This window comes from Simochromis diagramma, unplaced genomic scaffold (assembly GCF_900408965.1).
Source record: "Simochromis diagramma unplaced genomic scaffold, fSimDia1.1 OVJJ01000603.1, whole genome shotgun sequence".
NCBI classification, from domain to species: Eukaryota; Metazoa; Chordata; class Actinopteri; order Cichliformes; family Cichlidae; genus Simochromis; species Simochromis diagramma.
In genome coordinates this window covers 4,166,866-4,288,761 of record NW_024387414.1, presented here as the reverse complement: position 1 = coordinate 4,288,761, position 121,896 = coordinate 4,166,866, and the positions used below count along the sequence as shown (strand labels likewise).

The 121,896-nt window shown below is 38.7% G+C and overlaps 7 protein-coding genes across 8 annotated transcripts in view; all 7 read right to left on the bottom strand.

Moving 5' to 3' along the window:
• Positions 1–604: 604 nt before the first annotated feature.
• On the bottom strand, positions 605–11,990 carry LOC120721482 (adhesion G protein-coupled receptor G3-like). Its single transcript, XM_040011854.1, has 14 exons — positions 11,715–11,990; positions 10,941–11,000; positions 9,050–9,268; positions 8,773–8,932; positions 8,293–8,443; positions 7,988–8,110; positions 7,693–7,818; positions 7,228–7,276; positions 5,788–5,894; positions 5,463–5,578; positions 5,105–5,373; positions 2,314–2,419; positions 907–1,235; positions 605–818 (listed from the first exon to the last, which is right to left on the bottom strand). Exons 2-14 carry the CDS (start codon positions 10,990–10,992, stop codon positions 706–708), a joined length of 1,920 nt encoding a protein of 639 aa, XP_039867788.1. The 5' UTR covers positions 10,993–11,000; positions 11,715–11,990; the 3' UTR covers positions 605–705.
• Positions 11,991–12,103: 113 nt separating this feature from the next.
• On the bottom strand, positions 12,104–24,317 carry LOC120721484 (adhesion G-protein coupled receptor G2-like). Its single transcript, XM_040011855.1, has 14 exons — positions 24,097–24,317; positions 23,876–23,997; positions 19,800–19,863; positions 19,412–19,553; positions 18,898–19,011; positions 17,196–17,321; positions 16,396–16,441; positions 16,145–16,239; positions 15,931–16,046; positions 15,362–15,630; positions 15,197–15,281; positions 14,844–14,973; positions 13,566–13,722; positions 12,104–12,774 (listed from the first exon to the last, which is right to left on the bottom strand). The coding sequence occupies exons 1-14, from the start codon at positions 24,249–24,251 to the stop codon at positions 12,680–12,682; spliced, it is 1,716 nt and encodes a 571-aa protein (XP_039867789.1). The 5' UTR covers positions 24,252–24,317; the 3' UTR covers positions 12,104–12,679.
• A 7,482-nt stretch (positions 24,318–31,799) lies between these two features.
• LOC120721485 (adhesion G-protein coupled receptor G1-like) lies at positions 31,800–45,755 on the bottom strand. The gene is made up of 14 exons (XM_040011856.1): positions 45,674–45,755; positions 45,397–45,482; positions 43,343–43,418; positions 43,010–43,151; positions 42,633–42,749; positions 39,549–39,674; positions 39,206–39,251; positions 38,996–39,090; positions 35,989–36,122; positions 35,401–35,669; positions 33,566–33,662; positions 33,133–33,262; positions 32,809–32,965; positions 31,800–32,335 (listed from the first exon to the last, which is right to left on the bottom strand). The coding sequence occupies exons 2-14, from the start codon at positions 45,479–45,481 to the stop codon at positions 32,226–32,228; spliced, it is 1,584 nt and encodes a 527-aa protein (XP_039867790.1). The 5' UTR covers position 45,482; positions 45,674–45,755; the 3' UTR covers positions 31,800–32,225.
• Positions 45,756–53,289: 7,534 nt separating this feature from the next.
• LOC120721653 (adhesion G-protein coupled receptor G1-like) lies at positions 53,290–66,672 on the bottom strand. Its single transcript, XM_040012148.1, has 15 exons — positions 66,369–66,672; positions 64,647–64,686; positions 63,465–63,586; positions 60,187–60,250; positions 59,831–59,972; positions 59,318–59,434; positions 58,409–58,531; positions 58,182–58,227; positions 57,906–58,000; positions 56,743–56,864; positions 56,364–56,632; positions 56,197–56,293; positions 55,902–56,031; positions 55,358–55,505; positions 53,290–54,281 (listed from the first exon to the last, which is right to left on the bottom strand). The coding sequence occupies exons 2-15, from the start codon at positions 64,679–64,681 to the stop codon at positions 54,187–54,189; spliced, it is 1,605 nt and encodes a 534-aa protein (XP_039868082.1). The 5' UTR covers positions 64,682–64,686; positions 66,369–66,672; the 3' UTR covers positions 53,290–54,186.
• A 7,487-nt stretch (positions 66,673–74,159) lies between these two features.
• Positions 74,160–86,175, bottom strand: LOC120721654 (adhesion G-protein coupled receptor G5-like). The gene is made up of 14 exons (XM_040012149.1): positions 85,870–86,175; positions 85,166–85,299; positions 81,779–81,836; positions 81,409–81,553; positions 81,111–81,227; positions 78,946–79,071; positions 78,750–78,795; positions 78,486–78,580; positions 77,509–77,624; positions 76,933–77,201; positions 76,756–76,852; positions 76,370–76,499; positions 75,019–75,175; positions 74,160–74,894 (listed from the first exon to the last, which is right to left on the bottom strand). Exons 1-14 carry the CDS (start codon positions 85,875–85,877, stop codon positions 74,800–74,802), a joined length of 1,593 nt encoding a protein of 530 aa, XP_039868083.1. The 5' UTR covers positions 85,878–86,175; the 3' UTR covers positions 74,160–74,799.
• A 14,909-nt stretch (positions 86,176–101,084) lies between these two features.
• Positions 101,085–112,901, bottom strand: LOC120721652 (adhesion G-protein coupled receptor G2-like). 2 transcript variants are annotated; one of them, XM_040012147.1, is made up of 14 exons: positions 112,494–112,901; positions 111,947–112,065; positions 108,646–108,721; positions 108,348–108,489; positions 107,960–108,079; positions 107,122–107,247; positions 106,955–107,000; positions 106,528–106,622; positions 104,175–104,293; positions 103,564–103,832; positions 103,391–103,487; positions 102,987–103,113; positions 102,659–102,815; positions 101,085–101,780 (listed from the first exon to the last, which is right to left on the bottom strand). In XM_040012147.1, the coding sequence occupies exons 1-14, from the start codon at positions 112,499–112,501 to the stop codon at positions 101,686–101,688; spliced, it is 1,596 nt and encodes a 531-aa protein (XP_039868081.1). In that variant the 5' UTR covers positions 112,502–112,901; the 3' UTR covers positions 101,085–101,685. The 2 variants fall into 2 exon arrangements, with proteins under 2 accessions (XP_039868081.1, XP_039868080.1); XM_040012146.1 differs by lacking the exon at positions 112,494–112,901 and having other exon boundaries at positions 111,947–112,468.
• A 3,350-nt stretch (positions 112,902–116,251) lies between these two features.
• Positions 116,252–121,896, bottom strand: part of LOC120721655 (adhesion G-protein coupled receptor G1-like) — a 15,826-nt gene continuing 10,181 nt past the window's right edge. The window contains exons 9-14 of the mRNA XM_040012150.1: positions 119,723–119,841; positions 119,218–119,486; positions 119,042–119,129; positions 118,629–118,758; positions 118,313–118,469; positions 116,252–116,877 (exon numbers count right to left, since the gene is read on the bottom strand). Coding sequence (XP_039868084.1) covers positions 116,783–116,877; positions 118,313–118,469; positions 118,629–118,758; positions 119,042–119,129; positions 119,218–119,486; positions 119,723–119,841 — 858 coding nt within the window. The 3' untranslated portion in view covers positions 116,252–116,782. The remainder of the gene's footprint in view (positions 116,878–118,312; positions 118,470–118,628; positions 118,759–119,041; positions 119,130–119,217; positions 119,487–119,722; positions 119,842–121,896) is intronic.

The following is a 121,896-nucleotide window of genomic DNA, read 5'->3' as shown; positions in this document are numbered from 1 at the left end:
ATGTGTTCAGCCCCATAGAAACTTAATAACACTTCAGTGGGGTGTCTGTTGTTCATGTGGTAGAGCAGATCAGCTACTGATTGGAAGGATGGCGGTTCGATCCTTGGCTTCCCCAGTCTGCATGTCAAATATCCTTGGGCAAGATACTGACCCCAAGTTGCCCTCTGATATGTTAATTGGAGTGTGAATGTAGATTAGTTTGCACTTGAGTTTAGAAGTGCTTGGGTAAATGAGGCATGTTGTATAGAGTGCTTTATGTACTCCGGGAGAGTAGAAAAGCGCTATATAAGAATCAGTCCATTACCAGTCTACCATATATCATGTACAACTTTATTCAGAAGCATACATCAGAATACTTTAATCTCTAAGGAAATTATGTGGGTTATAGTTGCTCCGAGACACTAACAGTAACAGACTAAAGTAATTAAATATGTTACAGAGTTTTGTTTTTTTTAAAAAAAAATTAAGAAATAGCTCTAATATATACAAATTGCTCAATTATACATATCAAGAATATTACAGAGGTAAAATATATATGATTGACTAAACAGAAAAAATAAATAAACAGAATATAAACAGAAAAAATATTAAATCATATAGACAATACAGACATACTATAAAGCAATAGTATTTAAAGTTTCAGTGTGTTTTTAAATCTAAAATAACAGAAGATTACATGTAGAGCAGAAATGGTAGAGAGTAACTCTAATCAGATTTGATTTCTGTAGTTCTCGCAGGAGCTGAAGATGTTCGGTCCTCCTTAGCCCTCTTTCTCTGCTTCCTTGCTGACAGACAAATCCACAGGAAGATAAAGAAACCTTATCAAGAAAACCAGAGAAACAAATGAACAGATCAGACACAAAATGCCCAAATCACTTGCACACAAACACAAACCACTAAACTGACCTTGTGTGGAGTTGAGGATACAGAAAAGGTAGAGAATGGGGTAGTTGATATATCCAGAACCCAGGAAGGCCAGGCCCCAGGTGGTACCCATCAGGCAGGTAAGACCAAACAATGTTAGGCCACTCTTACAGGATGCGTTAAGCCTCTCTCGGTCTCCCCACAATTTCCCCTTAGCTGTGGCTCCTGACTTTAAGGTAGTCTGTAACACTTGTTTCATCTTACATATGCTAGAAGCCACTGCCATGAGAATGCCAGTGTTAAAGATAAAAACAAGGGTGAAATATACCAGGTTCAAGGAGTAGAAGAAGGTGTCGTCAGTGATCCAGCAGCTGTAAAACAGGCAGAGCTGTCAAAGTACAGTTTCAAAATCTGTGGCTGCATAGTCTGCCTACAGTCCAGCATACAAAGAACAGAAACAGTATAATTTCATAATGATATGAAACTTGGTTGTTGGTACTTTATGGTTTCAGCAGTACGCACTTCTTTGTAAGACAGATCTTACTTTAATAGGCAGGAACATCCTGTAAAGAACATTTTTTCCAGTGCGTTATTTAATTTATTTGCTATCCTGATTACAAACTACATAATGTTCAGCAGGTTTTTAAATATGTCTGTGTGGCATGAAAATTCTCACCGTGGCTACGTCCACACTAGCCTGGATAAATTTGAAAACGGGGTATACGTCTGTAAACGCTCCGCATCCACACTATCGCTTTCAGTCATTTTCACAGAGTTGTTCGTCCACATTGAAACGGCCAAAAACGCTTACGTTCCAGTCCTGCGCTTGCATGAAACGCAAGACAATTTGCCCTGCCTCATTTCTGTCTGCCATTTATTTACTTTACGGCTCTTTAAAACGTCACAGCAAAATATTTAGGAAAAGCACAGAGTTTTTTAAATGGACTAACAATGAGGTGGAGTTGTTGGTGCGAGTAACATAAAAGTACAAAGTTGCAAAAGCGAGTGAGAATTAAATAATTTGAAGAAAAGCTCTCTGGAGCTTGTACAAACTGATATTAATCTTTAATAGGGCTGTCAAAATCGAGAGCAAACAAAACAACTGCTGTATAATGCCCTCCGCTATCTTAGTTTAATCAGTCACATGACTGTATCACATGACTAAAATGTGTCATCGTTTTCGAAAAGGCTCCGGGTTCGCTGTCTACACTGCGACGTGAAAACTGCATTTTCAAATGTATCTGCTTTGGAGAGTGTTTTCAAAACGCTCCATTTGCCAGTGTGGATGGAAGGCCAAAACGTTTTCAAATAAAAACGTATTCATGTGGACATGGCCTGTGTCATGTGTAGCGGACAGGTTGCCCTGCAAACTCAGTCATGGTTTTGGATTCCTATTGCTAAAGGCGCATAGTGCTAGTTTATAGTCTTGCCAAAAGCAGGTTTACTTACATCGAACTAGTTTGGTTGGTGTCAGCCATGGTCATCTGTTTAACTCCATAAAACTGTTTGCAATCCATCACTCCTACAGAGACCGCCACAATTACAGCAGGAATACCTAAGAAGCACACAATAAGACACAGACACAGTTTAACACCAAGTTATTTACTATCCAAGAGGCACCCAGCATATGAAAGACTTCATTCATAAGTTTAGGGAAATCTGGCAGTCAAGTGAGTCTGAAGAAGTCAGACATATTTCTAAGAGATGTTGTTCAATTTTAACAGTGTTCATTAATCATACAGTGAATGTAAAGGGAAATCTCAAAAGGGGTGGCTACTAGGGCTGGGCGATATGGCCCAAAATTCATATCTTGATATTCTTTAAGCTGGCATACACTGTGCGATTTTTTTCAGTCGCGTTATTCAGCTTCTGCTCAAACTTCACAATTGACTCGGAGGTGTTACATCCCCCAGGAGGATGTCTCTTCTCCCTACTAACTCTTTGTTTCGTCTAGGCTCCACCTCCTCTGTCCTGATTGGATGCTGCTCAGAGTCCGGCTAATTGGTAATCAGCAGAGCACTACTTAAGGCCTGTGGAGCTGTGCTTCTGTGCCCTCTGGCCATTTTGGTTGCCATACCGGTACAGGCTTGCGCGCCTTTGTGATTTGTATGTGCATTGTTGTTTTTCATGTTCAGACTGCTTGTAGGGGAGAGCTGCCTTTTGTTTTGACATCCCGTTTTCTCCTGTTTATGTGTTGTTAGGTAGGTTATGGTTATAGGTTGTATATTTTGTTTTCTTTGGAGTTAGGTAAGTTTCTTTTATTTTTACATCAGGGATGTTTTGTTTGTTATGTTGGCCATGGCTCTCCCTGAAGTTATACCTCAGTCTGAACCCAAATCTCATCACCAGCATTAAATAAACCTTTTAAAGTTACCATCTTGGCTCCTCCTTCACTATCCACCTTTATGTTCGTCCCTTCAACCCCCTAGACTAGCCAGGGGACGTAACACAGGGGTTAATCGTTCGTAGTTCACGATGCAGGTTCAGACAGATTTCGCAGCTGCTCTGTTCCCAAGTTCTACTGCGTGACTGACAGCCTTGAGTTTGAAATCCGCTTCATAATCATGTCTCTTAACAGGTGCCATTTGTGGTCCTTATACACACACAATACGGCAATATTACGTTGAAGCACAGTACGTATCACTCTGCGAGGCTCCTGACTACCGTAGCCGCAATGCTCCGACAATTCCAGCAAGTGGTGCAGCAATGTAGCTTAACAAAGTCGTACTAAAACATTTTTGACAGATTTCTGAGTGCCGTGCACCACATAAAATCGGTCCGTGGTCAGTAAGCACAACCAGAATTCATAAATAAGGCACACTGTCGATTTTTGAGAAAATGAAAGGATTTTAGTGTAAGCTTATAGTCCGAAAAATACGGTATACGAGTTTTGTAAGGTGGTTTGTTTCAGAGCAGGAGGCTGGGAGACTTTGCGGTCTACAGCACGCAGTTTCACACAGTCTTCATTTTGCACTTTATGGCGCTGTTGTAAATGGTGAAAATACTATTAGCCCTCCAGCCTTTAGTCGGGATTAGGAGTGGGTTTTGATTATCGATTTATTGATTAAAATCGATTCTAGCTTGGATAGCGTGATATCGATTCATTAAAATGCTGAATCGAATTTTAAATATACATTTATTTTGCTCGAAACGCCTGAATCTCAGGTTAAACATCAAAAAATTTCAACAACCACCAAACAGCTAAAACAGTAAACGACAGCAGGTACAGGGATTCTGCACAAAGATGTAAACACAAAACGCGGACCCACCGACTGATCAGAATCAGTGAGATGTCGCCTTTCTCACCTGACAGCACGGACATGGACACGCCGAAAGCTTTGTGTTTACGTCCTTTTTGCGCTCGATTCTGATGCTGCAGGTTTTTATCTCTCTCCAAACAATATTGACTGAACCAGCAGCAAAAGAAGATCGCTTCACATTTCGCTTCACATAAACATCGTCATGAATTCCCTCTGACTTTTGCTGTTTTGCTTCCACCATGATAAAATCATGCTTAGTGCAGAGCTCTCTCTCTCTCTCAGGAATTGTTTCCCGTCTAAAACGCTCTGTTTTCTGCATTATTCGCTTGCTTCGCTCTCTAATAAAACCTCTGTAACTTTGCTCTGCTTCACTTCAGTAGAATCAGTTAATGTTCATATGCTGATTAATGGTTTTCTTGCAAGCAGTTGATCCTTGTTTACGTGCCTCACCCTCCCTCCCTCCTTGTTCTCAATTCTTTAACTTCCTCATTTATTATTTAGTGCATGGGGATCGGCCAGGCCTGGGAGCCATCGCCAGTCCCCTTCGAGGCCTTCCCCAAACCGCAGCTCAATTCGTGTCAAAGCATTCACTTTTACCTACCAGTACTTTGTCAAACCTAATATGAGGACGTGGGCCCAGCTAGTGAATTCAGTGAAGTAGAGAGGGGAGTCAGAGTAACATAGCGTAGGCAAAAGTGGGAGAAAGAGAGGTAAACTTGCAGCTCCACAAGTATAATTATAACATAGCATAGACTATATCGATATAAACAATATTGTCACATCTCATATCTCTTATAAAAATATATCGATATATTTAAAAACTTGATATATCACCCAGCTCTAGTAGCTACCCATACTTTCACATTCAGTAGTGATTGCAGCCATTGTCTACATGACTTCTGGTTCAGTGCAAGTTTCCTCATAAACCCTTTCCTCTTTTCTCATGTAGTAAATACCGTTGAAAATTTTGCAATACTCACCCCAACCCGCAAGTGAAAGTTTCAGTAGGTAGTGTTTGTAGTAGGTGTTAAACACCTTGATCAGCATTAGATAGAGGTGAAGTCCCTCTATGGCCATCCAGGTGAAACTGCAGAGCAAGGAGTAATGCATGAATGCTGCAACAAACACACACACGCCCTCTAGGTCCAGTGTAGCTCCCCACTCAGTCAGCAGGAAGGATGAATTGAGCAGAAACAAGGCCCCACTCAGGGATACGTGAATAGATAGTGAGTAGTCCAGTTTGTGGTTACTGAAGAGGAGACAAATAAAAAAAACAATCAGATATGTGAAGTCCACAGACAAGCACATTATTATGCATGCTAATTTTATGATACATACCGACTGAAAGCATACATCAAAAGAGACAAAGCAGTAAAGAAAGCTGACAGACCGCAGCCTATGTAACTGATGTATGACAATATTTTCCAGTGGACTGCTGCAATTTGACCTCTTATCTGCAAAAGTGATGAAAATTGTCTGTAGTTTACATATTTACTTTTACCAATATCTAAAAACAAGTGAGAAAATTAAGAAATAGGGGATTTTCAGTCGCACCTAACCTCTGGAACCCATATTGAAATAAGATCTCTATAATTAGATTTATTTTCTTATATCTTAAAACTGAAAGCGGCTAAAAACAAGAAGTTCATCAGGAACAACTTACCAGAAGAACAGCAAACGGTGTAGTATGGTCACAATAGCACGCAATGTCCTGTTCATCTGATTGGTTGAAGCTTTGAGTCTCACATCCATCAGTTTTCCAGGGTGAGCCTAAAAAAATAAGTAAAACTTCGTTCTTTGTACATGAACAGTTTCCTATTTTAAGTGCAGTAATCTATACATCTGTGCCTTTTCATTACTGCTTTCTTAACGTCACTTAAGCATATGCAAAATTTTTAAAAGGCAAGAGATAGAATGTGGGGCAGGCCGCCAGTCCATCACAGGCCTAACTGAGGATGCACATCCACAGATGTGGATCCACACATCCACATCTAGAGACGAAATACAATACAATACAACTTTTGTATAGTACATTTAAAACCAGAGATACACCAAAGTGCTTCACAAAATCCAATAAAACAGTAGCAAAATACAAATGCAGATAAGCTAGCAGGTGGGAGGCATTGATTAACCAAGCATACAAGTACGCAGATAAGCAATTAGACTTAAAGATAAAATCGATAAAACAATATAAGCAAAAGAGGAAAAGGGGAGGGCAAGAAAGTACACTTAAAAGGCATGCTCTAGGAAGCCGGGAAGGCTAAACTAAAAAGGTGGGTTTTCAATCTAGACTTGAGGGTCTGGCTTTAGTCAGACGAGCGAATAGCATGAGGGAGGTTGTTCCAGAGGTTAGGTGCGACTGAAGCGAAGGCACGGTCACCTCTGGTTTTCAGCTGTGACCTAGGATGCACCAAGAGAAATTGGTCAGATGATCTCAGTGTTCTACTGGGAATATACACACTGAGGAGATCAATAAAGTAGCTAGGTGCGATGTCATTTACGGCTTTAGAGGTGAGCAGTAGGATTTTGAAATCAATGCGGTATTTAATTGGAAGCCAGTGGAAGCCAGAGAGAATTGGGGTGATAAACTCAAGCCTACCAGTACCAGTTAGAAGGCGAGCCGCGGCATTTTGGGCGAGTTTCAATCTATGAAGCAGGGCAGAACGGTGTGTTTGTAGTAGAAATGAGTGTAGTAGAAATGAGTGTACAAAGAGGCTAGAATCTAGAATACTGAATAGAACCCCCCCCCCCCAGGAAGAACATGCAGAAATAAAACAGGAAGCTCTCAACAAAAGATTAGATTAGAGGTTACAACGACTGCATCAAAATACAGTTATGGTTGTCTCTGCAGCAATGTTGCACTGTGTCTATTACACTACATGTCCTAATTCACACACAAAGATCCATTTACTTACACCAAACTACAGGAGTTTTAAAACACCATGTTTATAAAGCCAATATAGCGTAAATAAATCAAGCCAGTAGTTAAAGATTCCCCAAATTGTCAGTTAACAAATAATTAGGTAAAAAAAATATTAATGTGTCCAATCTCATTACTTTGGTGTTCATCTTGAAGTAACCAATAAAACTGATATATACTTACCATTTTCATCAAATTCATCAAAATAGTGACAGACTAACTGTGAGTCATTCTGTAAAATTACAAAAATGTTAATAATGCAAAGTCAATTAAGCTTCTTAAACAGAATAAAACTAGTAAAAGAAAAGTTCTATAAAACTTATGATGATGATGAAATCAAGTCACATCTTTTTTCCCCTTTTTATGAGCCAGAACATTTAGTGTTGCACAATTTAGTGGTTCAGTGTATGATTAGGCAACAGACACCGAGATTATCAGACACAGTGATCTCAGTTGCTCCCTTAATCACAAGGAGGAACTGCATGTTTGATCTGACAGACTGTTATGCTAGATGCCTTTACTGCCACAGCATCAAAGGGACTTTTGACATGTTGGACAAATATGTAAACCATTACACCATGGAACCATAATCCGATTACAAATTTTCAATAACTACAAGAATAAACATTTCTGTAAAAACAGACTTACATCCAGTTGACCTTTGTCTGTTTTAACTCTAAAGGTCATCTTGATTGGAGAAGCCAGATTTCTGAGGCGCTCTTCCCCCAGCACCTCTATCCTGAGAACCACTGATAAAATCTTTTCCTGATCAAACTAACAAAGGAATGTACAGTAAGAGAGGAAATAAAGACCATTATTATATGGTATAAATACAAATGTTTTATGTACATAATTTGTTTTAAATGGTGATAATGCTCATGACTGAGAATATAAAAAAGTTCATCAAAACATATTGAAATAGTATAAAAGATTTAGGATATACTTGGAAATGGTCGTGATACGTGAAGCTGACCAAGCCAATAATCCTCTTCTCCTCTGGGATGGTCTTTAGAGCATCGACAGGCAGCCAAATCTTAGGGATGAATGAATGGTTCTGAGGGTGCAGCTAACAGTGGATGGGGAAAAAAAGTCCATTTATATCCTTCTGCAGAACAATTTAAGGGTAGTTTTAATCACGCATACAGTATAAGTAACTAGATCAAAGACAATACTTTTAAACAACCACTGTCATGCTATCTGAGTCCATATTATTCCCTTGTGTTTTTCATCAACATCTGGCTTGTGTACCTGGGGAGCTTCTATTTCCACTATGGAATTCACTGGGGCCTTGCTGATGTTGATCACATTCAGAGACAAGTACTGCTGGTTGTAGGTACTGGACAATGCAGCCTCAGTCTGGGTGTTATTTATGAGGGTATGGATGGCCTTTCTTTCTTCACTGCAGAAATAAAATCCACATGGTTGCAAATGAAAGAACATCTTCTGCAATCAGATTTATACATTTGCATTAAATGAACTAGCATTTGGCAACCACAAATGCTAGTGTGACGTGAAGGCACGAAAATTTGTGCCAAGGTGACCCGACTGTCATTAAGATGTCTCAGTCTGACCCAAATTGATGGATCAACCATCCTGTGAGCAATTTTGGTCACAGGGCTAAAGATTAACAGTACTAAAGGGAAAAAATAGAACAAAGGAAAAAAAGACAAATACATGTGCCTACTCAACAGCATGTGCAGGAGTGCCTGCTGCAGGACTCCTACTTACTTTATAAAGGTCCACTTGAGTTTTTGATTATTATTGAAGAGGTCCAAACACGAGTTTCTTATGTTGAAGAGTGTTATCAAGTTTTTCTGTTTATAATCCAGTGAATCAATCAGTCGCAAGATGGAACTGTTCAGGCATGGGTACAGGTAGCAAGTGTGATCTGGAAAAGAGACACGAAAGAGATTAAGAAAAAGAGAGGACAAGTGGGAATGGCTGTGAATCAGCAGTTCGGCAGAACAATTTCTATCCTAATCAGACTAGATTTCAGCACACTTACATTTTCCCAGTTGATAAATTGTTCCATTTTCAGGTGTTGTTTCAGGCTTAACATCCAAGCAGTAAGATGTACCATTGAACCATGGCTTTTCTCCAGGGATGCATAGAAAGACGCAGGAAGTCTGACAGTGCATCTGACAGTCCACCGTACTTTGATGTTCAGTGATGTTTGCATTAGTTCCATTCATTTCAGTGGTGTAAGTAGAAATGGTGAGGCACACTGTGCACAGACACAGAAGACAAAAAAAAGATGTAACTCACATAAACTTACACATATTCAGTCAGGGTTAAGTTAAGAGCAACTATTCCAGAGAGACCAAGTAGTACACATATAGTGCTGTGAAAAAGTTTAAGCCCCCTCCCTGATTTCACAGTTTTTTTCATTTTTCAAGATTCAAAGTGTTTATTGTCACGTGTCCAAAGGGGGAAAAAAGGCATTTCTCTGTGCAATGAATTTTTTTCTTTGCTGTCCACCCTCAGATGCCGGTTAATATAGACAACAGAAATAGAACAGATAAAATACAAATAGTACAAAAGTACAGAAAAGGAGACAAAATATTGAAGTGTGAAACAGAGATGTGTGCAAAAGAGCTATAGCTTAATATGTTGGCTTAATATGCAGCCTGATGTGCAAAAAATTATTATTACTGGTCAAAAATAGGTCAGCTGTTCAAGAGTCTGATGGCAATGGGGAAGAAAGAGTTGTTGAGTATAGATGTTCTGGATATCACACTTCTGAACCTCCATCCCAATGGCAGAAGTGTGAACAGCCCGTGTTGGGGGTGTGGGGGGTCTTTGGGGATGGAGGCAGCTCTCCTCTGGGCTCTGCGATGGTAAGTGCTCTGCAGTGACAGCAGTGATCTTCCAAGCAGTTGTTATCACTCTCTGCAGGTGTTTGCGGTCCATGGCAGTAGTGCTGCTGTACCATGCAGTGATGCAGCTTGTCAGTGTGCTCTCCACAATGCAGCTGCAGAACCTGCTGAGGATCTTGGCCGACATACCAAATTTTCTCAGCCTCCTCAGGAAATACAGCCACTGCTGAGCCTTCTTGACCAGCTGTGTGGTGTTCAGTGTCCAGGTGAGGTCCTCAAAGATGTAGACGCTCAGGTACCTAAAGCTGCTCACCCTCTCCACTTCAAGGCCCCGGATAAACAACAGCTGGTGAGGCCAACAGAGGCTGGTGAGCGGCTGGTCACACCTAATGTGACCATATGTGAGAGGAGGCACATAGATTGATTGGTAAATAAGAGTATCGCTTTTATGCTCAGTTCTCCTTTTACCACAACAGATTGATACAGCATCCACATCATTGCAGCTGCAGCCCCAATCTGTCTCTCAATCTCCCGCTCCAATTTACTCATCAGTTCTGCAAAGAAAAAGGGCCAAAATTCCTCCACAGAGATGTGAAAAAACTGTTGCCAGTTAGAACAAATTTCCAGGCAAGTTATAGCAAAAGCTGTAAATAGAGCTTGATTGCAGTTCTTGCTCCCTCTAAATCTCCTAGAACTTTAATGTTTTACATAGGGACAAGTAGTACCACATCGCAGCAACAGTCGCCACAAGGTGCTATATATTGTAAGATTATAAAATAATAGAATTTTTCTGAATCATGTGTTACAAGTTATCTTTGTGGTTGGTATAACGACTTCATGTACACTGGAGGTCTTATACACGACAAGGCAGAAAAAATGGAAGAAAATATAAAATATGAGGTAAATTAAAAAAAATATTCCACAGAAATAAGTGGTGAGAACCAGAATTTTAAATCCAATTTGTATTTGTGTTATTTTTTGAAGACTGCACAAAAATGTTAGATAAATAAATAGATACATAAATAAATAATAAATAAATATAAATTCCTATGAGTGAGCAAACAAAACAGACATTCATACCTTGGTCAGCCAGTGATTCGTGCAGCAGTAGCAAAAGAAGTACGGTCAACATTATTTATCCTGTGAATATGTGGAATAAATTTAAAACAAAATATAAAACAAAATGAATGTGTTTCAGAGAGTTTCAATCAGCTTTATTTAAAATCCATGTCAATAAACATTCATATATGAGGAAGGTAGTAGGAAGTAAGCTCGAATATGCATATTGGAAAGCATGTACTGATAACAATAATGCACTTTTCTGACTGTTTTCAAGTCCTTTAAAAAACATACAAATGTTTACCTACCCTCAAGTTCTCTCTCATTTTAAGTATCCATTGACCATTTTGAGCATTTTTTGACCCTTTGCAAGTAATTTCTGAAGGTTGATGCCAATCACTGGGGAAATAATTGCTAAAGCCTCAGTCATACAGGTGTAGCCAAATGTCAATGATCTAGTTTTCCCCTCAAGACCAGCTATAGTGATGCTGTGAAAAGTGCAACACAAACTAGAAATTGGGACCATTTGCCTTCATAGTAAAAGTTGCAGCTTTTGAAAGATTTTAGCTACTGTCCAAGGGTCAGTCTTCTCCATTCCTGGTTTGCATTGCAGTCTTTCAAGATTTAGTAATGCTTGACTAGTAGTTAGCAAGTGTTTGCCGAAATACATTACAAAACTAATAAAGATGTTAAGCATTTTTTCTAGCTAAAATTCACTTTTGAATGTATGTCTTTTTTGCATTTGATACAAAGCACACAAAGAAATAAATAATGAGAAAATAAAGAAAGACTTACCTTAACATTCAGTCCAGTCAACATCTCTGAGGTGAGCACGATGGACCAGACAGTCACCAGTAATCTCCCTGAGTGACTATGTGTTTAATGTTTAAGAGGCGCTTCTGTGTGGTCTGTGGGAGATATTTATTTTAGACAAATGTTCTTTATGGGGGCAATAATATGACTGCAGTTCTAAAAACTATTTTCAGTGGAGTTTGGACTCTGACATCAGTCTGTTCTAAACTAGGTCTGTTAATAGGAATATTATGAAATATAACAAACAAGCAAAGCAAAAAAAAAAATCATTTTTTTATTATTCACACTGACACTGTAGCTTTTATGAGTTAGCAATGCATTGAGCATGTTCAGATGTACAAACTGGCACAGAAAAGTTCAAAACATAAAATAACTAACACAATTTATAATAATCTCAAAGCTGGATTATAAGGAAACATGCCGTGAATTCACAATGGTGTAATCAACATAACTATATCAAAATGTCTCAAAGCACTAAACCAGTGGAGGGTGAACTGCATTTAAAACAAGATCAGCTCTGTGTGCAATCGGAAAAAAAAGAGGACAGGTGACTTCAAGGGAAAAATATCAATAATCGATGATTGTCCTCTTGACAATCCAGTCGGACCTGGAATCTAGTCATTCTAGATTCTCTTCAGTATGGCAACTTTTACTCTCAAAAGTTTAAATAGGATGTTGTCATCCTATTTAAGCTTTATTTTGGAATGATAACCCCTTTACCACAAAGATTTATATAAACAAGAAAATTTCAAATAAAGCAGCAGAACTGTCAAAATCTTCATACTATTACATTTATTTTCATCATTTAGAATCAGATCCTGCCAGTTATGGTAAATTGCCGTGCATATAAAATCCAGAAGTAAAACAAAATCGTTACTGTCAGATTTCAGCATTATGTTGCACATTTCACCAGCACACCTTTTGGTATTTTTCCAGTTGTGTTTAATCTAGTTGCTTTTACTACGTGTTTCAATGCTCGTCTGTTTAGCAGAGTTTTGGGACTTTCTCACTGACATCACAAACCACAGGAAGATGAAGAAACCTGTGTGGCACAAAGAAGAGTGTGTTAGGCCAAGGATCAGAGTGAGTCCAGGAAGTGTGAGGAGTGTGCAATTAATTCAAATAAACTGATAAGTCAACTGTGTTAGGTTACTGTTCATTTATACACACGAAAAGTCAAAATCTACTGAATACAATAATGTATTTCGAAGTAATGTCTATGAAATGGATAGCATGTGCACTTTAACAAGTGGCCTTGTTGGAAAATTTTGTTCAGTTTCAAACAAACAAGCTTTATTCATCACATACACAATCATACACAGAACAACATGCAATAATAACACTGATAATACTACTACTACTAATAATACATTTTATTTGGAAGCGCCTTTCAAGACACCCAAGGACACTTTACAATAAAATAGAACACATAATAGAACAATGACAAAATGAAGAACAATAAAAACAAAAGCACAAGATAGAATAAACAAGCAATAGATTCACAGTGAATATGCAGATTTGAATATAGGAGTTTTAGTAGGGATTTCAACTGGGGGAGAGAATCAGTGTTTTTTATATCTGGGGGTAGAGAGTTCCACAGCCTGGGAGCATAGCAGCTAAAAGCTCTGCTTCCCATGGTGGTGAGACGGGAAGAATTAAATGTTTTGTGTCCGAGTTGCAGACAGGCTGCAGATGTAGCTGCGCCATTCCAGGGCTTGGTTTTCAATATGGGTGGTCTAGCCAGGACCCTTACTGGATACTGGGTGGGAATCGATAAGCTAATCCTCATTATTCCCTTTGACAGAAACACACATAGCAGTAGACTGTACAGACCTTGCAATGAGTTCAGGATGCAGGAGAGGTAGAGGCTAGGAGTGGTCAGCTCTCCAAATGAGAAGAAAGCCAGGCCCCAGGTAAGGCCAAGCAGTGCGCAGACTCCCAACAGGCGACAAATACTTTTGATGACTTTGGTATGGATAATCTGCCCAAGCTGATTTACCAGAATGAAACATGACACAGCAGGTTAAAAAAAACACAGATGACCACAAAATGTTTTCAAAATTGCTTAAAATTGTGTTCTCCAGATGCACTTGTTCATTTATAGAGTCTGATTTTAATAGAAATGTTTTAAGCTTTAAAAACATATTTTAAAATATTACCAGTAAATAACTTTCTTCAGAATATCTAAAATTAGACAACCATTCCAATAACTTGGTTCACAATGGCAGGAATAGGTCAGACTTGTTCCCGGTCCGTGTTGGACCCAGGGCTGTCATTTTAGCACCAATTTTGTTCATAATTTCTATGGACAGGCATAGCCAAGTGCTGGAAGGCTTTCACATGGGTGATCTCAGAATTTCATCTCTGCTTTTCACAGATAATATGGTTCTGTTGGCTTTATCGGGTGGTGGCCTGTAGCTTGGACTGGAGTGGTTCATAACCAAGTGTGAAGCAGTAGGAATGAGAATCAGTAGCTCCAAGTCTGAGGCCATGTCCCTCAACCTGGAGTGCCCACCCTGGGTTACAGATGAGATAATTAGTGAAGTAAAGAAGTTATATTATATTTTGAGTTCTTGTTTTCAATTGAGAATTGTGGGACAGTCGACAGATGGATTAGTGCTGCAGCAGTAGTGATGCGGACGCTGTACCGGCCCGTCATTGTAAAAAGAGAGCTGAGCGTAAAAGCAAAGCACTCAGTTTACTGGTCGAACTACATCCTTTCCCTCACCCACGGTCATGAGCTCTGGGTAGTGACTGAAAGAGATCACAGATTCAAATGGCAGAAATGAGCTTTCTAAGTTTTTTCTCAGGGTGGCTGGTCTCTCCCTTAGACATAGGGTGAGGAGCTTAGCCATTTGGGAGGGGCTCAGCGTAAAGCTGCTACTCCTCCACATGGAAAGGAGCCAGTTAAGGTGATAGGGGAATCTGACAGGATGCCTTCTGGATGTTCCAGGCATGTCCCACCTGGAGGAGGTCCCGGGGCAGATCCATTTTAAATTGAAAAATGAGGAATAATGTTGGCAAGACCAGTTGGTCTGGGGTTTCCAAGGGACAGGCTGACATGGAGGATTTAGAAATGAAGTAATTTAAAGATTTTTTTGACAAATTTACCTTTTTTTTTTGTCCAACAGAGAAAACACGTTTGACTGTCACTGCAAACATTAACATGTTAAAGAGAAACACAGAGGGGAACAGTCCCGTTGTAGTCACCATTTTCACCATTTGATTGGTTATAAAGCATCTAAAGAGAATGAACAGAAACAGATGATGATTTAATGTCTCACACTGAAAAGCCAGAAAAGCATTCTGTAACAGAAATGTAGGACATGCAGTGTATTTTAAACAAATTAGACACATTTTCCTCCCTGACATGCAAATACATAGAAAATTTTGATGCACATGCAAATCACCTAATAAATGTGAAGTAAGGTTAGATTTTACATGCATGCAAATTTGTTTCTTACACTGCAGTTTCAGGGGAGATAGAGATGCAGCCATAAAACTCTCTGTCTATGATCACCACCAATGACACAATGACTGCAGGAACACCTGAAACACACAAACTGATCAGTCAGACAAAGGTTTGCAAACTGGTGAAGACAACTTCCTGTTTAAAGTGCTCCACTTACCCCATCCCACCACACAGACTTTGAGCAGGTATCTGCTGACATGGGTGTCAAAAACTTTTACAAAGAGAAGGTAGAGGTGGAATCCCTCCAAGGCCATCCAGCTGAAAGCAGCCAGCAGGGAGTAGTGAAGGGCAAGAGCCATGTAAAAACAAAGCCATGTGGTGGACTTTGCTGCCACTATGTGACTGGGCAGGAAGTGCAGATTGAGGAGAATCAGAGCAATTACAAGGTTAATGTGGACCTTCATAGAGATATCTTCTCTGAGTTTTCTGTCAGAGAGGGGAGAAGGTATCTGTGGTAAGCGATAACTTTTGTGTGAAGTTAATGGTCATATCATGTTTGTAGGGAAATTAAGTGGAAGAATAAAGAATTACTTGATGAGAGAAATGAAATAAAAAAAGAAAAGAGAAGGAATGTAAGAGAGGATGACTGCATTCCCTTTTAAATTAATGAAAAGAAGAAGACCAGCAAAAAGGTAAAAGGAAAAGGGAGGAGAAACTAAAGATACTGATACTGATTCCACATATTGAAGATGTGAAAGGGGGGAATGATGAAGGTGGGAATAATACCTATTTGTGATGAAGAGCAATACAGCAATGACCAGGGCACAAAGTGAAAGACTACAGCCAGTTATAGTAATGTATGATAAAATCTTCTGGTCTTTAAGTGAAATGGAAGTATATACCTGAGGAGAATACATACACATTGTTACAGTTAGTGATGCAGCATGGATAAATGGCTGTAAAGCCCCTTTTTTTTTATCATGAAACAGGTAAATCCTACCATGATCACAGCAAAGTATGTGAAGTGGTCACAGGAACAGGTAACATTACCCTGACCACGTGTCCACAGGGTAAGGCAGCCCTCCTTACTGAAATCTGGTAAGTCAAACAAACAGGACCATTATGCATGAGTTGCTGTGATAGCTGAATGACATCACAAATTCCTGATGCTGAGTGAAACCACAACTGAGAAATACAAACACAAACAATGTGTTATAGATTACTATTGAATAGTGATGCTTGGTTACTTACTCTTTGCTGTGAAATTTAAAAACTGGCAGGATGGCTCTTGGGTTTCCTATGACACAAAAAATATTGTGTGTTTATATATGCGTGTCTGTTCATGCGTGCATTTAGGCATGGTCAAGAAAAGTACTTAAAGTAAGAAAGTGAACAGTAGCTCTTTGGAGAATATGTTTCTACCACCTGTGTTTATGGAAACCCAACTGAACCTTGCGCTATGATAATGTAATAATAAAATAATATTAGTAGATGGGAATAAAAACTTCATTCAGTCTCTATTTAATGCAGTTCTAATGAAAAACCAGGGTCCACTTGTAAGGTGTCCTTACTGAAGTTGCTGGTGAGTGCATATCTTTTTTCTAACATTTATATCCCCCCAAAAATTGCTTCTGTTCATCTGAATGTAACATTTTCAGTGGTACAAACGTTTCATCATTCATCAAAGTGACTTTTTCAGCCCAGATTGAAGAAGGTTTCCTGAACGTTATGAAGAGAACATTCTCATAAGGAAAAAACCAGCACCACTGACCAAAAACGGGCTGTGAGGTTTGTTTCTTGATCACTAATATGCAAATTGCGATGACCATTGATCAGTATCCACTGATCAGTGGCCATGAGCACCATTCATACAGATTTGGGGAATAGCTGCAATCACAGCATTGTGAGATGGCGATCATTTTACATCTTATGCAATACAGCATACATACATGTGTTTTAACAACTAATAAACCTGATATGTTGTTTTAACAATGATATAAAGGTATAGAAAGTAAGACTGGAGTAAAATATTGAATTAAATCAGGAGTTACATTTATTGTTGTGGTGAAATTCATGGTGATGTTGAAGCGCTCTTGTAGTCCTGATATTTTCTTGCCCTGCACACTTAGGCCAACCAGTGGTTGATCATAAACTTCATGGAAGGTTCCAACCATGCTCTGCAATACAACACAAGTTCATCAAGTTGGCTTGTAGAAAGTTTTTCTTTACTTGCTTTGCTGTCTACCATTTCTCCCCTCTTTTCTCTATCAGTCTGTCTGTGTTTGTGGACATATTCTGTTTTTTGTGCAACATTAATTGTAAATAAACTCATTGTAGTAAACCTGCAAGTCGTGTCTATGTAGTTTGATAAGTTGTCTTTTAGTAGATTTATTAGCTTGCTAAAGTTAAATACAAAAATTGCAACAAAAGTGCTGATCCAATATTCAGCATTTTTTAATAAATTGACTTTTATTCATTCAATTTGATGTGGTTTGTTCTCATGTGGTTAAAAGAAAGTAAAGGTGCTATATGGTGGAGTTTTTTCCCCCCTAATCAGTGTATTTGGATGTATAGGAGAACTGCAAACATGAGCTATAAACTAAACCACATTAAAAGATAATTCCAGTTTTAACCCTTTAGAGCCGATCGGAGCGGGCACGCTCTGTTTTGCGTAACTATTTTTAAATCCCAGTAGCACTGCAACCACGTAAGCTAGCGCAAAATTTTTTTTTGCATATGAAACCGGAGGAGTTGTACTTACATCTTATGCCATCAGCTTGTCCTAGGTCACGGTTTCCTTCCACATAAAGCTTTGCAAAAACTGCATAAAAAGCGCTTGCAGGAACAAAAACATAATATTCCAGAAACACGCTTTACCGATCCGATCAGCTGTTTGTAACACTTCCTACGTTGGAATAGACGTCAGCGCGAACTTTTGCATTTCCGCCATTACCTGCCCGAAACCGGAAGTGACGTCATTTTCGCAGAAATGTAGTCTTTTTTGCCATCAGGGCCTCAGGGCCTATACTGCTCTTTTTAAAAGTTATCTTTGACTTTATGACTTTCTGTGTCGTTTCTGGGATGCTTAGGACTCATATTGCACTGCTGGAAATAGTTTATTTTGATGCATATGCTGCTTTTTTGCAAATTTGCAGTATAATATTTATTTTCGTTTTTCCTGCAGTGTATAAAAATTGGTGTATTTCAAAAATAAAACTATGAAGACACTCAAAATAAATTTCCTGTGGTGGGAAACTATCTTGTGCAACTTTTTTGTATTTACAGTTTTGAGGGATAAGCCTCTTAAATTTCTCTAACTACAAATATATGTTAAAAAATCAAAACCGATTTTCAATTTTTTTGTAGTTTATTGCACTTTTTTGCAATTTATGTAATTACTATGCACTTAATGAATACATATTATTAAAATCTGGGCTATAATGGTTGTATTGATGTATAGCAACTTGAAATGCTCCCAAAAATGGCTCCACAGCATGTAAAAATATAATATAAGCTCTGGCGGACTTGGTTCTATGGTAGGTCTTAAAGGGTTAAAACTGATCATGTTCAAAAACCAAGTAAGGCAATACCAAAAACGCTAATGTAAGTTAATATTAACATTATATTTTTGCTAAAAAATCTTACTGGCCAAACCAAAGTAAGTGGGAGTTTAAATTTACATAGTAAGTATACATGGGTAGGACTATTTGCTCATGTCTTTTTTATAATACATAACAAAGTATAGTCTCTCACGCTGGCTGTTTCAGCAAACTTAAGCATGGAAAAGATAATCTTGTTCCCCCCTCCTCCAACTTCTCTTGGTAGTCGAACGTGTACTCTCCTGTTGGCGACTGGCGTCAATCCTGCCTATATTATTGAAAGATAGAGAAGCATTGCATGTGAATACTTCAGCTGAGCGTGATGAGATTGATTTTTTTAGGTTGTGTTTGCATGACAAACAGTGACCTGACAGTCATGCTAGAGGAAAAGGTGGATTATCCGAACATTTATTAAATTATTATTATTTTATAATTATTATTTATTAAAAATTATTAAATTCATTCTAACAAAATTTCATGGCAATGTATCTGTGATAAGATGATGTGAAGATTTTTGCTAAAAATTATTCTGCACAACAAAGGCATTAGAGCTGCACAAGAACAATGTTAATTGGGCTTAATACAAAATCATGGATCAACATATTATGTATTATGTCAAAATCATTATATTTTATTATGTGTATTATGTATTATTTTTTCTTTCATACCTCACTGTCACTGGCGAAAATTTCAAGGTCGTCAGAGGTACGATTGGGTTTGAACAGGAAAACAACTAAATCAGGGAAATGCATTGATATGGCCCTTTCCACTTTTGTTTGCTCAAGAATATTTTCTAGGATTTCCAATGTTCTTGTAGGGAGAGGGGGAGATAAAGAAGAAAATATTAACATGAATCCTTTGTATTTGCATCTTTTGAGTATTTACGCATCACAGAATACGTATCTTGAACGTGATTTTAATCTTAATTCTCAGCAAATTCTTTACGTTTGGCTCTGATATACATGCTTGATCAAAGACTAAGAAATCAGTCATAAATAAACAAAAACAGAAATATTCAGACAAGCATAAATATGACCAAAAAATGTAAACATTTACTTAATGGGGTCTTCTTTGGTGCCATTTTGCACAGGGTTCCACACATTCTGAAAACAGCAGCTAGCTGTTAAAGGAATAAAGAAAACACATCATACTAAGCTTAAAAGGTCAATTAAAGGTACCACATATTCAATGGTATTAAAGATTCAGTTCACAAAAAAATTGTTTATTCTGCCATCATTTTATGCCACAGATTATATAAAAAAGTGATTTGCAAAAAATATCAGAGAGAAGATATTGAAAGCTTTTAATTTACGGAAACAATTTAGGATCATACACAATTTTCTACATGTGTCATCGCTACATGTTCTAGATTTTCAAAAGGTTCAAATCACCACTTAGTGAACAATCAGTTCTTCAGAAAAATGACATCATGATTCTATGATTCCCACGATCCCTTGGGCCTCTGTATGAGTTTAGTAGTAGGCTCTAACGTTTTTTGTCTTTGGATTTCTCTGATCAATTAAACATTTAAAATTATAATATGTAACTTTATTACTTTATTTTCTTACCCATTAATACCTGTCACGGCCAGGGGGATCAGCGTCCAGCTGATCAGAGGTTTTTTCTATCTTTCTTTCCAAACGTCCACTCTCTCTCTCTCACCTCTTCTGTATCGCCGGGGCGGAACTCTTTGTAGGTTCACGCCCTCGGCCCACGCTCTCGGTGAGAGGAAACACCTGAGCCTAATCAGGGTGGCATGCATTTAAGCCAGGAGGTGACTGCTGTTCTTCGCTGGATTGTTGTCTGCCACGCGTTAATGAAAGTGAAGTCTACAGCTAAGCTAAGTCAAGTGTTTGAAAGTGAACTGTGTAACTCAGGGGTCCCCAATCCCAGTCCACGAGGGCCGGTGTCCCTGCAGGTTTTAGATGAGTCCTTGATCCATCACAGCTGATTTAAATGGATAAATTACCTTCTCAACATGTCTTGAAGTTCTCCAGAGGCCTGGTAATGAACTAATCATGTGATTCAGGTGTGCCTACTCAGGGTGAGATCTAAAACCTGGACCCCTGGACACCACGTGACTAACCCCTTGGATTTCCCTTGAGCCCCGTCCCTGACTTAATTGTATATAGCACTGCCTTGCGCTGCCTGTAAAGACACAAGGTGGATTCTGTAAATAAATTATTCTGTACAGCTGATTTTGGAGTCCCGCGCTTGAGTCCTCCCTGTTGAACAATAACACAATAACGATCCAGCCAGCACGGACTCAGCGGACTCAACACCCCCCGCAGCCCGTCCTCACCCCGGAAGCAATCTTGGAACGCCACGAACAAATGCTGCAGCACATTAACGAGCAATGGCCGCGCTCACCCAAGCCCTCGCTCAACGAATACCTTTGGTAAGCCCATCCACTCCTCCTCTGTCTGCTTCTCCACAGTTACTGAATCGTCTCTTTGTAAAAGGGGAGAGTTCCATGTCTCTACAGTTTCTTTCCTGGGTTACGTCATCGAACAACGTAATCTCGGAGGTGACCCTGCTAAAGTTCAAGCTGTTGTTAACTGGCCGACACCATCTAACCACAAGCAACTCCAAAGTTTTCTGGGATTTGCAAACTTCTACCGCCGGTTCATCCATGACTATTGTAAACTTGCCTTGCCTCTAACTCATCTCACTTCACCCAAGGTCCCTTTCTGCTGGGATTAACCAGCTCGATCTACTGGCCATCAAGTTGGCCCTGGAAGAGTGGCATCACTGGCTGGAGGGCGCTGCCCGGCCTTTTGTGGTGTGGGCTGACCACAAGAACTTGGAATACATTCGATCGGCTAAACGACTTAACGCCAGGCAAGCCAGGTGGGCCCTCTTCTTTACCAGATTCCAATTCACTATCACCTACAGACCCGGTTCCCGTAATGAGGATGCAGCTCAGCACTCTCCCATTCTTCCTTCCATGTGCGTAATTGGGGCCCTAATCTGGGAGATCGAGTCGGCAATTAGGGAGGCTCAACGGACTGAACCAGTCCCCGGAACGGGTCCTCCGGGTTTGCTCTTTGTTCCTTCCTCTGTCAGGTCACGAGTGCTACATTGGGCACATACTGCCAAGTTCACCTCTCATCCTGGGGTCCAACGCACAGTCACCTTTCTTCAACAGTTCGCTTAGTGGCCTTCTCTCGCTATGGATGTCCACGAATACATTGCCGCTTGCCCGACCTGCGCCCAAAACAAAAACGTCCATCAACCGGCTTCCGGCCTCCTCCAGCCTCTACTGACTCTAAGCCGTCCCTGGTCACACATCGCTATTGATTTCATCACTGGTCTGCGCGCCTCGTCAGGTAACTCAGTCATTCTCACTATTATCGATCGCTTCTCTAAAGCTGCTCATTTTGTCGCCCTCCCTAAGCTCCCTACTGCTCTGGAGACCACCCGGCTCCTGACTAACCACAGTTTTTGCTTCTGTGGAATAGCTGAGGACATCGTTTCTGACCGGGGGCCGCAGTTCACGTCACATGTTTGGGAGGAATTCTGCCACGCCCTCGAAGCTCAGGTCAGCCTCTCCTCTGGTTTCTACCTACAGACAAACGGCCAAACAGAGCGGGCCAATCAGGAGCTCGAGGCGATGCTTCAGTGCTTGGTCAATTAGTTAAACTCCAGCAATGTCTTTAACAATAAAGGCTTGAATGATCTCCAATTTCCTTCTTTTAAATTCAGATAAACCTGTTTATCTGTTTGGCCCTAAAAATCTTAGAAACAAAGTGCCAGAGCAGTTACTTACTCTAAAAGTTATTACCTTGGCTTCCAGTAACACTGGGAGAAATCTCTGAGTTATTTTGATAAGGATATCCTTCGATGTGCATTTTAAACAAATCTCTAGGGCTGCTGAATATTGTAATTCATTAATATTAAAATCTCCCCGAACCTTCCTGAAATACCTTTGTGGCAGCCTGAGTATTTGAAACGTTAAAAACGGTTTTCAGAATTATTGGTGAAGCTGTTTTAATGTGGTTGTGCCCCCACACATCACCTTGCTTTTGTTGTTGTGACAATAATTTGACATCATAGTGCAGCACTAAGGTTGATACTTCTTTAAACTAACATGTGTGGAGTGTAATTGCTGTTTATAAGGTATAAATGTGACCAAATAAGAAAGATAATGCACATTAGTTGTGATGAGTAACGTGGGTGTGCTAACTAAATGACGTTATTCCTACGTTTGACTTTTTAACCGTGTTGTTCCATATGAAATATATTCACAGAAATTCACTGGATTCAGTAAATGTTATTATAAATGTTTTGGTAGAGACCAGGCTACATATCTTATGTTATGAACTTTTTATTTTATTGTCTATTAGTTATCCTGCTTACCAAAAACTGATTACCAAAGGTTCATTACAAGTAATGCCTTACAAAAGTAATGCAGGCCAGTAATAGAAGCCGGCAGTAACACAGAACTGCTATGTTTTAGAGTGATACACCCCAATGTGCACCTGGACGAACATCGCCTTCCATCAGTATGTAACACCTTCAGTTGAGCCATAGGGCTGTGGTGAGAGTACTGACAGGGACTAGAAAGAAAGACCATATTTCTCCCATATATCCTTCTGTTTATTGGCTCCTTGTTTAATCTACAATCCCTCTCCTCACATACAAGGAATAACTAAGCAACACATTAAGTTAAAGATCTCACTTTACTCTTAAACAGTTTGGTTACCTCTGCTTTCTAAAGTTTATTAGATTAAAGACAGAAAAACACATCAAATCCCCAAACTACTGAATAACAACTTGAAGAACCCAAAAAAAGACCTCAAAATGTTGATCTGAAACCAAAATCCTAAGACCTCGATCTGATTGAGAATCCACATACACTGGAGCAAGAACTATCAACAGCTGCACCGCAGATGCCTCTACTACATCCCAGTATCATACACCACAGAACACCCACAGGAATATTGTCATTGTCAAACTGTGGCAATACAGCTTTATGGAAATCCTGATGGTGTGTCTCTATTTGCCATACACCGTTACTGGATTCAAGGTATTTATAGCAACCTGTATTATGATAAAAAGGTATGGCAATTTTTATAACTTCTTAATATAACTGTCAAGAAAATGTTAAAGAAAAACATGTACGCACTTACTCATGTTTTCACCACACTTTTTAGCACAGGCTGCACAGGTGCCAATTTCTGAAACACAATTCTGAGAGAGCATGTCCAGAGAAACAAAAAGCACCAACCACCAGACTGCTGACCACTTCATCCTGTGAAGTTTAGAACAAAAACCAGCACTATTATTTCTCATCTTTAACAAAAAAAAAAGAACTAGCTACATAATAAAATGATTAAGATCACAATCCTACCTCTGCATGTTGCTGAGAAAGAAAACAATCTGAAAAGAGATGAGTTGATGTAACTGCAGGAAAAAAGCAAATAAATATTCTTCCTGGCTTGGAATAGGATCATGGAATGAGAAAACCGCATGTAAATAACATTCTGACACAGAACGAGGAAGCATAACCTGATAGAAAGCTAAATGTACTCCCACTCCTCTTTTACCACTAAGTCCGTATCACATACAGACTAATATGATTAAAATATTAAATGAAATTTGATATTCGATATGGCAGCCTCGCTTCTGTCAGTCTGCCCCAGGGCAGGTGTGACTACAACTGTAGCTTGCCTCCACCAGTGTGTGAATGTGAGAGTGAATGAATAGTGGTATTGTAAAGCACTTTGGGTGCCTTGAAAAGCGCTATATCAATCCAATCCATTATTATTATTATTATTACATGTTTCAGCAACTTGTCCTTACAGGTATACCGAATGTAAGGAGTTTATTCTCCATGCAGTTTACCATACCAGTACGCTACTACATTTGTGTGAATGTGTGTGTGAATGGGTGGATGACTGGATGTGTAAAGCGCTTTGGGGTCCTTAGGGACTAGTAAAGCGCTATACGTTGTAACACCCATTATTTCTGAGTGTGATTTCAGGTTTTGTTAAGATACAATAAATGCCATTGAGTCAAAGCATATTGGCAAGACAAAAAGATGAAACAAAAAATAGTGAAGAGGAACTTACAAATCTTGGATCCAAGTCTGTAGCCTGTGTAGTTGCAGTATTTGTTAAGGAGGCCATAGCAATGGGACTTCAGCGGTGGTAAACAATTTACTTGATTTTATGAAATGCCATCGAAAAAATTATATCAACTATTGTTGAGAATTTTGTGAGAGGGTCAAGAATATATTACATATAGTGAATAACTGCATTTCTGCTGTTACCATTTGCTTTGAATCTACATTGAATAAAGTAGATTATGTGTAAACCTTCCCTTTCAGCATTTAGCCACAAATGGTATAAAAATACGGATAGAATGTGAGTCGTGTCCATTGCATAAAGGCCTTGTCTGAACTGACACACTTTTAGCAGTGAAAGTATATTCACAAGTTAAAAAGTGTGAAGCAATTAGGACCTTTTACAACAGAGGAGGAAGCTACAGTTAACTACCCTTCAATGAGGAGAAATTATTTGAAAGAACTTGAATTACTGAGATACAGGGTTTGATTAATAGATTTTATGGTGTACAGACTCTCAACCATCATGGCAGAATAGGAAAGGAATAAAATAATACAGAGTAAATAAAATATATTTATTTATTAACATTGCAGTGGTTTGGGCATATGATTAGGATGCCTCCTGGACACCTCTTAGCCAAGTGTTTTGGGCATGTCCTTCGGGGACAGATCCAGGACTCACTGGAAAGATTATATCTCTTGGCTGGTTTGAGAATGACTCAGCAGCAGAAAATGGTAAATGGCCTGTATTTCTATAGCGCTTTTCTATTCCCTAAGGACCACAAAGCGCTTTACACAGCCTGTCATCCACCCATTCACACACTGGTGATTGCAAGCTACATTGTAGCCACAGCCACCCTGGGGCGCACTGACAGAGGCAAGGCTGCTGGACACTGGCGCCACCGGGCCCTCTGACCACCACCAGTAGGCAACTTGTCTTGCCCAAGGACACAACGACCGAGACTGTCCAAGCCGGGGCTCGAACCGGCAACCTTCCAATTACAAGGCGAACTCCCAACTCTTGAGCCATGATCACCCCAAAAAATGCGTGGTTGGATTACAATACTTTTATTGTGTTTAAAGGAAATAAGAACACTCACTGTTTTTAGTTACACTGCATTTTATCAACATTAAAATCATGTTAATTTTGTGGTTATGCCTTCCAGGTGTACCTATCTTCCTTCTAGTACTAATCCCTACATTTGGTAAATTTACATATTTTTTCCACTGGAAAGAAGGAAATGCCACCCACCCCTGCACCATCTGTTTATGGAAACCTGTTCTTGTTCTGTTTTTGGAAACCTGTTCTTGTCTTGTTTTATTTGCATGAAAGTGATGCAGCAGCATAAGAACTTGCTATCTTGCTTTAACCCTTCTTCCTTGCAATGTTGCAGTGGTGGCAAAGGTACAGAAATTCTGTACTTAAGTGCAAGTAAAGATACTAGTGTTAAAAAATACTCTAGTAAAAGTTGAAGTACTGATTTAACTTCTTTACTCAGGAAAAGGTAAAAATGTACAGGCTCTGAAATGTACTCAAGGTAAGAAAGTAAAAAGTACCTCCTTGGAGGACATTTCTACCAGCTAAAATGATAAAATAAAGTTGTTTTGATGATTTTTTATATACAAATTGCAAATTATGTGCTCAATAAAAGCTGACACTCCACACTCTAAAAAGTAATTCAGAGGCTTAATCACTATAAATATATATATATACTATAAATATATATACATCCAACTTATATAATCACTATATATAAGTTGGGTGAGCCTGATAAAATCTATGAATATCCTTTTAGTAATTATTTGAGTTTGATAATTTGAAATAAACGTCTGAAATGTTAGCGTATGTGTTTGTGTAAAATTAAGGTATTTATTTACATTTATCTCAGACAAAAAATTCAGTATGTGGTTCACAGAATACCTTCTTTGCATGTACTTAATATTTTTGTTTAAAACTGAATCAAAATATTTGTGAAATAGGTATCTATACTCATCACTATCTTGTACTAAAATCATTAATTATTCAAATCAATATTATTTATTGTCAGCAACTATAACTGAAAAGTGTAAGTAAAACACGATAACGTAGAGTAATTGAGTACCATGAGCCTTTTTCATTGTTTTGTTCATTTAGTTCTTTGAATACTCTGAGCCTTTGTGTTTGCTCTCCTGGTTTGCCATTTATCCTTCACGTATGTAAGGCTTTGAGCTAAAAAGGGAAAAGGCTCTTGTCTTTTTAGTGCTTGTTTATTTTGAGGTAAAAACACTCTGCAAAACACACTCATTTCAGCAGGTTTGACATTTTTTATTTAGATTTTATTAAAAAGGTCATGGTTGTTATTTCCTGGTGTACGTACGTTCCTGTATAAATGTGTATTAATTTACATTTTGTCTGTTACTGAAAAAACAAAAACAACCTCTGCATCACTGTGATTCTCTTTCTGTTTGGTAGCATATTTCAGTCAGAATGAAATGTGAAAATGTTGACCAACTCTTTTATTTTATGTTTTATAATAATGTTCTATTAAGAGCATTTAAAATGAAATTTACATGACTGAAATATTTCTTCACTGATCAACGCCAAAGTACTACACAAAGTTATATTTATTCGCTTCATTGCAGTATTTAAAAATCACTACAATACAACTGTATTACTCTGTTATAGAATCATTCAAATAAAAAAAGGAGATTCATGAAGACACATGTTTACATTTAGTTGTAAATCTAAACAGTGCACTACAATCAATAGAAATTACTGAATGCTTTTCCAAAAGCAGTTCTCAAAAATACAACAACAAAATATTATTTTATTATTCATTATCATATTTTTATAGTGCAACTACAATGCAAAGTTGGTAGGCATCTAATTTTGACTATAGCTAATTACAGCACTTTAAAAACTTCATATGTAGTCTCTGACCTTGTTTGTTTTAATGTTGGAGAATATAATCTTGTTCATTAAAAACGCCAAAAACAACATGTAAAAAACACTTGGGGAAAAAAGAGGAAGTGTAAACTGATACAAACTTTGAGTACTTGGAGTACTGTAGTCCTGGCCCACCCCACCTTAGGCCTGACCATGCAATGTTAGGGAGCAATTCCTAAATTAGGAATGTCATCACCTATAAAGGCTGGTGCAGAAGAACTGCTTACAAGCTCTCTCTTCTCCTTGATCAGCAATATTGTGTTTGTCTTTTTATAGTTTCTGTTCAACAATTTTCATTTTCTTTGTATTTATTTATTTTTACTTTGAGACAAAAACTAAAGTTAAAACACCCTTGGGAGATTTTAATAAAGAAAAAAATGAATTATTTTATCTCACATGGTATTTCTGTAAACAGCTTTACATCCTATGTATAAACCTGGTTTTGTACATTGTGTTTTTCACTAGTGTCAACAAATTGAATTTAGGGTGACCAATTGGTTGTCTTTAACCAATTGGGGCAGTCTTCCACTCAAGCTTTTTAATCAATCTTGTTTTCTGCCCAGTGCCCAGCCCCTGTAAGCCAGAATATGGCATTATTTTTGTGCCACTCTGAGCGCACGTATAAAAAAAATAGAGTCCATGTAAAAAAAATTAGCAGGTGCAAGTGTTGCATTTTGTGGAGAAATTTATTTTGAGCGAAGAAAAGCTAAATTTGAGTGAACAAAATGCATTGCTGCGTGCAAAAAATGTATTTCAATGTTTGCTATTATCCATACACACACACACAATAGCAGCCCCTTTCACATCTCCGAAAACATTAGAGCACTTTTGTAAATATGTGATGTCTTGATAAATCGAGTAGATATTTGAAGTTTACACAGCACCATTCTCGCATGAAAATATCTTAGAAGTTTATTTTGTGACCCAGAAAGAGTAATATTTCAAACTCTGCCACTCTGTGTTCCTCCGCCACTGCCTCGTTTGAGTTTTGGACGAAATGCATTCTGGGATAATGCATTTCGTCATTTCGAGCTGACTGGAGACCAAAACAGACAATCATATTTTTTTGCATCCAAGTCTGTGATCGGCTGGTTTTGTGGCACAAATATAACGGTGTAGAGAAAGAGTTGAGCGCGCACGGGCAGAAATGTTGAGAACGCGAGCAACACATTGTGAGCAAGCACAAATGCAAAAACTGAGTGAGAGGGGGTGCTGTTGTGTGTGTGTGTGTGTGTGTGGATAATAGCAAACACTGAAATACATTTTTTGCACGCAGCAATGAATTTTCTTCACGCAAATTTAGCTTTTCTTTGCCCAAAATAAATTTCTCCTCAAAATGCAACACTTGCACCTGCAATTTTTTTTTAATGCGCGCTCAAATTTTTTTTTACGTGCGCTCAGAATATTGGCACAAAAATAACGCCATACCAGAAGGGAAAAAGACAGAACACACACATATAAAGAATGCTCTTAAAACATGTGGTTATGCCAATTGAGCTTTCATCAAATCAGCAAAGATGCACAGAAAAGAAGATCAAACTCAACCAGGGAGGATCAGAAGGACAAAAGGAACAATATTCTCATCCCCTATGCAGCAGGTATATCAGAGGAACTCAGGAGAGTCTTCTCCAAGCACTAAATCCCAGTGTACTTCAGACCCAGCCAAAAATTTAGACAAAAACTGGTTCATCTCAAACACAAACTCCCAAACACAAAACTTAGTAACATAGTGTGTGTTATGCAATGCAGCGAGGAATGCTCAGACCTCTACATTGGAAAAACCAAACAGCTGCTTTATAAACGCATAGCACAACATAGAAGAGCCACCTCAATGGGACAAGACACAGCTGTTCATCTTTATATAGAGGTCAAAGGTCACTCTTTCGAGGATGCCAATGTTCTTTTTGAACAGAGAAGACAGATGTTTTGAAAGAGGACTGAAAGTCCACTGTGAACGACCATCTTTGAACAGAGGCGGTGCTTTACGACACCAAATGTCTGCCATCTATAATCCAGTTCTGAGATCTCATCCTAGACACCTTACACCCACTCACATCCTGGGCCATCTGACCACAGGAAATCACATGATAGGGTGGGGTTTGGACCCGTATGAAATACGGCCGTGGAGTAGAAACCCTGAAGACCTACCGCTATTGACGTAGCCTGACATATTTTCGTACCTTGTCTGTGGAGTCACCGCTTACAAGTCGTCATTCAAACAAAGGTGAGTCAGCTTGAGTACTGCGTTTGATTTTCCCCCGAACATTCAAATTAGTGCAGCATAAATTCATTCACGAGGGGGAAATTACAGTGAGAACATGTGGAGGTTCTGTTAGAGGGATAACATAGTGAGTTCAGTGCATTGATGTGACATTGTCCTGAAGGATTTAGTTATTCTTTATGGTTAAAGAAATTGAAATAATTTATTGTTATAAAAAATTCTAATTATACATATTGCTTCCATGTTTGTGTCCTGTGTCACTAAAATACATTTTATTTTAGTTTTATACATTGATTAATGACCTGCAGAATCTCCTTATCATATTAAGTGATTCATAATTGTCACTTTATGCTTTCTCCATCTTAAAAGTGATGACATCCTTGCATTACATACTTTAGGTTAATTTTCTGCAGGCAGGTTTCTGAAAGAGAACAGGCAGATTTAGAATTTAACATGCATTCCGTAATGTTAAATTACGGGTGGATGGGTAATGGATGGGTGGATTTAATGTTAAATCCACCCATCCTTAATGTAGATGGGTGGATGTAGGTCAGCATTCCTCCTGTAGTCCACGATGAGCTCCTTGGTCTTCTCAGTGTTAAGCAGTAGGTTGTTTGTGTCGCACCACTCAGCCAGGCGATCCACCTCCTCCCTGTAGGCGGCCTCATCGTTGTCCTTGATAAGGCCAATCACCGTGGTGTCATCTGCAAACTTAATGATGATGCTAAAACCACTGGTAGGTCTACAGTCGTGGGTGAAGAGGGAGTAGAGGAAAGGGCTCATCACACAGCCTTGTGGTACACCGGTGTTCATTGTGATTGTAGATGAGCAGTGGTTATCCAGCCGGACATGTTGGGGGCAGTTGGTCAGGAAGTCCAGTAACCATTTGCACATGAGGGAACTGATGCCCAGGTCTGTCAGTTTCCTGATGAGTTGTGAGGGGAGGATTGTATTGAATGCTGAACTGAAGTCTATAAACAGCATTCTGGCGTAGGTGTTGTTGTTGTCCAGGTGTGATAGGACAGAGTGCAGTGTGATGGAGACTGCATCCTCTGAGTTCCTGTTCTGACAGTATGCAAATTGGTGGGGGTCCACGGTGGGGTGGGGGGGAGACAGGATTTGAAGTGTGCTAGGACTAGCAGCACTTTGTGATGATGGGGGTGAGGGCTACTGGGCGGTAGTCATATAGACACTTATTCCAGTGTTTATAAAAGCTTGACATATACCTTGTGTCACCATGTGTTATAACTTTCAAAGCTGTTACTGTTAAATATCTTGACTCACTCAAACAGCACATCAGTGAGTGCTTTCTCTTCAGCCACCCTTTTCATTCACTACGTGTTTATACACGTCTCTGCATTTAATCATTAGTTATTATGCTCATAGGGTGTCACATGATTGTTGGGCTTTTCTTTGTTTACTGTATTATTGTAGGAGCTTTATTTCTTGGCATCTGGTTACCGTAGGCTGAGTTTAATGTCCGGACAATTTTAGAGTAAGTGATGCTTTTAGAGACCTGAATGTGGTTAAACCAACTCCCTATCATCAACTACACCAATGACCTGAGGCAGAAACACCGATGTGTACAGAAAGAGTATAGTTTAAACTTGGACTATCTTTTGATAAAAGCTATTTACTTTAGCCACTTACATAACAGTCATATTTAAATTTCAGCCTGTTAAAGAAGGTTCTGTCTTTATAGCTGCAGTTGGAAATGTTAATTTTACATGTTCAATAGTTCAAAACATCAGCAATATGTCTGCATTCATAAACACAGATTCTAGTGAAATGTGAATGTATGCAACTCACAATGTGTGCAAATAGAGGTTCAAATATACATGATTTTATTGAAAGGATTCATATATTTTATTTTATATATGTGATAAGAAGATATAGGAAAGATATTTCAAATATCACATGAAATAGGATATAAGTATACAGCAAAACACAACAGTGATGGTGTAATCTGCATGACAATATCAAAATTACTCAGGCTACTGAAACCAATGGCAGTTGGTTCACACACAAAATGAATGAAGATGCATCATATCAGCATTTATAACTTTCACTCCCAGAAGTGCCCTATTTTACACTGGATGTATAGTCTGCTATAATCACAAAGCATCAAACATAACATTTAAATAGTGCCTTTAAAAATTTCACAAATATCACATTCATTTAAATAATTTAAAAATCAGTCGCTGTAAACAACCTAAAGCAGAAATAATAATATCAGACAAAAATTCCAACAACTCAGTTCTTGAGCTGTTAGTTTTTGTTAAGCTTTCTGTTGGGGGAAGTTGCTTCACTGCTTATCTTAGGGGCAGAGCTTTTACCCTTTCTCAGTGACTTCACAAACCACAGGAAGATGAAGAACCCTGCACAGCATACAGGGGGAGAAACGGTGAAATAGGTTTAGGCTGTGTACAAGAAGTACAAATCATGCAAACGAAACTGATATTCAACTCTTTCAGACATTACTGTTTCATACAGAGTATATAACAGTAATGTCAAAAATCTGCTCCAAGTATAAGGATGTATATTAATATTATGCATCACTCATTCAATCCCAACACTGTAACATTCCCAAACTGGCCTATAAAAAAGTTTACGTTCCTATTATTAACTGTTTATGAGCATAAACAGGTTTCATAAACCTAAAATAAGACCCCAACATATGATTTTGTAAAAAATACCATATATAGCATAAACAGCAGCCAAATGGCTGTTGTTTAATGCATTGTTACCCTGGCGCTGCATATGCATGTTTTTAAAATGCCAGCTTCAGCACTCACAGTGACCGAAGTCGTTAAAGAAGTGAGATAAATGAATAGGAGCAAACTATACTGACCTTGCAGGGAGTTCAGAACACAGAAGAGGTAGAGGGCAACAGTGGTCAGGTAACCAAATGAGAAGAAAACCAGGCCCCAGGTAATCCCGAGCAGAACGCTGACACCCAGCAGGGCGCAAATTGCTTTCCTGACCTGTTTATGGTGAAGCTGCCCAAACTAATTTGTCAAATACACAATGACATATGACACAGCAGGTTATTGACAATCTGAAGCTAACAGAGGCCTTGAATTGTGTATGAACAAAAGCTGTTCTTCAGTGTCTAATTATTGGAAATATCAATGGTTAATGTTCATTTAAAAAAGATTGCAAGAATAACTCATACCTCTTTGTTATACCCAACATTCAAAACACGCTTGACTGTCACCATAAACATGGTCATGTTAAAGAGGAACACCATGGTGAACAGTCCAGTAGTAGTGACCACCTTCACTATTTCATTAGATATATAGCATCTACAAAGAAAGGAAACAGACAGTGATTTCATCTTACCCGTTTATATTTTTGTTGAGTGTATATAGATGACTCAGTGTCTCAGCATTGCTTAATATTTTTTTTCCACTTGTTAATTTATAGTTTATTTATTTATATAGCACATTAGCACATTTAATTACAACAGGAGCGTTGAGCAAAGTGCTGTACAAGACAATTTAAAACATTGAAATATATATTGAATCTCTAACACACATCCAAAACAGTTAATAAGTCAACATTAATTATAATTCCTAATTTTACACCCTTTAAAAGGTTTTCCTTACATTTTAGTGTCATCATGGTTTGACTTGTCTAGAAGGACTTGGCCATAAGAGCCTCTGTCTATGATCACCACCACTGACACAATCACTGCAGGAACACCTGAAACACAAGAATCGATGAGTCACTCTGAAGTTTGCTGACTAATAACCAGTGATGCGAATAATGGCATCACAAGTAACGGCGTTACTAACGGCGTTACGTTTTTAAGTTACAAGTAATCTAATTACTGATTACTATTTCTATCGTTACAACGCAGTTACGGTTACTAACAAGAAAATGCTGTGCTGTCGCGTTACTATTTTTCAACAAACAGACAGCTGAAGCTGTGTTCAGCTTACCGCACATAAGTAATCTGGGCGCTACAGCTTTCAGCAGCTGTGCGCGCTCCGGCGGATGGCAATCACAATCACTTTTTGGCACAACACCTGGAGCTTACATATATTGTAATATATCTATATCATGGCTAAAGCACTTCTGGATGGATGCAAACTGCATTTCGTTGCCCTGTACCTGTGCATGTGCAATGACAATAAAGTTGAATTCTATTCTATTCTATAAGGGGGCAAACTTTCGCATGAGTGCTGCTGTTTGAATAAGGAGGTATAAAGTAATGGTGGTAAGCCAATCATGTGACCACTTCAAGATGACAAAGCAACAAGGTGATATATACCAGTTGTGTTGATAGGCCACGTAAAACCAGAGTCATGATAAACAATATATACGCGGCGTTTTTTCCTCAATAGTTTCGCCACGTTTACTGTCTAAGGACAGCGCTAGCAAGCAATGTCTGCTTATGACCAAAAAATAAAACAGAAAACAGCCCGTTCATGTTGGTGAAAAAATGCACCATGTCGACCAATCAAAAATGATATGGCAACATGACATTTGGTTGTTTAGGAAGAGGGGGAAGTTTTAGGAGTGACCGCGAGAAAGAGCGAGAGAGAAACAGCAGAAAACGAGAGAGAGCGAGTTTTGAGATGTGACAGATTTGTGACCTTCAGCATGTTTGGAGTGTGTAGTTAATGTGTTGTCTTGTGTAGTTAGTGTGTAGTGTTGTAGATAGTTTTGTGTTGTGTGTCAGAACAATGAGGCGCCAGGTAAAAAAAGGAGTGATACACCTGCTGCTGTCAGACCTGCAGGTATCAGGCTGTGATGTTCTCCTTTATAGTGGAGAGAAATTATTTTTTGGAGTGGCACAAATAATTTGTGTGGAATCTTATTTAATGCAGAACAGCTGATTGTTATGTCAACAGTTTGAAATGTTTTTTTTTTTTTTTAAAAAGAGGGTAAAAGGTAAATTGCAGCAGATAACTTTGTTGTTGGCAAAACTTGTGCATAGGATTTTAAAATTGATCATTTATATTTGCATTTAAAGTTCTGAAACATGATTCATTAAACATGTTTGTGGTTGTTACAGTAAAAAATAAAACTTTCTACTCAGATTTTATGTTTTTTTTGTCTGATTTTAGATCAACTGTGTTAATACAGAATGTCAAAATGAAAACATAACTGTAAATTCAGACGTGAGGTTGTGCTGAAAAGAATGATACCAGACAAAGTAAAGTAAATTGTTTTTAAAGGTCAAATGTAGAGGTAAAATCAAAAGTGGTTTAAAATGGCCAATTATACCCTGGACCCCAGAGGGTTAAACATTTTTTTAAAGTGACTTAATAGTTACTTTTCATGTAATTAATTACTTTTAGGATCTTGTAACTCAGTAACTGAGTCAGTTACATTTTTGAAGAAGTAACTAGTAACTATAATTAATTACTTTTTCAAAGTAACTTGTCCAACACTGCTAATAACCACCGCTTCCTGTTTGAAGGATTCCACTTACCCCATCCCACCACACTGAGTTTGAGAATGTATCTGCTGACAGAAATGTTGAAGATTTTGACTAAGAGCAGGTAGAGGTGGAACCCCTCCAAGGCCATCCAGGTGAAAGTGGCCAACAGGGAGTAGTGAAGGGCAAGAGCCATGTAGAAACAGAGCCAAGTGGAGGGGTGTGCTGCCACTGCCTGACTGGGCAGGAAGTGCAGGTTGAGGAGGATCAGGGCGATGACGAGATTGATGTGGATGTTCATAGAAAGATCTTCTCTGAGTGTCCTGTTGGACAGAGAAGAAGGGATCTGTTGTAAATAACTTTCTATCGGTCATATCTTTATCTTTAAATTAAAATTTAAAAAAAAGAATGAAAAAAGATGACCTTTGCAAAACACAGATGGTGGGGAAAAAATTGACAAAAAAGGAAAAAAAATGGGAAGGAGCAAAAAAAGAAACACATTGGTGCACAAATGTGCCAGAAAATGGAAGTAAATATATAGTAAATAATAATAAATACAAGGTGGAATTTACTCATTTCAGATCCTGAAAAGGGAAAAAATAATTAGAGTTTGGAAAATACAACCAGAGAAGAATAAATTACCTGTTTGTGATGAAAAGTAAAACGGTGATGACCAGGGCAACAAGAGAAAAGCTACAGCCAATTATTGTAATGTATGATAGTATTTCGATGTCTTTTTTTGAAAGAACAGCATCCCCCCCAGACGAAGCAGAAACCTGTAGAGAAATACATATTCATGCTATCTTGTCACATTATTAGCAGGACGGATATATTTTAAGTTTTACTCATCCTGTATATACAAGATATACAAATCCTCAACTTCATGGTACATTTTTTTAAGATGACATTTAACAGTTTTTAATTCACCAGATGTTTACCTTTACTATCTCTAACTTGTGCTGTTTTTATTTGTTATACATTAGTATTTTTTAATGTAGTTAATAAGTGCTGTTGTAACAATAGGCATTTAAAATTGAATACGTACTGGCACATTAAATCGGTTTCACCTCTGCTAGTTTTAACACAACACTGCTAGTTTTACGTTAATGTATCAGTAATAATAACCTTACAGTAAGTATACTATAAATAATTTAACTTTTAATTATTTAAAATGAAACTTTTGGGGGTAAATACTTTGCATGGAACTTTACAATTACTCTGTTTTTTCTGTCTTTGTTTTTTTGTGCCATTTCTGCCATCTAGTGGTAGAAGTATGCTGTGGAGGTTAATTACAGTCTTTTGCTTAACAAGAGAGGATTTGTGTACTGTATAATGGTGTATTTCTATTAGAGATGGCACGATACCACTTTTTCATGTCTGATACCAATATCATAAATTTGGATATCTGCCGATACCGATATGAATCCGATATAGTGTGTTTTTTAATCAATAAAAAAACTTTTTTTTTAATATCTTGCTGCTTTTTGTATAAGTTCATACTCAAGTTAAAAAAAAACACTAAAGCTATTCTGTTATACCTGTAAGCAAAAAATGCACTGCACCCAAAATATTTCATAGTTCAGCAATACTGATCAATCTAATAAACTTAATACTCAATCCTCCCTATTCTGGTATTTTAAAGAATAAGCAACCTAACTAATAGGGCTCTAAAACTCCCAGCAAAAAAAAAATTAAAAAAAATTGATGGGACAAAAGATCGGCCGGGCGTTTTGACTAGAGACCGGCCCACCATTATAGGAAAAACCATAAAGCCTTTGAATGAAAGCAAACACTGTTGTGACAGTGATGTACACTGTTTTCATGGTATATATGTATCAATCTATCAATCATTTGTTGTAATATTCAGATAATTATTTTTTAAAAGCGAGACATTTTAAATGAGAATAAGAAAGAAAAGTATTTCTTTGTGCCCCCCCCCCCTCTCCCTGTTAATGCCCTACCTGGCCCCCCTGGCAAAACTCTGCTAGACCCGCCCCTGCACAGTTACCAGCTGTCAGCTACTTAGAAAAGGATCCTGGCGTTATTTGTCTCTCAGAAACAGTTCACAACTTCCCTTCAACTCATTCTTGTCACCTATAAGGTAAACCTGTTTCTCCCTCACCTGTTCAGCTCTGATGATTCAGTAAGGACATCTCCTAGTTTCATCTTGGATGATCTGATATCCTCGTGTTGGTGTTGTTCCCAGACCATCATGAAAATGTTGTTCCAGGTTCAACATTGCAAGTGACCAATCACATTGCTGTGACGTTATTCTTTTGCGCGCCAAGCCATTCGTGCATTTATGAAATTCCAATGTTGCAAGGACAATATCAATTCTGCTTACTGTTTATTAAAGGGTTACGGTTAGGGTTAGGGTCCGTTGATCGGCGGACAGAGGCGGTTTCTCGCAGCTTAAGTACAGTTTTTTGTTTTACGCCGGTTTTTCACGAAGTCGCAAAAGTATGACGTCACAACATTCTGATTGGTCACTTGCAATGTTGATCCTGGAACAACATTTAGTATGATGATCTGGGAAGAACACCAACACGAGGATATGCTTTCATCTTCATGTTTCCCTCTCACCACATATCCAAACCGATATCATGACCAGCAGCTTTTACAGCTGTGGCTCCAGCAAACATCAGCTGATACTAGAAATTAATATTAAATAAATTCTAACAAGAGCTGACCAAGCTTAAACATGCTGCTGTTGTTTAACGCGACATCCGCTGGTTTCCTCTTTCTGGCGCAAAGTGGATGATAAATAAACAAGAGAGAAAAGCCAATCAGCTGATCATTGATCAGTTTCATGATTGAAGTAGAAACAGGAGAGGGAGGGAGAGAGAATGAGAGAAGAAGAGGCAGCTGTGCAGCAAAGACACAGAATAAATTCAGCTTTGTGTCTTTTTCATTGTAGCTGAAGTCCAGGACAAACTGTGTTCCTTTTCAGCTCAGTAACATCATAGCATGCCGCCCAGCTGTATAGAAACTCCTCGTCCTAGTACTGAGGATGAAAAAGTCAGCATAACGAAAATAAACTACCCTTAAACTTGGTTTATATCTGACCCAGATAGACTGCAGGTCATAAATTCTTACCTGAAGTTCAGCTCACCTGACACTCAGACCGGCAGCTGCCTCGGCTCTCTCTTCCTCCTGCGTCCCCTTTCCCTCATCCACCTGCTGGCCGCCACCTTGCTAATATTACTGAATCTGTGGAAGCTCCGCGATGCCACCACACGTAGTAACAAATAACGACCCTATCTAAATCCCAGTAACGAGTAACACGTTCCTGATTTTGGCATAATAACTAGTTACTGTGCTTGTTACAACAATAATAACGTAGTTACTGTAACGCGTTACTTAATAATGCGTTAGTCCCAACACTGTTTATAAAGAACACAGGGCTGAATTTAGCAATAGATCTCAAACATGACACTACACGTACTACATCCAGAAATGGATCTGCCACCTTTAGAGCAAATTGGATGGAAAATTTTATAGAAATCCAAGATGCAGATGGCAAATGAAGAGATGGATTAACTTCTTTGTGCAATTTTATGACTGTATTTTGTTGAAGAAAGGTTCCTTAGTTCTCAAGATATGGCATGACATTTTGTATACTGAAACACAAACAAACAAACAATCCTACCATGAGCACACCGAAGTATGTGAAATGGTTACAGGAACATGTGACATCACTCTGATCATGTGTCCAAATGGTGTGGCATCCATCTGTACTAAAATCTGAAGTCAAAGTCAAAGAGATGAATGAGATGCTGCCACATTTCAATTACATCAGCTCATTCAGAAATCTATAATGGTGAGTGAAACCAGAGAAATGTCATGCTTGGTTACTCACTGTTTGTTGAAAAATTTAAGAAATGACAGGAGGGTCTCTGGGTTTGCTAAGACAAAAAGAAAGAAAGAAAGAAACAAACAAAATGTATGTTTATATCTGGTTAATATTATACATCTATATATTTCTACTTATGTTTACTGATAAAATCTACACTTCTACTTTTACATGTAACTAAATATTAACTAGATTAAATATTATTACTCTATATATATATATATAAATACTACCTTTTTACAGTAATCTTTCATACATCAAAATACACAGTTATTTTGTGTTGTGTTAAATAACAATGATATAAAACTAATGAGAAAAATAGTGGAATAAACAATTAGATTGTAATTACAGTTATATTCTTGTTAAATTTCATGGTGATGTTGACAGGTTGCCGAAGTCCCGATATGTTCTTGCCCTTCACACTCAGGATTACCATTCGTCTATCATAAACTTCAAATAAGGCTCCAGGATCACTCTACAATGCAAAACGTTGGTCAGTTGGTTTGACTGTTTCTCCAATACAATTTATGTAATATTTTCTCACTGTCCTGACTGTCTGAAAGGAAAAAAAGCAACCCAGTGAGACAGTTAATGCGTAGTGAAAGTCATTTACATCTTAGTAAAAACATTGTTTCCTGATGTACCTGCCTGGTTATCTCTAAATCTGTATTATTTACATTTTTGATTTACATTTTGCAAACGGCAAACTACTTACAGAACACTGTGGTTGAGTACCCCTTTCTCTTTCTAAAACATTTTGGTCTGCATAATATATGAACATGGTGACCAACTTTTACTGTTCTGAACATTTTATCTTATTTTTTTAAGAATCAATCCGTGCACTTTTAGCTTTTTAACTCAATTAAATTCAATTTTATTTATATAGCGCCAAATCACAACAACATTCACCTCAAGGCGCTTTATATTGTACAGTAGACCGTACAATAATAGATACAGAGAAAAACCCAACAATCATATGACCCCCTATGAGCAAGCACTTTGGCGACAGTGGGAAGGAAAAACTCCCTTTTAACAGGAAGAAACCTCCGGCAGAACCAGGCTCAGGGAGGGGCGGGGCCATCTGCTACGACTTGTTGGGGGTGAGAGAAGGAAGACAGGATGAAAGACATGCTTTAGAAAGGATGAAAGACATGCTGTAGAAGAGAGCCAGAGATTAATAACAGGTATGATTCAATGCAGATAGGTCTATTAACACATTGTGAGTGAGAAAGGTGACTGGAAAGGAAAAACTCAATGCATCATGGGAATCCCCCGGCAGCCTACGTCTATTGCAGCACAACTAAGGGAGGATTCAGGGTCACCTGGTCCAGCCCTAACTATATGCTTTAGCAAAAAGGAAAGTTTTATGCCCAATCTTAAAAGTAGAGATAGTGTCTGTCTCCCGAATCCAAACTGGAAGCTGGTTCAACAGAAGAGGGGCCTGAAAACTGAAGGCTCTGCCTCCCATTCTACTTTTAAATACTCTAGGAACAAGTGCTATGGTACTACAAGGTCATTAAGATATGATGGGGCCTGATTATTTAAGACCTTGTATGTGAGGAGCAGGATTTTGAATTCAATTCTGGATTTAACAGGAAGCCAATGAAGGGAAGCCAAAACAGGAGAAATATGCTCTCTCTTTCTAGTCCCTGTCAGGACTCTTGCTGCAGCATTTTGGATTAACTGAAGGCTTTTTAGCAAGTTTTTTGAGCATCCTGATAAAAATGAATTACAGTCGTCCAGCCTGGAAGTAATAAATGCATGAACTAGTTTTTCAGCGTCACTCTGAGACAGGATATTTCTAATTTTAGAGATGTTGCGCAAATGGAAGAAAGCAGTCTTACATATTTGTTTAATATGTGTGTTGAAGGACATGTTGTGGTAGAAAAATGACTCCAAGGTTCCTCACAGTGTTACTGGAGGCCAAGGTAATGCCATCCAGAGTAAGAATCTGGTTAGATACCATGTTTCTAAGCTTTTCAGGGCCGAGTACAATAACCTCAGTTTTATCTGAGTTAAGAAGCAGAAAGTTAGCGGCCATCCAGCTCTTTATGTCTTTAACACATTCCTGCAGTTTAACTAATTGGTGTGTGTTACCTTCCTTCATGGACAGATAGTGTTGGGTGTCATCAGCGTAGCAGTGAAAATTTATGCTATGTCTTCTAATGATACTGCCTAAGGGAAGCATGTATAATGTAAACAGAATTGGTCCTAGCACTGAACCCTGTGGAACACCATAATTAACCTCAGTGTGTGAAGAGGACTCTCCATTTACATGTACAAACTGGAGTCTATTAGATAGATATGATAAAAACCACTGCAGCGCAGTACCTGTAATACCTACAGGCTTTTACCTGGCTTTTTGAGTAAAGGTTTAACTACAGCCAGCTTGAAGGCCTGTGGTACATAGCCGATTATTAGAGATAGGTTGATCATATTTAAGATTGAAGCATTAATTAATGGCAGGACTTCTTTGAGCAGTTTTGTAGGAATGGGGTCTAAAAGACACGTTGATGGTTTGGAGGAAGTAATTATTGAAGTTAACTCAGAAAGATCAATTGGAGAAAAAGACTCTAAATGAATATCAATGGTACTGAAAGTAGCTGTAGATAATATTACAGCTGTGGGATGATTATTGGTAATTTTTCATGAAGTCATTACTAGTTAACGTTAAAGGGATTGTTGGCTCAATAGAGCTCTGACTTTTTTGTCAGCCTGGCTTCAGTGCTGAAGAGAAACCTGGGGTTGTTCTTATTTTCTTCAATCAGTGACGAATAGTAAGATGTTCTGGCTTTGCGGAAGGCTTTCTTATAAAGCAGCAAACTATTTCTCCAGGCTACATGATGATCCTCTAAATTTGTGACACGCCATTTTCTCTCCAGCTTACGAGTTAGCTGCTTTAGGGTACGCGTTTGAGAATTATACCACGGAGTCAGGTACTTCTGATTTGAGGCCTTAGTTTTCACATGGAGCTACACTATCCAGAGTCGTGAGGAGGTAAAATTATTAACAAGATAATTAACCAATTATTCATTAAAAAAAAAATGCAGTGGAACCCCGATTTACGAATACCCCATTTAACAAAAAATTCAATTTACGAAGGCACTGAACAGCAATATTTCTGCCCGTGTTACGGCAAAATGCCCTTGTAACGAAATCCACTGGCTCTGATTGGCTGAGCCTACAATGCCCACAATGCCTTCCAAATCATGTGACATCCCCTTAGCTTTCGTAATTGCACTTCGCTGTTCTACTTGAGCGACGTATTGTTGTTGTTGTTCTAGTTAGCTTTTAGCCTATAGCCTATCGTTCAGCATCGCCTCACTCAAAAGGCGATATATATATATATACATATATATATATGTGTGTGTGTGTGTGTGTGTGTGTGTGTGTTTCACCTCTCATTCGAGAACCTAGTAGTGTAGTTTCTGACCTTGTTTGTTTCAGGGAGCTTAAGGTTGGAGAACACAATCATGTTCGTTGGTCCAAGGTTCAGTTCTTCCGGGAGTTCAACACTGACTGTCGTATTGGAGACATTCTTCAAGCCTGCCTATTATATTGTAACAAACAGAAAGAGAAGCTTTATCTCTGTTTTAGATATTTTTAAAAAATATTTGTGACAAATACAAGGAAATAATATTACTTGCTTGTGGTGAAAAGCTGAACGCTAAGGCATAGCTGTACATAATTTAGAGCTATTTTATTTAGATGTTGCTGAGATATTTCTGCATAGACCACAGTGGTGATGTTGATATTATTGGAAATCTGGAAGTAAGTATAAAAGCCAATGAGATTTTGACTTTTTCTTACTTGGCTGTCACTGGCATGAAGTGTAACGCTTTTGAAGGGAGCAGTCGGTATAAACAGGAGAGCCACAATATTTCCAAATGATATCGATATAGTCGCATTTATATTTATGTTCTCAAGAGTCTTTTCTATGTTCTCCAAGTCCCTTGTGGAAAAAGACAAAAAAAAAAAAAAGATCATGTGCCATTTTGATTTATACTCTTTCATTAATTCCATAACATAGAGTAACTTAGCTTTAAATCAGAATTTAATCACATTTCTATGCAGCTTTTTTCAAATTACTTACGAATTAATAAGAAAAGAAATCTTTTCTGTGAAAAGACTGAAAATATTTACTTGATAGTGTTTGCATAGCCTCCAGTTCCTGAAAGGTTGACTTTATAGTTAATACATTTCTCAGCATCAGGGCTCGCTGTAGAGTAAAATGAAATAAAAATATTAAGACCCCTTTTAACAAGTTAAGAACCACACAAGTCCCCAGAATATTCCAAAGTTCAGCTACTTACAAGCATTTTGTTTTACACATTTTAACATTTCACATGCATTCATACTCCATGGAACAACTTGGGTTTTAGTATCATTCCCAACAATACTTGGGCTTGCAGATCGAGTGTCTGCACCCAACAGTCACTGTGCTGGCATACCTGTCAGCGGAACCAGACACATCACTAACTCCAGCTGCTAGAGCTGGCAAAATCAATCTTGCAAAGACTCCAATAAAGCCCACTGGATAGCTTTGGAAAATGTTAAGTAGAAGAGAAATTTCAGACATTTAATTGTATTTTCATAATTTTTTACATCTTTTTCTACCGATTAGGATGCCCCCCATAGCCATTAATGCTACACTAAAGTAAATAACTTATCGAGTTAAATTTCACTGGTTTTCACTGGTCCAGCCCACATAAGATCAAAGCAGCTCTTTTGCGCTGGCTGTATATTTGAGCCCTGGAGATGTGCTCTTTCAGTATCTGTAGCTTTTAATGCAAGTGAGTTGCAGCAACCCACTTAGTTTAAGAAGGGCAGTCTTACTTAGACATGAACAATAAAGTCTGTTAAATTTCTCGATAAATTATCACAGGTGAGAAATATCTGATTTTGCTAAAGCAGCTCTAAGGATGAGGGTCTGCTATGCATTGAGTATAGTTGAGGGTGGGGAGTCTTGCAACGTTATGGAATGATAGGTTTGTAGCTTGAACCTATTCGCTGGAACGTTGAGGACAATATAATTACACAGCGAAGCAAGACACGAGTAGGCAAAGTTCTTCATGTTACTCATGCATGAGGGAGTCCTGCCTGGAGCCAAGTGTCGTTCCACCACTTGACCTCCATCAGACTCTCAGCCAGGCTCCCCATAGCACTCCTTTTATTGTGGTTACATGAATATGCATAGGGTCATTAACATATGACATCTTACATAGGTATACATGTGAACAAAGAATACTGTGTGTGTGTGTGTGTGTGTGTGTGTGTATGTGTGTGTATGTGTGTGTGTGTATGTGTGAGGTCAAGATGTGACCCTGTGAAGACTCCCCAAAGGCTGGTGCCAGGAGTCTAGGGCTCCATCTGAACAAAAGGCTCTTATACTTAAAGAAATATACGTGTGTTTGCTAAACCATATATCAGAAAGAGAAGATACGACCTCTCCTAGGAGGTGTGTGATCTATGCCAGAACAATCTGTAGAGGAGTGAACGCACCCCCCTCTTTTTGCTACACAGAGTTGTTACAGACCTCCTAGGATGAGACATTCTTTCAATCTACAAATGATTATACACCTCTAAGCATATATGGTTAAATATTTCTAAGCATAAATGACAATCAACAATACAAAACCTAACATGGAACATATGAGTTCTGTAGACTATTTTGATGTCTTTACAGTATTTATAGCACCTTGATCTGTTACCATTTTTAACAAGCATAAAATTTCTACCCTGTGGGAAATCTTTCATTGTTCATATTCAAAACCAACCCCATATAAACGGGTAATAAACACGCTGGTCAATAGTGTGGATGGCCTACTTTGTTTATCATAAGCAAGAAATAGACAGTCCTGCTTAAGTACTAGCAGGGGGAGATACTATATTTAAAGGCATCAAGTCACTAGTGAACAAGAAAGGCATGAGGCTCATTCTTTGCTCCTTCTATACCAGAAATATTTACACTGGATGGCTAAAAGAGATATGTTAGCAATGTTAGCAATGTTAGCAATGTCGATTTTTGCCATAACTATTTTCATGTTGACTTGAAATAGAATATCACCCTGTTAAACATGTGTATCCATTTCATGCTTAGCAGAAGCAAAACATGACATCCGACGGTGGACCAGTGCGGCTATTACATGTTTTGCTGTGATATAAACAAAGTTAAAAATGTATATTATCTCACTTACCTTTTACAGAACTGTTTGTAAAGTTCTGAGAGGAAATGTCAAGATACACAAAAAACACCAGACAAAATAAGATCAACCACTTCATCCTGTAGGGTTAAGAAGATTTATTTAGAATAAAAAATAAACAAGCAAACAAAACCTCTCTGCTTTACATTCAAATTATATACGTCTCTAAAACAATTCATGAGACATAATAATGAAATGGGTTAAGTTATTTACATTAACATTATTCGTGCATGTGTGTATATGTGTGTATCATTAAAAAAGCATAGCCTACCTTTTGTCTGTTGCTGAGTTGCTGTACAAATGATTTCATCTGAAAAGAATACAGGAAGCCACAACAGCAAAAAAACAAATGAGTAAGCATGTTCAGCTGTAATGTTTGCGTTTACAGCTTATTTTGAGGTTGGCATGACAATATGTAAATGACACTGTCAAAAAGAAAGAGGCAGTGTCAACTGACAAAAGGCTACAGTATCTGAATTTACACTCTTCTGTGCCACTAAGTCTGTAGTAAAAATATGTGGACATTAAAAGTGTTAAACTAAATACAGGAAAATGCACATATATTCTGTCCATATATTCAGCACAAAGTTATGGTTTTCGAAGTCAGTTTATCCTGATCCTGAGTTTTTAATTTTCTTATTCAATATTGTAGGTCAATAGAAACTGTGTGGCTTCCACAATAAAGTAAATGGCATGCTTTTGAGCTGGACAAATTTACTTGGCCTCGGGCTGTTGATAAAAAATAATTAGACTCATGCGTGATTCTAGAAGTAAATGTCATATACACAGACCCTTGCAGTTAATATTAATGGAATATGCTGCTCTGAAACATACTCAATCCTTTTCAAATTGCAAACCTCAGCCAACACTCTGACACATTATAGAAGTGGTTGCCAAAGTGTTTGTGTGTGTGGGTGCGCGTGTGTGCGTGTGTGTGTGTGGGGGGGGTGTCCCACACAATCACAGAGCAGAAGTCGAATCATTGCCAAATATGCCTAGAAACCAGCTTGCTTCCTTCCAGCCAAAGACTAGAAAATATGATTAAACTTATCTTGCCTTTGGCTTCACCTGCACAACGCCGGTGCCAAGGTAGGTAGGTATCCCTGACAGAAATTGTTTTTCCTGCATCGGGAGCATGCGCTGGGCTGTCCAAATCACGGAGAAACAGTCTCCCACATTCTTGATTTTTACTTCAAAAAAACACTTCTTATAATGAGATGATGATGATGAGATAGCCTTTATTTGTCAGTTGCAGGTCTTTTGCCCACAACCGAGATGACAGACCTTGCCGACCGTACATACAATACACAAACATCACATTGGGGAGACAGGTCAGGCTAGGTAGCGAGGAAAAAAAACATCGAAATGTGTAACACAAAAGGATAATACAGGACTGCACAGATATCAACACACCATAGCACAATAAACACAGACAAGCAACATGGGAAAGAGTTCCAGTGTGTACATCTGATCTGGGACCGCTGCAATCTTTTGACTGCGCCTCCAACTGACCCGATGTCCACATCAGAGGGGAGGTAAGCATTGGAGGTGGCGTTGGATCTGGTGTAGGGAGGGTGATGCGTCGGTGAGTGCTTATCAGTATCAGTATATGTATGTGTGTGCGTGTCCAGAGTTCAGCTGAGACAGTGTCCTTCGCCCTGCCAGGCTAAGTAAACAGTCTTCCAGCCAACCCAGGTGGCCTTGCATGGAATGGGAAGGAACAGACTAAACCACAGTCGTTATCAGGGTGTTTTGTTCAGCTCCGGCCTTGCAGCTGGTGCCAAAGGGGTATCCGCATAAGTGATGTTATTTTTTACTTTAGTGCGAACAGCTCATATGAATTTCAAAGCAGTTCTACAGTCCAACACTGGTCTCTCAATCTCTCGTTGGAGAGCCGCGAGCTTCGCCATACATAAAATAATTACACCATAAAGATGCTTTGTTTAGTGGTTTATTTTATTGCAACCTTTAATTTATTGCAGTTTACTTTTATGTATTTAACTGTTTACAAAAGGTTTGAGATGTGAAATAAACTGCAATGGAGTTTGAAACTCACACATCCAAAAATATGGATGTGTGTGGTTGGAGGATGTGTTTGTGTTTGTGTGGGTGCGGGGGTGGGGTCTTGTAAAACAAAGGGGGGACTAGCAAAACGGTCTTACGGCGTTACCTTCGAAAGCAATCTAAATAGCTACACTATTATTAGCATTATTTTTGTGCCACTATTCTGAGCACAGGTAAAAAAAAAACCTTTTGAGCGCACGTAAAAAAAAATTTGCAGGTGCGAGTGTTGCATTTTGAGGAGAAATTTATTTCGGTCGAAGAAAACCTAAATTTAAGTGAACAAAATTCATTGCTGCATGCAAAAAATTTATTTCACTGTTTGCTGTTATCCATACACACACACACACACACACACACACACAATAGCAGCCCCTCTCTTTCAGTTTTTTCTTTCACGCTCGCTCGCATTTTGTTGCTTGCGCTCTCAACATTTCTGCCCGTGCACATTTAACTCTTTCTGTACACCGTTATATTTGTGCCATAAAACCAGCCAATCACAGACTTGGATCCAAAACATCTGATTGTCTGTTTTGGTCTCCAATCAGCTTGAAATGACGAAAAGCAATATCCCAGAATGCATTTCATCCAAAACTCAAACGAGGCAGTGGCGGAGGAACACAGAGTGGTGGGGTTTGAAATATTACTCTTTCTGGATCACAAAACTTTTAAGATATTTTCATGTGAGAATGGTGCTGTGTAAACTTCAAATATCTGCTTGATTTATCATATCACATATTTGTAAAAGCGCTCTAACATTTTTGGAGATGCCTGTTACCCACTAGCTGACCGGGTGGTCAAGGCGCAGCTCCCAGCACATTGTTTTCAAACCCCCCATGGTCTTTCACTACTCGGGTTAAACATATAATATATAAGTCACTCAGATCAGCGGTCCCCAACCTTTTTTGCGTCACGGAATGTCAGACAATATTTTCAAGGACCAGCCTTAACATTTCACAGATAAATACAACAAAAATAAAATGATACGACCAAAACAAAAACTGTGGTATTGTGTAAATATAATAATCAATACAAATTCACTGTGTAAATGTGTAACTTTATTAGCAGTGTCCTTCTGAAATGTGCCAACAACATTGAGAGTAACATCCTCCTCTCTGCCCCTTAATGCTCTTTGGTCGATATGGTAACGCAAAAATATTTATTTCAAAATAAGACACACAACACAAAACAAATGTAAAGTAAATGAAAATATATAATTCACCATACGCTAAATCAATGAGAGCCCTGTGCTTGTTTCTCTGCAACGAATGTAATGATGGATCATGGGGGACAATCACACCCGAAGTGTGCTGTAATATCCCCTGATGTAAAATGTTCTGTTCTTATTTAAACAGCTGACTCTGAATTAAGTCGAACATAAAAAATATTTAAATTGAGGAGGAAAACTTTTCATAATATGACGGGTGAAATTCAAAACAGACTTACAGCTCTCCAAGACTTCCGATTTAAATTAAACGGTCCAGGTATAAACAAAACATTACCATTTAGAAGTTATCTAAGTGACTTATATATTGTGTTTAACCCAAGTAGTGAAAGAAACGAAAAGGGTTTTTAAAACAAAGTGCCGGGAGTCCGCGCCTTCTTTTTTTGTCCCAGTCCAGTCAGGGCTGGACTGGGACAAAAAATCAGCCAACTACACCACCAGGTATTACAGGAAAAACCTTAAAGCCTTTGAACTAAAACAAACGCTGTTGTGACAGTTATGTACACTGTCTTGTTGGTATATATGTATGATGTATCACCTTCATGTTTCCCTCTCACGAGATATCCAAACCAATATCGTGGCCAGCAGCTTTTACAGCTGTGGCTCCAGCAAACATCAGCTGATACTAGAAAGTCATTTTAAATATATTCTAACAAAAGCTGATCAAGCTTAAACATCCGCTGGTTTCCTCTTTCTGGCACAAAGAGAGACAGGACTTTCAGCAGAAAAGCCGATCAGCTGATCATTGATCAGTTTCATGATTGAAGTAGCAACAGGAGAGGGAGGGGGAGAGAATGAGAGAAGAGGCAGCTGTGCAGCAAAGACACAGAATAACTCCAGCTTTGTGTCCTTTTTTCATTCTAGCTGAAGTACGGGACAAATCGCTTCCTTTTCACCTCAATGCAGATGTATTGTAATTGGTCCAGCTCAGAGTTGATCATGACCAATTGGCTAATCCACCACCTTTCATTGTATAAACCGTTACAAAAACAAACAAACAAACAAACATAAAAATGAAAAATCACCATCAGCCCACCGGTCGAATGCCTGGTATGCCCAATGGCCAGTCCAGCTATGCGGTCAGCTGGTGGGTAACAGGCATATCCGAAAACGTTAGAGCACTTTTGCAAATATGTGATGTCTTGATAAATCAAGCAGATATTTGAAGTTTACACAGCACCATTCTCACATGAAAATATCTTAAAAGTTTACTTTGTGACCCAGAAAGAGTAATATTTCAAACTCTGCCACTCTGTGTTTTGTACTGAGTTTTGGACGAAATGCATTCTGGGATATTGCTTTTCGTCATTTCAAGCTGATTGGAGACCAAAACAGACAATCAGACTTTTTTGCATCCAAGTCTGTGATTGGCTGGTTTTATGGCACAAATATAATGGTGTACAGAAAGAGTTGAACATGTACGGGCAGAAATGTTGAGAGCGCGAGCAAATGCAAAAACTGAGCGAGAGGTGCTGCTATTGTGTGTGTGTATGGATAATAGCAAACACTGAAATACATTTTTTTGCACGCAGCAATGAATTTTGTTCACTCAAAATAAATTTCTCCTCAAAATACAACACTTGCACCTGATTTTTTTTTTTTTTTTTTACCAGCGCTCAGAATAGTAGCACAAAAATAATGCCATCGCTAGATGCCTTATTGTAACCATGGTTTTAGGGTGGACACAAAGAAGATAAGAGGATATAAGAACAATTTACAGTGCTGCTTCAGTATGGAATTATTTCTACATGAAAGCTTAGCATGAGAAAAAACATTTTATTTTATTTACATTTTATTAGGGCGGCTTGTTGAATTTACATTTTTCATGAAGAAAACATCATGCAAATGTGAGTGGCTGCTTTGCATGTGCTGCTGCAGTTTTATGTGTGTGGGTACTTGAATGCCCTGAGTTGAACCCTGCTCATTTGAATCAACTGATCTTTGTCAGAAGTGGAGAATGAAGGCACCAGTGGTCCCCGTGGTAATTGGAGGAGTTGGGGCAGTGACCGCAATCTTGGTGACCATTACCAGCACATCCCACGAACGGCATCTGAGATCTATATGCAGAACAGTGCAGTCATAGGAGTAGCAAAGTTAATGCATGGGACCCTCAAGCTCCCAGGCCTCTGGTAGAGGACCTGAGCTAACTACTGCATTATGTATACATGACACACACACACACACACGTATATGATACAATAATACAGTAGCATCAAAATGGAATGTTTCATGGTTCAGTGATGTGTGCAGTAACAGTACAACAAAGTTCACAACTCAATATTGCCTTAAAACAACATTATAATTGAATATGGGCTGTATGGTGGGGAGTCCAAAGTATTTAAACCCTAGTGGGTGGTATCCTTAAGGGGATCATTGACCCGCTATTAATCATGTGTCTCACATGAGCTAAGGTGTCAAAAGAGTGGACTCTCCACATCCAGCTTTTAAAGGAACTGTAGATAGCTCTTGGATGCAAGGTGAATATCCGAGAATCATCTTCAACAATCGTCTTCAAGATTCACCTCGCAGATTTATCACTACATACATCTACTTTCAGTACTAGTAGTAGTATTTATAGTTCCTTTGAGCAATCACTTCCTTCAAACCATCAACATGCCCATTATACCTGATTCCTTTTTTTTTTTTTTTTTTTTTTTTTGTGTCCCGTTTGGATCTTTAGCCATCAGAATTGTTGTCTTAAGGCCAAGAAAGATGCCAAGCGGATTTATTTTACCAAGTGGATCATCATGGCCTTGCCATATTGGTCCATTTGATTGACCTTTATTATAATTATGAATTTATTTTATTTTCAGTTGCTACAAACGGGACAGACATGACTGGGGGATAGGACAGGGAGAAAGAATGAAAGAAAGAGAGGGAGAGAAAGAAAACCAGAGGGGAGAAGAGACGGTGAGAAGGGGGGGAAGAAAGAAAAAAAAAACCAAACAAACAAAAAAAAAAAAAAAACACCTGGGTCACCTGTATGGAGAAAAAAAAACAGAAGAGAAAGCAAACAACAAAGAGCAACATAATAAAAAAAACGGCACCATCACAATAAACTAGCTAGCAGTAGATATCAATAGATACTAAATAATAAACGATATTGTGCAGCACGCAAGATAGACAGCGCACAATGTGCTTTGAGGCAGCAGCCAAGAAAGCTGTAGTCCGCGTCTGTGAATACCCGTGTGTACACCTGTGTGCATACCTGTGTGGATCAGCATGCTTGCATTCCAAAGGTTTCTCCATGTAACGATCTGCTAGGGAGTGTGGGGAGCCACAGCCCCGTCCTCCAGGGTAGCAGGTATGGAGGAGATCAAAACTCCAGACATCCAGAGGCCCCCAGAACACAAGAGACCAAGGAAGACCAACAGAGGGGCAGCCGCGCCACTGTCCCAGTAAGAGCTGAGGAGAGTCCCAGATGAGGGCTCACTCAGCAGCCGCGGAGCAGAAGCCAGGGGGAGTTGCAGTGACGCGCCCGTGAGCTCCGCCGGCAGCCAGCCGTGCCTGAGTGACCGAGCCCCAGGCCGAGAGGCCGGGGGCACCCCACCTCCGAAGTGGCCCGAGCGAGCCCCAGGTTCCAGGCCCCGATAAGCGGCCGCCAAGGAGTGAGCTGGTGTGTACCTGGACGCCCACCCCCAGACACAAAGAACCACCAACGCACCGACACCTGAGGGAGTCCGCCACTGGCAGGGGAAGTGGTGGTGGGTGGAGATAGGCCTCCAAACCTTGGAGGGCTTTTGATTAGCCTTGTCTCATGCTTTATTGCTTTGTGGTAGATCTTTGTTCTGTTTTCACTGAGATATTTGAATGTTAATCAATAAAAATCAAATCAAATCAAATTTCTTTTGAGCAATGACCCCAACACTGATCACAACAGATGGTAAATACATCCAACTTTTACAAACATTTGACCACTCAGCATGTAATTAATTTGCACAAATGTGTCTTTGATATGTTGCTTAGAGATGGTGGTGACTCTCAAATCAGAGTCAATGAGAACCCAATGAGACTTGGTATCAAATTGATAGCAATAATGGAATTGCTAAAATCATCTCAATTACCATCCCTACTTGAAAAGCTTTTTTAAAAGTCAGGCTTTTTCATTTACCACTTGTAAAATCAGTATTCACATGTCAGTCTTTTAAAGGTTTGTCTTTATAGTTGCAGCTGGATATAGTATCTTTACATGTAAAATAGTTTAAAACATCAGCAAGCAATATAATGACTGCAATCATAAATAAACATTTCAGTGAAATGTTGTAAATCAGGTATGTCAACTCAAATTTACTCACACAAAGATGCCATGATGCAAAAATAGAATGAAGCTGCACAATTTCCGGTTTTTATTGTTTATATTGACATGACAGCCTCTGGTAAACTCAGATACAGATACATGCTTAGATAAGCAAAATAGTACTGAAAGTATTCACAAATGCATTTTATATATAGAATAGAATAGAATAGAATAGAATTCAACTTTATTGTCATTGCACATGCACAGGTACAGGGCAACGAAATGCAGTTTGCATCCATCCAGAAGTGCTTTAGTGATATAGATATATTACAATATATATTAGCAATAATATAGATAGATGTATATAGATATATGTAAGAAGACACACCTGAAGATATATTTAAAAATCTCACATAAAATATGATATGCAGTAATTATCTAGATAACAATACCAGAATATCAGAATTACAAATGTCAGAGCTCTACACAACTAAAACTAAGATCAGATCCTTATGCATTGTATAAAAGTAGAATAGATGACTTGACAGACAATGAACCAGGACCAATCAGGACAGAAAGATCAGGTCAGATCCGGATTTTCTGCAGAAATTATTCTCTCAGTTTCACCATTTCACAACTTTCACAGAATTGCCCTTCATAGAAGAAAAGAAACTTGAATAAACATCTTATCTAAACATAATATCTTGGAAAGATAAATCCCTCATCCCATTTCATTACACATGGTACATGGTTATACATGCAGACAATCTAAAGCCAAAATTATAATGTGAAATTAGGCAGTTCCCTGACTTTTATGCTGATTTATGGAAGTCCATAAACTGTCCTTTTAAAAACTGACTTTAAAGCTTTGAATCATGACGCTCCTGCCTATATTTCTGATCTCTTAGAACCTCCCACTCCCTCTCGCAGCCTGAGATCATCTAATCAAAGGCTGTTGGTAGTTCCCCAAACACGTTTTAAAACCAGAGTTGATAGATCTTTTAGAGTGGTGGCCCCCAGGTTGTGGAATTCTCTCCCTCCGGGATTTTATTTATTCTTTTAAACATCATCTTAAGACTCACTTATTTAGATTAGCTTTTAATTAGATTTGTACTGTATGTTTGATTGTACTGTTTTATGTTTATGTGTTTTATATTATTGTGAAGCACTTTGTGGTTTTTATCCTGTGAAGAGTGCTATATAAATCAATAAAGTAAAGTAAAGTAAAGTAAATTCCATGAACACACTTCTCGAACTCTTGTTATTTGCTGTTGATCATCTTACTGGAGAAAGTTGCTTCAGCTGATTTTTTAAGCCTTCTTAATGAACATACAAACCACAGGAAGATGAAAAAACCTGCAAGGCAAACAGAAGAGAGAGCAAGAGAGAGTAAAATAGAGGTTTGGACAGTGAGCCAGACATACAAATCATGCAATAAACCTGATATTTCAACAGTGTCAGATTGCTGTTTATCCATAGATGGTAAAAAACAAAAACAAACAAACAAAACACACCCCAACAGAAACAGTTGTATTGAAATCTGCTAAAAATAGAACCATCTATTTGATAGTACAGTGGCTTGGAAAAGCATTCGGCCCCCTTGAACTTTTCCACATTTTGTCACATTACAGCCACAAACATGAATCAATTTTATTGGAATTCCACGTGAAAGACCAAGTTTTTTCATTTATCTTTAGGCATGAAAATGATTTTTGCACTTCTATGTGCATTTTTAACTTCATTTTTTTAAACATGTAATTTTTTCTTTTTTCTTTGGCAGGGTATGGAGTGACATGACACATCAGTGTCCAGTGTAGTGGTTAATGTGCAAGTAAACCATCAACAATGACACAAATACAAGAAAACAGCCTTCGAATAGCTGTCCACTGTAGTCACTAGTATGCATGAAAGGGTTAAATACGCATTTTCTGGTCATTTCAACTTTTATTTCAACCATCTATTTTCACAGCCACATATCTAATTTAGATTCACTGGGGGACTGGATTTTATCTGAGCTTTGACAGGTAGGGTATGCCCCGAACTGCTTGCCAGTCCATCACAGGACTAATATAAAAGTCTTTTTATAATGTCATACAGTATTCTTGCAAAAGACCCCTCATACCCAACTGATGTGACCACCAGGGAACCCTAACCCATATTTTGGGAGTCACTAGTGGTTATTTCATATTAAAGCCACCAAATCTGAAAAAAGTTCAGATATGATCCTGTAGAATCGGCTGATTTAAATGAAGTCATGCATAAATACGTTTGGCCTTTTAAAAACTGCAATGAAATTAAGTTTACATTCATTTCACTTGTTAAAATCCACAATTATTTTCTGTTATTTTGGTTAGATTTAGTAGTAATTTTTGATTGAACACACACAAACACACACACAGAAGAACTAAATGAATGAAACATAATATACAGACCTTGCAGTGAGTTCAGGAGACAGAAAAGGTAGAGGGAAATGTTGGTCAGGTTACTGAACGAGAAGAAGACCAGGCCCCAGGTAATGCCGAGCAGAGCGCTGACACCCAGCAGGGGAAAAATTGCTTGCTTGGCGTTTTTGTGGCGAAGCTGCCCAAAAACAAAATGACACATGACACAGCAGATTAGAGACAAAATCTGAAACTAACAGAGGCCTTCACATATGTTTTAAAGGTAATGACAGGAATTCTTCAGTATTTTTTGTTGTTGTTGTTATTTATTTTTTATAGACACTGTAATGGAAATTAGGTTTTAGGTACTGAAATATTACTGGAATGTAAACAGTTTATTTAAAAATCCACATTGAACCATTTCTCATGCAAAGAAATGAAAATTATCTCGAAAAACCAGCAGTCCTTGTTGTTAAGACCAGTTCATTGTTGGGGGGCTTATCAAAGGATACAATTTTGTGGAAGGATTTGGAAATTACTATAAATATCAAAGGTTGAAGTTTATTTAAAAAAGGATTACAAGAATAACTCATACCTCTTGGTTATACCCAACATTCAAAACACGCTTGACTGTCACCATAAACATGATCATGTTAAAGAGGAACACCATGGTGAACAGTCCAGTAGTAGTGACCGCCTTCACTGTTTCATTAGATATATAGCATCTACAAAGAAAGAAAACAGACAGTGATGTCATCTTACACAGTTATATATATATATATATATATATATATATATATATATATATATATATATATATGTGTGTGTGTGTGTGTGTGTGTGTATAGAGAGAGAGATGAATGACTCGGTGTAATAAATATTTTCCTCACATTTTCATGTCATCATAGTTTGATCTGTGTAGAGGGACATGGCCATAAAAGCCTCTGTCTATGATAACCACCACTGACACAATGACTGCAGGAACACCTGAAACACAAAAAATGATTAGTCACGCACAAGATTGCTGACTGCTTCCTGTTTGAAGGATTCCACTTACCCCATCCCACCACACTGAGTTTGAGAATGTATCTGCTGACAGAAATGTTGAAGATTTTGACTAAGAGCAGGTAGAGGTGGAACCCCTCCAAGGCCATCCAGGTGAAAGTGGCCAACAGGGAGTAGTGAAGGGCAAGAGCCATGTAGAAACAGAGCCAAGTGGAGGGGTGTGCTGCCACTGCCTGACTGGGCAGGAAGTGCAGGTTGAGGAGGATCAGGGCGATGACGAGATTGATGTGGATGTTCATAGAAACATCTTTTCTGAGCGTCCTGTTGGATAGAGAAGAAGGGATCTGTTGTAAATGACAACTTTCTTTGTCATATTTGATTGACAAATATGTTGATGGGGAAAAAAACAAAAACAAAAAACCACAAATTACCTGTTTGTGATGAAGAGTAAAACGGTGATGATCAGAGTAAAGAGAGAAACGCTACAGCCAATCACAGAAATGTATGCTAATATCTCAATTTCTTTTTTTGAGACATGCACAGAAGGAGACGTCTGTGGAGCAAATACACTTTCACATTATTTGTTCACATCATTAGTGGCACAAAATTGAGGTTTTTAGATGTTTTAAGTTTAGTGATTCTATATTTACTAGGTGGACAAATCCTAAAAATGGGGCAGTTATTTATTTAAGATAATTTTTTTTAAATGTGTTCATTTTACAAAATGTTTAAGTTTAGCCTTTTTAACTTTAACAACAATATTTCAGACCTAACTGCTTTTGTTACAATTGGCAAGTTAACTGGCATATTAAATCACCTCTGCTGTTTTTAACAGAAAGCTAATTAAATGTTACTGTATCCGTTATAATAAACTCACAACTTTTATTCCAGTAGCTGGTGTGTAGGGGTCATTAGCTTGTTGCCTGACCCAAGCTTTAGCTGTCAGACAGAGTGCCTCACATTTGACAATGTAATGCATAGGTACACCGTGAATGCAGTCAGCTCAATGACTGCAAGGTACCAGATCATTCCACGCTTGACCGTTAGTATGAGCTGCGTGGACCTTTTTAGTGGGTAACAGACATCTCCGAAAACGTCGGAGCGCTTTTGAAAATATGTGGTGTCTTGATAAACTGAGCAGATATTTGAGGTTTACACAGCTACATTCTCGCCTGAATATATGTTAAACGTTTATTTTGTGACCCAGAAAGAATAATACCAGTAATATTCAAACTAACTAGCTGCCGCCATTGTTGGAAACTGAGCTGGGCTGCGCTATGAATTCTGGGACATAGCTTCTTCTTCTTCGGGGTTTAATGGCAGCTGGCATCCTTGTACATGCAGTGCTGCCATCTTCTGTTTCGGTCCGTTATTACACGCTTAAATCCTACTACTTATTCCTGCGTCTTTTGGGATCTTACAAAGCTTCAAACGACGCGTCGACTATTAAATTAGTCGGCGACGATTTTTTTTTTTTTTTTTTTAAACTCTCCTTCTTATTTATTTATTTAAAAGATTTCTTAAATTACTGGCATAATTTTATGCCTTTTTTTTTGTTCATTATATTTTGTATAATAAAAAAGAATAAATCTACCATGAGCACGCCGAAGTATGTGAAATGGTCACAGGAACAGGTGACATTACTCTGACCATCAGTCCACCGAGTGAGACAGCCATCCGTACTGAAATCTGGTAAGTGAACCAAAAACAACTATTAGCCATGAGATGCTGTCACCTCTTAATTATATCAGTTCACTCAGAAATCTGTAATGTTGAGTGAAACTAGAAACCCAGATGACTACAAATTTAAAAAAGACATAGTTATGGTACATATTACTTTTTATGAGAGACGTCATGTTTGGTTACTCACTGTTTGTTGAAAAATTAAAGAACTGACAGGAGGGTTTCTGGGTTTTCTATGGCAAAAATAAACAGACATATAATAAAATAACTATTTTATATCTGTTTAGTGTTATGCATCTATATTTTTTTACTAACTTTTAGTAATAATAATAATTTACACAGACTTCCATAATATTCAGGATTATATATCAATATGCAAGAGTGGAACAAATGATGAAATGAAATTATAATTACATATATATCCTTAAAGTTTATGGTGATGTTGACAGGATCCTTAAGACCTGATATTCGCTTGCCCTGCACACTCAGGATAACCAGTCTTCGATCATATACATCATATAACACTCCCGCATTAGTCTAGAATGCAACACATACATCAGTTCATTTGAAAGTTTGTTCATAATGATCTTACGTAAGATTTTTATAAAATTCTAACTGCATAAGGGGAAAGCAACTCAGAGATAATGTCACACTGTTTTGAATCTGTCATTTACATCTTAGTAAAAACAAGAGGTTTGTCTTTTCCCATGTACTACTACTCTACCCCCTAAATTCAAATTTTTCTAAATTTGTATTGCTTTACATTTTGATTTACATAATACCAAAAGATCAACTTCTTGTGCATCACTGTGTTTGAGTAACTCTTCCTCTTTTTTCAAAACATAATTCAGCCTGCATGATGTGTAACACAACCCTTAACCCATTTACTTTTTTTCCTTTGTAATAATAATAAAGTAAATTATGTACAAAAATACTGAAAAGAATTCTGAATGACTGTGAACTTTCACTAATTTAAGTCGATGACGTTTGTCCTCCAATGGCTAAAAAAGCAGCGAATGATATACAATCAATCACAAAAACAATGTATTTGAATTTGAAGTTGGAGTTAGGTGCAGAAATAAACTATGAACACTACAACAGTAAAAGATAAATCAGGTTTAAAAAATGGTACCTGCTCACAAATCAAATAACAAGATAGCTCCCCAATACCCAGTCGGATCAAGTATCCATGGGATTCATTGGAACAAGCTTGATTTAAAACTCAAAACAAATATTTCATATTGACTGTGAGAAAATTGTGGAGAATTTTATACACAACAGAAGAAGCAAAAGTATTTTACAGAAGCCCATATGCTGCCCTACCCTGTTTGTTTCAGGCAACTTAAACAAGGAGAACACAAGCTTGTCCTGTGGTCCAATATCCAGAATGCTTGGTAGCTGAACATGCACTTTGCTCTTGGGGACCTGACTCAATCCTGCCTATATCATTCCCAAAAACAGAGGGAGAAATATTGCATGTGAATACATGAAATAGTATGATAGAACTGTCATAGCTACTGCACAGTTGATGGTATTTAAAAGGCTTTTTGAAGTATTAATAGCAAGGAAATTTAGAAATGGAAATTTGTTCAGTGATGTAATAATTGATAAGAAAATAATATGACCTGCAAATTGTGCTCAAGGCATTGTCAATCAAAGCAGTAATCAGTAAAAGTCATCATCTGAGATCAAAGTGTGTGTACACATTGTTTAAATATCTTCTAACAGTTGTTGAGATATTTCAGCCCAAGCCAAAGAAATGATTGGACGTGGTTAGTATTGCTCCCAAAAAGTGAAAACAGCAGTGTCAATCCTTTCTGTCTTTTGGGTTTTTACCTCATTGTCACTGGCATAAATGTCAAGGCCTGTAAAGGGATCATTGGGTTTGAAGAGGAGAGCCACAAAATTGCCTGAAGATATATTTACGACTCCTTTTATTGGAGTTTCTTCTAGAATTTTTTCTAGGCTCATCAAGGCTCTGGTGGAAAAGGACAAGAATAGTTCATCACAAGTATTATATTAGTTTACACCCTGTCATCGATTCAATAACACAAAAATATTCTTAATATTACCAGATTCTTCATGTTTAATGTAAAGTGTTTTACAAATTGCACTCAGACACAAATGTTCAAACACCAAATTCTGACAAACTGAAAAAAAAATCATGTATTTAGGGTAAATAAAATGCTTACTCAGCAGGGTTTGTTTGGGTTGAACCATCCAGGATGTTTGTTGTATACCTCATACAGCAGCTGGCTGTAAAGTAATTAAAGGAAACAATTTAAATAAATTTTTCATGGGGGTATTACGTTTCAGCTCAAAATAGACATTATTCATTCTATCATGAACTTTTAGCCATAGACTACTTTGTGCAAAAGAAGTAAATGGACTGGTTCTGGTTCTGGTTCTTCTCACCTACCTAATGGAATAGTCCAGGGGTGAGTGGACTATTTAAGCGGGTGAACGCAGGTGTTCAGGAAGGAAGGACCAGGTCAGTGTAGCTGTATGGAGTTTGACCTTAATTTCCGTTGATTTAAGTTTAGTTATGTTTATTTGAACTGAGTTAATTATGGAGTTGAGTTTTTTTTAAATTTATTTTTGTAAATATGGTTTGGTCACAAAATGGTGAATAAATCACTCGCTACACTGGACAGCATCTGTCTCCTGCACTTCTTTGGCCGCTTAAGTCAAGTTCTACCACATTTGGTGGCAGCAGCAGTGGGTTTCCAGGCCAATTAATGAGTGGAGAAGATGTCTACCCAAGCAAAGAGAGGGCTTGTTCCAGAATGTGAAGCAGGTGATTTACAAGATGGCAGCGACCAACAAGGGGCAGTAAGTGACTATATTGATGGACAAGAGAATGTGGCTGAATTGTCCAAACGTTTGCGAACTCTGATGCAACAGCAGGCTGAACTCGATGCTAAACTGGAGCAAGAGCACAAGCACCAGGAGGATAGATGCAGGCAAATCCAGCATCAGTTTGCCCAGGTTCAACAGCAGGTGCAGCAGGGCAACCAATAGCGTCAGTTGCTTGAAGTTCAAGCATCTACATCTGCGTCTTCAAGAGGACCTACTCCAGAACCATCTCCCAGCACACAAGAATCAAATAAGCTTGACTTGGAGCCAGTACATCAACCCAGTGAAGCACAGCTTTCAACACTGATGAGACATTCAGACTGGAAGGTGCCAAAAATTCAACCTGACAGTGAAGGTAAGGACATTGAACATTATTTGATCACATTTGAAAGAATTGCTAATGCTTGCCAGGGGCCACGAGATCAGTGGGCTCTTCACCTAGCACCACTGCTAACTGGGAAAGCTTGTTCCGCCTATGTAGCTATGGATATTGATGACACTATGAACTATGCAAAAGTAAAGTGTGCTGTCTTGCAGAAGTATGAAATAAGTGTTGACACCTATCGAATGAGGTTTTGTTCTAGTACTTTTGGAGAAGAGGGAACCCCAAGAGAGCTGCAGGTCCGCCTAAAGGAGTTATAGATTAAGTGGATGAATCAAAGACGAAGGATCAAATTGGATATGCCATTGTTATGGAACAGTTTCTCAAGGTTCTGAATCCTGATATGCAGATGTGGTTTAAGGAACATATCCTAAAGACTTCCAAGCACGCAGCAGAACTGGCTGAAGCTTTCTTAGCAGCTTGTCGACCATCAAAAGACTTCATTCAAGCTAGGTTTATTTTCCAACATGCCATCGAACGAGTTAGGTGGTGGAACTGACTTAAACGCTAAGCACACATGACAGAACTGGTATAACTCAGATCCTGCCAGATCTGAGACAAAAAATAAAACCAATAAAACATGTCATTTGTGTGGTCAAATAGGTCATCTTAAAGCTCAGTGTACAAAGATGTCTGTTAGTAAAAATTACATTTGTTCTGCTAGACAAACTGAAGTCAGTGAGAATCACAAAAATGAATTTGAATGTCAGCAACATAAGCTATCAATTGGGGTACTTGTTTTTTTTTTTTTTGTTTTTGTTTTTTTGCCTGTCCCATTTGGTTCTTTTGCCATCAGAATTGTTGTCTAAGGCAAAGAAAGATGCCCAATGGATTTACTTTACCAAATGGACCACCCCAGCCTTGCCATATTGGTCTATTTGATTCACCTTTGCTTTTATTGTTTATTTTAATTTCATTTGCTGAACACGGGACATACTTGACTGGGGAAAAGAAAAGGGAGAAAGAAAGAGGGGAAAAAAAAAGAGCGGGGAAGAGGGACGGTGATAAAGGGCAAAACCCAACAAAACAAACAGACAAAAAATACATATATCAATGACCTGGATCACCTGTTGAGAAAGAAAAAAATGAAAACAAGCAAAGAAAAAGAGAGCAATATAATAAACAGCGGAGCTCATGGGCAGTGACGTGCCCGTGAGCTCCGCTGGCAGCCAGCTGTGCCAGAGTGACCGAGCCTCAGGCCGAGGGAGCCCCAGGCTCCAGGCCCCGACAAGCAGCCACCAGGAGTGAGCCGATGGGTACCTGGACGCCCATCCATCCACCCTTGTCTGAGGGCGTCTGCCACTGGCAGGGAAAGTGGTGGGGGGAGATAGGCCTCCACAGTGAATGTGTGCTGTATTCATGGTGATAAGGTATCGTACCCAATTGCTGAGGTTGCAATTGAAGTTGAAGGCCAGTGTTACACTCTTTCAGTGGGAGTGCTGCAAACTCTGCCTTATCAAGTGGTGTTGGGCCGTGATCTTCCAATATTCACAGAGCTAATAACCAAGCATTCATGTCAGGCTGAAGCAGTTGAAAGTTTGTTAGCGGTCACAAGGTCAAAAGCAAAGGAGCAACAGGTTAATGCTTTGGGTTGGGATGAATTGCCTTTTGCAAATGAGGATGCGCCATTGGACGAGTCTAGCACTCATTCTAAACCAAAAAAGAGCACGTGACAGAGAAGACATGAAAAGGTGAAGAGAACAAGAGTAGCTGAACACATTTTATATCCTTTGAAGTCCGAGGCTCTCCCTAGTGCTAGTGAGGTCGCTTGGCTACAGAAAGAGGATTTAACACTTGAACCATTGTTCTCTAAATGTGTTCCAGAGGCAACTAAAGTTAAGGAAGGAAGTGTTTGTGGTTAAGGAAGATTTGGTTACCACAACCAGGGCTAACACAGAGAGATAGACAACCCTTCACACTCACATTTTTACCTATGCCTAATTTAGACTCACCAATTAACCTAGGCCAATGCATATATTTGGACTGTGGATGAAAACCAGAGTACCTGGAAAGAACCCACCAAAGCATGGAAGAACAAGCAAATGCCACACAGAAAGGTCCCACAGTGAATTCAAAACCTGGGGTTTCTGCTGTGAAGCGACAATGCTAAGCATTGCACCACGCTGCCACCCTAATAAATAAAGAATATTTATGAAATTCATCTAAAACTTGTCCCTGTCTCTTCTCAGTTTACTTAAGATAAAGTTAAGAGAAATGCATTAAACCACTTACAGAATGTTTCATTACAAACTGAACTGCAATAATTGCCACAGGAAGCTCCTGATACACAGCTCCAGGAGAAACTTCCATGAGATACAAAAGACAACAGCCACCAAAGCATGCAACATGTTATCCTGGGGAAATGGAGAGAATCAGTTTACAACAACAACAACAACAACAACAAAACACCACTTATTCATTTATAGTTACATGTTTTTTTATCAAGGTGAATAGGCCTTGTGATAAACTTCATCATCATCAGTCCAATGTGAAGAGCATCGGTTTATATAACTATCACCCCAATTTCAATTATAGCTGGGCCACTGTGTTAAATGTAAATGTAAACAAAATGCAATGATTTGTATTATAAATATACATTTGATTATAAATATGAACCCATATTTTATTCACAATAGAATGCACACAAAACATCTAACATTTTTAAGCTCAACATTTTAAGAAAAAAAATAAGGTAATTTTGAGTTTGATGGCAGGAACCCTTCTCAAATAGTTGGGACAGGCTCAGGTGCAAGGTGCAAGATGCTAGAATGCCATAAAGTGGCATGCATAGTATACAGGAACATTTGCGCCGAGCATGACCTGAAGGCCCCAGGGTCAAAATGGGACGAGCTTCCCTAGTGTGGTTGAGAATGACCAAGCTATGATCCTATATATAAGATGTTATTGTTTATATTGAAAATTTAATGCAATTGCCTTCTGACATCAAACAGGCAAAGAATTGGCGTGTTAATTAAAAAAAGAAAACATTAGGAATAGTGAGGCAGGGTACTTTTGCATTTGTGTTTCAATAAGATTGCACAGTTTCCCCTTACTGCACATGTCAGTAAGAGAATTAGCAAAATATTTATCTGAATGTATCCTTATTTAAATGAAAAATGTTTTGGATGTGGAATACTCATCCAATGGAATGGAATATATGAAAATAACAATAGCAACAACTACAATAATCATAATGATAATGATTATTATATTCATAGAAAAATATGTTTAGAAAAAACATGCATGTAGAAACCCCCACAATCTTACTGCCATGTACCTTTGCAAAAATCATCAATAGGCAACTTTTAGTCCTGATATTCATATTTATTTTGTGTTCTTAAACTAGCATTAAACAGATTAAATACTTAATAAAGAAAGCATCTCTAACATAAAGAGAACAAAAATGAAGCATACCCTTGCATGATGCTAGATGCCCTTGTAGAATTCATTTCCCCTGAAAAGTTAATGGAACACGAATTATGTAACAATTGGAAAAAAAGAAAATGACCTGAGACATCATAATGTCTGTTTTCAGCTACACAAAAACTTGCCTCCTATTAATGTCAGAAAGGTTCCAAGAACACATAGTAAAGGTAAATTTCTTATGCCTTTGTTTAGATTCCATATATATCTTATTTTATGTCACTTTGACCTTTGATTGTACTTCTGATTATTTAGATACTTTTTGCATTTAAGAAATGCTTTCTTTCAGTTAAATTCAGTTTTATTTGTACATCACCAATGGCCCTTTATATAGTAAAGTAGACAATAATACATATGATGCTTGACATAGAAACAGTTTATTTTAAAAATTAAATTTCAATATGGCACAGACATAAAATCAAATGATTTAGTTGTTGTTTTTGGACAGATGTTGAATGGAGTTCAACTTTTAAAAAATTGCAGTTTCTAAAATGGAAACCAACCAGCACTTCATTCTTAAAGACCTGTGTTTCTTCTTATTTGAATATTTATTATTGCTTATTGATAAGCCAAAAGCATTTCTTATCTAATTTCTCGATGAATCGATGAAATAATTGATAGATTACCATAATAATCAATCTGCAGCCCTACTCAGAATACTAAACATCAAGAGGGCTCATCCCCTGCACCACCATCCAGTGATAACGTTAGCTGAACAAACTTGTCCAATACTAAACGCACTTTGAGCTTGTTCAGAATACGGAGAATCAAACAATCACACAAATACAAATAGGATTGCAACCTCCTTGAATTAACAACAACAAATGAAAACGAATCAGTGGCAACCTGTTGGCTCTTTTTAATGTTTTTACATTCTCCAGCAGATTATAACTGGTGGATGCCCAGAACTTGAGGCTCTTGAACACTCATGACCACTTTTGATCACACTGCAATTGCACAGACTGCCTGATAGCCACCATTCTGCAAAGAGTGACAGTCTGACCTGGACTGATTGCAGTCCCTCTCAGAGAGATTGTTGGAAGTTTGCAAGTAACTTCTTTGTAATTTAGAGAGAATCTCCAGACAGATTTCAATCTGTATTCCTGCAGCCAGGTGTATTTGTATGGCATTTGTATTGTGGTTGTAATCCTTTAGAACAGGAAGGATGTTGAATGGACATCTAATAATTAAATGTCACATTGATATAAGTTACATTAAATGAGAATTTTGGCTGTAGACGTAATTTTCAGTGAATTATCACAGCAAGCCTGACTTCATTCAGTTGCTGACTGATAGCAGGATATCAGAAGTAAGTGCTAAAAGTTTACTTTTTAAGGAATATGTGTAGCGCCATTGTCTTTCAGTATGGTGTCTTGTGGTGGTTGTGCCTAACAAACTTCCATTACATTATGTTAGATCTAGAACCTAGACACAGAAGAGACAAGTCAGAGGAAAATAAGGACACTAAAACTAAAAATTAGTCTAAGGAGATCATATTTGGGATGCAACAATGAGTTTTATGTTAAAAAACCGAGGATGCACTGTCCACTTCATCACTAAAAAAGGCATCAATAAGTAAACCGCAGTTACACATAAACTAGTACTGGACACATAAAAACACATACGACGAAATACTCTAATTCAATACACTAAAGGACAATACACAAAGCTAAAAGAGCTCTCTAATATAAGGAGAACGACATGATAGCCTACCCTTTTTGGATCTCGTTGTAGAAATGATTTCACCTGAAAACAATCCAGAACACACCTGATGTGACAGCAGGAAAAATGCAAAAGAGTAAACCTGCTCCGTTTGGAAAGATTCCTGCCAAGTTCATAAAATGACATGTAAACTATCTGAAATAAGAGGCGGAACTATCAACATATATCTATCTCTACTACTCTCTTCTCTTTTCAGGTTGGACAAACCATTTATGGCTTGTCCCTTGTCATTCGCCAGCTGTGTTTGAGCTGTTAGAGTTTTTTAAACACCAGACAACCTTCCTGATGCAACCCCAAAGAGAATCTGTGTTGCAAAACAGAAAAAAAAAATATAGAAAGAAATACCAGTTGAAAAACATGGACACCTAACAGCTCCCCTAAACAAACCTAAAACATCTCTATCGCCTGCTGCTCTCTGGCTGCCAGTGACGTGCAATACTGATTTCTATTCCGATCTGATAGCAAGTAAAATTCAGGATGGCATCGATGATACAGTATACTATAATGTATACCTTTTGTAATGAATAAAAGACATCAGACTTCTTGTTCTTATTAATTAGAAAGAATTATTATACAAGAAATAAAAAAAAACATGAAAAGTAAGTACCTAAATTTTCAAATGAAAAATGAGTGTGACTGATTGAAAATCATAAAACAACTGAGAAACATTTTATCAATACAGGTTATATTGATCTATCTTATGTATGAAATATTATGAGTTGTAGCTTACAGCTACTGCATATATTTTAATGATACCCAACCTATGTAATGCTCTTTAAATGCTCTACGCTACATCTTTACCTGACTAAATCTAGTCCAACTGAATCCATGTGATGGTAGGGACACACATATGACCCCCAAGCTAAACTAATACAGCTATGTACTGTAGCATGTATTTATTTACTAATTACTAATTTCATAACCATATCCATCCATCCATCTTCATCCGCTTTGTCCGGGGCCGGGTCACGGGGGCAGCAGCCTAAGCAAAGAGGCCCAGACCTCCCTCTCCCCAGCCACCTCCTCCAGCTTATCCGGGGGAATACCAAGGCGTTCCCAGGCCAGCCGAGAGATATAATCTCTCCAGCGTGTCCTGGGTCTGCCCCGGGGCCTCCTCCCGGTGGGACATGCCTGGAACACCTCACCCAGGAGGCGCCCAGGGGGCATCCTTGTCAGATGCCCGAACCACCTCAGCTGGCTCCTTTCGATGTGGAGCAGCAGCTGCTCTACTCTGAGCCCCTCCCGGATGGCCGAACTTCTCACCCTATCTCTAAGGGAGAAGCCAGCCACCCTTCGGAGGAAGCTCATTTCTGCCGCTTGTATCCGCGATCTCGTTCTTTCGGTCACTACCCACAGCTCGTGGCCATAGGTGAGGGTAGGGACGTAGATCGACCGGTAAATTGAGAGCTTCGCTTTTACACTCAGCTCCCTCTTCACCACGACGGACCGGTGCAGCGTCCGCATTACTGCAGCTGCAGCCCCAATCCGTCTGTCGATCTCCGGCTCCCTTCTCCCATCACTCGCGAACAAGACCCCGAGATACTTGAACTCCTCCACTTGGGGCAGGAACTCATCCCCGACCCGGAGTGGGCACTCCACCCTTTTCCGGCTGAGAACCATGGCCTCAGATTTGGAGGTGCTGATCCTCATTCCCGCTGCTTCACACTCAGCTGCGAACCGCTCCAGTGCGAGCTGGAGGCCCTCACCCGATGAAGCCAACAGAACCACATCATCTGCAAAAATCAGAGATGAGATTCTGAGGCCACCAAAGCGAAAGCCCTCCGCCACTTGGCTGCGCCTAGAAATCCTGTCCATAAAAATTATGAACAGAACCGGAGACAAAGGGCAGCCCTGGCGGAGCCCATCACCCACCAGGAACGAGTCCAACTTATTGCCGGCAATGCGAACCAAGCTCTTGCAACGGTTGTATAGGGATCGAATGGCCCGTAGCAATGGGCCAGACACCCCATATTCCCGCAACACCTCCCACAGGACACCCCGAGGGACACGGTCGAATGCCTTCTCCAAGTCCACAAAACACATGTAGACTGGTTGGGCAAACTCCCATGCACCCTCAAGTATCCTGGAGAGGATAAAGAGCTGGTCCAGTGTTCCTCGACCAGGACGAAAACCACATTGTTCCTCCTGTATCCGAGGTTCGACTAACGGACGAACTCTCCTTTCCAGCACCCTGGCATAGACTTTCCCAGGGAGGCTGAGGAGTGTGATCCCCCTGTAGTTGGAACACACCCTCCGGTCCCCCTTCTTAAAGATGGGGACCACCACCCCGGTCTGCCAGTCCACAGGTACTGCCCCTGATCTCCACGCAACATTGCAGAGGCGTGTCAACCAGGACAGCCCTACAACGTCCAGAGCCTTCAGGAACTCGGGGCGGACCTCATCAACACCAGGGGCTCTGCCACCAAGGAGTTGTTTAACTGCCTCAGTGACCTCGCCCCCGGAAATTGGCGGGTCATTCCCCTCATCCCCAGACTCTGCTTCCTCCTCGGAAGACGTGTCAGTGGGATTAAGGAGGTCCTCGAAGTATTCCTTCCACCGCCTGACAATTTTCTCAGTCGACGTCAGCAGCGCTCTGCCAGCACTATTCACAGTGCAGGTAGAGCACCGCTTTCCCCTCCTGAGACGTCTGACGGTTTGCCAGAATCTCTTTGAGGCAGTCCGAAAGTCTTTTTCCATGGCCTCTCCGAACTCCTCCCACACCCGAGTTTTTGCTTCAGCCACTGCCCGAGCCGCATTCCGCTTGGACTGTCGATACCTGTCGGCTGCCTCCGGAGTCCCACAGGCTAGCCAAGCCCGATAGGACTCCTTCTTCAGCCTGGTGGCTCCCTTCACCTCTGGTGTCCACCATTTGGTTCGGGGTTACCACCACGGCAGGCACCAACCACCTTGTGGCCGCAGCTCAATGCAGCAGCTTCGGCAATGGAGACGCTGAACATGGTCCATTCGGACTCAATGTCCCCAGTCTCCCTCGGAATGCTGTTGAAGCTCTGCCGGAGGTGTGCGTTGAAGATCTCGCGGACTGGGGCCTCTGCTAGACGTTCCCAGCACACCCTCACTACATGTTTAGGTGCACCAGGTCTGTCCAGCGTCCTCCCCCGCCACCTGATCCAACTCACCACCAGGTGGTGATCAGTTGACAGCTCAGCCCCTCTCTTTACCCGAGTGTCCAGAACATATGGTCGCAGGTCTGCTGATACGATTACAAAATCAATCATCGACCTACGGCCTAGAGCGTCCTGGTGCCACGTGCACCATATTTGTGAATGTAAATTTGAACAAATGGGATTCTGTAATATTTATCATACGAGGAAGTCCCTGTTGTTTAAATGTCAACAGAACGTCAGCACTTTCCAAATTCAGCTACACGCGTGCTTCCAGCTCCACGTTTTCTCCCGCTGCACCTGGAAGCACACATGAGCTGTGACGCATTTATACAGCTGTATTTTACATATCACCGTGACAGGTTTGTCAAGTAGCTTCTGTCAGTCATTCCGATGAACCCGATAATAAAACTACTTTCCACTGTTTTTCCGTTAATGTTAAAGTATAAATGTACCCTAAATTATTAAAATGTGAATATTTTAAAATGAGAATCAATTCTAGAGAATAAATATCTGGTATCGGAGGAATCAATATTCCAGTATTTATCTGCACACCATTATCCCGCAGACTGAAAGTTGATGTATCCTTTGACCTACAGACCCGAGCGAGGATATATTCATGTATATCCATGTGTTACGGGCCTCCTGAAACTACTCTTGTGTGGGTGTGGTGTTCTCTCTGCCGCCTCCTCTCTTGCTCCACCCCTCTGTCTCTCTCTCACTCTTCTCTCTTCCCAGGACACAGCTGCTGTTCATTGGGCTTGTTTACCACCTGGGCCCAGTCAGCAATCACCTCTCTGAGGTCATATAAGTTGGGGATGAACTGGATGAGGCAGGGTGGTATTCTCTGGTGTCTCCAGATTGTGTCAGAAGAGAGCCTATGGTGTGGAGTGGTGGAAGCAGTGGGGAATGTAGCTGCTTCATGTGAGTAGTGTGAGCTTGTGGGCCTCAGCCGCAGTAAAGCTAGCTGCTGGTAGTGACAGGATGGGCCTGTGGGCCCCTGGAAGTTCCTCCTCGTGATGTCGAGTTTTTTGTTTGGTTGTGTTCTTTGTTGTTGCGACCTTCTTTCTTTTTCTAGTGTTATTGGAAGAACGGCCTTGCCGGCTCTTCTAGTTAAGATTATCTGTAATAAAAACTATTTTATTTACTAAACACCTCTGTTTTCCTTTCCTTCTGTTTTGGACCCATTTGTTACCAGTCCCCACACACACCCCTAGAACACATGTAAATGCATTTTATCCAGCTCCTTCCAATTTAACAAAATGAACAAGACTACCTGAATAGCAGCAACCTCAACATGGTCTTTATCTTTAGACACATCCTCCTCTTCTGTGATCAAAGCCTCCATGGCTGTCAGCTGTTTACATCTGCTGCTCATTTTGTAAAACTCTATATGGTTTGCTCCTTTCCTGGTGAGTTTCCACTAAATGTAGGTGGAGTTTGCCCACACAAGGGGAAAAGGGTCCCATCAAAAGTCAAAACAACCCTATTTTTGCAAGAGGTCAATAGGGAGTGTATGTTTGTTTGTTTTGTTTGTGGTGAAATATGTCTCACATTAGCTTTTGACACATCTGAACCCTTAAACCTGCACTTTTATTTAACTTTTAAAGTGGGTCAATTTGACCTGCAACATAACAGCAGTGCTAAGGTCAGATTAATTAACTAAATCACCTAACAGTGCAATTCTCATGTGTCACAAACCATGCCTTTGCTGTTTGTGGAGGTGGAATCTCTTCACACATGATTCCACTTACAGTCTATACCAGATACAGTTATTCGGGGGTGGCTGTGGTTCAGGAAGTAAAATAGGTCACCTACTAATCTGAAGATTGATGGTTTGATCCCTGTCTCCTCCAGTCTGCATACCAAATATCCTTGGGCAAGATACTAATACCAAGTTGTCTGAGTGTCTTCTCTGTGTTCCGTTCCTTTGTTTCTCTGGTCTGTCATGTTTTCATGTTGTTTCTCTCTGGTCTCAGAATCAAGCCCACGTGTCTGAGTCTCTCTCTGTGTGTTAGTTCCTGTTTTACTGCAAACATTCGTGTTGCTCACAATAAATCAATTTATAAAGTTAAACATAAAGAGAAAAGGATGCTGTGTTTATTGTTATAACCACACAGGTAGTCTCACATAAATGTAAATGTTGTAATTTGATTATTTTAATAAACCATGTAACTTGGATGGATTCGATGCTGGCGTGACCACAGTGCACACATCTGCTGTTGCTCACAGTGGTCCAAGGGACTGCTCAGGGAGTTTGTGCATTCGCTCAGACACATGAAAAATTAGAGGGAACATTGCTCTTCATAATATTATAACACTCCTATTTTGTTTCTTTTGTGTGCACCAAGGGTAGCTGGTGACTGCAGTACCACCTTCTCCCACTAGTTGGAGACAATTCCCCTCTCACACACTTCCACACTGTCTCCTCTCCTCTCCTTTTCTTTCTTTTTCTTTAGTTTTCATTGCTTTATTTCCTATTTTTCATTGTTTTTACAACATTGTTTTTAAAAATTTTCACCCACACATCAACCTATTAACTCACTTCTCAAACATCTCTTTTTCTTTCTCTCCAACTGCTTTTCTAACTTTCAACTGGTTCATGCAGAACCCTTTCCCACAAAACCCTTCTCTGCCATCTAACACAACATACTTTCACCCACATTTCTTGACATAGTCAGATATTGAGCTTTGTCCCTGGAACGCCTGCTGGCGTCAAGCTTCCCTTTACATTCAGAGCATCCTCTGCAATGGCTTTCTTCCATTCCTGGCAGAAAAGTGCTAAAATACCGTCACTTAACCCATTGCGGTATGCGGAAATGATTATCAACAGTGGACTCGAACCACCATTCCCTGTGATGGCCCAGAACCAAACACAGGCCTGGGGACTCGAACCCGAGGATTTTTCCTACAGAGACTCGAACTCCGGAGTCTGCAGGCACTCCACCGCGGCCAGACAAAAAGTCTCCAGGACTGTACATAAGTTAGCTACAGCTCACCCATCTGCAGGAGTCCCCTCAGAGTCGAATGTCTCGGTGGTGGCTAAAACACACAGTCTAGAGGCTCCTCCATTTCCTCACTTCAACAGCCGGGAGGACAAAGGTACCTTTTCCCTCAGGGGTGATGAGCCATTCAATTCATTCAATAATAGTTTTTCCATTCAATAATGCTTGCAGACAAATGGTGAGCGTAGCTAACATCCTTTTATCAAAAAAGAACAAAAACCCAAGATCGGTGAGAGAAGGCATCGCGGGGCAAACAACTGGCAAAGTCTCTGCTGAACCTGGCACAGCCCTGGGTTTAAATACCTTCTACAGAAACAAAAGGCAGTTTTTACACCTTTGGTCTTCTCCCAAAGAAAAGTTCACACTTCCTTGCTACCTCTTACAGTGGTTGAAGAGACAAAAGACTGTTCCTGATGAATTGTCTGCTTCCCCCCAACTTCCTGAGATAAAATAATAATCCGGCTGTTCAATGGCATCAATGTGTGAGACATTGAGACATGCTAAAACCCAGTGGCACCAAGGCAATATACAATAAATAATGTGAGTAATACATAAATAACACTCTCTGATGATGTGAGTGAATGGAGCTCACCCAGCAGTATCTCTCTTTCTTTCATCTATATGCTTCTAATCATTTGAATAATGTATTTAAATATTATTCAAATTTCTATATCATATTTACTTGATTACACTTTTGATTCCAGTGTTGTATTGGGCTTCACAAGCTGCAGCAAAAATAATAATGAGATATAGGGTACTGTTTTCTTTTACACATGGGGGTGTAATTACAATCTGTATGTCTGAAACAGAGCCCTCTTGTAAATCGTGAATGTTATTGGGACAACCTGTATAAATAAAGGTTAAAGAAGGTTATAGAAGTGGTAATGTCAATAAAACATTAATTCATTAATTACAATTTACTCTGGTTAACAAAAATAGATTTCCTGACACCTCGGAGTGCCTAGAAGCAGCAGGTACGCCACCTGTTGAAACTGGAATGAAATGAAACAAAACTTCAGATTTTGTAGTGTACTGGCTGTTTTGAACCTTGAAGATCCTCATTGTTTCCCTTCAGTTCAGCTTATAGTGAGTGAGTTTATTTTACGTCTGGTACAGTTTACTTTGGTATTTTTTTGCCTTTTGTTTTTGTTGCCCTTTTCACCAGCATTAAAGCCATTGTTCTGTGTTGCAGAGTCATGTGTTTCGGATCCACACCTCTGCCTGCCACACACTTACACCCTTGACAAACATGTTACATAAACAATTTTAATTTTCTTTTATTGTTGATATTAAAGTCACAGCATTTAGTGAATTAACAATGCTCGTTCAGATGTACAAAGGACACTACAAAGGACTAAACCAGCACCAGGTGAGGTACTTTCCAAAGCCAAATCACATCAGTAGGCAATGCAGAAGGTGTATTTTTCTTGACCTCAGTGGAAAACGTCATCATATCAAGGAAAGGTTTATAATAATAATTAGGAGAAGAAAATTGATAAACCTGCCGACACTTATTCTAGACTCCTTGGAAAAGATATATATAAATCTTATAAAGTTTGTATCTGTCTTGTGTGAAACTTGTATGAAAAGCATACAAGAGTGAAAACAGATATAAGATCCCTTGAAAAATTATATAATGAAACTTGTATGTTTTGGATACTTACTAAAACAATATATGAAAGTAATGAGAAAGTGGCCACTTTCATGAGTAAATCATATAAGTTTTTACTATTTCTTTTCCATATGGGATATATTGGTTTACTCCAGAATGCTCTTGTTGTGGTAATTCGTGCAAGTCGTATGAATGAGAACAACCAGTAAAAATCATCACTTCATTACTAAGGAACATATGGAATCAGTTAGTGTAAAATAAATTCCTGAAAATTCCAATTTGTGACAGCTGAGAAAAGAAACCCTACACTGATGTATATTTATACATGTAGCCTATTAACAGTATTACAAATGTAAATCACATTATATAGAACCTTGATTAATATCACTTATGTAAGCTTATATTCATCCTGCAAGGCAAAAACTTTACAACTTTCTTACAACAGCATGATGTTCATTGTTGACCTGAGTGTTTTGAGTCATTCTTTTGGCTTTAAATCAGCCACATAAGGCTTGTTTTTCGTTTCATTAAGTCTGCTTCTGGAGTCTGCATTTGGATTTGCTACACTTCTTTTCATGACATATTATTAATAATGAAAGCACATGTTAGTAGGAACATCTTACAGTATTACCTATAAACTACACAAACATGGGAGCTTCTTGATGAGTTGGTAGTTGTTCAAACTACTTGCTTGTTGTAGCCATTTCACTGGTTGCCATAGAACGGGGGTTTTTAGTCTTTCTCAGTGACATCGCAAACCACAGGAATATAAAGAAACCTGCATCACACAAAGGAGAGAAAGTAGTAAAGACTGTGCCTGGTTACAGTTCGTTCATACACTTTACAAACATTCATGGCAAAATTGAAAGCAAGTATTTCATCTTTCAGCAGGTTATGCAGACCTTGAAATGAGTTCAGGATGCAGAAGAGGTAGAGGCCAGGAGTGGTCAGATGGCCAAAAGAGAAGAAGACCAGGCCCCAGGTAATGCCGAGCAGAGTGATGACTCCCAGCAGGGTACAAATATCTTTCTTGGCACGTTCACGGTTGCGCTGTCCAAACTGATTTGCCAAGCATAAAATGAAACATCACATTACAGAACATCTGACAAGCAGCATGAGAACTTGAAATCTGTTTTATAACTCGTTGTCACTATTCTTATCTCATCAGGGAAAGCATGTCTCTTATTCAGCTTATGTAAAATTGTGCTCTTGAAGCTAACATGACTTTTAAATGTGTTTGAACAGTAACCACTAAAACTGCCTCCTGTCTAGTGAATGAGATCACATCTCTTTCAGTTTGTGTATTATCTTTAGACTCTTTCATTCGTTCATACAGCATGCTAAATGGAAGTTGATAACATACAAGCAAGCACTTTGACACAAGGAAGAGGTATCTCGCACACAGCCGGTAGTAAGTAAAAAACAGTAAAATTATACAAATACTATACGATTCCAGTGCTACCCATCAGCCTCCTGGTAGATACACCTATGGTATAAAGTTGTAAATCCTAGGTGATTTTTAGAAAGGCTGAGCTCTGACATTGAGGTCAGTGTCACCAGGGTTTGAACTTGTCCAAGATTTTTAGTAGCTACACCTACAGGTGCCAATTTCAAAACCCAGTGTCACCCCATTATTGAATTTTGGCATTCACAAACTTGGGTGTCCATGCCATCCACCTCTCTGGCTATGTGCCCAACAGGGTGATGTCAGTACCCCATCAGCCTTTTATGGCTAAGGAGTAAAAAACTAATTTAGGCACAAGATAGGCAGTGGCCATTACACTGGAAGGTATCCTTTGAGGCAAATATTCTCAGTGAGAAGCAGGGAAAAAACAAATTCCAAACTGTTCCAAAAAAGTCAAACATGGGAAAATCAACACTAAACACTAGGAAAACAACATGTGTGATTAGCTGACACATTAAACACAGGTTATACTAATCAGGCAACATTACTAAGGACAGAAAATCGATAGGAATACACAAGGATGAGCATTTACACTCAGGAACAGTTTATACCTAACCCATTACACAATTTAGAAATGTACTAGAAGATGGATAAATGTTTATCAGAAAAACTAAATGACAGGTAACCCACTTTCACTTTATTTACCTTTAAAATAAAGATGCTACTGAATGTTTAACACGTGTTCCTTGTGGCCTTTTCAAGGGGATTGCCGATGAGAAAAATGTGGACATTCATAAACTTTTCAAGATTTAAAGATGCATTATAAAGATTTAAAGATTAACCCATACCTCTTTGACACGGCGGAGAATCAAAATATGCCAGAGAGTTGTCACAAATAGGATCACGTTAAAGAGGAACACCAAGCCGAACAGCACAACTGTAGTCACAACCTTCACCGTGTTATCAGTTATATAACATCTACAAAGAAAGTGATTACAGTTCATATTTTAATCTCTCACCTGCCCAGGTGATTTAGAGTCACATAGTAAGAGTGCATGTAGGTGGAACTACTGAGATTCAGAGTCAAATTGTGAGATTACATGTTAGGTTAAATAGGATTGTATGCCTTTCCCTTTTTAAGCTTTTATTGTATTGTATTATCAGAAACTCCAATGCACATACAAAACAGTTTAATTATGTCGAGGTGTTACATGCAATCACATTTGTTCCTTACATTACAGTGCTGTTGGAGTTATAGTTGTCCACAACAGCAGGACCATAAAAACCTCTGTCTATGATCACCACCACTGACACAATGATCGCAGGAACTCCTGAAACACAAGAACCGAGCAGTCACTTAAAAGTTATGTGACTGATAATAACAGTTTCCTTCTTAAATGGCTCCACTCACCCCACCCCACCACACTGAGTTTGAGCAGGTATCTCTTGATATAGATGTTGAAGACTTTGACTAAGAGAAGGTAGAGGTGGAATCCTTCCACAGCCATCCAGCTAAAAGTGGTCAGCAGGGAGTAGTGAAGGACAAGAGCCATGTATAAACAGACCCCAGTGGGGGACCCTGCTGCCACTGTGGAACTTAGCAGGAAGTGCAGGTTGAGGATGATGAGAGAAATTGCAAGATTGATGTGGACCTTCATAGAAACATCTAGTCTGAGTGTTCTGTTAGACAATGGAGACAGAGTAAGTGGCAAATTTAGTGGTCATGTCATTGAAGAAAGCCATATCAAGAAGAAGGATGGGATGGTTGACAGAATTACTAACATAATAAAACAGAAAGAATTGCATTTGTTGCGAAAAGAATGTATTTCCTTTTATTAAAGTAATGAATAAAGATGTAAATTCACAAAAACAAACAACAAACAAGACAGAAAGAAATGAGCAGAGGTTTAGTGAGAAGAGCCTGATACTAAATATGTGAGACGGGAGATGACTGACGAATGTTGAAAGAATATCATCAAAAAGTTACCTATTTGTGATGAACAGCAAAACTGCAACGGAAAGGGCAAAAAGAGAGACACTACAACCAATTTGGGAAATATACGTCAATATTATTGTGTCCTTTTCTGACACATGTGGAGAAACCTGTGGAGAAAATACATATTTACATAAAGTTATCAATGTTTTTGTTGATTTACCCCCTTTCCCTGTTAATGCCCTACCTGCCCCCCTGGCTAAACTTTGCTAGACCCGCCCCTGCACAGTTACCAGCCGTCAGCTACTTAGAAAAGGATCCTGGTGTAGAAAGTAATATTAAATAAATTCTAACAACAGCTTATCAAGCGTAAACGTGCTGCTGTTGTTCAGCCGCTGGTTTCCTCTTTCTCGTGCAAAGTGGGCCAAAAACAAACAAGAGAGACGGACTGGCGACAGAAAAGCCGATCAGCCGATCATTGATCAGTTTCATGATTGAAGCAGCAACAGGAGAGGGAGGGAGAGAGAGAGGCAGTCGCTCCATATATCGGTTGTTAAGCTTAAGGTGGGAATGCTTTATAAACATTCAGAGATGAACTTACATACTTGCTTTACTTCTCTCTGGGATAACTTTCTAGGAGATGAAATGCCGGTTTGGTAGTGAGGCTCCAAATGCTCAACCAGACCGCCGACAGGTCTTGCATGCCACAGCTGCTCTATCACGTGACGCATACTGCTCCGACGTGCTAAGGTTATGAGCTGAGTTACGCCATGTCGTAAGTTTTGAGGAGTGCTTTCGTGATATTTAATGGATCGGATTACATTTTTTATTTCTCTCCGATGTCCGATCCAGAAATTTAGGTCAGTATCGGACCGATACGTAATATCAGATCGGTCCATCTCTAGTAGATAGTTGATGGGTTTTTTTTTTAAATGATTGTTTGTTTTGCTATAAATGAATGGCTCTTGTATTGATATTTGTTTTTGTATATCCTAAATTCCTCTTTATATAATGCATGGGTCCAGTCTTACCAGGAGTACACCAAAGTACGTGAGATGGTTACAGGAACAGGTGACATTACTCTGGTTACGTGTCCAAAGTGTTTCACAGCCATCCTCACTATAATCTGGTAAGCAAAACAAAGAGATCCATTATGGTTAAGATGCCACCAATGAATTACAGTTCAACTTTTAGGTCCCTATTGAAACCATAAACCTCAATCATTCCTATTCATAAAATAACATATTTGTGTCACATGTTACTATTCATCACAAATGTGATTACTGGTTACTCACATCCTGTTGACAAATTTAAGAATTGACAGGAGAGAGTCTGGTTTTCCTGTAACACAATTATACTGCATGTTATGTTATGCATAACATGCATATATATGATATATATTTAGTCACATACACAATGCATTCCATGTTATTTAATACTATAATATGTAAAGTATGAATGGAATAAATGATGAAATGAAGTTGCACTTACATTTATATTTTTGGTAACCTGCATGGTTATGTTGACACGTTCACTTAGTCCTGATATAGGTTTATTTTGTACCAACAGGCCAACTAGTTTTAGATTATATAGGTCACGTGCCACTTCAGACGTTTTCTAAAATACAAGACACATTGATATTAATGGGAAAGTTTGTTTAAAACATGCATCATGTAAGATTTTTTCACTATTCTGAAGGGCTTTTACAGTATCCAAAGGAAAAAGACCCCCAGTGATGGTTATTTCTTACCGGTGTACTTAAATTCCTACAAGTTTATTTAAATTTATATTGATTTACATTTGGTGTATTGTTGTAAACAGTAACTGCAGAAGAGCATTCACTTTGCACATCTGGCATATTCCTCTAGCATATTGGCGTGAATGACCAAAGAGCATAGTGACCAATTTTTGGTTTTCTAAATCAATAAAAAATATATGTATGTGTTTCTAGTGTCTTTTATTCAAAGCTTATGTGTATTTGTGGTTATTGGCAGAACTGCACAGACATAAAAAACTGAGGCCTGGTATTAATGTGAATAATGGAATTAATGGCAGCGACAAACTGATTTCAAGCCAAAGTGCTATTTAGAGGCAATATTTCTTTAATCTCTTTGGGATACAACAAACAAAACTAACCAACCATGGTAGTTAAATAATACAGTGTAAACATTAGACAGAATTAGTATAGATCAGTGGTCGGCAACCCACGGCTCCACAGCCTTTTTCGTCCTTATACTGTGGCTCCGCATGACTTTACAAAATAAATTATAATAATTTAATTAAAGTTTAATTTATTTGCATTAGTTCTTTTTTTAAAATTGTAGTTCTAAATTGGAAGATTAGTGTGATCTTGAAATATTAAAATAAAATTATTAACTCGTGTTTGAAACATGGAATGCCATCCTCGACACATAAACATGAAGAAATATGCATTCAGATTCATGACGATCTTCGGATACACATATGTATGTGAACTGCTATTTTCCACTATGAACTATGTTAAAAACAAACACCGCTCATGCCTTACAGATGACAGCTTACAGTCCTGCGTTGATGAAAGTGACTTTGTTTGCTAGGTGAGCCCAATTAAAGGAAAAACTACAAAAGAAGGATATTCCACATTGTTAAACAGATCACCATTTTCAAGCAATATGGGAAAGAAAAAGGATCTGTCTGCTGCTGATAAGCGTGAAATAGTTAAATGCCTTGGACATGTAATGAAAACCTTAAATAATTCATGGAAACTAAAGCGTGATCACCATAATGTTAGGAGATTTGTGGCTGAGTCAGAGCACACACGGGTTTGTGCAGATATAGGCACAACGAGGAAGGTTTCTACCAGACAAATACATCAGATTAAGACAGCACCTGCGGAAAGGCCATTACAAAGCAGCAAACAGATATTTGAAGCCGCTCGTGTCTCTGGAACCCCACGTACGTCAAGGTGTAGGATCCTCCAGAAACTTGCAGTTGTGCATAAACCTTCTATTTGGCCACCCCTAACCAATGTTCACAAGCAGAAACAGCTGCAGTGGACCCAGAAGTATATAAAGACTAATCTTTAAATAGTCTTGTTCACTGATGAGTGCCGTGCAACCCTGGATGGTCCAGGTGGATGGTTGGTGGACGGCTACCATGTCCCAACAAGGCTGCAACGTCAGCAAGGAGGTGATGGAGTCATGTTTTGGGCCCAAGTCACAGGGAGAGAGCTGGTCGACCCCTTTAATTAAGGTCCCTGAAGGTGTGAAAATGACCTCTGCAAAGGATGTGGAGTTTCTGACTGACCACTTTCTTCTATGGTAGGAAATGAAGAACTGTGCTTTCCACTACAAAGTCATCTTCATCTTGCGTAAAAGGGTTAAGGGTTGCCAACCCCTGGTATAGATGCTCTTAAAATGGAATGGAATGATTCTTATATAGTGCTTTTCTAATCTCCCGGAGTATTCAGAGCCCTCTATACAACATGCCACATTCACCCCATTCACACAACAAAGGTCTTCTATGCTTCTAAGTACTTACTAACACACATTCATCGAACCACCGACCTTCCAATCAGTAGTTGACCTGAGCTACAGCCACCCCATTTTAACACATCTTAAACAACAGCTATTCACATCCTTTTCTATACATTTATATAACCAAGTGTAATGTCTTACCCTGTTAGTTTCAGGAAATGTAAACATGGAAAACACAATCTTGTTGTTTGGTCCAGCACCCAGTTCTGCTGGTAGTTGAACACTCACTGTGCTGTTGGGGAGAGGAGCCACGTCCGCCTATATCATCAGAAACAGAGCGAAACACTGTATGTAAATATTTTGCATCACTTGAGTGATGCAAATACTTTTGGTAATGTAGTGAATTTCAGTCAAGACAGAAAAATGAAAAAAATGCCAGCGGGGGATGTAGTTTGACTTCATGTTTGCCACTAAGAATATTTTCTTTCTTTTTTCGTACCTTTGTGTCATTGGCATACATTTCAATGTGTTTACTGGCCTCTGGCTGCAACACGAGGACCACTAAATTGCAGAAAGGATTTGCGATCAATGTGTTTCCATTTAACCCTGTGTTCTTAAGAACCTCTTCCATGTTTATTAAGGACCTTAGAGAAAAACAGACAAGATAATATGAATCATTTTGATTTATAACTATTCAGTGATTTCATGTCATAGAATGTGTTGTTCTTGAATATGATTTAAATCTCAACTCTACTAATTCTTTATACTTTACTCTCATATAAATGTTAGATCTAAGAGTTTTTTTTTTAAAACTCAAAAACAGAAAGGAACACAGACAAAAAATAAATCATAAAAATGTAAATGTTTACGTGATGGTGTCCTCAGGGCCCCTTGAAAAGTTGCATGTATTCATCAAACAGAATTCAGCTGTTAAGGAAAAAAAGGATACATATCATATACCCTCATATATATGAGAGTACTTTTTAGAGTTCCTTTTCTATGCTTAAGTGCTTTCTATATAACAGTCACACACTTTCATATGCCAATCAATTCATCGGAAAGCAAATCAGGATTAGCATCTGGCCCAGCAACATGGAGGCAGGAATCAAACTACCAACCTTCCAACTAGCACATGATCTGCTCTACCTCCTGAGCTATAGCCTCCAACAGAGTTCAAGGGCACTTGATTCAGGGTTTTTTTTCTTTGTTTTTGAAACAGGCTTTTTAGTGTTGTAGCTAATGTACAGTCTGTGCTGTTTTCACTTCTGTTCTAGACTGTATATGCATCTGTAGGTTTATATTCAACAGCATACTGCTGTTTACCTTGCATTTACAAAGAGTTCAGAGAGTAACAGACAGAAACAGTCTGAGCGGCATGTGAGCGGCAGACACTCATTTCATTATATCACATCCATACAACTGACTTTTGTCAGTTGTATGGATGTGCACTTTAAGGTTTATGAATCCCATAAACCTTAAAGTGCAGACTTATATCCTGAAAATTATCAATACTAGTCTGTTAACCACTCAAGTTCCTAGTGGGTTTAAACATGCAGTCATGCACACCTTACTTAAGAAACCTGGCCTTGGTAGTTCTGTTATGTCAAATTTTAGACCAAGCTTCCCTTTTTAAGCAAGATCTTGGAGAGGATTGTACATACCCAGCTGTTGGATTACTTGAATGACTCGCAACTGTCTGAAATCTTCCAATCTGGTTTTAAGCCCTTTCACAGTGCGGAGACAGCTCTTGTTAAAGTTATGACTGACATTCTTTTTGCTACTGATCGTGGTAAATATGCTGTGCTTGTGTTATTGGACATAACAGCTACATTTGACACAGTGGACCCCGACCTGCTGATCTCCCGCTTACACCACTGCGTGGGAATTTCTGATTTGGCATTGTCATGGATAAAATCATATCTTTCCAAAAGGAGTTTTTGTGTTAAGCTGGGGCTGGCCGCTTCCTCTGTGGCCCCTCTGCTTTGGGGTGTGCCCCAGGGATCTATCTTTGAGCCATTATTTTTCTCGCAGTATTTACTCCCTCTTGGTGCGATTTTTCGTAAACACGGAGTGTCCATTTCATTTGTATGCCGATGACTGTCAGCTTTATTTGCCTTTTAGTCATTTGGATACCTCCCCATGTCAATCACTGCTTGACTGTCTTAGCGATATTAAATTATGGATGACAAATAATTTTCTGAATTTTAATGATCGCAAAACGGAAGCAATTTTATATGGCCTGCATCGTTCTACTGATTCTCCAGATGTTGGTTTTGGTGATTTGACCTCCCATCTGAAAAGTTCAATCACTAATCTTGGTGGTAAACTTGAGTCTGCGCTTACTTTTGAAGGTCATGTAAATGGGGTGGTAAAATCAGCTTTTTATCACCTCAGACGCCTATCAAAGGTTAAGCTTTTCCTTTCCAAACCCAATTTGGAAACTCTTATTCATGCTTTTATCACCTCACGTCTGGACTATTGTAATTCCCTTTTAATAGGGGTTGGGTCGGACACCTTGTCACGCCTGCAGTTAGTGCAAAATGCGGCGGCACGATTTTTATCCGGTAGTAGGAAATTCGATCACATCGCTCCGGTTCTGGCCTCCTTTTGAATTTAGGGTTCGTTTTAAAGTCCTTTTATTGGTTTTTAAATCTTTAAATGGTTTGGCTCCTGTCTACTTATCTGATTTGCTGAAGCACGTTCTTCCTCGCTCGCTCCATTCAGCTGAGCGGCTGTTGCTGTCGGGCCCTAAGTCATGGCTGAAATGCAGAGGAGACCGAGCGTTTTCAATCGCGGCTCCAATGCTCTGGAATAACCTTCCCCTCCATATTAGACAAGCATCTATTTTTTAATGATTCTATGGTATTTTTAATTTGGTAGTTGTTTTGATCTGTGTTGTTCAGCACTTTGGTCTGCCTGGTGTGTTCTTAAAGTGCTATACAAATAAACGATGATGATGATGATGATGAAGAATGGTGATCTCAACAGTTAGTTAAAGGGTTAATGTCGTTATTGTGTGGTATTTGAATTGTTATCATATACTCTTTCTATTGCCTGTCAAATTTTTTTTTAAAAAAGACATTACTAGGAATCCGGCTGTACTTGGGTTATATTAGAATGTAGAAATCGACAATGTAGAATTATAAAAATGTATTAGAATGTGAGCACAAAAGGTCGGAGAAAAGCAAACAATCATCCAGCTTAAAGATTCAGCATACCTTAGCTGAATTCACATTAGCTCTATAATTATGCCCCACTTGGGGCAGGAACTCGTCCCTGACCCGGAGTGGGCGGAAAAGGGTGCAGAGCCCACTCTGGGTTTGGGACGAGTTCCTGCCCCAAGTGGAAGAGTTTAAGTATCTCGGGGTCTTGTTCACGAGTGATGGGAGAAGAGAGCAGGAGATTGACAGACAGATTGGTGCTGCGGCTGCAGTGATGCAGTCTGCAATCAGGGAGCTGAGTGTAAAAGCGAAGCTCTCAATTTACCAGTCGATCTACAACCCTACCCTCACCTATGGTCATGGTAGTGACCAAAAGAACGAGACTGCGAATACAAGCGGTGGAAATGGGCTTCCACTGAAGGGTGGCTGGCCTCTCCCTTAGGGCGAGAAGTCATGCTCCACCACATCGAAAGGAGCCAGTTGAGGTGCTGCGGGCATCTGACAAGGATGCCTCCTGCTGAGGTGGAGGCATGTCCCACCGAGAGGAGGCCTGGTGGGACATATAAGTAACTGTATCATCAGTTCCTATGTTTACAGTGTATAAGGCCTCTTGTTTTCAGTCTTTCAGACAATAGCTGAGCATCTCGCATATTTTGCTTGGAGGTGAAACTGTTAATTGCTTTGATTTTTGCATTTTGTGATTATCTGGTTTTTGTTTAGATTGTTAGTTATTTTCTTCCACTTCAGTTTTTTTCTCATTATTTCTTGATTTTGTATTGTTTCCTGTTTACCTCCATTAGTATGCTGGTTAGAATTTACAGACCATGATTCATTGTGTTTTGATTATTTATGCTAGTCACAAGAAGTGTATGGTATGTTTTTGCCTGTACTTCCTTTTCATCTTTGAGGAGGTCATTCATATTTTAAGATGTTTTAATGGTGAGTTTACATGTATTGCAGCAGTTTGACAGTTTCAGAGAATTTATAGGCTAGCATTTAGACCTGCTTTATGCCAAAAAACAACAGTATTAAAGTAAGGGGATGTTCCTATACTGTTAGCAATAGGAATTTCAATAAATACATGGAAATACTTACTCATGGTAATGATTTTATGTTGATCACAAAAAGAACTAGAGTTTCCACAGATAGACGTTTTTGATGCACAGTTTACAGAGACCATGTCATGAGACACACAAGACACCAGCCACCAAAGTATCCCCCACTTAATCCTGTGAAATTGAGAAAATTTATCTATTTAAAAAAAAGTCTCTGCTTAACAAAAAAAAAAGGATGTTTGTCATGAAAGCAATTTACAAGCCAAAAGGAGGTCTAGGATGAAGACAAGACAAGAGATTGTGTTGTCTCTCATTTCAAGCAGACAGTGTTTATAGCTTTCATATAAGGTGACCCCATATACTTAAGTGGACTTTTATTATTGTAATTATGATAACAAATGACAACTGTGGGTTTCCTTTTTTCAACCAAAAGCCAGTGGCTGCAGATGAGGTCTTATTACATAGCAGTGCATAAAACAATCTGACAAAACCACATGGTGTTATTAATCCATCTCATTCCATTTCATGCGGAACATTAGTGATAGATTCTCCATTGCTAAAATATATCTGTCTAAGTCTTTAAAAGAGACACAGCAAAGAGCAAACACTCATCTACAGCTTTATGTATTCGCACAAAACAATTTTGTGTGCTTAGTTAAATAGCTAATATATATTTTGCAGTCCCAATATTGAATAATGAAGCTAAACATCTTTTTATGCAAAGAGAACCAAACCATATCCTACCTTTGCATGTTGCTGGGTCTCTTAAATAATATTATTTATACTTCTGAAATGAATAGAGAACACAGGTGATATGATGGTAGGAAAAAAGCAAATGAGTTAAACATGCTGAAAGTGAGCAGGGTAATGGGAAATGAAATAAGATGTAAATTACTGTCTGAGAGAGAAAGAGGAAGTGCTAACAGACAGGAGAGTAAAATATTCCCTCTGTTGGCACTGATCCTAAACTAAATACAGGCTGATGTCAAATAACTGAAGCAAACTGGAAACTGCATGTGCTGTAAATTCTGTTCCCACACATTCAGCAACAGGTTATGTTTTTTAGAAGTTAGTTTATCTCAATTTTGAAAGCAATTCACTGGTCATATGTTTTTGTACAGTTGTTGAAATAAGCCAATAAGAGAACAAGTTAAATAAAGATATATTCAATCTGGAAGAAAAAGAAGCTGAAACAAGTTCTCTGCAAAACATCAGTATCTTAATCCAAGTTTGATTGAGGGAAAAGGGCCCTCAGTTTGCACACTGGCTTGGCTTTCTGCATCTACAAAATGCCAGAATCAACCTGACAGAGATGATATCAAACATCTTGTAGAAATGCACAAGGTTATTATCGTTAATGAAAACTAACGAAATAACGAAAACTAGAAGTGAAATTTTTTTTTCGTTAACGGAAATAAAAATAAAAACAAGACTTTGCAAAAAAAGGAAAACTAACTAAAACTGTAATGAGTGTTAACAAAGCTAACTAAATTTAACTGAATTTAGAGCGAAAATGTGTTTAGTTTGGGGCAATCATGGCTCAAGAGTTGGCAGTTTGTTTTGTAATTGGAAGGTTGCCGGTTCGAGCCCCGGCTCCAACAGTCTCGGTCGTTGTGTCCTTGGGCGAGACACTTCACCCGTTGCCTACTGGTGGTGGTCGGAGGGCCCGTGGCGCCAGTGTCTGGTAGCCTCGCCTCTGTCAGTGCGCCCCAGGGCAGCTGTGGGTACAATGTAGCTGCCATCACCAGTGTGTGAATGACTGAATGTAGTGTAAAGCACTTTGGGGTCTTTTGGGGTCTTTAGGGACTAAGTAATATACAATACATATACATGCGCTATACAAATACAGGCCATTTACCATTTTAGTTTTCATTGATGTGTGTGTGTCTAGGGTGAAAATGAAGTGTAGTTTCCAGTGTTTTTTTATGCTGTGTCTCATTATGCCAGCAGGTGGCAAGTACGTTAGTCGAGTCGTCTGTGTTGCTGCTCCGTCCCACGTAGAATCATGTCAGTAAAAGTTGGGAGAAATCGCTAGAGTCCAATTTTGGATTACTTTGAATATGATTATGTTTTAGATAAAGCAAGTGTCTTGTAGTGGAAAGAGAAAAATTATGCAGGACATTTCTAAAGGGAAAAAAATCCCATAAACCTTAAAGTGCACTTGAAAAGCTCGCACAAGAAGGCTAACATAGCTTACCTTGAGAAGGTAAGGGAGAATGCCCAACTCTCATCCCCAGAAACAGAAGCTAACCCCAGGCAGAAAAAAACACATCTGCACATAGCACATGAAAAAAAAAACTCTTAATACACCAAAGAAACACATGACAAGCAACAGGGGTGGGTAAAGGGTGAGAGACAGCTAATTAGACAGCTAATTAGACAGTACATCCGGGCCTGTGTGCACTGGTCTCCTTGATCCCCGTCAGCATCGGAAGGGAATAAGCGTCGAAGGCGTTTGGAAAGGGAGGGGGGAGGAGTGTGTGCATATCAGTGTATATGTATGTGTGTGCGTGTCCAGAGTTCAGCTGAGACAGTGTCCTTCGCCCTGCTAGGCTAAGTAAACAGTCTTCCAGCCAACCCAGGTGGCCTTGCATGGAATGGGAAGGAACAGACTAAACACAGTCGGTATCAGGGTGTTTTTGTTCGGCTCCAGACTTGCGACCGCAGCTGGCGCCCAAAGGGTATCCGTATGAAGTGATGGTGATTTTTACTTTAGTGCGAACAGCTCATATGAATTTCAAAGCAGTTCTACAGTCCAACACTGGTCTCTCAGTCTCCCGTTGGAGAGCCGCGAGCTTCGCCATACTTGCGTTCTGTGATGTTGTCATTTCTTGTGCTCAAGGAGCCGACTCTGAGAACTCACGGCAGTGTGCCTCCCCGAGATGTCATCCAATTTGCGCCCAGAGATGTTATTCCGGGCTAGCCCTTCCGAGATGTATCCAGTCTGCAGTCAGAGATCTTATTCTGTGTATTCACAGCAGCCGTAGCCTCTCCCATCGTTCCAATCCCAGCGGGCAGCCTTGTGGGGGTTTGAATAGCCGGTTCCGCTTTCTTAATTCTTCGATAAGTCAGGGCCAAGCCAGCTCCGATCAGCAAGAACCCTGTTACCATGGTTCCGAATAGGTAGATATCTTCAGCACTCAGGCTCACCCAAGCCCAAACTTCTCGTTGAGAAGGGGTGTCAATTGCATTTAGGGACCAGTTGATCCAATCCATAATTCCTCTTTTAGGTTTTAGAGAACAGACTGTGAGAGAGTGATCCAGGGAAAAGTAATGCAAAAAACACGAGACTAGACAAGGACATAAGAAGCTAAGCAGGGAAGCTAAGGGAGAGGAGGAGAGGAGAAAAGTGCGACCGCCTTCGGCAAGAGCAAGATGATATGATGATACTGGGATTTTGTTACACTTAATTATTGCAAACACGACTAAAACTAAAACCTCTCGCCATAAGAACAGTTTCTTCCCCTCTGCTGTTGGACACATGAACAATAAACGTACGACTGTTCCCACCACTAACACATGACCCTACGCTGTGTTCACTGCATCATTCCATGTTTTGGCACTGATCACCACCTGCACTCATGTATATATCTTTCTACGTAGCACTTTTAATTCTTATTCTTACTTTTATTTTTTCATGTCTATTTAAGCGCAATTTATGACACTATGTTTGCACTGAAGCACCGCAGCAATTTCCTAATGTTGTAAACCTGCTCAACATTTGGCAATAAAACCCTTTCTGATTCTGATTCTGATTCTGAAAACTATAACTGATACTAATCAAAACTAAACTGAAGCTAAGGATTCTCAAAAAAGTCAAAACTCCAACAATCAGATAACCCCTTCCTTTTCACTCCCTTCATGGGAGTGAAAAGGAAAAACTCCCTTTTAACAGGAAGAAACCTCCAGCAGAAACAGGCTGGCTCAGAGGAGAGAGAGTGAAAGTTTAGTCTGTGTACAGGAAATACAGTGAGCATGCAAATCATGCAAATCAAATTATGTGACAGTGGATTATTGTTTCTAGCGCAACTGTTAAGAGGAGAGGCGGGCTACACCGATTCAGGGGACAGTGGTCCAGCCTGGTGTCCAACTACCAGTTAACCTCTCATTCAGTTTAGCTGGTGCAAGGCCTGAACACCATGAGCCTGTAAAGAAATGACCAAAGGTACAGACCTTGTTTTGGGTTGCTTCCTTGTCAGGAACTTTACACAGATTTAGATGAGAAGATAGTTTTCAATCTATGATGTGTAGATGCCTACAATACAAAGCAGGATTTGGGTTTCTCCCCATAACTTCAGGGTTAACCCTGAGTTCCTAGTATAACGAAGGTGATTCACTTATGGTTTGGAAAAAGACACCAGGACTTCTTACCAGGGTACATTGCCATGGTAACATCCCCTGCCTTATGCAGGGGATGTTACCATGGGTCTCCAGCTGTCTCTGTGCGTCCTGTGGCTTCATGCATGAAGGTTAAGTGGCAATTTTAATTTGAACATATATGTGAGTATGGGCATGAATATTTTTCTACCTATATGTTATCCCTGTAGCAGACCCGTCCCTGCCTCTCACTGTATAACAACAGGAAGGATGGATGAATGAAGATGGTCATTATTTAAATTCAGTTTTATTTATATATGTCATATAATATGTATATCCCAAAAGGTTGATTCTGTTCTTCTAGACACAGCGTTTTCAGTGGGAGAAAGAAACGTTTCACCACTCAGGTTTCTCCAACCTTATTTGTATATGTTATGTTTAGACATGCTTTATATTGTAAGGTTAAGAATCTACAATAATGCAGCGAAAACGGCAAGTATGGTTAATTGGCCTGTATTTGTATAGCGCTACAACCAGTCATCCACCCATTCACACACACTCACGGCAAGCTACATTGTAGCCACAGCCACCCTGGGGCACACTGACAGAGGCGAGGCTGCCGGACACTGGCGCCACGGGCCCTCTGAGACTGTCCAAGCCAGGGCTCAAACCGGCAACCTTCCGATTACAAGGCGAACTCCCAACTCTTGAGCCACAATCGCCCGTCTCAAGTATCAAACAGTGAATCATTATACTGCTGTAACACGCATCATACTTCTTATTATAGAGAGCATAATCAGTATGTAGCTTTAGTTTGCATTATACTTCTGAATTAAAAAGAATGTGAAAATCATTAGATTTATTAGATAGGTTTGTATTATCCTATACTGTTGATTTACTGTGGATGAGTTACACTGTTTCATGACATTTCATACTGCTGAGTTAAGAAGAGAATATTGTGTGCAGAGAGCACAGAACACATTCCACAGGAGCTTCACCCCCACCTTTGTTGGAAGCAGAAAAACAGGGAGCCAAGGTCATAACTCAGGCTCACTGAGAGAGAGAAAGAATGTGGATGTTTAGGTTTTATGACTAGGTGAAGGGGAGGCGGAAGCTATAAGAATCTGAGGAACGCTGAGACACTTCGGGATCAGGCGGACACCCTCCCGTGCTCATCTCCCCTCCGGATGGTTTATGCTCATAAAGTGTTGAGTATGGAATAAAAGATTGTTGATTGAGCATTTATACACCATTTACATACAGTATTGTCCTTCCTTCAGCCCAAAGATCAAAACAATTGGGAGGTTTTAACAATTTGGTGCTGCGTGACCCGGATCTTTGGTGTGCTGAGGAAGGCCGATTTGGCCTGTGGTGAGATCGTGAGGCGAGGCGAGCAGAGGACCGGTCCAAATATAAAAAGGTAAGCACAGCCTGTTGTATCAAAAATACCAAATGTTCATATTGGAAATTCTAAATTAATCTGTTCGCTTCCTTTCTTACACGTATTTTCACATTAAATTGTCGGTGTCTGGTTTTCGGCACGAGATACTAACATCATAAGTTGAGGCTGAATTCCAGTGTCATACGAACTGGCTCTAGCAAGATACTAAAAACATTCTACGTTGAGACTAGAGTTGCAGCCCACGTTACCTTCCACATTTAACTTTGTCTATGACTGGCTTTTGTGGCAAGAAACTGTAAGTTGAGCTCAGAGGTTTCTGTGTGTGTTTCTGCGTGTGAGACACGCTCTCTGTGTGCTTCCGTGTGGGAAATATGAACATGGTGACAGTGACGGTTAATGTGTGAATTGAAGGGCACTAGAGCGAACACACATTTTAGGATCAAAGGTTGACACCTAGTGGACCTGTGGAAATTAATTTTGTTCATGTTGTGGCAACCCCCCTGTCTGTGGACGAACAGGCCGGTCCAGCGGCGTCTGGTTAGCCGAGGTGGCGACTTGGGAACTGAGGACTCCCGCATTAGCTACAGAATAACACTTAAACTGCCGTGTCTTTGCAGTGTTTACAGAGCTAACGATTTGTACATTTGCATTTGCATTTAGTGTTTGCATGTTTTTCAGATTTCCATATTCTTTTCCATATTCTACATTCTCAATTTAGTCACATGAGAGGTCAGAACAAAGTGTTATAAGTAGAGGTGCTGAGTGTGGGAAGAGTAAAGTTGCTGCCACAAAGGTTTTCTGTCTCCATCTTGCTATTTTATTTTTAAGAGAAAACCATTATTATTAGAGGTAGTTGCTACAAACTGATACAACAACAGTGGCAGTTTTCTGTTTATCCCTAAACAAAACAAAATCTGCATGTGGAACCATCCATTATAATATTGCGCATTAGCCTCTGGTCATGTTCTTTCCTCATAGAATGATTTCCATACTCTGTAGACAGAGGAGCCTGCTGTTAGCAAAATTCCACTGCATGAACATGTTTTGCAATTCTAAAAGTTCCTGATAAATTTCTTATACTTTTTCCTTGACAAGCATTGCTTGTAGTGAACTATAAACAGTAAACATTCACAAATTATGAATGTCTGAATTTTTTTCCCCATTCTTATGTTATATACGATGTAGTTTTTTTATGACATGTTTTTCTCTCATTCATCTATTCTGAATTATGTTTGCAATATATCATATATCTGCAATATATCCACATTCACAAGATGGATTCAGATATATGTAGCATATACATATATACACACACGCACACACGCGCACACACACACACACACACACACACACACACACAGCACTTGCTTAGTTTGCAATATCATTTACATACAACTGAGCTGAACACTAAGACAAACATTTTTCAGACCTTGCAAAGAGTTCAGGATGCTGAAGATTTATCGGTCAGGAGCTGTCAGGTAGCCAAAAGCGAAGACGATCAGACCCCAGGTAATGCCAAGCACAGTGATGACCCCCAGTTAGAGATGGGTATTGATAAGATTTTCACGATTCCGATTCCATTTTCGATTTTGTTTAACGATTCAATTCTTTATCGATTCTCTTATCGATTCTTATTTTTAAAAAAGGAGAACACTAAGGTCGAATAGCTTAGAACTTTGTTTTATGTCTTCTCTTTGAACAAGATAGAAATTTAGGAGTAACATGGCCTTACAAACCCAACAGTGAGATCTTAAGAGATCCAGCCTACGGCTCTTCAATGGGGTGTCACAGGGTCCCCGGGGAAAAAAATTGTAAATGTAAAATAATAAAATAAATATTCTTCTGTAGCAATAACAAAGTATAACATAAATTATTCTGTAGCAATTACACAAGAATATCCAGTAATGTCCCTGCCTACAATTAAACACATTCACTTACCGAAAATCGGGGGCATCTGCTGTGGCAAATAGGTGCAAGCCTTTTACCACAAACTTAGTCACTGCTCGGTGACATTCGTCTATCCTGGCCTGAAAGGAGACGCTACAGGTAGACTGCAGCGACAACTGCCAGCATCTGAGCCAGACTCTGTCTCATCATGGTCACCTAAATGCACAGCAATGGCAGATTTTGTAATAAGGGAGGTCGCGCTAACATAATATGCACTGTTAGTTGATTATTTACCTGCCGCATTAACGGGAGAGCACGTGCAAACGTTACCGCTGCTGCTGGGTTGAGATTCACGAATCCGGAGCGGAATTAAAAACACGACATTCATTTAAGGTCATCGTGTGTTTTGTGTGCAAATGCTTTTGCATATTCGTAGAAATATGAAATAGATAGATAAATGAAATATCTACTTTGCAAGTATTGCAAGTTGCCCTGTTGTCATCCATTCTCGTAAAGTATAGCCAAACTTTTGAGCATTTGAGCCATGTTTCCTGCCAGGTAAGCGACGCTCCGCAACGTGGTGACGTCATTCGGGGCGACTGGAATCGATAAGGGAATCGTTTGCAAAAATGGCAAACAATTCCAAGGAATTGAAACAGTGGGAACCGGTTCTCAACAAGAACCGGGTTTCGATACCCATCCCTACCCCCAGTGGGGTAAAAATGTCTTTCTTGGCTCCATACAAAAACTGATTTGTCAAACAGAAAATGCCACAGCAGATTACAACATGAAACTAACAGACATTAAATTGTGTTTCAAGAGTGACTGCTAAAACTGCCATTCAAGGAAAATATTGTTGTCTGCACATCACAATACATCAATAGTGTCACATTTTTTAGCGGTTCTTTTTAACTTGCTGCTTGATGCTCTTGGTACTTTTTGTTTTGACAGATTTGACAACCTATCATCAAGTGTGTGTATCCTGGAAGATGTGGTCAATAATAAAAATGAGCAAAAAGGGGTATACTGATGGAGAAAATGTTACATATAACTATACTTTTCAATACATAAGGATGACAACATTAGCATGTACCATGTAAGTGTCATCTCAAGGATGATCACAAAACAGAGAACAACCTAGAACAACCCACCTGAACACTACCTTAGTCACCATCTGAGCCTCGTGACAGGCATCTAGCATCTACAAAGAAATAGAGGGAATGATGACTGATGATATAATCCCTCACACTGAAACAATGAAAAATGAATTCTTAATAGAAAATGTTAATTATGCATGTGACTCATGCATGCGTGCATGCACCATCCTTATTTAAACATGCATAGATCTAGAAACTCTGATGTAAATGCAAAACAGCAAACAGGTTTAAGATTTTACATGCTTGCAAATGTATTCCTTGCATTGCTTTGTATTTATAGAACTGTACAGAGCCATAAAAACCTCTCTATCAGTCACTGAAACTGATGCAATGACTGCAGAGACAGCTGAAACACAAGAACTGAGCAGTCATTCAGATGTTTACAAACACCGTCCTGCCGAAATTGTTCCACTCACCTCATACCGCCACTCTAAGTTTGAGCCGGAATCGTTTGACAAACTTGTTGAACACTTTAATAAAGAGAAGGCAGAGGTGGAACCCCTACAAGGCCATCCAACTTAAATTGGCCAGCAGGGAGCAGCGACAGCCAAGAGCCTTGTAAAACAAAAAGCCCAATTGGAGGACAGTGCTGCCACTGTGTGCCTGAACAGGAGATGCGGGTTAAGCAAGGTCAGGGTGATTACAAAATTGATGTCAATCTTCACGGGTATATCTTCTCTGTGTGTCCTCTCAGAATGGGCAGAAGCTGTCTTTGGCAAGTGACAAGTTCTGGGTTGTTGTCGAGGGTCATATCGTTCTTGGGAAGAAGTTTTACATTTTTGATAAGAAGTAAAAATGAGAAAATGAAGAAAGAGTTAAAGCATTGAAATAAAATAAAAAAATTACTAAATGCATAAATCCACAAATCAATCAGGAATATGCAGCGAAAAAATTCAAGCAAGAAAGGAAGATAAGAGTGGACACATGAGTGGGGAGTGGAGATAAGAGTTGATATAGTAGGAGCAAGTACAAACAGTGGGAAGTGGGAAGGTTACTTTTAAAATGTATTCCACTACAGATTACAGAATACATGCCCCAAAATGTATTTTGTAACGTGTTCTGTTACATTACTCAATGAGAGTAACGTATTCTGAATACTTTGGATTACTTAATATATTATCATGCTTTTTACAACTACATGAATGTGATTTATTACTATTACTGAAGGTCCGCGGCTCTGTCTGGCACTGAACAGAAATTGTCGCGCTATGCTCCTTTGTTTATTGTGCGTAAATAGTGAATTGTCCTGACAGAATATTGCATTTCGCTTCTGTTATTACCATGGTACATTGACAAAAACATATACTTTTATTCACAGGATAAAACAGTTTTTTTTGTATCACTAATTGCCCAGTATGATTACAGCATACAATATTATTGTCACTGCTACATTTCTGTGATGCTACCAGAAATTATTTCCACTACTACCGTTGAGCTCAAAGGTCCTATTAATAAACGGTTAACGAATGTGTATTTATGAAGACGATTTGTGAGACTGGTAAACTTATCTTTGTTCGTACGATGGTCTTTTGTTCTACTCGATGCATTTCAAGGTCCTGTACCCATCCGTCAGTAAACTGTATCTGGGCTTGTTGCAGTGACCTGAAGTTACTAAAAACTTCATGAATGTATGCACTCACTCCAAGAACCGTATAATTAAAAATATGAGCGTGGTGAAAGTTGGGCAGCACGCTAACGTCTTTTGTCCACTCTGTGTGCTCGTAAGGGTCTAACCCTTTCACTCCTTTGATTTTTTTCCTCGTATCTTTTCTTTGACTTTTCATCAAGTCTGTCTTTGTACGGACCGGCATTGTTCTCCTTCGTTTTGTACATACCTTTTTTGGGGGGCAAAGAAAAAGCAAGAAGGTATACGTCTTATCATGCCAGAAGTCAACCAGCAGTGTCGGCTTGATACCAGATCTGGGCCAGACCTCCTTGCTATGTGGGTAAGGACAAAGGACAATAGTACCCTAACTGCCTTCTACACACAACATACAATTCGGATAAATTCCACTGTGACAAGGAGAGGATTCATTTCCCACCTAGGAAGGTAGGTTGTTTATTTACAAGCAACACTCATGAACTTCATTCATTAATGTCACTATACACAATAGGTGAAGTGCAGACATTAGTATACCTCAGTAGTTACAACTTTTAAATACTCTGGCAGAAACAGTTATTTTATTTTTATTTTTGATTTACACCAAAACCTTCCCATATGGAAAAGAAATAGTAAAAACCTATATGATTTACTCATGAAAGTGGCCACTTTCATATATTGTTTGAGTAAGTATCCAAAACATACAAGTTTCATTATATAATTTTTCAAGGGATCTTATATCTGTTTTCTCTATTGAATGCTTTTCATACAAGTTTCACACAAGACAGATACAAACTTTATAAGATTTATACATATCTTTTCCATGTGGGTTGTATCTCTGATCAACACATTGGAGTGAAATAGATTTTTGGTTTTGTAGTTGTTGTTCTTTTTTTATGGCAAACAAAAATTTTAACATTTTCCCTTTTTAAAATGAGCAAAAATGTGAAGACAAAATGTTTTTTGATTAATTGTGAATAAGCATTCATTATGCATCTGCAGTACCCTCATGTCCCATTAGGTGGACTCATCATCAGTCATTTCAGTTACTATCAGAACACTAATTGAACAAAGAAGCAGGTTTTGCAGACATTGCAGAGGGAGTTCAGGATGCAGAAGAGGCAGAGGCCAGGAGTAGTCAGATAGCCAAAAGAGAAGAAGACCAGGCCCCCCAGGTAAGGCAGAGCAGAGTGATGACTCCCAGCAGGGTACACAGGTCTTTTCTGGCTCTGTCAAGGTCGACCTGTCCAAACTGATTTATCAAATATACAGTGACACAGGAGATTACAGAACATCTGAAACTGGTAGAAGGAGACTTTGAAAAGTGATTTTAAATTCAGAGACAACATTCTTGCCAAATGAGGGAAATCACATTTCTTATTTGGTTTGTTTAACAGTGTTTAACATATTCAGACCACACCCAGTGCAGGGTTTATGCTACAGCTGGTCTAAATTAACAGAACTGGTAATTACCAAAATCTATTTTTTTTTTAAATTTCTATGGTGTTTAATCCACTATTAAGCCAGGTGGATGCAAGCTTTTTGATTGAAGTTATATTTTAATGCTATGATATAATTATTGTTGTTTCTACTCTATCCGAGTACTCAAAGTGCTTTATACAACATTCCTCGTTCATTCACACTCATTCATGCAGGCACTTTTTTTGTATGCTAAGTGCTTTCTACCCAACATCCACACACATTCACACTCTGATGGATGCATTGCAGAGCAACTTGGGGTTCAGTATCTTGCCCAAGGATTTTTGACATCCAGACTTGAGCAGCCACCAACCACCAACCTTCTGATTTGAAGATTGACCTGTTTTACCTCCTGAGCTACAGCCACCACTATTTCTTTAATCAAAATAATATTTTTAATGTTAAAATTAAATTATTGTTGAATGTTCTAATTTACCATTTTTGCAAAAATTCAGAAAAAATAGTAAAACTTATAATTATAATTATTATCCATTAATTTTCTTACTTTTTCACAAAAAAGCTGTAAAACAAATGGATTTTTTTTTTAATTAAAATGTCAAATCACACATATTTACCTACATTCTTGAACAGAAACCTTAGTTTTAGTGGTTTTAGTGACTTCTAAGAGAAGTTCAGTGTGCCGTCTCAAATGTGGGTATAAAACGTGAATTTGGTTCAGTGAATTAAGTAATTTTTTAGTTTCTAAATTAGTTGTGTTTTCTTCTTTTTATGACAAGTGTTAATCAGTCATAAAAACAAGAAAACATATACATATACAAACAGGGTGTTTAATAAAAGCAGCTAAGTATGAATTAGACAAAAGCCAGAACATCAATTAAAGGTCACTATAAAAGCTAAGAGATTCAGCAGTATATCATTAGGTTTGCATATTAATTGAAAGGAAGGTGAAACCCAAAAGATAAACACAAGCAATAATGATAATATAATTATATAAATAACAATATATATTTCTTATTGCCAATAAATTCAGTATGAATGCCATCACTCTATTCATTCCTGATTTTGTTGCTTTTAATGGATATGCTAATAGAGAAGATTATGATACATTACTGTACTTTTCAACACTAAAGATGAAAAAATTACCATGTATCTCTTGGTAACATCGGAGAATCCAAACACGTCTGACTGTCACCCCAAACATGATCATGTTAAAGAGGAACACCAAACTGAACAATCCCACTGTAGTCACCATCTTCACTTCATAACTGGTGATGTAACATCTACAACGAGAGTGCAGGTGTTCTTTTCAGTCACATTCACTCACTTTGTAAAAGCAAAAATGAATTCTGCAGAAATATTAATGTGGATGCAATTTTACTCTGCCTATTCCTTTTTTTCCATTTAAACATTCAAGTATCCATGCACATGCAAAACAATTTAAGTTATTGTTGAGATTTTAAATGTCTGTAAATTTGCTTCTTACATTGCAGTATTGTTGGAGTTGCTGGATGTGTCCAGAGAGACAGGATGATAAAAGTCAGGAACACCTGAAATGCAAGAACTGAGCAATCATTCAAAGGCTTACAGACTGCTAATGACAGCTCCCTGCCTAAACAATTCCACTCACCCCATCCCAGTATGCTGAGTTTGAGTAGGTATCTCTTCACATAGATGTTGAAGACTTTGACCAAGAGAAGATATTGGTGGAACCCTTCCAAGGCCATCCAGCTGAAAGTGGCTAGCAGGGAGTAATGAAGTAAAAGAGCCATGTATAAGCAAAGTCCAGAGGAGGACCCTGCTGCCACTGCCTGATTGGGCAGGAAGTGCAGGTTGAGGAGCATCAGAGCAATTAAAAGGTTGATATGGACTTTCACAGAAACATCTTGTCTGAGTTTCCTGTCAGGTGATGTCATTGTTTGAAGAGCATTAGGCCAATCATCAAGTAAGGAAAGAAAGCCTAGATGACAGTATTAAAGATGAAGGCATTATACTGTATTTTCTGCAAAAAGAAGAGGAAAATAGCAGAAGAGCACTCCTGCATTGCCTTTTAGTAATGAATTGAAGGAGAGAAAGACAAAGGCATTAGAAAAGAGCAGTAAAAAAGTCTGAAGAGTTGTTGGGAGCAAGGACAACATGGTAAGTGGACAGTATTTATCTTGGAAATAAATCATTGAAAGACGAGTAATTTACCTATTTGTGATGAAGAGCAAAAGGGTGACAGCCAGAGCAAAAAGCTAAAGACTGCAGCCAATCAGAGTAATGTCTGTTAATATCTTCAGGTCGTTTTCTGAGAGGGAAGCACTCACCTGTAGAGAAAATACACATTCACAATGACTTGTAGCACTTATATTGTCATGCCATACTTATCTGAGATGTTTATATATTTTGAATCGAAATTGTGTCCTATATAAAGGGTGAATAAATCTTCACAATGGTGTTACATTAGTTTAAAACCCACAGGTTCTAATTTATGTTTTTTTTTCATTACTAACTGTAATCTTTAAAAACTACAAATACAAATTTTCTATACCCTTTATATAGTTATTTATTACATAAGTATATTTTATTCATTTAACCAGACATTGAGAATATATTTTTATTTACAGTGGTGACCTTTGATAAAGGTGCAAAGGTTAGTGCAGAGGAGAAGGATGAATGATTATCTAGTCAAATCCCAAAATATTTATATTCAGTGATCTTGACTATTGAATTTTTAAACACAGATTTGCTACTTAAGTTCTAATATATCCCTAATAATAACGGTGCAGTATAATAATTAATATTTCTTCTACTGATATTCCTCTTCCCACCTCTGAGCATACCTCCTGTCTCCAGAGAATAATTCCACCTCTCCGGGCTCTCTTCCACATTTCCACTTCTTTCGTTCATTAAAATATTTCCATCTCTATCCTTAACGACCTTAATCTGCTGTACATCTTCTCCAGCTTAATCACTCTGTCTGTGACCAGTGTCCACCAGTGTACAACCCACTATAAGCCTTTTTCCTCCTCTGTCTACCATTCACAGATAGTTCACAGGACTGTAAGAAGCAAAATGTAGGCACCTTCCTCAATTCAGAGATGGTCTTATGGCCTACTTGACTCCCTGCCCAAACCAGCACTCCTCCCTGTCCAGGATGTATACATTGTTAGGAACAAAATGATTAAATAAAAGTCTTTATTTTTTATTTTATTTTTTTATGTACACTTTTCAATTGTGCTCATTAAAGAGTGGCACTTTATGTAAAAAGGGTCAAAAGCATCAATTCAGCACTATGATTGATTTGAATTATTGAGACTGACATGTTGGGGGCAGAGGGATTTGAAAACATGCTTACACATCATAATTGGTTATTAAGTCAGGGGGACATTTTTTCTGGGCCAAGTGAGTCTGAACAGAATGTCTCAGATGTGGATAATTAGTAGAATCAATACACTGTGAATTGTTAGCTAATAATACAGAAAGGTTAGGGAGCAAGGTGTTTTTCTTTCTCTCTTTTTTTTTTCCAGGAAAGGAGCAGATGCTCCTTTCCTGGAAAAAAAAAAACAATTCTGCCATTTGTTTAAAATTCATCAAGAAATGGCAGTATCAGAAGGCTGGACGGCCACTACGGACTCACATATAAAAGTATATTAGAAAACTGTTTAGATACAGAGAGAATGAAAATATTGGCATGATATCAAAAGTAGGTAAAAAAATAAAAAAATGTCATAATTAATTTCGGTCAGGATATTGGTGATGTGACTCTTGGGACTGCACCCAAAATGTACCTTTTGAAAGGTTCTCCAATAAATTATCTTAAAGTTCAAATAGCTAGCGTACATATTTGTTTGTTTATATTAACTAATGGTATTACAGGTATTAAAATGGTGCAGTTTTTATACTAAAACTGTGATACATCCCATGTTGATGCTCAAAGTTGTTTAGACAAAAAGGATGTGAGGGAATGAAACAAGATTTTGGCTTTAGATGGCTACAACTCTAAATTTTACTAGTTTATGAAAGGAAAATTCTGTCTGGCTACATTACATTACAAAGGTATTCTACAAATAAATAAAAATCAGCTGATTTTAAGGAATCAAGTTGGAACTGTTTTTAGATCTGATTGATTTAACGTTACTTCTGTTTTAGTAATAAACTCAGTAAAACAGAATTGTTTTCCTAACAGCAAAACAAGCATTATGCTTTTAATATTGGGAACACAGGTATACAAGAATATATGTTCGGATACAAACTTATAATGTCCATATATATATAAGATAAGACTTTATTGATCCCACGGTGGCAAAATTTTTGCTTTATCAGGTACAGATAGCTGAAGGAAAATACAAAAAATACAAATAAAATAGAAACAAATATAAAATGAGTAAGATAATACACTATATACAACGGTAGCATACACAGAATGTGACTATGGATATGGTTGTTGGAAATATGGGAGACATAAATTATAAACCATATAGTTATAAGCTATATAGAAAAGCTTACAATGCAAAGGGAACACATCCTCTAAGTTGCTCTTAGGAGAGATTAATTCCTCACCACAAAGATTTTAGGTATTTCATCAATAAAGTTTCAAACATAACATTAATATTCACACTCGCTCACCTGCCTTCTATAAATAAACTGTTGTATGTGCTGTTGTATAAATAAACATCATGATTTAAAGAGGACATAATCATGTTGTCACTGTATTACAATATGAATTATACCGACACACACAGACTCTTATTAAGTTGTTGCTACTAGTGTTTAAACTAGCCGTTAGTGCTGCGTGTTTCACTGCTCATCTTAGTAGCCGAGGTTTTAGCCTTTCTCAGTGACATCACAAACCAAAGGAAGATGAAGAAACCTGCAGTCACAAAGGAGAGAGAGAGAGAGAGAGAGAGAGAGAGAGAGAGAGAGAGAGAGGTACAGGTTTAGGTGGGAAATGGATGAGTTCATGAAATCATGCATCTGTGTCAAATTTAACTCTAGTGAGATTTCCTTTTTAATGTTATGTAAAATGTAATAAAAAAATCTTATACTACTGTTTCCTCTTAAATGGTATCTATAATGAAAATGGATTTTTGTATTAAGCAGCAGAGTTGAGTATGTGTGTCCACCCATAAAAAAACACCAAACAAAGTGGGCATCCAAAGAAGAGGACACCACAAAAAGACTGTTTCCTCTCCCTGTCAGCACTTGGGACCCACAGGCAGCCTTCCACAGATTTGAAGTCAAGGTTTGCAGGACAATATAGCTGACAAAACTCTACCCAGGCAATCCTGAATAGGCTGCAAACAGTCAATCTCCAGTCTCACAGGGCTTAACATGACTGAACTTCACAGTCAGGCCTGTTTAAGCTGGAGTCAGCAACATGTGCACTGGATCCTGAACATTATGTTCAGCAATGTCTCCTGATTCTGCCTAAGGCATGGCGTGAAAATGTGGAGCAAACACAGAGCATGATGTGCTGATTGCTGCACCATGGGTGACAGCGTTTGGTGGGATCAGTGTGATGCTGTGAGGCAGCAGCTCCCTTACTAGAAAAGCAAGTCTTGTCATCAGTTTCATCCGTGTCAAGGAACAGAGATATTGAGATGAGATATTGAGTCTCGGCCAGAACCCACATACTCAACTGTGTGTGTGTGTGTGTGTGTGTGTGTGTGTGTGTGGTGTGTGTGTGTGTGTGGTGTGTGTGTGTGTGTGTGTGTGTGTGTGTGTGAGAGAGAGAGAGAGTTTACAGACCTTGCAGGGAGTTCAAGATGCAGAAGAGGTAGAGGGCAGGAGTGGTCAGGGGACCGAATGAAAAAAGGACCAGGCCCCAGGTAATACCGAGCAGAGTCATGACTCCAGCCAGGGAGCAGATGTCTTTCTTGAATTTGTCAAGGTTATTCTGCCCAAACTGATTTGCCAAATATAGAATAGAAGCAGGTTACAGACAGTTTTAAATTTGACTTGAGACCTTAAATTGTCATTTAAAAAAACAACAAACACTTCATTGCTAGTTTATAGTTTCCAATGAATACACTGATGGATTACTACTTATATATTATTTTTAAGACTAGAGAATTACCTCTCTGGTGTGGTGGAGAATAAAAACTTGTCTGACTGTCACCCCAAACATGATTACATTAAAGAGGAACACCAAGCTGAACAATCCCGCTGTAGTCCACTTTACCTTGTCATTGGTTATATAACATCTAAAAAGAAAGAACAGATCACGTTTTAACCTCTAAAATTGAAAAATCAACGATGTGTTCTGTAAAAGAAACATTAATGCAGGTAGTGCAGTAAAAGCATCACCAGAGCTAAAAAGGAATTAATGTTTCAATTTTAGCAAATTAGATGCTTGGTGAAAAGGAGCTTTCTGCTTCTCCAACATGCATGTTTACAGAAACTCTGATTGGCAAAACAGTTAATAAGTAAATGTGAAAATGTGAATCATTATTCTTGATTTTACATGCTGGCAAATCTTACATTGCAGTACTGGAGGAGTTAGATGCGTCCAGAGGGGCAAGGCCATAAAACGTTCTGTCTATGATCACCACCACTGACACAATCATGGCAGGGACACCTTGATCAAAATTAATTAATTAATATCTACATCCACATTGATAATGACAGCTCCCTCCCTAATTGATTCCACTCACCCCATCCGACCACGCCGAGTTTGAGCAGGTATTTCTTGACATAGATGTTGAAGACTTTGACTAAGAGAAGATATAAGTGGAAACCTTCCAAGGCCATCCAGCTGAAAGTGGCCAGCAGAGAATAATGAAGTAAAAGAGCCATGTATAAGCAAAGTCCGGAGGAAGACCCTGCTGCCACTGCCTGACTGGGCAGGAAGTGCAGGTTGAGGAGCATCAGGGCAATTACAAGGTTGATGTGGACCTTCATAGAGACATCTTGTCTGAGTTTTCTGTCACACAGAGAATTGTTCTGTGTTAAGTAACATACTGTATCACAACTGGAGGAATGGTAGACCATAACAAGAGAAGAAAGAAATGATGAAGAGTTATTTATAGAGTAACAATAGCATTTGCTGTAAAAAGATCAGTGAATGCCAGTGAATGGAGGAAGATTTCAGTATGTTTTAAGGCAACTGAAAGATAAAAACAGGCTAGTCATATGTCAAAGGTATGAGGATGTTTGAGAAAAGGGGACAACAGCAGAGGCAAATCAGATTACAGGAGGTACTAAAAGTGTGAAAGAGGAAGGACTGATGAAGATGGGAAGAATATGAAAAAAATGAATTTATTACCTGTTTGTAATAAAGAGCAAAATGGCTATGACCAAAGTAAAAAGGGAAATACTACAGCCAATCACAGTAATGTGTGTTAAAATCTCTTGGTCTTTCTTTGTGATGGAAGGATCAGGTATCTGTGGAGAAAAACACATGTTTATATCATCTTGTACTATTTGTATTATAACAATTAGTCAGAAGCCTTTTCACCTTCTGCTCGATGACAGGTCAACAGACCAACAGGTACAACATGTTGGAAGCAAATACTTGTCTTACTTATTATTTTTTTACACTGCAAATGTAACTTTATTTAACCTGCTAAGTTATTAAGTATGCTTTCTTATTTCTGATGGTACAAGTCCCTTGAAGAAAATGGGAGCAGGGCTAAAAAGAAAGTTAAAAGAACAGCTGAATACATCTGAAAAATAAAATAAAGCATTAACTAAATATGCTTTATACAATCATAACAAGCATAACATAACAACAGACAATAACATGCAATGAAATACACAGAATTAAGGTAGGCAAAGTGTAGGTAATCAAGCACGAGCAACCAATACAACATAGCTGCAATACAGGAAAGGCATACAATAACAGACAGCACTGTTACAGTTTGGCACTGTTTTCAAGGATGGCAGGATAGTAATTTGAATGAAAACAAGTTGAGCAGAGCAGGTGAAGGTAGAATTCTGTACAAGAAATCTTTTTACTTTGGTGTCTTCTAGTGGCACCATCAAGAATGACACCAAACTGAAAAGAAGGAAAAGAAGAAAATGCACGACAAATGTATCTACAATTATAACAAATTATATTTGTTGTTTTATTTGTATGCATAATTTTGACACTCAGTGAATGTGTAGGTTAAACGGTGTATTTATTATATAGAAGAGCCGTAACATGGCAAAAATGTTGTTTTTCCTTTGCATGCAGAGAGCAAAGTGAACCGTCCTTGTTTGCGCGCACAAACTTGGCCAAATAAATGATTCTAAATGATAAATAATTCTGATTGTGCAGCACAATTATAACAACATATTTTCATTACCACATGAACTACATAGATATTCACTACTCCCTCCAGAAAAATTAAAAATACATTAAACTGCAGATTACTGAGGAATCAAATGTGATTTTATGAAAGGAGAAAGATTCAAAAGGCTGTATACCAAACCCACATGCATGTGCCATCAGAGCGCATCAAACACTTAAAAAACAAAATAAAAAAACAGAAACACTATGGAAGCAGAATTTATTGGATCATATGACTAATGAAATAAGTAAAGTAAAGTTCTGGCTGGATAAAAACAAATTATCATTAAATTTGAATAAAACTAAAATTATGTTATTTGGAAATAGTACTGGTGTTGATATTGAAAGAGTCAGTGAAAATTGATTACTGGGGAAAATAATGGATGAAAAACTTAAAAAACATTACATTCACTTTGTACTCTTCAAAAAAAAGTAGTTCGAATCATCCACAATGCAGCTTATGGGGATCATACAAACTCACTATCTTTGCAATAATATTCAGAGTATGTTTTTTTGGAAAGAAGTTATAATTTAAGGGGTTTTTGTAACTTCAATATAGGGAAGGTATGTACTGCAAGAAAAAGCTTTTTGTTTCTGTGCATGGAGTGAAACTGTAGAACAGTTTGAATATGGAATTAAAGCAATGACCAAAGATAAAACAGTTCAAAAAGAGTTATAAAGAAATGATCTTCTTGAACTATAAAGAAAGGGAAAATGTTGAAATTAAGTGAATGTCTCTATTTAGACGTTTTTTTTAGAAAAGAGATTTGAAAGAGATTTGTTAACATATAAAAGATGCTTTTTCTTTTTTCCTTCTTTAGTTGTACTAATTCAGTGAATGCAAAGTAACCTGTGTATTAGTTACTATAACTATTACTTCTAAAGACCTCACATGCAAGCAGTCAGTTGCTCTGTGTCCGCACGTGTGTGTGTGTGTGTGTGGTAGCGTGCACGGCTACCAAATGTAGCTGTGCAATTTTGTGGTTTGTGGTCTCAACCTTTCATCACCATTTCTAAATGGTGATGAAAGGTTAAAGGATGCTGAAGATCTAAATAAGATATTGTAAAAAGTTATCTTTCTGAGAAGCTGTGTGACTTTTAAACCCATTAGTATGACTAAACTTTGCAGTGTATTTTTAGCTTGCGGTCTCTTTCCTAACACCACTTGAAAAGCCTGTTTGAAGGCAGAATTAAGGTAAAGTGAGTAATGGTCTGGCATGTCCTTGTGAAGCTGCAAAGTTTGAGGCAGTTCAGATAAGTGTTTGCCGATAAGTGTTTGTTGATAGAAGTGAAGAACAATGGACAAACAATGGCCTCTTTACATAATAAATGAGCCCAGTCTTACTATGAGGATACCGAAGTATGTGAGGTGGTTGCAGGAACAGGTGATGTTATTCTGACGATGAGTCCAGTGTGTGACGCAGCCATCCTCACTAAAAGCTGGTAAGCAAACCAAACAGATCCATTACGCAAAAGATCACATTTCTGAACATCAGCTCAGTTAAGTGGCCATGAGTGAAAACACAAACCACAATGAGTCTAACTTATGAAAATATTGTTGCGCTATACTGCTCAAAAAAGATTAAAGGAACACTTTGGAAACATTAGATTTTCAGGGGGGAATAAATCGTGATGGATATCTATAATCAAGTGGAATGGGTAATGTGTCCCATAAGATTAACTGACTTGTTGCTGTACTCTGATTAAAAGGTGTTCCGTTATTTAATGTTTGAGCAGTGTACATTACTGTTCATGACAGATGTGATACTTACTGTATGTTGAATAATTAAAGAACTGACACGAGGGTTTTTGAGTTTCCTATGACACAAACATATTTCATGTTTGTACAAAATGTACAGAATATTATATGTGTCAACTAATTGTGCAATTAAATTACAGGAGGTAAGACTGAAATAAATGTTCAAAAAAGCATAGTTACGTCGATTTTCTTGGTAAACTCCATCGTGATGTTGATGCGCTCCTGCAGTCCTGATATCTCCTTGCTCTGCACACTCAGACCAACCAGTCTTTGATCATGTACTTCATGTGGGCTTTCAAAAACGCTCTACAATAAAATGCAAATTTGTCAGCTGGTTTAACAGTTTTGCAAAGACAGTTTTAATATTAGTTTCTGAATCTTCTGTGTTAAATGGAAAAACACTATTAAGTGATCTATTTACACTGTTTGATATGCAAGTCATTTACATTTTGTTAGAAAAAAAGGTGATGATTCTTTCCTGATGTACTCAACTTCCTTCAAAAATATGTGTACTAATTTTACATTTCATGTGTTAATAAAATAATGTCACTATGCTAAAGAGTACAAATTCCCAGCTGGACAAATAATTCAAGCATCCAGCAAATTCAGAAGCTTCAAATTCAGGGTTTAATTTTATTGGCTGTTAGGTGTAGCTGGTGAAAGTAAGCTTGATAGGCTTGTTAAGCTGGGATTTTAAAATCTGATTGTTTTTTCTGTATGCCATGTGTATACACCCCTCCTTTGTTAAGGACATGTAAATTTGATTAAAACACCTTTATAATGATGTGAAAATAAACAGGAGTACATTTCATAACAAGTGGTAAACAAAAGAAATATATAACCTGACAAAGAAAAAGAAAAAAACCCAAATGTTATTTTATTAGACTGAAACAAGCAAAACCCACAAGCTCCATGAGCAGTAGTTTAAATTTAATGTGTAAATACAAAGATCGTATTATTCTATAGCTCACCACATCCTTTTTCTACATGTTTTTAAATAAGAAGTGTAGTTTATGACCTTATTTGTTTCAGGCCATTTAAACATGCAGAACACAATCGTGTTATTCGGTCCAGCACCCAGTTCTCTTGGCAGCTGGACAATGACTTTACTGTTGAGAAGAGGCACATCTGGTGTTACCTGTATCAGCATCAACATGCCAAGAATAGAAAAAGATTTAGTTTAGGTTACGTTCACTAAAATTACCTCGAACAGAACAACATTAGATTGAATACAGTGGATCAGATCTTAAATAAGCCGGTCGTTATCAATACCTGACTCACGCTCAACATTGGATCTAAATATCAGCTCTGTACATCACTACTTGGAAGGTATTTCTGACTACATGTGGAGTCTGACTACAAACTACTGTTCAATAAGATTGTGTGAATATTTTTTATTTTTTTACCTTTGTGTCATTGGCATAAATTTCAAGGCCTCCGAAGGGACCACTGGGTTTGTGCAGAAGAGCGACAAAAGTCTTTACATACAATTGCATGCTCCCATTCACCTCTGTTCCCTCTAGAACCTTCTCTAGAGTCCAAATGGCTCTTGGGGAGTAGAATGCAAAAATATTAACACAATATTAACAATTTACATCCTTTTATTAATGTAGAAAACAGTCATGTGTTAAATCCCCCCCCCCCCCCCCCCCCCCACACACACACACACACACACAATGTATTATAAATAATTCAAATGTTTACCTCAAAGTGTCATTGAGGTTTCCCCCTTTCAAAACATTATCTGTATAATTCATACAACACTCGGTCTGATTACGACCTGTAGACAAAATGTAAGAACACACATTGAACCCTTGTACAGTTTAATTAAAGCACCCCACATATCCACAGAATATATGAAGGTTTAATCTCAAAACACCAATTTCACATTTCTTTATGAAGACATTTATTGGGAAATGGAGATGTGAGAGGAAGGCATTAGAGGTTCATTTTTAAATGCTATTTTACCATGTTAGAATAATGACTGTTTAAAACAAGTTGTAATATATAAAACCTGAATTCCAGAAGAGTTGGAATGTTTGTTAAATTTGGTAAAAAAAAAAAAAAAAATTAAAAGAAAAGAAAACCAAAAGACTTTCAAATGAAATCAAACCTGATGTTTGCTACAGTTCAGCAAAAAATGTCATGATGCAGCAAATGGCTGAAAAAGCAAGAAAGATGAAAAGGTTTCATCTGAGAGAACATTTAGCAAGTAATTAAGTTGACTGATATCAGGTCTTTAATATAATTAGCTATAAAAGAGATGTCTTAGAGAGGCAGTCTCTCAGAAGTAAAAATGGGCTGAGGCTCTCTAATCTGTGGAAGAGTGTGTAAAAATATCGTACAATACTTCAAATGTTCCTCAACATCAAATTGCAAAGGGTTTGCAAATCTCATCATCTTCAGTGCATAACATAATCAAAAGATTCAGAGAAACTGAAGATGTCTTTGTGCATAAAGGACGAGGCTAAAAATGTTTATTAATCACTCACTGGCATGATTGTGTCACTGACATTACTTAATGGGCCAAGGAATGTTTCCAGGAACCACTGTCGATTAACACAGTCCAATCTGCCATCTGCAGATGCCAACTAAACCTCTATCATGCAACAAAGAAGCCACATTTAAACATGTTTCAGAAGCGACGTCATGTCCTGTGGGCCAAAACTCATTTGAAATTGATTGTCTCAAAGTGGGAAAGTGTTCAGTTCAATCCAATTTTATTCATACAGCGCCAAAGTACAAAGAGAGTTGCCTCAAGGCACTTTATATTGTAGGCAGGCCCTACAATAATACAAATAGAGTAAAACCCAACTGTCATATCACCCCTAGCAATTAACAGTCGGAAGGAAAAACTCCCTTTTAACAGGAAGAAACCTCCAGGAGATCCAGGTTCAGAGAGGGGCGGCCATCTGCTGTGACCGGTTGGGGTGAGATAAGGAAGACAGGATAAAAGACATGTTGTGGAAGAGCCAGAGATTAATAACACGTATGATTCAACACAGAGATGTCTATTAACACATAGTGAGTGAGAAAGATGACTGAAGAAGAAATACTCGGTGCATCATGGGAATCTCCCAGCAGCTACACCTATTACAGCATAACTATGGGAAGATTCAGGGTCACCTGATCCAGCCCTAACTACAGTATATGCTTGAGCAAAAAGGAAAGTTTTAAGCCTAATCTTAAAAGAAGAGAAAGTGTCTGTCTCTTGAATCCAAACTGGAAACTGGTTCCATAAAAGTGGGAACCGAAAACTGAAGGCTTTGCCTCCCATTCTACTTTTAAATACTCTAGGAACAGCAAGTAAGCCTGGAGTGCGAGAGCGAAGTGCTCTAAGATGGGGAGTGATTATTCAAGACCTTGTATGTGAGGAACAGCATTTTGAATTCAATTATGGATTGAAATCAAAATTAAATACCTGGATTTAACAGGGAGCCAATGAAGGGAAGCCAATGTATGAGAAATCTGGTCTCTCTTTCTAGTCCTTGTCAGTACTCTTGCTGCAGCATTTTGGATTAACTAATGGCTTTTCAGGGGTTTTTAGGACATCCTGATAATGACGAATTACAGTAGTCCAGGCTAGAAGTAATAAATCAGTCCTACATATTGGTTAGATACTATATTTTCAAGGCAGACTACAATAACCTCAGTGTTATCCGAATTTAGAAGCAGAAAGTTAGCGGTCATCCAGGTCTTTTTGTGTTTAAGACACAAAAAGTTTAACTAATTGGTGTGTGTTCTTTGGCTTCATGGATCATAGACAAAGTTGAGCGTCATCTGCATAGCAGTGTAAATGTATGCTATGTCTTCTGATGATACTGCCTAAGGGAAGCATGTATAATGTAAACAGAATTGGTCCTAGCACTGAACCCTGTGGAACTCCATAATTAACCTCAGTGTGTGAAGAGGACTCTCCATTTACATGAACAAATTGGAGTCTATTAAATAGATATGATACAAAAAGCACTGCAAAGCAGTACCTGTAATACCTAGAGCATGCTGTAAATGCTCTAATAGGATATTATGGTCTGCAGTATCGAACACCACAGGATCTTCTCCATACCTGCTTCATGCCCTGGAGGACGGGGCTGTGGCCACTGGCTGTCTGTTTTCATTGGGTGGCGGGAGTGAAGGGCATCACCAGAAATTGTATTACCATTGTCAATGGACTTCTAATCTGAACTGTCATCTGCAATGTTCCGTTTTCTGTATATGAAAAAAATCCTAATAAAAAGCAGGACATTGCAAAACTGCATAATGCTACGACAGCACGGCTTTGTCAGAGAAGACTCCGGGTACTGAATGGCCTCTCCTGCAGTCCAGATCTTTCACCTATACAGAACATTTGCTGCCTCATTAAATGAAAACAATGTCAAAGATGACTACAAACTCTTCAGCAGGCAAAAAGGAGACCAAATTCAAACACCAAAACTACAAAAACTCAGAACCTCCATTCCCAGAGGTCTTCAAACTGCTTTGAAAAGAAGACCAAGGTAAACATGCACCTGTAGCAAACATCAATTTTAAAATGAGCTAATTTTGTGCTTAAAATTGTAAAATTTCTCAGTTTAAGCATCTTTTATGTTATTTATGTTCTGTGGTAAATAAAATATTTGCTCATGTGACTTCACATGAGTCTTTCAGTAATAATGTTTTTCAAATTTAAAGGATGACGTAGTGTCTACAGTAGCTGCAGACAGTACACTGAGGATAGGATGTGTTCTTCTAAAGTGTAGTAACGTAATTTAATGTAATTTAAAGGGACGTGACATTTTAGGGCTGTGGTAGAATATAGTGTGTACAGACTTTTTATATAGTATAAAAGAAAGAAACACATGTAGCTAAAATTGAGAGAAAACAAGCTGAGTTTACTTTATTCAAACTCATGAAAGGCAAAAAGAAAAAGTGAATAAGCCTTGTTTCTTAGGTTAGAATCTAAATTGTCTGGCTGTTCCAGTAATAAAGTCATTCTTTTGTTACAGTAGTTAATATAACAACTTACTTATTGTAGCTGATATTTTGCATGCAGTCCTACAGAAATACTGTTCCGACAGACAATTCTGATAAAGCATGTAATAAGACATAAAAGGCATCAACCACCAGAATATCCAGCTCTTCTTCCTGTAAAGAGACTCTCTCATTTAGAATGGAAAAAAAGGCAATGCTTTTCAGTCAAAGTTCTTTTCTGATTAAAATGTCTTAATTTTTTAGATTAGCACAAAATTTATTTTGTTGCTATTATGCTGAAGGTAGATCATCATCACCCTGAAGACTCATCATCAGAACAATGCAAAATATGTTTTCTACATAAAGATTTTGAGTTTTAGAGACTGTACCAAGTTATAAAAAACACAGGTATAGAAATAAAACAAATTCAACTTCTACTCCTCCTATTTCTACTACCAGTAATCCTAAGAAATACATTGAAACAAAATCACAAATTAAAAAAAGTATAAAGTCGAATGACTCTAATAACACTAACAACCCTTGTTATTAGCATCAACACAGAAAGTAAAATGTATTTTAAAGTGAACCAAAGCATACCCTACCTTTCCATGTTGCTGTGGAACTAAGTTAATAGAGGACACAGAGCAAAGCAGAAGTGACAGCGGGGGGGTTGGTTGAATTTGACGAGCTGCAAAGGAAGTTGATGAAACAAATGTAAATGCTATTCTAAGTAAAAAAGAGGAAGTATCAAATGACAAAAAATACATTTCTTATCTTCCTTGTCACTACTCAGTATGCATCAAATACAGGATGACGTCATTGAAATATTATACTTTACCCTGTTCACATGTTCAGCAATAAAACTACTACTAAAGCTACTTTTTTTCCCTCAAAGCAAGTCATTGATCAATATCAGGAAAATTGCATTATGACTATGAACAGCAGAACACAGTACTACATTAAGTTTTGTGTGTATAAAATTGAAAATAAAACTGATTCTGATTTTGAGAAACAAAATTAAGATGAACACAAATTTCCAGTTTATGCACAGTGTGATTTTCCTCCAGTTGTTACAAGTCAAAAGTTAAAGCCCATGGGAAAACAGCTACAGTGGGGCAAAAAAGTATTTAGTCAGCCACCGATTGTGCAAGTTCCCCCACTTAAAATGATGACAGAGGTCAGTAATTTGCACCAGAGGTACACTTCAACTGTGAGAGACAGAATGTGAAAAAAAAATCCATGAATCCACATGGTAGGATTTGTAAAGAATTTATTCGTAAATCAGGGTGGAAAATAAGTATTTGGTCAATAACAAAAATACAACTCAATACTTTGTAACATAACCTTTGTTGGCAATAACAGAGGTCAAACATTTACTATAGGTCTTTACCAGGTTTGCACACACAGTAGCTGGTATTTTGGCCCATTCCTCCATGCAGATCTTCTCGAGAGCAGTGATGTTTTGGGGCTGTCGCCGAGCAACACGGACTTTCAACTCCCGCCACAGATTTTCTATGGGGTTGAGGTCTGGAGACTGGCTAGGCCACTCCAGGACTTTCAAATGCTTCTTACGGAGCCACTCCTTTGTTGCCCGGGCGGTGTGTTTTGGATCATTGTCATGTTGGAAGACCCAGCCTCGTTTCATCTTCAAAGTTCTCACTGATGGAAGGAGGTTTTGGCTCAAAAATCTCACGATACATGGCCCCATTCATTCTGTCCTTAACACGGATCAGTCGTCCTGTCCCCTTGGCAGAAAAACAGCCCCATAGCATGATGTTTCCACCCCCATGCTTCACAGTAGGTATGGTGTTCTTGGGATGCAACTCAGTATTCTTCTTCCTCCAAACACGACGAGTTGAGTTTATACCAAAAAGTTCTACTTTGGTTTCATCTGACCACATGACATTCTCCCAATCCTCTGCTGTATCATCCATGTGCTCTCTGGCAAACTTCAGACGGGCCTGGACATGCACTGGCTTCAGCAGCGGAACACGTCTGGCACTGCGGGATTTGATTCCCTGCCGTTGTAGTGTGTTACTGATGGTGACCTTTGTTACTTTGGTCCCAGCTCTCTGCAGGTCATTCACCAGGTCCCCCCGTGTGGTTCTGGGATCTTTGCTCACCGTTCTCATGATCATTTTGACCCCACGGGATGAGATCTTGCGTGGAGCCCCAGATCGAGGGAGATTATCAGTGGTCTTGTATGTCTTCCATTTTCTGATGATTGCTCCCACAGTTGATTTTTTCACACCAAGCTGCTTGCCTATTGTAGATTCACTCTTCCCAGTCTGGTGCAGGTCTACAATACTTTTCCTGGTGTCCTTCGAAAGCTCTTTGGTCTTGGCCATGGCGGAGTTTGGAGTCTGACTGTTTGAGGCTGTGGACAGGTGTCTTTTATACAGATGATGAGTTCAAACAGGTGCCATTCATACAGGTAACGAGTGGGGGACAGAAAAGCTTACAGAAGACGTTACAGGTCTGTGAGAGCCAGAGATTTTCCATGTTTGAGGTGACCAAATACTTATTTTCCACCCTGATTTACGAATAAATTCTTTACAAATCCTACCATGTGAATTCATGGATTTTTTTTTCACATTCTGTCTCTCACAGTTGAAGTGTACCTCTGGTGCAAATTACTGACCTCTGTCATCATTTTAAGTGGGGGAACTTGCACAATCGGTGGCTGACTAAATACTTTTTTGCCCCACTGTATATCTAATCTTACAGCTTGGTGTTAAAGTTTTGCATTTGCATAAAAAAAACCTTGATTTGCATTGCAAATCATGAACAACAAAGTGATGCTGTAAGGCGATGGAACCTGATACTATCTGAGGTTTATCTGCATCTAATGACTGTGTGTGTTTGTGTTGTTTCATCTATTTTGAGTTAAAATAGGATGACATGTCCTTGTGACTAGGAAAAATAAATGGTTTTCTGGTAATTGTATCAAATTATTTTGCTGTTGGAGACTGATTAAAAGAAAATGCAGCAACAAGGTGGTCGCAGTTAGTTGACCATTTCCTATTTAATAAATATGTTTTTTCAAAAATGGCTGCGCAGGCCCAAAGTGGGTGGGATGAACTCTAAAGCTGTATGGGCAGGGCAAACCCAGACTTATCCCACATTAGTCTCAAATGTATGTGCCCAAAGAGTCACAGTAAAGCTTTAAGGAATACTGTAGTTAAGTCCTCTTTCTTTCAGTTGACGTGGCTCTAAAATATTAAGCCCATCTTGTCTAGATGCCACCCAGAGACTCTGATCCATACATTTATCCAGTGGCGGTCCTAGCCTGTTTGGCACCCTGGGCGAACACTCCCTCTGGCACAACCATACTGAATTTCACCAGAGAAAAGACAGACACACACATATGAAGAGAGAGTATGCATAGTATGCATACTATGCATAGTATGCATATTATGCAAACGTCTACCAAACAGCCATCATAATTTGTCATACAGTGCGAAGAGGACACATCAATAATTAACAATGACTAATTAATATTAAAATCTGTAACATAATGTATTGTTTGTAGTTTAGTCTATTACTGTTACTATTTTTACCATTTCTTCTAGGAGCAACTGTAACCCACCTAATTTCCTTTGGGATTAATAAAGTATTCTGATTCTGATTGTTTCAGGATGACCTGCCATTGTCCAATGACACATCTGCTTACCTGTATCTTTTGCTCGTTTCTCCTCCTCTTCTTTTCTATTTTTTCTAAACTGAGCACCTGATGGATTTGAACTTTTCTTGTCCATCTTGGTTTTAATTTTGCACTCCAGTATGAACACCCATTCCCCAACTCGAGAATCACCACAACATAACCTAATAGACCTACACCTTAGTTCACAGATTCACTTTGTCTAGGGTTTATTTCTGGGATTTTGCACAACCCAGGACTCAAATCATGAATACATAATGGGCTTGGATTTACAACATTATAAATGAAATGTGATCTATTTGGAAGGAGCAGGTCTCCCTCCCCTTTCGACGGGTTGTGTGTGAGACTTTAAATCATCAAACTATAAAATATAAATTTTAATTGATCCCTTTACCCCGAGTCCTAAATTGTATATTTATTTTCTTCTTGCGCACCTCGCAAACAGAGGGCGCCCTTACTCCCAGCAAATGGGCGATAGAAAAAACGATTGGTGCCTATGCCATCCCCAGTATGCGCTGGCGTGTCGTCGGGGCAGCATGAGTACCAACAATTTTTTTTTTGGCAATGCCCTTGATGCCGCCCCCCACCACGATGCAGCTCCGGGCTACCGCCGTGTCGCCCGTATCAAAAACCGCTACTACATTTATCAGCTCTTGTCTGGATTATTGTAATTCTCGGTTGATTGGAATTAGCCAGGCATCCCCCTCACTTCTACAGCTGATACAAAATGCTACTGCACATGTTTTAACTGGTACAAGCAAACCAGAGTACATAACCTCGACCATGCAGTAACATGATTATGCTTTTAATACTGGCACTCAAGGTATGCAAGAATATATGTTCAGATACAAATTTGCTGTTTAATATACATTAAAATAATAAGAAATTATAACTGAGATAATTATAAAACATTCTATAAATGCATGTATGTAAATGAATGACTTTAGGCAGAAAACTGTGCTCAAATATGGAAAAGCTTACAATGCATAGGGAAACCATCCTCTAAGTTGCTCTTACGAGAGATTAATTCCTTACCACAAATGTTTTACTCCATGTATTTCATCAATAATACTTCAAACATAACATTAATATTCACACTTGCTCAGCTGCCTTTTCTGCTGTGCTGTTCTATAAATAAACATCATGATTTAAAAAAGAAATAATCATGTTGTCACTGTATCACAATATGAATTATACCAACACACACAGATTCTTATGGAGGTGTTGCTACTAGCTATTAGTGCTGCGTGTTTCACTGCTCATCTTAGTAGCCGAGGTTTTAGCCTTTCTCAGTGACATCACAAACCAAAGGAAGATGAAGAAACCTGCAGTCACAAAGGAGAGAGAGAGAGAGAGATGTGCAGGTTTAGATGGGAAAAGGATGAGTTCACGAAATTGGCTCTAATAATGCATCTGTGTCAAATCTCTGTCAAGTCACTGTGTATCCATATCCAACACAAAATCTTACCTATCTTTTAGTCAACATAAACAGATTTTTAACAAAAATCTTAAATAGTTCATTGGTCCTCATTAGGCAGAAGAGAGAGTTCATGTCTCCCCTATAATGGAAAGTAATGTCACATTTACAGTCTATTATTACACGGCAGACGTTTAATAATAAAGTGGATTCTGACATAAACGGTAGTAACCAGACCGAAAAGCAGCGCACATTTCGGTGCTTTATTTCGGTGCTTTTTTTTCCTGAGCTGTGATACACTTTAGATTCTAGCCAATCATTTTACGTTTTTCAGGATAGTAGGCGGGTCCAGGTACGTACGTTGTTTTAAGCAGAGCTACAGATTAAAAATGCCCAAGGCGAAGCGGTCAAAAGTCTGGCTGTACTTCACAGCAAAAGATGCAAACTCAGCAGCAACAAGAGCTTTAAGGTGATACTGTGATATTGTCAAAGGAGGTAACACCTCAAATCCGATGAAACACCTGGCGACGCATAGCGTTTTTTTTAAAAGCCGAGGAATGCGCCGTATTTGATAGCTTGCTGCGAGATCTCACACCGTGCACATCTACTGCGGGTGTGGTGCCTGTTATCGGACCCGGAGCAACATCCCCCAAAAACACAAAGAGGAGAGTCCTGGCCCCTAGCCCTGCCAGTGTAGCAGAAATGATGACGGATGATGATGGCAGCAGAAGCCGTTCTTCTCTGCGTGAGTAGCTTAATGTTGTTCGTGTGTAATTTACGTTGAGTAGGCTAACCACGTTATTACATTAATGCATGTAAGGTGAACTAGCAAACATCAGTCAGTAGCTACATGCGGCTGTCTTCTTGTTTGATGGCAGATACCTCACCTGCCAAAGCTAATGACCAAGAAAGTGGAAAACAGTTAAACATGAGAGGTTTTTGGACAAAGTTTGTGTTTTTTCCATTGTTTAAGCACTGCTTCCAGCCAAGAGTGATACCATATATGCCCCATAGCTGCAGAAAAGGCTAACATTGTTACCTTTTTACAAAAAAAACAGCTGAACATGAGAGGTTTTTGGACCAATTTTGTGTTCTCCATTCTTTAAGCACCGGTTTGAGCACCGTTTAAGCACCGGCACCGTTTCAAAAGTACCGGTTTGGCACCGGTATCGGATAAAACCTAAACGATACCCATCCCTACTGAGAACCCTGTTTGTTGAATTAATAAACTGTGAAAATGGCAATATGTCTAGTTTCTAGAAACTTTAATCACAGTTTTTCTATGGGCGCAATCCACATTGTCAACTCTGCCGCTATGATTGTGTGTATGTGTGTTTACAGACCTTGCAGTGAGTTCAAGATGCAGAAGAGGTAGAGGGCAGGAGTGGTCAGGAGGCCAAATGAGAAAAAGACCAGGCCCCAGGTAATGCCGAGCAGAGTCATGACTCCAGCCAGGGAGCAAATGTCTTTCTTTGCTTTCTCAAGGTTATTCTGCCCAAACTGATTTGCCAAATATAAAATGACATACCAGGTTACACACAATCAAAGTTTGAGACCTTGAATTGTCATAAAAAAAATACTTCATTGCTGGTTTTGGGTTTCCAATGGATACACTGATGGATTACTACTTAAATATTTCTTTTAAGACTACAGAATTACCTCTCTGGTGTGGTGGAGAATCAAAACACGTCTGATTGTCACCCCAAACATGATTACATTAAAAAGGAACACCAAGCTGAACAGTACCACTGTAGTCCATATTTTCACGTAGGAATTGGTTATATAGCATCTATTAAAAAAAGAGCAGATCATGTTTTAACCTCACAAACTGAAAAATCAACAATGTGCTCTGTAAAAGACACATTAATGCAGATCTATGTAGTAAAAGCATCCCCAGGGCTACAAAGGAAATAATGTTTCAATTTTAGCAAGTTAGATGCTTGGTGCAATGAAGCTTTCTGATTCTCCCTTAAAAAAATAAACATGCATGTATACAAAAACCCATGTGTAAAACAATTAATAAGTAAATGTAAACTACTATTCCTGATTCCTTACATGCTAGCAAATCTTACATTGTAGAGTTAGATGTTTCCAGAGCAACCTGACCATAAAACTTTCTGTCTATGATCACCACCACTGACACAATCACTGCAGGGACGCCTGGAGCCAAAAAAAAAAAAAAAAGATTATTCACCATACCATTTCCAGATTGATAATGACAGGTTCCTGATTAAATTATTCCACTCACCCCATCCCACTACGCTGAGTTTGAGCAGGTATTTCTTGACATAGATGTTGAAGACTTTGACCAGGAGAAGATATAAGTGGAAACCTTCCAAGGCCATCCAGCTGAAAGTGGCCAGCAGGGAATAATGAAGTAAAAGAGCCATGTATAAGCAAAGTCCAGAGGAAGACCCTGCTGCCGCTGCCTGACTGGGCAGGAAGTGCAGGTTGAGGAGCATCAGGGCAATTACAAGGTTGATGTGGACCTTCATAGAGACATCTTGTCTGAGTTTTCTGTCACACAGAGAATTGATCTGTGATAAGTAACATCACAACTGGAGAAATAGTAGGCCGTAAAAAGAGAAGAAAGAAAATATGAAGTGATAAGTACAGAATAAAGAGAGCATTTGCTGTAAGAGATGATTCAGAAAAAGAGGACAGGAACTGAGGCAAATGAGATTACAGGAGGTACTAAAAACGAGTGGAAGAACTGATGAAGATGGGAAGAATATGAAAAATGAATTTATTACCTGTTTGTAATAAAGAGCAAAATGGCTATGACCAAAGCAAAAAGGGAAATACTACAGCCAATCACAGTAATGTGTGTTAAAATCTCTTGGTCTTTCTTTGTGATGGAAGGATCAGGTATCTGTGGAGAAAACACGTGATTATATCATCTTTCACTATTTGTATTATAACTAGGGATGCACCGATACCACTTTTTTTGGAAACGAGTACGAGTACGAGTACTTGCATTTCAGTACTCACCGATACCGATACCGAGTACTTAATAAAAACATGATTTCAATTTACAGGTAACAGCTTTAGTCCTATAATTTAACAAAAAAAACCAAACAAACAAGGGACTGGTTTGGAATTAAGAGCATTTATTTAAAATGAAAAGCATGTTGTATGCAGCATATTACAGAATAAATAATTATGAAAAAAAAATTAAACAGTGACAGTGCAACTCAAGTATTGTTTTCAGTTTATTGTAAACTCTGCCGCTTTGGACAACACAAGGGGCATTAATAAACATCTTTGCTATTTAGTGCACAATATTTGAATAAACTAACAACATCCACCAACATAGAACTGTGGCAGTCAGTGCAACTGAGGTAGGTATTAACATCATGTCTAAGATAACTCACTTAATGGAGAGGAAAAAGTGAGTGGCAGTTTTTTTTTTAAGAAAAGTAGCTTTTCTGCATTATCTCAGTCAGACTGTTTCTGTTTTCATCTATAATGTGTGACACTGAGCTACAAAGACTTTCACTTTCCACACTCCTACATGGGGCTGAGAGGTATTTACTCGGTATTTACTCGGCGCCTGTGATTAACCCCTTACATGCCGCTCAAACATAGACAGGTCTCAGACCGTGGTATCGGTCCCCGGTATCGGGGGACTTTTAACGAGTACGAGTACTTTAGAAAATGTGGTATCGAGGCCGATACCCGATACCGGTATGGGTATCAGTGCAACCCTAATTATAACAATTAGTCACATTCCAGAAGCAAATACTTTCTTACTTATTATTATTTTTACACTGTAACTTTAACTTTAACCCATTAAGTTAATAAGTATGCTTGTTATTCCTAATGGTACAAGTCCCTTGAAGAAAATGGGGGCAGGGCTAAAAAGAAAGTTAAAAGAACAGCTGAATACATCTGAAAAATAAAATAAAGCATTAAATAAATATGCTACATACAATCATAACAAGCATAACATAACAACAGAGGCAAACGGAGGCAAACGATAGGTAAGCAAGCACGAGCAACACACACAAACAATTAACATGAAAAGCAATACAACATAGCAGCAATACAGGAACGGCATGCAATAACAGACAGCACTGCACACTTCCTGTGTGTGTGATTGCAGTGCAAATACTTTCTCTGTGTGAGTGTGGATGGTTTTGGCTGCAGTGTTTTCAAGTGCGGTCAGAGGAATAAAGGTGCAATGATGGGCTATGCCGCAAGCCAGACTGTGCCCTTAGCAGTTGCATGTAACATTGCCATGCTCTGACCAGGGCAGGATAGTAATTTGATTGAAAACAAGTTGAGCAGAGCAGGTGAAGGTAGAACACATTCTGTACAAGAAATCATTTCAGTTTGGTGTCATCTGGTGGCACCATCAAGAATGAAACCAAACTGAAAAGAAGAAAAAGAAGGAAATGCACAACTAACGTATCTACATTTATAACAAATCATATTTGTTACTATATTTGCATGCATAATTTTTACATTCAATGAATGTGTAGGTTATATAAACTGCACATTTATTACATACATGTGCAGTAACATGGCAAAATGTTTCTTTTCTTTGCATGCAGAGAGCAAACTACATTGTTTACTTTCACACACCGGATAAAGAGATTTGCTAACATATAAAAGATGCTTTTGGCTTTCATTAGTTGTACTAATACAATGAGCGCACAGTTACCCATGTTTTAGTCACTTTAATTTATAAATTTATATCACATGCGGATTTCCTGAATTGTTGTGTGTGTGGGTGTGTGTGTGGGTGGGTGTGTGGGTGGGTTTATTAAGAGCCCATCACCATTTCCGATAAAGGAAACTGAGGAAACCGAAGATCTAAAGAAGAAATCTAAAACACTTATCTTTCTGAGAAGCTGTGCGTCTTTCAGTCACCACTATGACTAAATTTTGCTGGGGTTTTTTTTTAAGCTTGCTGTCTTTTGCC

What these genes read in the sequence shown, in the direction of transcription:
- LOC120721653 (XM_040012148.1), bottom strand. Translation starts at nt 64,681, where the DNA reads ATGAATTCTACAAGGGCATCTAGCATCATGCAAGG. An exon ending in ACCCAAACAAACCCTGCTGA is followed by an intron (nt 59,973 to 60,186) that starts GTAAGCATTTTA and finishes CTTTTCCACCAG; the next exon opens with AGCCTTGATGAGCCTAGAAA. An exon ending in TTTATGCCAGTGACAATGAG is followed by an intron (nt 59,435 to 59,830) that starts GTAAAAACCCAA and finishes GGAATGATATAG; the next exon opens with GCAGGATTGAGTCAGGTCCC.
- LOC120721485 (XM_040011856.1), bottom strand. Translation starts at nt 45,481, where the DNA reads ATGAAGTGGTTGATCTTATTTTGTCTGGTGTTTTTTGTGTATCTTGAC. An exon ending in ACTCAGTGTGGTGGGATGGG is followed by an intron (nt 33,663 to 35,400) that starts GTAAGTGGAATC and finishes CTTGTGTTTCAG; the next exon opens with GTGTTCCTGCAGTGATTGTG. An exon ending in ATGTTGGGTATAACAAAGAG is followed by an intron (nt 32,966 to 33,132) that starts GTATGAGTTATT and finishes TTGACAAATTAG; the next exon opens with TTTGGGCAGCTTCACCATAA.
- LOC120721652 (XM_040012146.1), bottom strand. Translation starts at nt 112,085, where the DNA reads ATGAGAGAGTCTCTTTACAGGAAGAAGAGCTGGATATTCTGGTGGTTG. An exon ending in AATGGCCTGAAACAAATAAG is followed by an intron (nt 107,248 to 107,959) that starts GTCATAAACTAC and finishes ATTTTATTGTAG; the next exon opens with AGCGTTTTTGAAAGCCCACA. An exon ending in TTGCTCTTTATTACAAACAG is followed by an intron (nt 103,833 to 104,174) that starts GTAATAAATTCA and finishes TCTGTGTGACAG; the next exon opens with AAAACTCAGACAAGATGTCT.
- LOC120721484 (XM_040011855.1), bottom strand. Translation starts at nt 24,251, where the DNA reads ATGCTTCCTCGTTCTGTGTCAGAATGTTATTTACATGCGGTTTTCTCA. An exon ending in TTTCTCAGCAACATGCAGAG is followed by an intron (nt 23,998 to 24,096) that starts GTAGGATTGTGA and finishes TAAACTTCACAG; the next exon opens with GATGAAGTGGTCAGCAGTCT. An exon ending in AAAGTGTGGTGAAAACATGA is followed by an intron (nt 19,864 to 23,875) that starts GTAAGTGCGTAC and finishes TTCCTTTAACAG; the next exon opens with CTAGCTGCTGTTTTCAGAAT.
- LOC120721482 (XM_040011854.1), bottom strand. Translation starts at nt 10,992, where the DNA reads ATGTTGACCGTACTTCTTTTGCTACTGCTGCACGAATCACTGGCTGAC. An exon ending in AATTTATCAACTGGGAAAAT is followed by an intron (nt 8,933 to 9,049) that starts GTAAGTGTGCTG and finishes TCTCTTTTCCAG; the next exon opens with ATCACACTTGCTACCTGTAC. An exon ending in CAGACAAAGGTCAACTGGAT is followed by an intron (nt 7,277 to 7,692) that starts GTAAGTCTGTTT and finishes GTAATTTTACAG; the next exon opens with AATGACTCACAGTTAGTCTG.
- LOC120721654 (XM_040012149.1), bottom strand. An exon ending in CATTTCCTGAAACTAACAGG is followed by an intron (nt 79,072 to 81,110) that starts GTAAGACATTAC and finishes CTTGTATTTTAG; the next exon opens with AAAACGTCTGAAGTGGCACG. An exon ending in ACTCAGTGTGGTGGGGTGGG is followed by an intron (nt 76,853 to 76,932) that starts GTGAGTGGAGCC and finishes CTTGTGTTTCAG; the next exon opens with GAGTTCCTGCGATCATTGTG.